Raw genomic sequence first — 144,179 nt, 5'->3', positions numbered from 1 at the left:
CTGTCCTATCCTCCCTTTCTCTTAGCCTCCGTCACTTTATACTTCTCCGTCCCCTTGCCCTCGATCCTTCACGAGCATACGTTTACTCCCCCAAAAACCACCGGATTCATGTGTGTACCGTAAAGAATGTCTACACTGTATTAGTAGGTGCGGTGTGTTCCATGGGGCTGCTAGTCACTAAACCAGACGAGAAAAGGGTCTATGAGGGAAAGAAACAAGAAAACTCAACTGTAGGAAAGCATTCAATATTTCATATTTAAATAGAGGTAAACTGAAATGGGACCTATGTCTGACATCTTCCATTTGGTCTCGTTGGATTTAGATGGTTTTTGTCTGACCGTTGCATTCCACTCCGTAGGCCTTCTACCCTCCGACACTGGCATAGCAGCAGTCCAAACTTGTTACTGACTTGTTACCTACAATAACATGTAGACTACAGAGGCTTTCCAAAGCCCTCCCAGACATGTGAAATGGAGCCGAGCATCGAGAGCTCTTGGAGAGGATGTTTGTTATGTGATTGTTGGAAGCCGGACCGTTCGCCTTGTACCCTAAGCAACACAGTATACCTCCCTTATTTGTTATGGAAGCCAATTTCCCTGTATTTAGATGTGATTTAACTGGACAATACAGCGGGACTATGGCCTCTCTCTCTCTGATCATTTGTCTTTGTGTTTAACTAGATAGCTAGAGAGCTAACCTAGGTGTCTGGCTAGACTGTAAACTCTCCTTCCAGACTCACATTAAGCATCTCCAATCCAGAATTAAATCTAGAATCGGCATCCTGTTTCGCAACAAAGCCTCCTTCACTCACGCTTCCAAACATACCCTCCTAAAACTGAATATCCTACCGATCCTTGACTTAGGCGATGTCATTTACAAAATAGCCTCCAACACTCTACTCAGCAAACTAGATGCAGTCTATCACAGTGCCATCCGTTTTGTCACCAAAGCCCCATATACCACCCACCACTGCGACCTGTATACTCTTGTTGGCTGGCCCTCGCTACATATACTACCTACCTCATCCCCATACTGTTTTATTTTATTTACTTTTCTGCTCTTTTGCACACCAGCATCTCTACTTGCACATCATCATCTGCTCATTTATCACTCCAGTGTTAATCTGCTAAATTGTAATTATTCGATACTATGGCCTATTTATTGCCTACATCCTTCTGCCTTTTGCACACAATGTATATAGACTTTCTTAATTCTACTGTGTCATTGATTTGTTTATTGTGTTATTGGCTTGTTTATTGTTTACTCCATGTGTAACTCTGTGTTGTTGTCTGTGTCACACTGCTGCTTTGCTTTATCTTGGCCAGGTCGCAGTTGCAAATGAGAACTTGTTCTCAGCTAGCCCTACCTGGTTAAATAAAAGTGAAATAAATGTTTTTATTATCTCAGCTCACTGGTCACCATAACAACACCCAGCCGTAGCATGCGCTCCAGCAGGTATATCTCACTGGTCACCCCCAAAGCCAATTCCTCCTTTGGTCATCTTTCCCTCCAGTTCTCTGCTGTCAATGACTGGAACGAATTGCAAAAATCGCCGAAGTTGGAGACTTATATCTCCCTCGCTAACTTTAAGCATCAGCAATCTGAGCAGCTTAACGATCGCTGCAGCTGTACACAGCCCATCTGTAAATAGCCCATCCAACTACCTACATCATCCCCATATTGTTTTTATTTACTTTTTTTGCTCTTTTGCACACCAGTATTTCTACTTGCACATTATCATCTATCACTCCAGTGTTAATTTGCTAAATTGTAATTACTTCGCTACTATTGGCCTATTTATTGCCTTACCTCCTTACTCCATTTGCACACAGTGTATATAGATTTTCTATTGTTATTGACTGTACTTTTGCTTATCCCATGTATAACTCTGTGTTGTTGTTTGTGTCGCACTGCTTTGCTTTATCTTGGCCAGGTCGCAGTTGTAAATGAGAACTTGTTCTGAACTGGCCTACCTGGTTAAATAAAGGTTAAATAAAAATAACAGCATCATGTAGAGTTGTTGTAGCTCTGAATCAAACTGCTGTAAGACTGTGTCTATGTAACCTTGATTTAACTAGGCAAGTCAGTTAAGAACGAATGCTTATTTACAATGACAGCCTATTGGGGAACAGTGGCATAGTTTTACCTTGTCAGCTGGGGGATTCGATCCAGTAACCTTTTGGTTACTGGCCCAATGGTCAAACCACTAGGCTACCTGCAGCCCCTGATCAAATAAACCTCCAGGCACCAGTTAAAGCCTCTAAAAACCTCTTGCCCAACTGTAACTATGACAGATGAACAGGTCCACTCTAAGGATTAAAAAGCCCATGAGGTTTTTTAGTCCAGGACCAGGTTTAATCTGTGTCTGGGAAACCAGTGCGTACGTGTGTGTGTTTGCGTGAGTGTGTGTGTCTAGGAGGGTAGCCTTGGTCGTGGCCATGGGGAAGAGTGGTTGATACACATGGAGAGTGACAGCTGCCAAATGACAGCGAGATTGAGGAGTAAACACGGAGGGACAGTGAGGGAGTGAGAGAAACATGACAGTAACAGCGACTTAGATTAAATCGGGAGACACACACACACACACACACCCATGTCCCAACCCATCACAGGGCTCCGCTTCACACATGTGGGAAGATGGGAAACGCGATTCTCTCCTCTATTGTGCTCATTGTCTCACGTGGACGGTGCGCATGGAGTTCCCAGAAAGCCTTGCTTCTAGGGCCTAGTTAAAGCAAACAGGGACTCTAAACAGAGCCACATGGGCCTCTTTAATGACTGACATTCCGTAATGACCTGGTTTGAATTGAAATACTTGGTGTTTATTTCACAATAAACTGCCAATATTCTTCCAATGTAAAATTCCTAAGTGCTTGACTGATTTGAGGCTTTTTTAATCTGTAATTTATAGAACACTGTGATGTGGTTAAAAAGTAATCTGCAGAAATTCGGTGAGGTGAGGATGAGGATAAAGGTGAGGATTTTCATATATAACTCCTCTTTGTCTGTTTCCCGTACAGAAACCAAAAATGATATCACATAATATTTATGTACTGGTTATTGCCTTACACATTTTAATGGTTTTAGTAATGACTGGCTCTGGTCACACACTTTGTGCTGAAATCCCATGATGTAAAAATTTTGAAGAGATTTCTCAAGGGGATATTACATGATCATGTGTCAAATCAACCGCCATTCAATTGGTATACACTAAAATGACCTTTAAACTAGTAACAAAACGCTGATTCGGTGAGCGAGTTCATTAGAAAGTGCATTGATGATGTCGTTTCCATAGCAACGATTAAAACATTCCCAAACCAGAAACCGTGGATTGATGGCAGCATTTGCGTAAAACTGAAAGCGCGAACCACTGCTTTTAATCAGGCAAAGGTGACCGGAAACATGACCGAATGCAAACAGTGTAGCTATTCCCTCCGCAAGGCAATCAACCAAACTAAGCGTCAGTATAGAGACAAAGTAGAGTCACAATTCAACGGCTCAGACACAAGAGGTATGTGGCAGGGTCTACAGTCAATCACGGATTACAAAAAGAAAACCAGCCCCGTCACGGACCAGGATGTCTTGCTCCAAGGCAGAATAAATAACTTTTATGCCCGCTTTGAGGACAATACAGTGCCACTGACACGGCCCGCAACCAAAACCTGTAGACTCTCCTTCACTGCAGCCGACATGAGGAAAACATTTAAATGTGTTAACCCTCGCAAGGCTGCAGGCCCAGACGGCATCCCCAGCCGTGTCCTCAGAGCATGCGCAGACCAGCTGGCTGGTGTGTTTACGGACATATTCAATCAATCCTTATCTCAGTCTGCTGTTCCCACATGCTTCAAGAGGGCCACCATTGTCCCTGTTCCCAAGAAAGCTAAGTTAACTGAGCTAAATGACTACCGCCCCGTAGCACTCACTTCCGTCATCATGAAGTGCTTTGAGAGACTAGTCAAGGACCATATCACCTCCACCCTACCTGACACCCTAGACCCACTCCAATTTGCTTACCGCCCAAATAGGTCCACAGACGATGCAATCTCAACCACATTGCACACTGCCCTAACCCATCTGGACAAGAGGAATACCTATGTAAAAATGCTGTTCATCGACTACAGCTCAGCATTTAACACCATAGTACCCTCCAAACTCGTCATCAAGCTCGAGACCCTGGGTCTCGACCCCGCCCTGTGCAACTGGGTCCTGGACTTCCTGACGGGCCGCCCCCAGGTGGTGAGGGTAGGTAACAACATCTCCACCCCGCTGATCCTCAACACTGGGGCCCCACAAGGGTGCGTTCTGAGCCCTCTCCTGTACTCCCTGTTCACCCATGTCTGCGTGGCCATGCACACCACCAACTCAATCATCAAGTTTGCGGACGACACTACAGTGGTAGGCTTGATTACCAACAACGACGAGACGGCCTACAGGGAGGAGGTGAGGGCCCTCGGAGTGTGGTATCAGGAAAATAACCTCACACTCAACAAAACAGAGGAGATGATTGTGGACTTCAGGAAACAGCAGAGGGAGCACCCCCCTATCCACATCGATGGGACAGTAGTGGAGAGTGTAGTAAGTTTTAAGTTCCTCGGCGTACACATCACAGACAAACTGAATTGGTCCACCCACACAGACAGCGTCGTGAAGGCAGCGCCTCTTCAACCTCAGGAGGCTGAAGAAATTTGGCTTGTCACCAAAAGCACTCACAAACTTCTACAGATGCACAATCGAGAGCATCCTGTTGGGCTGTATCACCGCCTGGTACGGCAACTGCTCCGCCCACAACCGTAAGGCTCTCCAGAGGGTAGTGAGGTCTGCACAACGCATCACTGGGGGCAAACTACCTGCCCTCCAGGACACCTACACCACCCGATATCACAGGAAGGCCATAAAGATCATCAAGGACAACAACCACCCAAGCCACTGCCTGTTCACCCCGCTATCATCCAGAAGGCGAGGTCAGTACAGGTGCATCAAAGCAGGGACCGAGAGACTGAAAAACAGCTTCTATCTCAAGGCCATCAGACTGTTAAACAGCCACCACTAACATTGAGTGGCTGCTGCCAACACACTGACTCAACTCCAGCCACTTTAATAATGGGAATTGATGGAAATTGATGTTAAATATATCACTAGCCACTTTAAACAATGCTACTTAATATAATGTTTACTTACCCTGCATTACTCATCTCATATGTATATGTATATACTGTACCTTATATCATCTACTGCTTCTTTATGTAATACATGTATCACTAGCCACTTTAAACTATGCCACTTTGTTTACATACCCTACATTACTCATCTCATATGTATATACTTTACTCGATACCATCTACTGCATCTTGCCTATGCCGCTCTGTACCATCACTCATTCATATATCTTTATGTACATATTCTTTATCCCTTTACACTTGTGTGTATAAGGTAGTAGTTTTGGAATTGTTAGGTTAGATTACTCGTTGGTTATTACTGCATTGTTGGAACTAGAAGCACAAGCATTTCGCTACACTTGCATTAACATCTGCTAACCATGTGTATGTGACAAATAAATTTGATTTGATTTTTGATTTGAAAACGATGCTCATTTGAAAATGCTTTTTTGAAGGTATAAGGAGGTCAAATAAAATCGGTGTAAAAATGTGTTGCCTCAAATAGAGGGTGAGAAAAATATTCAATTGATAACCTTGTAGCATTTATTTCCAAGGATTTCCACAAGGATAAAATATTTGAAAAAAATATTATGTATGAAAAATAGAAACAATGAATAAACATGAATTTCATCTTTTAATTTATACTGAACCCTGATTTATTCAAATGGAACTAATACAAAATGTTTGTAATTTAACAACTTGACATACAGTATCAATGAAGTAGAGAGATCATTTGAACCCCATATCAGCAGAGGCCGGTTCATTTCACATGACAAAAATGACATCTCAATTGAAGAGAGATATCGGCCTATAAAAACACAGACTATAATGCAACGCTCATACAAAATCACATTACAAGTACTGACCTGGGGAATACAGCAATTAATGAGCACAACAACATAGATTGCACTTATTTTGAACATTTCCTATATTGACAACTCAGGATGAAGAGCATGCCAATGAAGACTGTGAATTTCAGCTTTTACTCATTAGTAATCTCCCTAATTCAACGTCCTGCATGCTTTCAGCAAGCCACAAAATCAATCAAGGCCTGTATTTTTTCCCCTCATTTTGATGGAATGTGTGGTGGGGAAAAATTGAAACTCTAAACTAGCAACAATACAACAGCCATGTACATAGATGGAAATCAATACTAATTAAAACTGAACAAGTGTTCCACTTTAAACACTCAAAGAGTGCATTGGTCATTAAATACATTTTCATCACTTATTAGTTAAGGGTTTTAAATGAAGTCCATGGCTTCTGCATCCTTTGGGATAGCACATTGCCTCCACGCTTGCGTAGCCAATTTAGCCATGCGTGCCTTGCAATCAAATGCCAACCAAATTAAGAATCAAACAGTTTCATGTTATGTGTCAGTCTCTAAAATGATCGGTATTAGAAGCATTTAATTAAACTTTCAAATTCAAATGTACTAATCAGTTTGCGGCAGAGTGGCCACTTGTTTTTCCCACATGAAACGCCACGGCTGGCCGGCCCAGCCCCGCGCTCTCCTGCTCATTAACATGAAGGTGCGATTTGCATTTCCTGATAGACTATTCCTGTTTTAATATCCCTCTTTCTGTGTACACATTAATCACTGGGAGGAAGGCCACCACAGGCCTCCATTAACCCTCCGAATCTGCCACAAAACAAATATTACAAGTGTTCACTAATGTGGAGATCAGAAAGTCACTTGTCCATTATATAATTGAAATGAAGGCGGAGTGTTGCACTTCTGAAGCGCTCGATAATTACCAGCTGTTAATTGCACACTTGTGGTGTCTCACTTCTAATTAAAAAGAGCAGCTCGTCGCAGGACGATAAGCGACGGTGGAGTGCGGACGGTTTAATCAACAAAGCCTGAGAATTTGTTTCTGCCGTGGCCAGCAGCGGGCTGGAGAAATCTTCAAATAACCAAGGGGAGATTAGGACCTGTCCATTACGAGCAGTCAGGTTTTATTTGGGCCAGCATGGAGTGGCGGTGCTTCTGAAGTCGTCCCGCTGCAGAGTCCCGGCGCAGCGCGGCTGGGGGTGTACGTCTAATCAGCCCGCTGCCGGCCCTGAGCGCTCAAGTGGAGGAATTGGACCCCGCTGGTTTGTGGAGGGAGCGAGGAGGGGAGTGAGGGAGGCGGAGTGGCGGGCTAGTCCCCCACTGATCATTCTTCCTCTGTCTCCTTCGCCTTCTTTCACTTTCTCTTCTCTTCCTGTCTCAGCAGCCTTTCAGTCCTTGCTTCTTTTCACTGCTGTGATGAGCCAACAGATTTTAAACACCTTTAACACCTAATTTCCAAAGCATTCCAAAGCTTAACTCTCCGACTTAGCAATAAGTTAAGGAACAAAAAGTCTAAAACAAACTGTGAATGTGCAGTGATCTGTGCCTGTCCAAAGAACTCAGCGTCTCTACACATGTGAAGGTTGTCCATGGACCACTTCTGATATCCCATTCAACTACCAGCAACAGCAGAGAATAAGAGGAAAAACATAACTTTTTGCTCTTGATAGTCACCAAACATGTCTATAACTCAACTCAGTGTTTATAGGCAGGAGACAGTTCCCTGGGTCAGCAGCCCTAGGCCTCTTCTAGCAACTCCCCACCCACACCTCCCATGCCCCTCACTGTACAGACCCAGTGGTTTGTGATAACTGTCTGAACCAAACCACCCCAACTCCCCCCCCTCCGACCTCTCTGCTCCCTGGCTGATAAAACAGTCTGCCAGGAAGTGGCCTTCTCTTCCACTTCCTCCCTCTCATGCTCAATCAACACCTGTCACCACGGCGATCCTCCGTGGCGATGGCCCCAGCCAGCCAATGAGTGGCCCCGGAGCAGGGTGTAGGCGGTGGGCCCCAGGCTCGAACTCTGTCAGGGTTTATCTAAGGAAACAGTCGCTGGGGCGAGGAGGTGGAGAAGAGAGAGAGGGGCGAGGAGGGGTAAGGAGGAGTGGGGTAAAGGATGGCCTGGCCACACTGACAGATTAATCCAGGCAAGGACCACTTCCTGATCCCAAAGCACAGAGGACACTAATTAGGGGAAGGCCCAGACACCACAATAAGAGCTGACAACTCAGTGTACTTAGGGCTCTGGCTTCAGAGACTGTACTGTAATGTAAAGAGCGTTGTACGTGACAACAAGTGAAGACGTTAACCTGTAAGGCCACACGTTTGAGTGGGTGCCAATGTCGTGTGAGCAAGTTTGACTGTTTATAGATCATTTTTTATTATCTCAAACCCATAGTGAATTACAATTCAGATGGCCTCGTCCATGGCACGTCTGAACTGCGGGTGAAACCCTGCAATGCTCTCTCTCTCTCTCTCTCTCTCTCTCTCTCTCTCTCTCTCTCTCTCTCTCTCTCTCTCTCTCTCTCTCTCATACACAAAGTAATTGTGTGTGTGTGTGTTCCCTGTGTTAATGACATCCTGTTTACTAACAGGTTGTACAGGGTGGTGTGGGTTGGTTGAGGTCACACCCTCACACTCAATATGTCTGGCTGTTCTGGTATCCTCTCTTTCTATTCAAATGACCTTTGACCCAGTGCTAAACACTTCTGCTCCTGGGAACCACTGGGCTCAGCCTAAACAGTGTCATATCACTTCAGCAGCAGTTTCATCATGACCACACACATTCTACCTACCTCTACGACCTGCAAATTAAATTGAAAAGGAGAGAACACCAACCCAGAAGGCACATTTAAAGTACTGTTAGATGTTAGAAGAAACATAAACAGCAGTTTTACTACATGATAGGAGCTAGGGCCTTGTTTTACTACATGATAGGAGCTAGGGCCTTGTTTTACTACATGATAGGAGCTAGGGCCTTGTTTTACTACATGATAGGAGCTAGGGCCTTGTTTTACTACATGATAGGAGCTAGGGCCTTGTTTTACTACATGATAGGAGCTAGGGCCTTGTTTTACTACATGATAGGAGCTAGGGCCTTGTTTTACTACATGATAGGAGCTAGGGCCTTGTTTTACTACATGATAGGAGCTAGGGCCTTGTTTTACTACATGATAGGAGCTAGGGCCTTGTTTTACTACATGATAGGAGCTAAGGCCTTGTTTTACTACATGATAGGAGCTAGGGCCTTGTTTTACTACATGATAGGAGCTAGGGCCTTGTTTTACTACATGATAGGAGCTAGGGCCTTGTTTTACTACATGATAGGAGCTAGGGCCTTGTTTTACTACATGATAGGAGCTAGGGCCTTGTTTTACTACATGATAGGAGCTAGGGCCTTGTTTTACTACATGATAGGAGCTAGGGCCTTGTTTTACTTTGATAAGTTCTTGCTGGGTTATTGGATTGTTTTACGCTGGCTGGGAGAGTTTTACTTTGAAGGCGTTCTTAGTCTATGGTTGTGTGTGTGTGTGTGTGTGTGTGGGTGTGGTGAGCACTCAGAGTGTCTGTTGTGGGCAGTGGAGGCCCAGTGGTGTTTATTCATCACTAAGCTAATGTCTCCCCCACTGAGAGGCAGCAGGGGGTTCAGGTACAGGCTGCAGCTCCGCACGCTAACCTCATTTTCCTCCGCAATGGCACCTTATTTCCTTTATAGTGCACTACTTTATACCAGCGCCCATTCGGCTCTGATCAAAAGTACTGCACTCTATAGGTTATAGGGTGCCATTTGGGAGCCCTAGTCTCACGTTGCTCTACTTCCATGTCTTGCTCAACACTCGACTATCAGAGCAAACGTGAGAATGTTTCTGCTAATGGTTAGCAACAGCACACCAACCTAACAACTAAAAGAAATGACCAAGGCCACCAGCACAAAATACCAGGACGAGTGCCAGAGCAAAAGCCTATCACCACTACTGCCCATGTGCCTGTGTGTGTTTGTGTGTGCCACAACGTTTCTTTGGTTTGACTGAGGGCATGTGTGAGTGTGTGTATGAATAAGAATGTATATCACACGTATGTGCCATATTACATGAGTCCAGAGTGGTTTCAAGCGAGCTGAACAGAGGTTGAATGTGGGAGACTGCATGACTGCATTTTTTATGTGTGTGTGTCTGAATACGTTTGTGAGTGTGTGTGTGAGAGAGTATGAGTATTTCTAAGTCTGTGTGCAGTTGGCGAAGCAGGCGTATTCTGGGGTCTCTGTCGCGGTGCCAGCAGGCGGGGCAGCGCTGCACGGGCGCCACAATGTGCCTGTCAGTCCCAGGGATGTCCCGGAGGAGAGGGGAGAGGGCAGCCCCCGCCACCCCTGCCCATCCATCATACTGACACTGCAGGCTGCAGCCATGGGAAACACACCGGCCAGTCGTCCCATGTGTGTGTGTGTGTGTGTGTGTGTGTATGTGGGTGTGCGTGGGTCCATGTGAGTGTGTCCATGTGTGTGTGTGTCGTTCACCAGTGGCTCTGGGTTGGTGTGGGGGTGTGGGGGCCGGAGGAGGTAGAGGACGGTGGAGGGGGAGTTACTTACCATCCATTAAAAACACGTTGTTTTGTTTATTATAACTAGTTAATGAGGTTGAATCAGAAAAGCCCACTTCGTTTCAAACACTTCCAGAGGGTTGGTAGAGCCAGCCTGTAGCTGGACGAGGAGGGGGAACACGTCGAGAGTAGCTTTTAATGGATGTCTGTAGGCTTTATGGGAGCAGAGCTTGCCATGTAAGAAGTGAGATCCTTGGTTCTTGTAAAATGAATTGTTTTCATGGCTTTCTTTCTCCAAAAGGCTGGGCCCAAACTCTCCACCACCCCTCTTCTTCCCTCCCCTCCTCCCCTCCAGTCCGTTTTGTTCTGCCCTCTCACCGATCGCTCTTATTTTAGAAGTCAGTTGCGATCTTGAGGTAACCGTGTTAGCTTAGAGTAGAGTTGTGTCACAGTGGTCTCTGCTATGCAGGATAGGTCCATCTAGCCGTGGTTCAGTGAACACCCCTACTATCTCTGTGGATGCACGGTGTACTGCAGCCAGTACTGTCTGAGAGTAAGCAGTTGTTAATAAGAGGCGTTGCCGGGGCCCTCTCCTTGTGTGTGTGTGTGTGTGTGTGTGTGTGTGTGTGTGTGTGTGTGTGTGTGTGTGTGTGTGTGTGTGTGTGTGTGTGTGTGTGTGTGTGTGTGTGTGCGTGTGTACGAGCACACGTGTGTGTACAGTTGAAGTCAGAAGTTTACATACACATTAGCCAAATACATTTAAACTCAGTTTTTCACAATTCCTGACATTTAATCCTAATAAAAATGCCCTGTTTTAGGTCAGTTAGGATCACCACTTTATTTTAAGAATGTGAAATGTCAGAATAATAGTACAGAGAAGGATTTATTTCAGTTATTTCTTTCATCACAATCCCATTGGGTCAGAAGTTTACATACACTCAATTAGTATTTGGTAGCATTGCCTTTAAATTGTTTAACTTGGGTCAAACATTTCGGGTAGCCTTCCACAAGCTTCCCACAATAATTTGGGTGAATTCTGGCCCATTCCTCCTGACAGAGCTGGTGTAACTGAGTCAGGTGTGTAGGCCTGCTTGCTCGCACACGCTTTTTCAGTTCTACCCACAAATGTTCTATAGGATTGAGGTCAGGGCTTTGTGATGGCCACTCCAATACCTTGACTTTGTTGTCCTTAAGCCATTTAACCACAACTTTGGATGTATGCTTGGGGTCATTGTCCATTTGGAAGACCCATTTGCGACCAAGCTTTAACTTCCTGAATGATGTCTTGAGATGTTGCTTCAATATATCCACATAATTTTCCATCGTCATGATGCCATCTATTTTGTGAAGTGTACCAGTACGTCCTGCAGCAAAGCACCCCCACAACACGATGCTGCCACCCCCGTGCTTCGCGGTTGGGATGTTCTTTGGCTTGCAAGCCTCCCCCTTTTTCCTCCAAACATAACGATGGTCATTATGGCCAGTTCTCTATTTGTTTCATAAGACCAGAGGACATTTCTCCAAGTAGTACGATCCTTGTCCCCATGTGCAGTTGCAAACCGTAGTCTGGGTTTTTTATGGCGGTTTTGGAGCAGCGGCTTCTTCCTTGCTGAGCGACCTTTCAGGTTATGTTGATATAGAGCTCATTTAACTGTGGCTATAAATACTTTTGTACCTGTTTCCTCCAGCATCTTCACAAGGTCCTTTGCTGTTGTTCTGGGATTGATTTGCACCTTTCGCACCAAAGTACGTTCTTCTCTAGGAGACAGAACGTGTCTCCTTCCTGAGTGGTATGACGGCTGCGTGGTCCCATGGTGTTTATACTTGCGTACTATTGTTTGTACAGATGAACGTGGTATCTTCAGGCATTTGGAAATTGCTCCCAAGGATGAACCAGACTTGTGGAGGTCTACAATTTTTTTCTGAGGTCTTGGCTGATTTCTTTTGATTTTCCCATGATGTCAAGCAAAGAGGCACTGAGTTGGAAGGTAGGCCTTGAAATACATCCACAGGTACACCTCCAACTGACTCAAATTATGTCAATTAGCCTATCAGAAGCTTCTAAAGCCATGACATCATTTTCTGGAATTTTACAAGCTGTCAACTTAGTGTATGTAAACTTCTGACCCACTGGAATTATGATACAGTGAATTAGAAGTGAAATAATCTGTCTGTAAACAATTGTTGGAAATATTACTTGTGTCATGCACAAAGTAGATGTCCTAAACGACTTGCCAAAACTATAGTTTGTTAACAAGAAATTTGTGGAGTGGTTGAAAAACGAGTTTTAATGACTCCAACCTAAGTGTATGTAAACTTCACACTTCAATTGTATGTGTTAGACCCTCTCCTTCTGTCTGGTGGAGATATGAGAGAGGGTCCACTCCCAGTCCGGCCACAGCAGGGGTTTAGGCTACCCACTGACATGCCTGCCTTAACTGTTAGTATTAAATCACTCACCCTAAAGATTCTATCTGATCAGTGTTAAGATCTGTTACTGGAGAGAGCAGTTCAAGTACAACACACACACACACATGCACACGCACACACACACACACACACACACACACACACACACACACACACACACACACACACACACACACACACACACAGATTCATTGGAAGCCTGTATCACCCAGATCTGTAGTAGGCCAGACAGGCTGACGGGTTCATTTCCACAGGCTGAGCAAAGTGAGTGATCAGACTTCACCACACCCCAACTCTCTGTCAGTCAGTCACACACACACACACACGCACACACACATACAAAGTGAGTGATCAGACTTCACCACACCCCAACTCTCTGTCAGTCAGTCACACACACACACACACACACACACACACACACACACACACACACACACACACACACACACACACACACACACACACACACACACACACACACACACACACACACACACGCAAACACACATACAAAGTGAGTGATCAGACTTCACCACACCCCAACTCTCTGTCAGTCAGTCACACACACACACACAATCACACACACACACGCAAACACACACGCAAACACACATACAAAGTGAGTGATCAGACTTCACCACACCCCAACTCTCTGTCAGTCAGTCAGTCACACACACACACACACGCAAACACACATACAAAGTGAGTGATCAGACTTCACCACACCCCAACTCTCTGTCAGTCAGTCAGTCACACACACACACACACACACATGCAAACACACATACAAAGTGAGTGATCAGACTTCACCACACCCCAACTCTCTGTCAGTCAGTCACACACACACACACACACACACACACACACACACACACACACACGCAAACACACATACAAAGTGAGTGATCAGACTTCACCACACCCCAACTCTCTGTCAGTCAGTCACACACACACACACACGCAAACACACATACAAAGTGAGTGATCAGACTTCACCACACCCCAACTCTCTGTCAGTCAGTCACACACACACGCAAACACACACGCAAACACACATACAAAGTGAGTGATCAGACTTCACCACACCCCAACTCTCTGTCAGTCAGTCACACACACACAATCACACACACACGCAAACACACATACCCATAGTGGTGTGTTTTCTTAGGGAGGGAGGCTCTAAGCCAATTAAAATACACTTAGCAGAGTGTCCGCGTTGTGTTTGGAAAGATAACACAAGGCGGTGACTCCAGTCAACACAATCCATGCAGGGCTACACGGCATCATTGTCTTAATGCACAGTTATATCGTACAGACCAGATACTTATCTGCCCTATGCTACAGTACAAAAACAAGCCTTCACCATATTCCTTCTCCCCAGAAAGAACAATATTAGCTTTGCCATTCCTTTGCCATTATGTATTCAGTCTATAAATATCTCATAACACATTAAGTCAAGCGTGGATATGATTTTTAACCTTCAAACACGTGTTTAATGACTGATGTCTGTGTTAGAATGGGAGGATGTTGTACAGGTAGGAGATAATATACATGATGAAAAATACAGAAGTAAGGTGCATACAAATACTTATTTAAATACACACAGCATGCACACACACATACACATTATACACACACATACACACTACACACACAGCATGCACACACACATACACATTATACACACACATACACACTACACACACAGCATGCACACACACATACACATTATACACACAGCATGCACACACACATACACATTATACACACATACACACACTATACACACAGCATGCACACACACATACACATTATACACACACATACACACTATACACACAGCATTCACACACACACACACACACACATACACACTATACACACAGCATGCACACACACATACACATTATACACACAGCATGCACACACACATACACATTATACACACACATACACACTATACACACAGCATGCACACACACATACACATTATACACACACATACACACTATACACACAGCATGCACACACACATACACATTATACACACAGCATGCACACACACATACACATTATACACACACATACACACTATACACACAGCATGCACACACATACACATTATACACACAGCATGCACACACACATACACATTATACACACAGCATGCACACACACATACACATTATACACACATCATGCACACACACATACACATTATACACACAGCATGCACACACACCCACACATTATACACACAGCATGCACACACACACATACACATTATACACACAGCATGCACACACACATACACCTTATACACACATACACATTATACACACATACACATTATACACACATACACATTATACACACAGCATGCATACACACGTACACATTATACACACAGCATGCATACACACGTACACATTATACACACATACACATTATACACACAGCATGCATACACACGTACACATTATACACACAGCATGCATACACACGTACACATTATACACACAGCATTATACACACAGCATGCATACACATGTACACATAATACACACAGCATTATACACACAGCATGCATACACATGTACACATTATACACACAGCATGCATACACACGTACACATTATACACACAGCATGCATACACACGTACACATTATACATACAGCATGCATACACACGTACACATTATACACACAGCATGCATACACACGTACACATTATACACACAGCATGCATACACACGTACACATTATACACAGCATGCATACACACATACACATTATACACACGTACACATTATACACACAGCATGCATACACACGTACACATTATACACACGTACACATTATACATACGTACACATTATACACACATACACATTATACACACGTACACATTATACATACGTACACATTATACACACGTACACATTATACATACGTACACATTATACACACATACACATTATACACACATACACATTATACACACATACACATTATACTCACGTACACATTATACACACGTACACATTATACACACGTACACATTATACTCACGTACACATTATACTCACGTACACATTATACATACGTACACATTATACATACATACACATTATACATACGTACACATTATACACACGTACACATTATACACACGTACGCATATACATACGTACACATTATACACACATACACATTATACACACATACACATTATACACACATACACATTATACTCACGTACACATTATACACACATACACATTATACACACGTACACATTATACTCACGTACACATTATACTCACGTACACATTATACTCACGTACACATTATACATACGTACACATTATACATACATACACATTATACATACGTACACATTATACACACGTACACATTATACACACGTACGCATTATACACACGTACACATTATACACACGTACACATTATACACACAGCATGCATACACACGTACACATTATACACACGTACACATTAAACACACAGCATGCATACACACGTACACATTATACACACGTACACATTATACACACAGCATGCATACACACGTACACATTATACACACGTACACATTAAACACACAGCATGCATACACACGTACACATTATACACACGTACACATTATACACACGTACACATTATACACACGTACACATTATACACACAGCATGCATACACACGTACACATTATACACACGTACACATTATACATACGTACACATTATACATACATACACATTATACATACGTACACATTATACTCACGTACACATTATACTCACGTACACATTATACATACGTACACATTATACATACATACACATTATACACACAGCATGCATACACACGTACACATTATACACACGTACACATTAAACAGACAAAGGTAGAAGGCAAGCAATGACCCAGACACACATGGAGAACAGGCAGCCTCACCCACGCACACACACACCCACACACACGTCCAGATGAAGGGTTGAGGGTGCTGATATTAGCAGTGAGTGCTGAGCAGAGACAGGAGCTCCATGTCTGTTCAGTGTTTAAAGTGTTTAAATGAGTGAAAAGTCTTATGTGTTCCAGATGGAGCCGGTTTGATCCAGATCATTCTGACAGGCGTGTCTTTGATGTGCTGCTGCCAATTACTGACAGTACCAGGAGACGGGCATATTTCTCCCTAATCACTTCCAACACCACGGCCAGGCCTGGACCACGACTCTGCATCAGCAAAACGGACCCATCCCAGCAAACTTTGTGTGTGATTGTGTGAAGTTTGAGTGAGTACATAAAGTAAAATAACATGCATGCCTAGTTACATATTTAGCAGGTTTCTAGACTCACTATCTTTCCAACGATGACGCCTTGCATTGCAGAAACTCCACAAGTCAGGAAAAGAGTTGTATATATAACGTATGCGTTTATGCTGAGTGGAGAAAACCTTTGGACATACATCTCTTTTAGCCAGTTAAATATAGCAGCACAGACAGACAGACAGAAAGAGGGGAATCATAATTTCTCCATTTCCTTCCCCTCCACTCACTCCCCAGTAAGCCCAGTGGAGGTCATTTCTCAAAGCTTCGCCATGGAGGAGGACTGACTGGCTGGCTGACTGACTGGGGGAACAGGACCACCTTTCTACCCTCCTCCTATCCTGATTCTGGGGGTGAGGTGGGGTGAGATGGAGGGGTGAGGAGCGGCAGGGAGGAATCAGTCAGAGATTTTCCTTCTCTCTTTATCTCCTGAAGCTGGGGGAATGCCGAGAGGCCGGCGCTCTGGAATCTGCTGTTTTGTCTGCTTCTCGGTAGAGAGCCGGGTTGAGCCCACTTCGGGGAGCACAGGGGAGAATTCAGAGTGGGGCTGAAGGGCCCTTAACGAGACAATGGCGCGGCCCGGGGACAAAATGAGTGCTTGATGAGGGAGCTGTGGAGAGGCGCAGGTGTCTGAGGTGAAGTACAGAGTCTCAGTCCAGCCCCACTTACTGCCCCTCCCTCCCTCCCTCTCTCTCTCTCTCTGCCACTCTCCCACCCCCCCCCCCCTCTCTCTCTCTGTCTCTCTCTCTATGAGAAATGGAGAAAAACATTCAAAACAGGACACAGGCAGAGCTCACATCAGAGGGGTTGGGTTAAATGCAGAAGACACATTTCAGTTGAATGCATTCAGTTGTACAACTGACTAGGTATCCCCTTTCCCAATTTCCCTTCCTCATTGTACCAAAAAAAAAGCCACAAAAGCACCAAATGTCTGTGTGCATGTGTAGAAGCATTGCACCCTGGGACAGTAGTGTTGGGAGAATACTCATACAAGGGAGGCAGACAGGAAGCAGACTCTGACCTGGGGGTTCACTCTGCATGTCTTGTAATTGCACTCTATCATACTTTGTGCTGGAAAAAGAAAACATCTAAATAAACCTGTGTCAGGGCCATGTCGTCCATCCTCCGTCAGATAAGACGAGAATAATAATACCCATGTTATATAAACACAAACATGGAGGATCACAAATCTGAGTTTATAGTTACCACAACCATAAATTAGCCCTGGCCATTTTTAGCCTGTCCTGCATGGAGAGAGACAGAGAGAGAGAGAGAGAGAGAGAGAGAGAGAGAGAGAGAGAGAGAGAGAGAGAGAGAGAGAGAGACAGAGAGAGACAGAGAGAGACAGAGAGAGAGAGAGAGAGAGAGAGAGAGAGCGAGCGAGAGAAACCTCTGTTTTAAAAGCCATCAGAGCTGTCACTGGGCAGTCAGCACCATGAAGCAGGACATCATCTGGAGAACAGCATTAGAAAAACAACAAGAATGTGACCACGAGAACCCTTGTAGCTGGGTTGGGACTGGACAGACAGCAGGCAGCCAGGCTGTGGGACCGAGCTGAGATGAGGAGAAGAGAATTGCAGCAAAGCGAAGGAGGACAGAAAGAAAGAACAAGTCCCAGCCCCCTAGTGGAAATGTCTCAGACCAAACACCTCTTTCACAACAGAGAAAAAGGCACACATTGCTTCAAAATCAAATCTTTAAAAATCCTGTTCTGTTACACTCTGTGTGTTTCTGTACAAGTGTTTCTTTGTTAGTCTTCTTCGGTAGAATACAAGTAGGGACTGCTGTTGTGTGCCACAATCAAACATTAATTAGACTTTAGCAATGTAACACTCCCACTAAGATGGACACAGAGTAGAGATACTTACTCTTCTTTTTTTCCTGTGTCCTCTATCGTGTTAGGTGAGATAATTCTCTCCCTGCATCACTAAACTTAGTCCGCTCTGACATTGTGCATTTCCTCGTGGAGAGCCAGCAAACCAATGCTTCAATCCCAGACTGCTATTCTTTCACAGCATCCCTCTCTTTTGCATGGCCCCTGGGAAGACATTACCTTTACACACGCAGCTTCGGTAAAATAAAATAACAAATCGACAATTGGGCTGGCACACAGCAGTAGCTCCCAGGGGCCGGGGGGCCCCGTGAATTACACCCCTCTCTCACGCTCTCCGAGTCTACAACAGGCCTCTGGAATTACCACTGACAGATTTATCTTATTTTCCCCAACTTATTTTCATATCTATTTCCTTTTCTTTGTGAATTAGGCAGTAAATAAAAGGGTGCAGGGTTGCTGGTTGCACAGTGAAATCAGCTGGAATTGGCACATTAAAGCAGGCAGGCGAGGTGCGAGCCGGAGAGCCATCCTCCTGGATTTGGGCAAATTCAGCTGATGCAAAACAAGGAATTAATTTGAGGGGAGTCGGCCCTGCGTGCCGGCCTCGGCCCGCTCTGACAAAGATGAATGGCATCATTCCAAGCGAATGGTAATTTCACTTTTTGTGACAGTGCTTTAGAGCAAAAGCGACTGGGAGAGCGCACAAAGCATTTGCAATCCCATTGAGGGCCACTCGGTACCTGCCTATCAGACACTGCACATAGTTTACCAATCATCTGGTATTGATTGGCTGGAGACTAAAGTTTGAAGATGAATTAGAGAGGGAGAAGGTTAAGTCCTAACCTTGAAAGATTTAGTGTCTATTCAGGCCTCCAGTGTAGTACTCTCCTTGGCTCCCTCGGAGAATAGAGAACTTTTAAATTCAATAGGGGGTGGGAGACACAAAACGTGTCACATTCACCAAGTGAATCCACTGGAAGAAACGCACAAGAACACCCAAAAAGCATAATCTTTCTCCCCAGTTGATAGAAATGGTAATTGTATGTGTGGGATAATACTTTGAAGCCTGGGCTGTGGCCGGACAGACCGCCTCTTTAGGTTAAAAAACGGGGCAACAAAACAGCTCCTTCTTAACGCTTTTGTTCGCTTCTCCACTTCTTTTAAATGTTTACTGAAAAAGAACCTTCAAATCCACTCTCAGCCTCCTGCACCATGTGGCACATCTCGCTCTCTGCGCTGCATTGAACACATTGTGCTCCGTCAATCGTTCATAATAACCGATTCCCATGAATCACATTTTATTTAACATCCATTTGAATTCCCAGGACTGATTTTCAACAAAAACTGTCAGGAAAACAACAAATGTTATCTGGGAAAAAAAAGACATACAAATTGATTAGCCTACAGCCTAGGCGATTCTTTTTGTCGAAGAATCGCAACAGGTGACAAATGGTGGGATTTTAATTAAATTATTTTGCAGAATTAAATAGGCCATAAATATCTCTAAATATCTCTTTTTCTGACCTCTTATCTACTAGTCGGTGTTGGACATCCTCTGACAATCCCACAGGACAACATCATTCCAGCATCTTCCATTTGAGATGCTTCCACACAGTGAAAAGATGCTCCAACATTTCTAACATCCATGTTTAGACAGAGCCAGCAGCGCAGAGGAACCACCAGGCCCGGTTCTCCAGTTCCCCCAGGTCTCCTAGAAGCACTGTGACCCTGCAGGGGGTTTGGAGATTCAAATGTCCAAATGGACCGGTGGGCCTCCCCTCTCAGCTGGGTCATACCACTTAACGGCCCCCGCTCCGGCCCCGGAGCCAGGGATCTATACTCCAGGCCCCTCCAGCACCACTCCAGCACCACTCGACCTCCTGACACAGCTTATCAGAGATGCAGGGCAGCTCAGGCCCACACTCAAGATGCCTGGGGGTCACAGGTCAACGGTGAAAAGTGGCTGTTTGGTCAGCAGTCCGACAGAGAGGAGAGAATAAACCCCATCAGAGTCCTCGTAAGGAGAATCAGTGAATCACTCCATCATTCTACACTGATAAGCTCTCTCTCTCTCTATGGACACAATGATAGAGGCGGTAGTCCACACTCTACAATACCTACCCTTTGTGAGTATCTCCAACATGGGGAATTTTGGGGCGGTACTGTACCCTCAGTGACAGAGAAAAGGTGAGGAGTGGAATGAGGGTCTATAAGACTGACTTTTTTACACTCCACTGAACCAAACTGAGTCAAGCCGAGCATAACCTCGGTTAACCGTGCTTCTACACCTGCATTGCTTGCTGTTTGGGGTTTTAGGCTGGGTTTCTGTACAGCACTTTGAGATATCATCTGATGTACGAAGGGCTATATAAATCAATTTGATTTGATTTGATTTGATTTAACCCAGAACTAAAGTCTCACGCAATTGGTCAGCTGCTCGATTCATTTATGGGTCCATATAGATGCTAGAACCAGAAGCCCCAACCTCTCTCTTTTCGCAAGTTGTGGGTAAGTCTATGGGCCGAATGTCCCCTCCCCTCCCGAAATTATAAAGATCACCTGCAAAATCGCAATTTGTCCAAATAACCAGTGACGAAAACCCCAAGGACCGGAACTACTGTTGCTCGTTAGCTATCAGTGGCCATAGTATAAAAACAGATTGACGGTACCATTTATGTTTCAGTGGTCTGTCCACGAGAGATTAAGCCAAGCACTGCTGAGCTGCACTGGTTAGCCATCCACTATAATTACTGAAATCGTGCTGGAATGGACAATGTGAGAATAAAATACCCGAGACAGCACAGTACAGTTGGGGTCAGCCCTAGAGTGTGAATCAGGCATTAGTTTAAGAGGAAGACGGTAGCTGTGGAATGTTGATGTGCTTCCATGTCCCAGGCAGCTCTGATGAAGAGGAAGTGTGAGTTTGGCTGATGAGGATGCAGGTGTGTCTGCAGGGACGTATAGACGGACATCCAGGGTTATGGAGGGCAGACGGGGCAGGGCAGTGGACCTAACAGGAGCACGGGGACTGATAACTACCCCTGCCGGGGAGGATAGCGTGTGCCATCTCTCACCACTGGGAAAGGTCGTATCATAGTAGCTGTCTAGCCAGACACAGTAAACTGGTAACAGCAATAATGGCATAATTGATACTCTCACTCACACAGAGATATGTTCACATGTTCAGCTCACTCTCAAAAACATGTTCTGATAGACAGTACATTAACATCCAAACGTGCAAAATTACCCGGTGCATATACACCGAGTGGTCAAGCACCTTCATGATATTGAGTTGCATCCTCTTTGGTCCTCAGAACAACCTCAATTCGTCGGGGCCTGGACTCTACAAGGTGTCCAAAGTGTTCCACAGGGATGCTGGCCCATGTTGACTTCAATGCTTCCCAAGGTCAAGTTGGCTGGATGTCCTTTGGATGGTGGACCGTTCTTGATACACACAGGAAACTGTTGAGCGTGAAAAGCCCAGCAGCGTTGCAGTTCTTGATACACTAAAACCGGTGAGCCTGGCACTTACTACCATACCCCGTTCAAAGGCACTTAAATCTTTTGTCTAGCTCATTCACCCTCTGAATGGCACACGTTCAAAATCCATGTCTCAATAAGGGATCATAGTTTTCACCTGGATTCACCTGGTCAGTTCCTAATGTTTTGTGCACTCAGTGTAGATAGGCATTATTCTATACAGATATACAGACACACACACAGATAAACACAAACACAGACCAAGACACACACACACACACACACACACACAGACACACACACGCAGGGCCCCGGGCTTAAACCCTCTCAGCCGGCTTGGCCCTCAGCCCCTGAATGCGTGCAGCACTTAAACTTTCCCCTTTCAAACAGGGGGAGCACAAAGAGAGGAACACACCAGCGGGGCTGCCGATCATCCCTGCACACACACACACGGCTGAGCGCGGACAACAGGCAGGTCCCTGCGCACGCCCAACACACAACAATGTCCTCCCAGGTCCCCCTGGGCTCAAACTGGGCCCGGCCCAGACGCCTAGAACGCTCTGCTCTTATGCAAGACTAGATAAATGACAATTCTTTCGAGAGGGGCATTGGGAAAAGGAGAGAGAGAGGGAGGCGAGCGGCGAGGGGGTCTGTGTCTCTGTGTCTGTGTCTGTGCTGCAGCTGTCCCTCCGGCCGACCGGCCTTGCCCCCCTCAGCAGCAGCAGCAGGTTTCTGCCTTCAGAAAAAACACGCTTCATTACGTCCTCTCTCTCCCAGGAGCAGCCAGAGGCCTTTCAGCACAGATAAGCCTCTTAGACATGAAGTAGCGCTCAGAGCAGAGTTTGAGTGACAGCAGGAAGGTTGAGCCATTCAGCAGACAATGCTGCATTCTCTGGGCTTTAATCTAGGAGGCGGACAATGATCTGTTTTCTAGGCCTCATCTCTCCTTCTCTCTCTCTTTTTCCCACAGCAGCAGTAGGTGACTGGCGGGAGAGGAAAGAGAGGAGAAAGAATGGCAAGAGCTGGAGAGAGAGAGAGAGAGAGAGAGAGAGAGAGAGAGAGAGAGAGAGAGAGAGAGAGAGGGGGAGAGAGAGAGAAAAAAAAACATTGGAGGCCCAACCAAATCAGAGACCCAAACAAATCATGAGAAAACAAAAATATTATTACTTGAGACATTGGGAAGAATTAACAAAAAAACTGAGCAACTAGAATGCTATTTGGCCCTAAACAGAGAGTACACAGTGGCAGAATACCTGACCACTGTGACTGACCCAAACTTAAGGAAAGCTTTGACTATGTACAGACTCAGTGAGCATAGCCTTGCTATTGAAAAAGGTCGCCGTAGGCAGACATGGCTCTCAAGAGAAGACAGGTTATGTGCACACTGCCCACAAAATGAGGTGGAAACTGAGCTGCACTTCCTAACCTCCTGCCCAATGTATGACCATATTAGAGAGACATATTTCCCTCAGATTACACAGATCCACAAAGAATTCGAAAACAAACCCAATTTTGGAGAGAGAGAGAAAGAGAAGAGAGAGAGAGAGAGAGACGCTATCTCCCAATAACTCATGTTTCCCCTCGACGGTCTGGATTGGGGTGGGAGGAAATGGGAGGGAATGGGAGAGGGGGTAAGGGCGAGGGCACAGGGGGTGGAGAGGGGAGGGGAAGGAGAGCAGTAGGCAGAGAGGAATCAATCACAGACGTGGACAATGTGGCTGTGATGGTTCATTGGAGCTGGGTGACGGACAGGCAGGTGAGCGGTGCTCGGTGACGTGACTAACTCCGCTACGACGCTTTATCCCTCTCATCTTCCTCGGACAAATGACACAGCGGCCGACACCCATTGTGTGTCAACCTCGCCTCCTATATATACCATGTCAACAACATGACGCGGTGCACAACAAAACACTGTTTCAGGAACGTTGGAAGACGTTAGATCAACAGTTTACTGATTGCTCATGTTATCTGAATCCAGAGGAAGAAGGAAGAGAGATTCTATAGTCATACAGACTGGTGAGGACTACACAGATGGGAACGCGCCAAGTCAAGGGCCTCAGTTAGATTATTTTAGAACCACCTCACACTTCAGCCTGGTTTGTTTTGCTCCGTCGAGAGTATAAACATCCACACCTCTTTTACAATAAACAGCAGCAAAGCCGCACGGATCCATGGCCGTGAAGCTCTGAAGCTCAGTGAAGTAACTGCAGATAGACTGACTACTGCCCTTATACACACGGAAACATGTCATTCCGATCGACGCCTGTAAAAACCCTCGGTGTTTGACTGTGTGTCAATCACCGGGCTACTTATTACTCTGATAACTTGTACTATACTGTCTGATTACTGCTGTTTCAGTGGGGATACGGTTGTAGCGAGTGGCTGGGTTGACACTGGTTATTCTGGCTGTTATAGTGACTCTGATTGAAAAGAGTCTTCTGTGATTTACCTTTATTTATACAGGTAAGTCGTTTTAAGTGGAATTGGCAGCGTTTCAGCAACATTAAATCTGATGGAAATCTGTTCATATACGACCCCAGGAAGAACATGACACCATTTGACATAGAGAACACATTATCACGTTTTCATACTTTCATAGAATGTTTGGGAATGTCGTACAGTAAGGCATAATGTGAAAATTCTATAGCAATATAGAGCGGGAAAGTGGCCGTGCGTTTGGACAAATAATAGAGACTGCAGTGAATAAAACCTAATAAAAACATGTCGGTCTTGTCCAGGTCTGGACTTTAAACAGACCGGTGCGCCATAACCAATCAGAGCTACAGTGGGCCTACTGTATGCAAATAAGCCATTTGCCACACGGGCCTGCCATCATTCACGTTGAACTGGACTGTGTGTTTACAGGCAGTAACAGAATCTGAGGTCAATAAAAATGACCTTGCCTTGAATCCATCAATAGCCCAGGCCTAGGTGTGTGGAGACATGTTGTAAGGCTACAATATGAGGAGGAAATTATAGTTCTAAAAAGCAGTTCCACTGAACTCACCCAATGATGCTCAGCTCACTTGCTGGTGATAGCCTATGCTCGTGCCAAAAGCCTATCACCCTCTCGTTTTACTTTGTAAAGTACATTTTGGGAGTTGATCAAATATTTTGCTAGCCTACAGCAGACAGATTAGCGTCTTCTCGTTTCAGCAGAAGCCATCTGCTTTCCATCCAGCGTTTTCCCGCGACTGCATTTTAAATATTGCAAAAGGCGTGTTTTGTCTGCATGCCGTTTGTTCACTGATATATTTGCCGCCCGTTTCCGACTGTAGGTTGTACCTTGTTATTGGGCTAAATCCTCAGCCAGGCTATTTTTTAAAAGAAGCTCTTCTCTGGCTTAATTATAGGCCATCTCATTGTGTGTCATTGTGTCTATCAGAGCAGAGAGATGAGAGGTGCAGGCTCATGTCTATCAGAGCAGAGAGATGAGAGGTGCAGGCTCATGTCTATCAGAGCAGAGGGATGAGAGGTGCAGGCTCATGTCTATCAGAGCAGAGAGATGAGAGGTGCAGGCTCATGTCTATCAGAGCAGAGAGATGAGAGGTGCAGGCTCATGTCTATCAGAGCAGAGAGATGAGAGGTGCAGGCTTATGTCTATCAGAGCAGAGGGAGGGAGAGAGACCATAGAAAGTTCATCTCATTCTAGTTCTGTGAGAGATACAGGTGCGTTTCTCACACAGCCACGGCCACTCGTTGGTCTCAAACATACTGTATGGCTACAATGTTGTGCAAACCATAAGCCTGGGCCGGCCCAACCCGAATCAACTCTAGAATATCAGGCCCGGGATGAAAATCGACTTTTTGACATTATGTTAAAAAATAAGAGAATTAACGAAGAGTGAACATTATTTTCATTCCACGAGAGGTACCGCAAAATAGGTTCCGGAAGGAAACAGTCCAAACCGGAGAGGTGCTGGATCTTGTTCGGGCAGGATCCGGCTCAAAGGAAGCACCGCTTCCTCCACGTTATGGAATGGTGAGTCAAAGACAACCTATTTTTAAAACCGCTTAGAAAGTTTTAAATGGAAACACCAACACACTGGCATGAAATATGTATGTGTGGCACATGTATGTGACGCATACAAGAATGCCAATGCATCAAACATTGAGTAAATGTCTGTATCTGTGTGTGTGTGTGTATGTGTGTGTGTGTGTGTGTGTGTGTGTGTGTGTGTGTGTGTGTGTGTGTGTGTGTGTGTGTGTGTGTGTGTGTGTGTGTGTGTGTGTGTGTGTGTGTGTGTGTGTGTGTGTCTGCGTGCATGAGTGAGTGAGTGAGAGAGAGAGAGAGAGAGAGATGGCCTGCTAACCTCAGTTTCAGCTGTTAATGGCAGCATAGGGACAAGGGGGACCTTCATCCTTCTAACAACCTCCATACTTCCCCACCACTGAGGTCCCAATACACACACACACACACACACACACGCACTTCCGCAAGAGCCGTTCAACGTGTGCCCAGCACCTTGGGTCCCTATCTCTCCCCCTCTCATCCACTTCCCTCGCACCACAGCAGAATCCCCGCACCTTAACCCTTAACATCTCATAGCCTCCACGCACCTTTACCCTTCCAGTTAGCCCAGACCTAAAAAACTCCCTTCCTGTACCAACCACCATCTGCACACACCCCAAGCACACATCGCTAGCACCATGAGATACAAACTATGTGGCTCTACACCTCCCTAGCCGTACACTTATAGAGGTATGACTATAGATGTAAACATGCATATGCATATGTAGACAGACAGACAGACAGACAGACAGACAGACAGACAGACAGACAGACAGACAGACAGACAGACAGACAGACAGACAGACAGACAGACAGACAGACAGACAGACAGACACACACACAGACAGACAGACACACAGACAGAGAGACATACGACAGACACACATGACAGACTAACGGAGAGGGACACACTCTCGGAGACAACTAGACAATGGCCGCCTTCACCACAGATCAGTGTGTTTATGTCCCCCGTCAGTCCCCGCTGACTACTTCCAGCCGCCCCCGTCCCACTCTTACATCTCCTGACCTCCCAGGCAGCTTTTGAACACAGACGCTTTGCTTTCTGTCACATGTCAGCGTATCACAGCCCCAGAAGAGCCCCTCTCTGTCTGTGTACACAACGGACACACCGGGCAATGAATGGGCTTCTGTTGGGGCCACTCTAATGACTTGGTTTAGAGATGTTGTGGCTTACGTCAGGAAACACCAGTCATGTGCGCTGGCCAACAGGCCTCTGTGGCCGACTGGCCCGCCCAATGAGGGCACTGCGAGTCGACCAGGCCCTCTGAGTCCCATTCAACTCCCCTCCCTCCTCTCTCCCCTTTTCCTCCCCCCTCCTCTCCCCCATCTTGATCTAGTTTACAGGTCTGGTGAGGGGGAAAGGGAAATTGGGGGGGGGGGGGGGGCTCCCTCTGATACCCAGCCGTATAAAACACACCACAAGTTTTCACTGGAACTGGGTAATGAGGCTCACCTCTGACCCCTGGCTGATGACTTCCATACCTGTGGATGTGCAAGGGTATGTGTGTGTGTGTGTGTGTGTGTGTGTGTGTGTGTGTGTGTGTGTGTGTGTGTGTGTGTGTGTGTGTGTGTGTGTGTGTGTGTGTGTGTGTGTGTGTGTGTGTGTGTGTGTGTATCTGCAGCTGGTGGCTGACAGGGAAATGACTAATGACAGAAATAACAGGGCGGGAATTACAAGAAAAGAGAGAGAGAGACTGTAACAAGGAAAAGAGAGAGACTGTAACAAGGAAAAAAGAGAGAGATACTGTAACAAGGAAAAGAGAGATACTGTAACAAGGAAAAGAGAGAGACTGTAACAAGGAAAAGAGAGATACTGTAACAAGGAAAAGAGAGAGACTGTAACCAGGAAAAGAGAGATACTGTAACAAGGAAAAGAGAGAGACTGTAACAAGGAAAAGAGAGATACTGTAACAAGGAAAAGAGAGATACTGTAACAAGGAAAAGAGAGAGAGATACTGTAACAAGGAAAAGAGAGAGACTGTAACAAGGAAAAAAGAGAGAGATACTGTAACAAGGAAAAGAGAGATACTGTAACAAGGAAAAGAGAGAGACTGTAACAAGGAAAAGAGAGATACTTTAACAAGGAAAAGAGAGAGACTGTAACAAGGAAAAGAGAGATACTGTAACAAGGAAAAGAGAGAGACTGTAACAAGGAAAAGAGAGAGACTGTAACAAGGAAAAGAGAGAGACTGTAACAAGGAAAAGAGAGAGACTGTAACAAGGAAAAGAGAGAGACTGTAACAAGGAAAAGAGAGAGACTGTAACAAGGAAAAGAGAGAGACTGTAACAAGGAAAAGAGAGAGACTGTAACAAGGAAAAGAGAGAGACTGTAACAAGGAAAAGAGAGAGACTGTAACAAGGAAAAGAGAGATACTGTAACAAGGAAAAGAGAGAGACTGTAACAAGGAAAAGAGAGATACTGTAACCAGGAAAAGAGAGAGACTGTAACAAGGAAAAGAGAGATACTGTAACAAGGAAAAGAGAGAGACTGTAACAAGGAAAAGAGAGATACTGTAACAAGGAAAAGAGAGAGACTGTAACAAGGAAAAGAGAGATACTGTAACAAGGAAAAGAGAGAGACTGTAACAAGGAAAAGAGAGATACTGTAACAAGGAAAAGAGAGAGACTGTAACAAGGAAAAGAGAGAGAGAGACTGTAACAAGGAAAAGAGAGAGAGAGACTGTAACAAGGAAAAGAGAGACTGTAACAAGGAAAAGAGAGAGAGAGACTGTAACAAGGAAAAGAGAGAGAGAGACTGTAACAAGGAAAAGAGAGAGAGAGACTAACAAGGAAAAGAGAGAGAGAGACTGTAACAAGGAAGAGAGAGAGAGACTGTAACAAGGAAGAGAGAGAGAGACTGTAACAAGGAAGAGAGAGAGAGACTGTAACAAGGAAAAGAGAGAGAGAGACTGTAACAAGGAAGAGAGAGAGAGAAAAGAAAAAGAGGCAAAAGGTGAGAACAATTGAGAAAGGGGGAGGAGGAAAGAAACAGAAGAAGAGAAAAACAGAAAGAGAGAAACAAAGATGAAGAGAAAGAAAGGCTGAAAGGGAGAGTTCGTCCAGCAGAGGGCTACAGACTTAGTAACATGGTCTAACTGGGAGGCCCACCTGGCTGACTAGGAGGACTGTCACACCTCCCTGTCACCCACCGCAGACCTAAAAGTCAGAGGTCAGAGTCTAGACAGAGCTTCGTGGCCTAATTACACATGATGAGAAATAGAATGGCACACAGGAAACATTTTAACCTTCATTTCACAGGCTTAACCTTCTCAGAGATACCCAGTCTAAGCTGAGTCCAAAATGGCACCTTATTCCCTGTATATACTTTTTACCAAGCTCCATAGGGCCCATAGTAGTGCACTAAATAGGGAACAGATTGTCATTTTGGATGCAGGTATGGTGGTAAGGGGGTCCACACTCAAAAAGATGTTGCATAAAGCTTACTTAACAGATGTTTCGGTTTGGCAGCCCTCCTCAGAATTGTCTGAGGTCACGGGTTTTACACACCTACCAAACTTCTGGGAGAGCGCAATGGTCTCCTTTTGGATAGGCAGCTACGTAAATCCAGCCGTGACAAGGTTGTTTCACAGGACATTAACTCTAGACATTGGTGCTATGTTTCTTATAATGTCCCATTTCAGTCCATGTCGCTGGGGCCTGTGGACCAGGGATGACCAGAGAGCCAGATCTGTGACCAGGATTACCATGTGGTCATAAGGTCGTGACCTCCTGCCACAGGCCGTGGCGCCAGCAGAGAGGTGAGAACCCCACAGACAGACTGACAGACAGGCAGACAGACATCCTGTCTCTGGACACACAAACACAATTAAGCAGTCGAGACTGCTCGTTTTATAAAGACATTTGAATTGCGTTCCTGATGACCCCCTAGCCTAGCCAACCCACTCCTACACATGTAGGGAGAGGAGACACAGTGAAAGTGACGTGTTGTTTGTGTCCAGCTCCACAGAATCAATACATGGCACACTGACACAACCCTGAAGGATCGCAAGACATAAATCATATAGCTGGTCTTGATCACAGAGGGTTGGGAGAGGGGTGCAGTCTGAACATGTGATAGCTATCAGAGCAGTGGCCCCTATAACCCGAGTGGCCCCCGGGGGCCCTGAACCCCAGGAGCCTCATGGCCTTATGGATCTGCTCCCTTTGAGCCTGATCCCCATGTAGCCCTTCCACCCACGCTATCCACTGGCTACTTTTCCCAACTGAATCAATCCTATGTGTCCCCTCAGGGCCACCGTCCGCAGGGCTGCATTCCCAGATGTAATGACAATTACATTAGCAGCAGCAGAGCATTTCATCAGAGCCAGCAGGCTCTCGCCGGAACAGGGGACACCTGTAATTGAATCCCCCCCCCCCCCCGCAGACACACCCCTCGCCTCTTTAAACATTTAAGTCTTTGTCTGGAAGGTTTACATGCCTTTCCGAGACTGATCAAATCACAACCAAGGAATTTGATTTTATTGGAGGGACGATCAAATGCAAACTCCCACAACAACCGTCTTAACACCTGTATCCAGGCGGAATACCCCCGGTACGAGATTGTATTAGCACAGAAACATCAAATAAGAAAGAAAGACGTGCAGAAAATGGAATCAGGACGTTGTTACTCTTGCCTTTCCCTCACCGGTGTGCCTCTGTGCACTGAGCAATTACAAGTGTTATATGCAAGGGTAGAAATGGAGGAGATTCACTCCGCACACTCATCAGTCAAAACACCTGGCAGTCAGAAATACAAAACCCTCCCCTAACCCGGACGACGCTGTGCCAAATGTGCGGTACTCACGATCATGGCAGGTTGTGATATAGCCCAGGATTGAACCCGGGTCTGTAGTGGCGCTTCTAGCACAGCAATGAAGTGCCCTTAGACCTCTGAACCACTCGGGAACCCTTTCTCCAAAACATGGATGAGGTGGGCAGTACCAGTCTGTTCCTTTTGTGTGACGGCACTGGCACACAACTAGGCTGAAGCTGTACATGACTTGAATTGATAACAACAACAAAAATATCTTTAAATGCCAATATCACAACTAGGTTAAAGGCTGCATGATTGGAGGAGAGAGGAGCTTTTACATTGCTCCTATAAAAACAAGCAGCTGAAGAAGAGGTGTCTGGGATGAACTGGGCTGTGAAGCATTAGAGAGACAGACAGCAGATGGAGGACCGGTCCTGAGGGGCCCAGCTGTCTGACAGACAGACAGACAGACAGACATAAGGGCAACTTGGCACCGAGGGAATGACATGGTGCCAGAGTGACATGTCCGTAAAGACTGTATAGAGGGAAGGGAAGGAAGGGAAAGAGGAGACCTAGTCAGTTGTACAACTGAATGCATTCAACTGAAATGTGTCTTCCGCATTTAAGCCAATCCCCCAGAATCAGCGGGGGGCTGCCTTAATCGACGCCCACATCATAGGAGTCAGGGGTCAGACATGTCGTCACGAGTCATCATCAGTCAGTGGCGTCCATGTTGGGGCGGCTGGGGCATAGCGGAGGGAGACAAACAGAGATGGGACCTAGTGGATGTGCTGAGAGATAGCAGCTGGATAAATGAGCGTGTTCTGCTGGGATATGTCCCACAGGGAAAAGCACTGTTATTTTATCTCCGGCTAGAGCCAAAAACTGTTGCCCAGGCATCAATTTGTTTATCAACGTTCTAAATACGTTAGGAAAACATGGCGAGGGGGGAAGAGGTGAAAATGACATGAAATGGGTTATGAAATAGGAAACAGTCGTAAAGCGTGTGGAATTCCTTCTGTTAGCGGGTCCTTGTTTTACTTCGGGGGCTTGTGTCAACATGACTGGGGGCGGGGCGTCCTGGGAGGGGTGGCGTTTTTCATGAACATACTTTTTATTCATAAGTGGTGGTTATTTTTACGGCTGCGTTTTCCCCACTGCCCACCAAAGAGAGCCAGGGTCCACACTGCCAAAGCCTTGTACATGGAATTTATAAAACAATGCCAGCATTCAATTCTCCAATAGGGTTCTCAATCAAAAAAGAGAGTGAATGTGTGTGTGTGTGTGTGTGTGAGGGGGGCAGTAGTTCATGGTGCACAGCAGTGTGTGTGTGTGTGTGTGTGTGTGTGTGTGTGTGTGTGTGTGTGTGTGTGTGTGTGTGTGTGTGTGTGTGTGTGTGTGTGTGTGTGTGTGTGTGTGCGTGTGTGCGCGTGTGTGTGTGTGTATTTCTCAGAGCACAGCGTCAGAGGAATAACTCCATCTCTCAGTGCCTGACAGCCTCCCCAGAACTGACCTTCAGTTCCATAACTACCTCTTCTCTCCTGCTCTCTCCTGCTCTCCCCTCCCTCCCTCCCTCTCTTCCTGGTACCCGCAGCAGCCTTTGTCATTGATCACTGATGCGATTGGCTGCCCACATGCTCAGTAATGACATGCCCGGCCGCACAGATTAAACTGTCAGCTGTCGGCGATTGATGGGCGGGCAGAGGGTCTGTGGACAGACACCCTACCTGCAGCACTCCGCCCTGCCCAGCCCTGTAGTGCCCATTCCTGCCATGCCTAAACCTGTACTCCCTCCCTCCCACCCACCCACCTCAACCCAGGCCCAGGCCCAGGCCCAGGGTGATCCTCCCCGCTACTACCCTCAGAGAGACTGAGGAAGCGTAGGGAGGGAGAGCATGTACAGCTAGAAATTGAGAGGAGAGAGCTGGTGAGATATTGTAGAAACAAACGAGGAAGAATGTGCAGAGAGGGGTGGTGAAAAGAAAAGGTCTGTGAGCCTGTGTGTGATTGGGTTGCCTGTGTGTAAGTGTGTTGCCTGTGTGTGAGTGTGTTGCCTGTGTGTGAGTGTGTTGCCCGTGTGTGAGTGTATTGCCCGTGTGTGAGTGTGTTGCCTGTGTGTGAGTGTGTTGCCTGTGTGTGAGTGTGTTGCCTGTGTGTGATTGTGTTGCCTGTGTGTGAGTGTGTTGCCTGTGTGTGAGTGTGTTGCCTGTGTGTGATTGGGTTGCCTGTGTGTGAGTGTGTTGCCTGTGTGTGATTGGGTTGCCTGTGTGTGAGTGTGTTGCCTGTGTGTGAGTGTGTTACCTGTGTGTGATTGGGTTGCCTGTGTGTGAGTGTGTTGCCTGTGTGTGAGTGTTGCCTGTGTATGAGTGTGTTGCATGTGTGTGAGTGTGTTGCCTGTGTGTGAGTGTGTTGCCTGTGTGTGAGTGTGTTGCCTGTGTGTTGCCTTGGGACAGTTGTAGGATGAGCAGCTAGGCCAGGCTCCAGTCTGTGGGCTGGGCTGAGCGCTCAGGGCCCACGCGGCGGCCCTGTGTTGTGCTTGGCTGGCGGTCTACTAACTGTCAGCGCAGTATCTCTTTACACTGATGAATGGGAAGTTTCCAGGCCATTCCCAAAGCCTCCGCTCCCCCATTCAGATGTTTCATCCAGGGTAACGGGCAAGAAAACAAGGTCTCCTCCACCCCGCCAGCGTCCCTTAGGGGCCAGGGCCCAGACTGAGACGAGGGTTAAATTTAAACTTGCCCTTGTGTGGGGGAATCAGAGATACCGAAGGAGGAGGAAGAGACAAAGAAAGAAACAGAGAGAGAGAAAGAGAGAGAGAGAGAGAGAGAGAGAGAGAGAGAGAGAGAGAGAGAGAGAGAGAGAGAGAGAGAAAGACAAACGGAGAGAGACAGAGCGATACAGAGAGACAGAGCGAGAGAGAGAAAGACAAACAGAGAGAGACCAAGAGATACAGAGAGACAGAGAGAAAGACAAACAGAGAGAGACAGAGAGATACTGAGAGACAGAGAGAGGGGGAAAGACAAACAGAGAGAGACAGAGAGATACAGAGATATGGAGACAGAGAGAGAGAGAGAAAGACAAACAGAGAGAGACTGAGAGATACAGAGAGACAGAGAGAGGGGGAAAGACAAACAGAGAGAGACAGAGAGATACAGAGAGACACAGAGAGAGAGAGAAAGACAAACAGAGAGAGACCGAGAGATACAGAGGGACAGAGAGAAAGACAAACAGAGAGAGACCGAGAGATACAGAGAGACAGAGAGAGGGGGAAAGACAAACAGAGAGAGACAGAGAGATACAGAGATACAGAGAGACAGAGAGAGAGAGAGAAAGACAAACAGAGAGAGACTGAGAGATACAGAGAGACAGAGAGAGGGGGAAAGACAAACAGAGAGAGACAGAGAGATACAGAGAGACAGAGAGAGAGAGAGAAAGACAAACAGAGAGAGACCGAGAGATACAGAGGGACAGAGAGAAAGACAAACAGAGAGAGACCGAGAGATACAGAGAGACAGAGAGAGGGGGGAAAGAGCCTGAGAATGAGTGCAGGGCTTTGAAGGATAATAGTCTTATGAGTAGAGGGAAAGATGTAAATGTCCCTGGTGTAAGGGTCTGGGTTGGGTATGTGAGCCAGAGATGAAATCGATTAGCTTCTCCAGTGACCCGGTGAACACAGGGGGTCCTGGTCCAGCCTGGGTCCTGACAGAGACATCCAGGCCTGAGGCTTCCAGAGTGCCCCTAGAGGCCCCCTGTCTGCTGGTTCTGTGGACACTGGGGTGAACAAGTGGTGCCCTCCTGTCAAACTGAGCCCCCAAGCAAAGAAGAAACACACTACCTCACCACTTCACTGCTCTCTGATTCCGAGAGAGAGGGGGGATAGAGGACGGGGAGAGAGAGAGGGAGGAGAGAGGACGGGGAGAGAGAGAGGGGGGATAGAGGACGGGGAGAGAGAGAGGGGGGATAGAGGACGGGGAGAGAGAGAGGGGGGAGAGAGGACGGGGAGAGAGAGAGGGGGGAGAGAGGACGGGGAGAGAGAGAGGGGGGAGAGAGGACGGGGAGAGAGAGAGGGGGGATAGAGGACAGGGAGAGAGAGAGGGAGAGAAGTAGGGGCTGGCTGGTGTCGGTTAGAGTCAAAACAGGGTGGAAGAGGGGATAGAGAAAGGGAGTTGGGCCTGTGTGTCTGCTCCAGAACTGCGGCCCACAATCCCTCTCTACTCGACCCAAAGCTGCAACTGCTCCCCAATCTGTACAGCCTGTTCACCTGGGATCCAAGTCAGTATTCAACATCCATCCATGTCTGAGGACGTGCGGAGATGACGTGGACATCAGCCACTAGGGGCAACAGTGAGTGCTGTTACCTTCAAGTGGGTTTCGGTTTTGGTAGAGTGTTGTGGACTGGAGTGGTGGATGGGTTAAGCATGTGCCTGTCATTCCAAAGGCTGCAAGTTCAAAACCAGCAGTGAGAAGATGTTTATTTATTTATTTTTGCTTTAAGTCTATCCCAAACTTCATCCCGTACCTTAACCATTCAAAGTTAATGCCCACCCTTAAGACTTTGAAATTCTGAGTTAATACCTCAAATGAATGTTTGAGAACCACGGATGAGCGTCTAATTCGTTGATCTGTAGTCTAGGCCGGAGCTTCTCGACTCACACCACACGAAGGCCTCGCTCCACTCACATCACATGACTTCCCCTTTAAAGAGCACACCTATTCTTCCCAGCTCATTGTGGAAGATTTGACCTTTGGGTTCACCGAGTGGAAAAGTGTCTGTGTCAGTTAGCTGCAGCTCTCCTAGCAGTGTTAGAATAATATTGCCGCAGGGCCGGGAGGGATGCTAACGTTAATCAAAACAGGACATCCTGAGGAGGACGGGTAGCTTCGCTCTACCACTGGGTTTGTTTTTGTGTTTGTGGACGGGCGACAATCCCAGGAAGCCCAGAGAGAGGCTCATCAAAGCGCCGAGCGGGGGCCACCGGCCGCGAGATTTGCTGGAATGCGTCTTGGAAAGGAATCTCCACTGTCTCTATTGTTCTCCGACGTTTTTCCTCAGTCTCATCATCACAATCACATCGTTGAGGCATGTCCAGTAAACCGGCAGGTACGGACAGAGCGCTAATCAGCCGGCCCCGCATTTCTTTCCAACAGGCACATTCCTTCCCCCCACTGTGACCCTGGCCGACCGTCAACACACACACACACACACAGGAGGGGGAAATGATCCAGAAACATCACCGAGGACAGGGGTACGACATGTTCCTGTCCCTCACACCTGAGGGGGTCGAGGGGTGCCAGACTACCATGTGGACGCTCTTCACGTCACAAAGCATCCGGAGCATTCATCAACGTATCGCCATTCCAACACTGATAAGACAGAGGCTATCGCCAACAATCAGGTAAAGCTTCCATCAGAAATGACCCCAGGCTTTGATCATGTCTCCCTCCCCTCATCTCTCCCGTCCTGAGGGGTCAGAGGTCACCGGTTAATGAGGTTCCAGGCTAGATAGCGGGGGCTTGGTGTGGCTGAGATGAAAGGTGTACACCACAGCCCCCGCCATCTCACCATTCCATCTCAGCTACAGATGGACCTGATCTCTTCTTCTCCTTCTTTATTTCCTCCCGAGTTAATCATAATCGAGCGCCACAGCCTAGCGGCCTCCAGCTACAGCCCTGAAGCCCCCCCCCCCAATCCGCCAGGAGATCCCACTGTGCTGGAACACACTGTTATCGGCGCTCTCACAAAGCGATTGTTGTATAATTCCTGTTTGTGGCTGTGCTCCAGTCCAGTACGAGAAGGAAAGAACCCGCTCTGCCAGCAGCACTCCCAATATTTCACAACAGAGACATTATTAAGAACAACATACAAAAACGCATGGACACATGGAGACGCACAAACACACTGTCGTACGCATGCACACGCACAAACACATCACGCACACACCTGAGCACCCAATCCCCATGGGGACGTGGCCTACTGCATTGTACAGGGAGTGAGAGAGTTTACTCACCTGTTGTTCAGGCATGAACAAACTCACATATACTTATGGCATACACCTGCACAAAAACATCCGCGTCAAATCAAATGTATCCGTCACATACACAGTTTACAGCAGGTATAAAAGGTGCAGTGAAATGCTAGCGTGCTAGCTCCCGCAACAGTGCAGTACACAAAAGAGTGCAGGTGTATATAACAGTCATAGAAAGCACCAGGTTGTCTTCAATAGCCCTAAGACAGAAGCCCCTTTATTTAACCCACACGTTCCACATCCGCCCCATGCTACAAACCTCCCCAGACCAGAGTGCCTGTAGTAGTGTGACTGTGAGAGGTTGGTGTGACTGTGACTGTGAGGGATTGTGCTGGCATGGAGGTGACACTAGCTGATACCTACCCTGGGTACCATCTGTAATGACAAGGAGTTGGCAAGGCGGCACAACCGATCTGGGATCCAGGCTAGTTGATACCTGCTCCAGGTAATGGATTAGAGCAGCTACATGATTGAAGTCCTTTTATTAGCTAAGGGAGGTTGTTCCTCCACACGCACCAACCAATCATATTGCCTCATTAATAGAGGGGAAAGAGACTGCACCATCAGCAATGTGTCTACACAATAACTACTGCACTCAGACACACAAATCAATCAGATGTTAGGGGAATGGTTTGAACCAACAGGAATGTTCACTTTCTCTTATCTCTCCATCTTCCTCTCTCTGTAACACACACACGCACACACACATATATATAAAAAATATGCTTAGCTTGGGCCTGCTGTTGATAATGACCTCAGCCTTGGCACCCGAGTGGCCCAGACTGTAGTCGCCAGGCTGACTGTAGCCTTTTGTGTTAACCTCCCTATCTCTAACTCACTGACCTTTGGGAAGAAAGCAGAAATGACTTTTTTATTTAGAAGGGGGTAAGGTTAGCTCATTGTTCTGTGTTGGTACGGTTTCCCTGCGGTAAACACACACACACTGGTTCCCAGGCTTGACATGTGGCCCCCTCCTCCATCCCCCCCAGCCTCCTCCCTTGGTGTTCCCACACTCTGGGTCGCCGTGCCATAGACCCACCCTCATCACTCCCGCCTCACCCTCACCCATCACAGCACAGCGCTGCGTACACACACACACACACAAACACACACTCACACACAAACACACACTCAGAAACCTATAGTTTAGGCTTATTTGTCTTTCTTTAAAAGGTGATTGGAGATGCCAGACTCTGCAGTTTAGATAGAGTGAGAGGAGGGGATGTTGTGACACGGGTCCCTAGGGCTACCCACTGAGCCGGGCCCCCAGGGACCAACTGGGGAACCAGGGGCTCCTGAAACCCACTGACAGGGCCATCCTTCATCGCCCTGACAACAACACATAAACAAACCACTAACCTAGTAACTAGACCTAACTGTTTACAGCATAGAGGTATGGTCACAGTGTCATTAACATCAGAGACATGGTGGGGTGGGGGTGGGGGGTATTGGGGGTATAGAGAGACCCCCTTCTCTGACAGTGGGTGAGGAGAGGGGACGGGCGACTCATGCAGACAGAGGCGTTGATGGATGAGGGGGGCTGTCTCACTGTCACACTGCACCCGCAGGAACCAATATCTTACCAAATTTAAACATAAGCACACGCACACACACACACACACACACACACACACACAGTGATGAAAGTTTGTTTTTTGCACATACCACACAAGCACAAAATATTACTGTTACAACGAGCATAAACTGAGATGACTGAGACAGACAAATACAGTAGCTTACCACTCTTTTCTGGGTTTCTTGCCTATTTCAACATCATCTCAAAGTACATTTTGGAAATGACCAAGAAGACTGGTTTGTTCCCTGACATGTGTTTTCCCCAAAAAAGGTTTTCCTTATGCAACCAAACCATTCAGCTCCCTCTTTGTCCCTAAAAGCCAGCCTACTAAATAGGGTTGAGAATGAGAAAGGTCTACATTAAAATCAGGCCTACCTACCGTACGCATTTGGATGAAATATTTTGGCCTACGAATGAACAACTTGATGTATCCCATTTTAGACTTTAGGCCTATGCTTTCAGGAGCTGAAGCGTGAGATAATATAAACATATTATCGCCCACAGCGCACGTGAAAAATGACGAGCTGTGACGGCTCATTGCTCAGGGAGACACCGCACAATTGCTTACCGACGTTTGGATCTAAACGGAGCGGGAGCGCATGCAAAGAGCGCTGCGACAGGACAATGACTATTTAATAGGGTCTCTCAGATCGTGCCCACTCCCTCTCACCTTTTAAATGGCACGATACATTAACCCTTTTAATGAGGTCCGCCAGACAAACGTCAGATGCATGGCCCATTGCACAACGCAAGGAGGAAGCAATCATCGGCAAGCAGGAGGCGCTGACAGGCAGAATGCGCCACGCGCTTTCACACCAACACACACATGCACGTACGAGCGCAGAATTAAAGCCAATTTATGGGCGCGAGTTGATGGTAGGTGAGGGTGGTACGTCCTGTATAAACACAAACTCACTTCCTTGACAACTGTCTTTCACAATAGATCTGCTCCGCTCCGTAAGCGCAAGAAGTATGAAAGCCCTGGCATCTGAGGAGGCTGCATTGCAATAAATGCTGTATGCCCACTTCAGACATAGGGTTGACCATGCAGCGCGTTTTACACTCTCTTAAGGGCGCTGCATGGTCAATCTGTCGTCTGCATTGGCCATACAGCATTTACGGTGATATGGCCTCTGCAAAAGTCAGGGCTTTTATACTTCTTGTGGTTCACTGAGCAGAGTAGAGCTGTTGTGAAGGAAGTTGTCAAGGAAGTACGTTTGTGTTTATACAGGACCTCCCACCCTCACCTATGTCAACCAATCATGTCAATACAGAGCCCTCCGCATTGTTACAACATTTGATAGGTGCACGAGCTCAATTTGGCCTCTGCGTGCCTCCAGAGGCGCCGCAATTGCGTCACACCATCCATACAGAGCCTCATTTTTGGATCAAGTTTAAATTGGCTTATAGGCCTGCCTACATGCACGCATGCACACACACACACACACACACATAAACACACATATATACATACAGTGCATTCAAAAAGTATTCGTACCCCTTGACTTTTTCCACATTTTGCTACATTACAGCCTTATTTTAAAATGGATTAAATAGTTCCCCCCTTGTTAATCTACACACAATATTCCATAATGACAAACTAAAAACAGGTGTTTAGAAAGTTTTGCAAATGTATAATTTAAAAAATGAAATATCACATTTACATAAGTATTCTGACCCTTTACTCAGTATTTTGTTGAAGCACCTTTGGCAGCGATTACAGCCGCAAGTCTTTTTGGGTATGACGCTACAAGCTTGGCACACCTGTATTTGGGGAGTTTCTCCCATTCTTCTCTGCAGATCCTCTCAAGCTCTGTCAGGTTGGATGGGGAGCGTCGCTACACCGTTATTTTCAGGTGTCTCCAGAGATGTTTGATCGGGTTCAAGTCCGGGATCTGGCAGGGCCACTCAAGGACATTCAGAGACTTGTCCTGAAGCTACTCCTGCGTTGTCTTGGCTGTGTGCTTAGTGTCATTGTCCTGTTGGAAGGTGAACCTTCGCCCCAGTCTGAGGTCCTGAGCACTCTGGAGCAGGTTTTCATCAAGGATCTCTCTGTACCTTTCTCTGTTCATCATTCCCTCGATCCTAACTAGTCTCCCAGTCCTTTCAGCTGAAAAGATCCCCACAGCATGATGCTGCCACCACCATGCTTCACTGTAGGGATGGTGCAAGGTTTTGTTCAGACATGACGCTTGTCATTCATGCCAGAGAATCTTGTTTCTCATGGTCTGAGACTCCTTTAGGTGCCTTTTGGCAAACTCCAAGCGGGCTGTCATGTGCCTTTTACTGAGGAGTGGCTTCCGTCTGGCCACTCTACCATAAAGGCCTGATTGGTGGAGTGCTGCAGAAATGGTCAGAGTGAGGATTTTTATTTATTTAATCCATTTTAGAATAAGGCTATAACATAACAAAATGCGAAAAAGGGGAAGGGGTCTGAATACTTTCTGAATGCACTGTATATACACTGCTCAAAAAAATAAAGTGAACACCAAAATAACACATCCTAGATCTGAATGAATGAAAAATTCTTATTAAATACTTTTTTCTTTACATAGTTGAATGTGCTGACAACAAAATCACACAAAAATTCTCAATGGAAATCAAATTTATCCACCCATGGAGGTTTGGATTTGGAGTCACACTCAAAATTAAAGTGGAAAACCACACTACAGGCTGATCCAACTTTGGTGTAATGTCCTTAAAACAAGTCAAAATGAGGCTTAGTAGTGTGTGTGTGTGGCCTCCACGTGCCTGTATGACCTCCCTACAATGCCTGGGCATGCTCCTGATGAGGTGGCGGATGGTCTTCTGAGGGATCTCCTCCCAGACCTGGACTAAAGCATCCGCCAACTCCTGGACAGTCTGTGGATGGAGCGAGACATGATGTCCCAGATGTGCTCAATTGGATTCAGGTCTGGGGAACGGGCGGGCCAGTCCATAGCATCAATGCCTTCCTCTTGCAGGAACTGCTGACACACTCCAGCCACATGAGGTCTAGCATTTTCTTGCATTAGGAGGAACGCAGGGCCAACCGCACCAGCATATGGTCTCACAAGGGGTCTAAGGATCTCATCTCGGTACCTAATGGCAGTCAGGCTACCTCTGGCGAGCACATGGAGGGCTGTGCGGCCCCCCAAAGAAATGCCACCCCACACCATGATTGACCCACCGCCAAACCGGTCATGCTGGAGGATGTTGCAGGCAGCAGAACGTTCTCCACAGCGTCTCCAGACTCTGTCACGTGCTCAGTGTGAACCTGCTTTCATCTGTGAAGAGCACAGGGCGCCAGTGGCGAATTTGCCAATCTTGGTGTTCTCTGGTAAATGCCAAACGTCCTGCACGGTGTTGGGCTGTAAGCACAACCCCCACCTGTGGACGCCGGGCCCTCATATACCACCCTCATGGAGTCTGTTTCTGACCGTTTGAGCAGACACATGCACATTTGTGGCCTGCTGGAGGTCATTTTGCAGGGCTCTGGCAGTGCTCCTCCTTGCACAAAGGCGGAGGTAGCGGTCCTGCTGCTGGGTTGTTGCCCTCCTACGGCCTCCTCCACGTCTCCTGATGTACTGGCCTGTCTCCTGGTAGCGCCTCCATGCTCTGGACACTACGCTGACAGACACAGCAAACCTTCTTGCCACAGCTCGCATTGATGTTCCATCCTGGATGAGCTGCACTACCTGAGCCACTTGTGTGAGTTGTAGACTCCGTCTCATGCTACCACTAGAGTGAAAGCACAGCCAGCATTCAAGAGTGACCAAAACATCAGCCAGGAAGCATAGGAACTGAGAAGTGGTCTGTGGTCCCCACCTGCAGAACCACTCCTTTATTGGGGGTGTCTTGCTAATTGCCTATAATTTCCACCTGTTGTCTATTCCATTTGCACAACAGCATGTGCAATTTATTGTCAATCAGTGTTGCTTCCTAAGTGGACAGTTTCATTTCACAGAAGTGTGATTGACTTGGAGTTACATTGTGTTGTTTAAGTGTTCCCTTAATTTTTTTGAGCAGTGTATATTAATATACACATACACACACTTTATATTGATGAGTAGGGCATACTGACTCAATTTTACATAGTTCTTTACAGCAAGTCCTCAACAGAGTTGACCTGCTTTCTTAAAATTATTATAGCTTATAATCAGCTTTAGCTAGACTTCACTCCTGCCTCTGAGAGAATACTAACCCACCAAAGCAATTAGGGAATCAAAAATAACATCATAATAATCATGTTTTTCTACATTTTTATTTAGAAATGTCAAATACATTTAATTTAATTTCAAATTCAGTGCATGGGTCTATGGCGAGAGCAATTGATTTATGGACTGTTCACATGAACTGACACACATTTGCAAGTGTTTAAATCTTGGTGTTATTAAGGTAAGACGTGTTGTGAGTGTTCTATCTGAGTGTTGATTCTAGTGGGGTTAACATCAATGGGATTGAAATTGACACCACATGCGATGAATCAACGCAGTGTTATTTCATTCACATTGGAATCAACACTGCGTGGTGTTGTTGTTCCTGGACTGCGTGAGTTCATTTATGTTTATTCTCTCAGTGAAAAAGATGTGGGAGGGGCCTCATTATCATTCTTCCCAGAATGCTTTGTTGCAGGTTGATGTTTAGAATAGTTTGTTTGAAAATCTATGTTTCTGCATGCACATTGATTGTTAAATTGATCTTATACTATACAACAATTAATAACTTTTCTAAACTAATCCAATCTGTAAGTGGTTGGATTTATTGCACCTGATACTGAGATGGTTGTTCCAGTTCACATGGTTTAGGTAGTGTTGTTTGTGAAGTCCTTCACCCTAGCTGTCATTCTGAATGCAGGTTGTGGTTGGTGATAAATACATTCCAATACACTCCCTCTGGCTTGATTCCGATATGAATCACTAATCACGTCATAAACCAGCTTATTGTTGCTTGCATGTCTGATGTGGCCCATGAGCCAAGTTTTTCAGAACAAAATGTTGAGGATATTTAAGCCATAACTAAAGGCCTTATGAAATGTGTGATATATTGTCATCAAGGGTTCACACATTCACATAAGCAGTCACTTGGTGAAAGATTTAGAACTAAAAATCAATGAACACAACTGTCACTAACAAACACAGTCATGGGTGGGTATTGCTCATGTTCACTTGAAAGGCACGCTGGGAAATATCCAAATAAGGCTTTACAAAACACTCTAGGGGTGCTAGTTTGTGAACACTTTGAAAAGTGTTAGTTTAACACTATTTCGGTGGGTCACACATCATTTCGAAGTGTTCAATTTAACACTGTGAGTGTTAACATTTTGATCTCAAATTTGCTGTGCACCTACGGGACAACAGGTGACTATAGGGTGAGCAGACTATGAGCAGACTATGAGCATGTCTAATATACTCTCATTGTTTCAACCTATGTCTGAAAAGACACGTTCATATATGTGTGAATAAACCAAAAGTATGTTGTTTTAAATAAAAAATGTAATCCAATTCAGCATTCACATGAGTCATATCTCTTCTTTTTGAGGACATTACAAGTGGTGCACCAAGGGTCAGATATCTCACACTACCCCCTGAGCATTTAGTTGAGAGGCACGTTGGTTACTAACGTTAGGCAGACAAGGAGTTAGCTTAGGCCTATAGTCCTAGCTGAAGTATGATATTAGGACAAATCATTTGTTTTATTTTGTGTGTGTGTGGGGGGGGGGGGGGGGACTCCCATATGACATCTGAACTAATCTTCCACCACCAATCCCACTTCTATTACCACCTCCCCACCTACCAACTCCCCCTCCATTAACTCACTCCACTGTGTTTTATCATCTGCCTGCCATGCGCACATCAATCGAGCTCGAGCACAAACACTCTCTGTGGCGCGAGGAGACCTACAGGACCAGCCTCTGAACAGAACTTATCAGGACAGGCCGCACACTGAACACATTTACCGGCAGACCTCTTATGGGGAGTCTGGGAATTTAAATATTCACTGTTGACATTGTGCAGTGCTGGCTACAGGCCAGAACGGCCCAGTTCCCGGGGGGAAACTGTGCCGAGCTATCAGAACATTCTCTCCCACTGACTTAATAGGTAGCCTAGAAATCTTCCTCTTACATCTTGAGTAAATAATAATGTTTAAATATACCTCAAATTAGCCCCCTATTCTCAGATTATAAGTAATGATTTAGAACTATGCCTGGAACTGGATGGGCAGACCGGCTGGTGCTGTAGCCTAGCGCATTCCTTCAAGGGACTGTTAATATTTAGGCCGATTGCAGCAGGCGCCAAAACCACTACTAAATGCACTACTAAACCATTATTGCTGTGTGTGTGTGTGTGTGTGTATGTGTGTGTGTGTGTGTGTGTGTGTGTGTGTGTGTGTGTGTGTGTGTGTGTGTGTGTGTGTGTGTGTGTGTGTGTGGTGTGTGTGTGTGTGTGTGTGTGTGTGTGTGTGTGTGTGTGTGTGTGTGTGTGTGTGTGTGTGTGTGTGTGTGTGTGTGTGTGCCCTTTGCCTTGTTAGTGATCACAGAATAATATGCATATCGTTTGCTTTTCACACATATTCTGTAAACACTGGGCCATGTTACCATAAACAACAGTCTGTAAGAGATCCTGATGAGAGCTGGCCGTCTGATGGGTTTATTTCATATCGTCACGAAAGATCCTCTGTGCCAAAGGCCAAAGGGCCTGCAATGACACCGAAGCTCACGAGACAAATCCATGAAGCACAGGAAATAAATAATTACAGAGTCCCTGTCTGTTTAGCTCTTAAAGTAGCTTGTACACAAAGGCAGCACACAACATGTAAACTGGATTTATTTCTACATGTATAACACCTTTATCTTTGTGTCAGGGCCTCCTTCCTCAGAGCCTTCGTAGCGTTGAGATCATCATTAGAACCATCGAACGATGTATTTTCAGTAGCTGAGGTGTTTCCCATAGCATTCGTTAGTAACCTTAAAAAACATCTACGAGTGATCCAGACCACTCGTAGAGTGCATCAAGATATGTTTTTTTGCCCTTCCGCATCACTTTATTCACAAAAGATCTTCGCTAAACATAGAATCAAGATGTTTAGGCTATCTGTCTGACTGTGACTGCCAGGGCCGGCTCTAGGCGCGACATAAACGGTCGCTGTGGGCACCCGGCCTATAGTGCCCCAGACCCCAAAATGATTAAATATATATATTAGATATATATACTTTGGGGGGGGGGGGGATTCAGTTGGGGTCTCAACTTACTGTTGAGAGTTATCTAGATGTCCATCAGCAGCATTTCTCTTGTTATGTCAGTCACTGACAGTCACTCATTTAGCCTGTGTCAGCTAAGAATTTTTACATTGGTAAATTGAGTCTAGCCAGTTTCTAAACTTGTAGTAATAATGGTTGAATTATTGATTGGGCACAAAGGGCACTCGCTCAGGGGCCCTGACCTCCAGGGGGCCCCCATTGATTTTGTTAGTCACCCTCACTCAGATATCATATTAACATGGCATAAGTCATGTTAAAAAATAGCTTTAAAGCTGCACATTTTTCTCTCCACACCATTGCAAAATGAGTAGAATTGCATGAAATGTTTTATAAAATGGTAAAATCTTCTCTGCCCCATGGCAAAATGTGTAGTATTGCAGCAAAGTTGCTTAAACTGCACCATTTTGTCTGCATCCCATGGCAAAATGTGTAGAATTGGACGAAATTGAAACAACATTTCCCATAGGGCCCCCAAAAGGCTAGGGCCGGACCTGGTGACTGCGATAACTTCAGAATGAAGTTGACTACACATAAAAAGTTGCCAAACTATTTGCAATTGCTACAAACAAGTGAAGGGTATAATTATGATTAAAATGAGAACTGAGATGACTGCATTAAAAGATACATAGGTTATAGGTTATATTGGTTATATAGGCTAGTTCAATCATATTGAAATCAATTTAATGTACAATACATTTAGTTATATTTTGCGTCTAGGCTACTGTCTGTAATTTTTTGGCTCAATGTTTTTAATGTGTGACAACATGTGCTCAATGACGTGCCCAATCTGTGATTTAGTGCATTATTATTGGGAAAGCATAATTAGCCGCCTCAATAGCCTATTTGCTGCCATAGGTGGCAATATGTCTCTAGGAGCTGATCCATCGTCAGTATTATGGAATAACTTTTATGTTAAGGTATGATTTGAATGGAGAAAGCTGATCCGAGAGCAGCGCTGCTTTTCTTTCCATCCTATCAAGTATCGACAAATGGTCTAACAACTCATATAGCAAACGTCCTCTCTACGTGCTTGTTTGGGAAACACTTAAAAAGTTGGCTCGTAAATAACGATGCATCTGGTACGATTATCGTTAAGTTACATCACAAATGGGAAAAGATGCCCAGTATTATTTGAACAAATAAAACACTCACAATTCGATTTCAAAATAACACTGCTGGTTGGATGAGTGTCATCCACTGAGTTTGTAGGCCTAAATAAATTAATATCCTAAAGAGGAAAAGGTTTTTAAGGTAATTTCTCATCTGTCTAAGCTCCAGAAAGGTCCAGAGAAATTATCAATTTGTAGCAGGAATATATGTTTAAGGCAGAAAGTTACACACACAATAACAAGACTGTCAGGTCTCTCAGACGTTTATTGAAAGAATAACACCCGCGACCCCTGGCTCCAGGACTGCAACCTACCGGTGTTGACCTGTGGCTACACTGTTGTCCAGACATGAGAAAACTATCATTCAAAACATTCAAATGATATGCTTAAAATTTAGTCTACTGGCTATACACATTCATAAAGGTTAAACACAATGGAAAATGTTACTGACTCAGAAAATGCAATTACATTGCAATAGGCCTATACACAATTTGAAATAATTATCGAAAACGTTTACTTCTGTAGCATAAACTACTTGAAGGATTGTACATAATGATTATAGCTACATCATCTGCTTGACTTTTTGATGTGAGAGATAGGCCTACATATTATATAAACATTGTAGTGCATTTTGGGAGATTGCCATAGATCACAATACAATTTTATTGGAGTAAACACCTTTTACCAAAATCAGTGTGTTGCTCCCTGGGGGTTGAATTGCTTTCAGAACTCAGACGAATAATTTAACCGTTTCAATCAATTACAGAAATACTGTATTAGGCTACTGAATATTGGCGTTTAAAGCCTCCGTGCCCTTCAATGTGAAGTGGTAAAACACAAACATCATTACATTTCTGTATAACATAAAGATGTAAACACGTTTTGTACACAGACCGTAACATTAATTATATAACATAGATGTTGTACTTGTTGCACAAACGAAATACACCATAATAACGATACAATACAGCGCAATAACCCAAGGCTATAACGTAATGATAGGTAGAGCGAACACCCATACGCATTTATTCTAGGCTACATCTAACAAGGCAACAATATATATTTTGGACTTTTGTCAGCAATGGTACCTGATTATATTTAAATTGCATAAGTCCTTCATTCTGGATCTTTCATTTCCGAAGTCTGAATGAGGCAACCTGCCTTTTCAAAGTTGCTTCTGCAAATTGAAGTATACAGAAACCAAGCGCGTGCAACAACAGCGTCGCAGGACCGGACGAGAATTGGCCAACGCTGTAGCGCCCACTATACAAAGCACAACCCAATAACGATAGAAGTTCGTTCCCTGAGAAGTGCCTCTCCCGTTTGCACAACTTTTCATAACTTAAAACGCCAATTGATTTTTTTCTGAATTCGCGAAACGAACTGGCATTGACAGCATCAACTCGAAACCCTTGAACCAACTTCTTCTCCCAACTGTACTGTACCTCTGCTCAGTCGTGAGTGGGGGATATTTTCTACTGACACTCATGTAAGCGAGATACAATATATTGTACCTAATTTTTAGATGCGAAACAGCATTGATAACTGAGATATAGCTACACATTTACAAGATGGCAGTTTCAAAAGGCAAAGAAAGGGATATTGCACCTACTTGTGGCCAGTTTCCGTGCCCTGCCTTTGGACCTCATGATGCCAGTCCTTCGGCGTGGGTTTGTTAGATTTTTTCTTGGATCTTTTCCTCCTTTTTCTTTTTTCTCTGTCCTTTTCTCTGTGTTTCTCAATCCAGACTCGCTATCTCTCCAGCATTGTCAGTTTGGACACCTTCGCACATGCGCATAGCCAAACTGGCAGCACCGCCAAAAAAGTTTGGAACGATTTATCACTTGAAATGACTGATCTAGTCAGATGGCAATCGCAGAGAGATCCCTTCGTGTAAGATCTTTAAAGATCACGGAATATGAAACAGAGCCGACACGACCTCGAATCTACGGAGAGCCGGAGACATTAATTATAATGAACTATTCTCAAACTCTCACCATGCATGCCTACCTTTTGTGGTAAAATGAAATCACATTCATCAATGTTCGGCTAAATTACTAATGTGAAACGTTTTCATTAAATGTTTTATAAGTTTTAATTGTGTTTTGACCATCACAGCGAACACTAGGAAATGAATGAATCCCTCCTCCTCTCCCCTGGTATGTGGGCAGTCGAACTGACAGCTCTAATATGAGGCTGTCCGAGGCTTTTTTTGTGAAGTGGTGACAATTATTAATCTGTTTAATGCTTTGAATTAAAACCCCTTTCTGCTGGCGTGCATGTATAAATTCCATCGCTTGCTTGCAAATTGATAACCAATTGAACTCGAATAGTCTATTTTAACTTTTGTGTAAAGCTGATGCACAATTGAACTGTTTTACTTTGTTTCACACTTATCGGATTTGGGCACCACTGTATCAACATACGATTGGTCCGATGAACCTAACAATGAAAACCCCAACAATCTTATTGGGCTATTGCACTATAGTCGTAGTGGAGAGATATTAACTGCAAGGTGTATTTGTTTATGAATTAAAACGCAGTATAATTAAAGTAATTGCTCATTAATTAGATCCGCATGAGGTCATGTTGATCTTGCACGTGAACCCTTTAATGGCTTGTGAACTCGATTTATTGATTCCAAAGCATGTTGAAATTGATTTAAGGAAATGACATCATATAAATTGTAAAGTACAAAAATAAGACATCCCTTTGGCCGATGTCCAATATACCTTTCAATACGGCAAGTATACGTCCATATGTTGGACCCCATTTACGTTAAAATACCTCTCGGGAATATGAATTCAGGTTTAAAGGTGGTGGGTATGTTTTTGATAACTGTGGGCAATTGAGTCAGTACCACATTATCAATAGAACATGCGCGTGGGGTGTGTGTGTTATCCAATTCAGTCAAATACATTCGCTGTCAAACTATATGTTAAATGTTCATAAAGGTGTCATTAAGGAAAATACTGTCTCAAGTTATTCATCCAACATACTTACAGTTTAGAGAAATCACCAAGTAATTTAAGTCACCAAGTCAAGAAAGGTTAATATAGGTACTTTATTGTGGGTATACCTCAGCCTAGCCCCAAAGTAATGATATAAATGGTGCTATTAAGTACACCGTGTGCTGGAGAGGGTGGCTTGCGGCGCAGGCAGGCATGCAGCCTTTCAGACCCACAGCTACAGCTCGAGGCAGCGCGCTCAATTAGCCTAAATGGAAACAGTTTTCATTCATTGCAATAACTCACTGTTCTCGAGACCACTTTCAGAATACCTACTTTATTATGACACGCTGACCCGGAGGCGCGGAATGGCAGGACCAGGGAACGCTGGAGAGATATGTGCAGCCCAGTGGGTTGTAATTATTAGACATTCATTGGGTTCAAGACCCTTTGCAAGTATAGCTAAATTATTTGCTTTCTTATGCTATAGTTCGAATTTAATTCCCATCAAAAAACGTGGTTGGGCAGTTCACAACTTTTGGATCCTATTTTAACCTAATTAGATGCGTTACCTTTGGTAATTTCTGCAGAAAATAAGAACTCACGTTAATATCTGGTAATTGATTGTTTATTTCAATGCATTTAGTTATGTTTGGGAGGTTGTTTAGGGGTTAAAATAAATACATAATTTGTATAGGAGCTGTCGAAGCCAGACTAAAAGTGAGAAGGGAGCCTCCGGCACAAGGAAATTACCGCGCACCCGCGTGACCTTTGAGCAAGGTAATCAATCAAATGATCAACAGGGATATTTTATCAATGCTTTGCCCAGCCAAAACGTTTCTGAAATAAAATGAGAGATGGAGATGGACAACGACGATAAAGCGTGTAGACTATACCACTAAATACAAATAATAATACGGTATAAATACTCCCATCACATTTGCAAAAACATTAAAATAATATATTGTCAAGTCAATTGTTGTATGTGCATTAGCAATATTTTGCATGAGCAGTATATTGATTTATAAAACATATACTTTTTATTATAATAACACTAATAACAAAAGCATTTCAAATAGGCCTACAAATAAAACGTCTAAACCACACTAACAACAATAATAATAACAACACATATTAACAACACCAATAACAATAATAATACTATTAATAATAATAGCCTAATAATAATAGTTATTATTATAACTTGTTTTATAACTCCTATATGTGCAACTGCTTTTGAATCTGATACTGGTGCCTAAACATTTTATGCTTTTGACATAAACGTGTGCTGGGTGTTAGAATCATCATGCCATACTGCCTGTGTTTTTACAATCATTCTTTCACCTTTAACTTCGAGAGTATAATCATATTACCATAATTTCCTGCTCTTATTCAATTGTAATAATTCATATAATGCCTTATGTGAAACATGTTCTAAAGAGTGTGAGCCGGCGAAAAGGACGGGAGTGGAGCACGCTAGTGCCCCGGTGAGCAGTGCCCCTCCGTGGAGAGAAGTGAGAGTATTTTATAACCTATACGGACCACTGAGCTCTGGTACCGACACCCATTCAACACAATCTACATTGCCAAAACACCACGGGGACTTTTCCGTTCAGTAGAGATACACAGAAATAATCTGCAACTGTTCGCTCCTGGATTTTTAACTACATCGAAAAGCATCCACTATACCCTTCTACTTTTCGATCAAAGTTAATATTAGGCTACACTTGTGGCTATTTGGATATTGAGGTGTTCATATTTCCACCGTTTGGTTATGGGCAGGAGTGTCATGCACCCCAAAAAACTGAGCAGGCACAAAGTATGTGAGGATGGCTGGGGGGTGATCCTGGAGGAGGGCTATGCCCCCATCCATAAATTGGAGAATTTAGCATTTTTTGTTGTTGTTGTATTTAATCCCTTTTTTCTCCCCAATTGCGATCCAATCTCATCGCTGCAACACCCCAACGGGCTCGGGAGAGGCGAAGGTTGAGTCATTCGTCCTCCAAAACATGACCCACCAATCCACGCTTCTTAACACCCGCCCACTTAACCTGGAAGCCAGCTGCACCAATGTGAGGAGGAAACACGTTCAACTGATGACCGAAGTCAGCCTGCAGGCGCCCGGCCAACCACAAGAGCGTGATGAGCCGAGTAAAGCCCCCCCGGCAAAATCCTTCTCTAACCCGGAGGACATTGGGCCAATTGTGTGCCGCCCTATGGGACTTCTGGTCACGGCCGGTTGTGACACAGTCTGGGATCAAACCTGGGTCTTTAGTAACGCCTCAAGCACTGTGATGCAGTGCCTTAGACTGCTGCGCCACTCAGGAGGCCCAATGTAGCATTATTTCAAACTCCTGAAACAGCTTTTTCCTGTGATCTAGAGCCATAATCAGTTTGCTTAATTATATGTAAAGCAATAATGATAATAATTCTGCATGTCTAAGCAAACGTCTTGAGCTGTCTGTATCCTCCTGACAAAACTACATATGCTTCTCTGAATCTCTGCTCAAGGGTAAAATATTGTTATAGTTCTAACCATGTTTTGAGCCTAGTGCTTGTTTACAATTACATCGTTTGTAAACAATAGAGTAAAAAATTCGTATATTTTGGGTTCTGAAGGGTTACGACAGTTGAACTAAGGTCATGAGGGATTTATAAATAATATATTTTTTAAATCAATTGGTATACAAATGGTATATTCACGGTCTCTCTCTTCAAGCAGATTTCAGTAAAAACTGTGACTGGGCCACTCAGGGACATTCACTGTCTTCTTGGTATGCAACTCCGGTATAGATTTGGCCTTGTGTTTTATATTATTGTCCTGCTGAAAGGTGAAGCCATCTCCCACTGGCACCTACTATCATACCCCGTTCAAAGGCACTTACATATTTTGTCTTGCCCATTCACACCCGGAATGGTAGACATACACAATCCATGTCTCAATTGTCTTCTCCCCTCCATAATACATTGATGGAAGTAGATTTAACAAATGACAACAATAGGGGATCTATGTCATGGAAAGAGCAGGTGTTTGTAATGTTTTGTACACTCAGTGTAGATTGAAAACCTAGACCTACAGCCATAGGGCCTGTATATATGCCCCCTCCTTATACAAAGTCCACATTCAACCAATTCATTTCATCCTTTTTTTATCAGCAATAACCCAGTAACCTCTCCTCATGTGAAGTCAACATCTTTCCCCTGCAAACCCAACTTGTGCTGGAGAATGAAGTAGCTAATAAAGTATTAGTGACTGTGATTACATTAAGTCTTTACGCAAGGCTTTCATTCGATGTCATGTGATTCAAGCAAGGAGTTCTTGGTTCAATTGAATACTTACTGGTTCAGTCGTGTTTAAGGCTAAATATATTTGATGAGCTTGGTAGAGCTTGGAAGAGCACACCCCTTGCATTTGAACAAATAAACCAAGTCTGCATCTTGGCGACACACTTGAGAAACCCGAAGAAAATGCACCAAGACAAGAGTATCATAACAACACCCATCGCGCTGTGGAGAACATGTGAGCAAATACAATCTAACTACTGTAAGTTATAGTATCAACATACCGTTGTGTACTTCAACAAAATAATATGTCTTTGCCTATCAAAGTGTGCATCTCTGCATTAACAACAATCAACTAAGAGCTGCTAATAGTTTATAAAACTGCAACCAAATACTCTCCCCAAACCATTTGTCTGTTGACATTTTATTCATTTAACATCCATTAGTATTGGTTTCTTTGCAGCAATTCAACCATGAAGGTCTGATTCATACAGTCGCCTCTGACCAGTTGATGTTGAGATGTGTCTGTTACTTGAACTCCGTGAAGCATTTATTTGGGCTGCAATTTCTGAGGCTGGTAACTCTAATGAACTTCTCCTCTGCAGCAGAGGTAACTCTGGGTCTTCCTTTCCTGTGGCGGTCCTGATGAGAGCCAGTTTCATCATAGCGCTTGATGATTTTTGAGACTGCACTTGAAGAAGCTTTCAAAGTTCTTGACATTTTCTGCATTGACTGACCTTCATGTCTTAATGTAATGATGGACTGTCATTTGTCTTTGCTTATTTGAGTTATTCTTGTCATAATATTCTTACTTTGAAGAATATCAAATATCAAATATATTTTGATTTTTTTTAACACTTTTTTGTTTACTACATGATTTCATGTGTTATTTAATAGTTTTGATGTCTTCACTATTATTCCAAAATGTATAAAATAGTCAAAATAAAGGTATTGCTATTTGTCAATCCTGATGCATATCTTTGGTTTGGAGGTGTTAAATTTGTTAAAACGCTTTACAACAGCTATATTAAATTACACCCAACCAAACAAGTGGGTGCAGTGATGACAGAATCTTAGACTACAATATTTCTAACGTTTGTTGCTCCATAATGTTGTACCGCCATCTAGTGCTCAATAAGCGGCACGGTTTACAATAACGCAATGAAACAAACTATTTTCTAAACGTACCTATAAAAAAATATATTCTACAACAGAGGTATAGATATGTAGATAACACTAGCAATACGATGATGGTAATGTATACATTCACTGCTGGTATTTCAGGAGCGAGCAAACTATTGACATCTTGGTGAGGCAGATAGTTGAGTGCATTTTAACAGTGATTCCCGGTAGACCTATCTAGGGGGCGGATTACTATGCACTCTCGAGACAATCTGGAGAAGTATTTATGGACATGGTGTGGCGGGGATGTCTACGGGCAGTCGTTTATCCTCGAACTCAGCAGCTCGATTAGGTCACAGACAGGGTACAGAGCCGTCCTCATCAATTCTGATTGACTTTTCCATTGCAAAAGTCTCTTCAACTAAGAGACCTGACAAGTAATCAATCCGTCATTCAATCAGCGTTATTTATCTGGGGTTTACCGTAAGAGCAGACTGGAGTGGGATGCTCGTCAGTTTCCCGGTTGCAGTGACATAATGGTTTCTGGAGACCATGCATAGGAATAAGGAATAAGACAGCTGTGTGTGCCACGGTCACACAGAAGTTCCAAAATCCATTCGTTTTTATTAGCACTGAATCAAACTATTTAATTTCAATACCAAACAAGAGCTCTTATTCCCATAGATAATTTTTTTTGTCTCCAATGTAAGCCTATGCCTGCCCTCTTCAGCCTAGGCTATATCCAAGTTATTTTGTGCCTTAACAAATGAACAGTTCATTCTCCTTGGGAAACATTTAGAAAAATACCTTTAATCAGAATCAGTGTTTCATTGAATTGTCTCTGGTGAGTAGGCCAGGGAAAGGCATCAGACATGACTCAGAAGCACTTGTGATGGATCACGTTGGACCCCATCTCCTGGTACTCCAAGGCACTGATGCACATGTCTCCAAAGATGGAGAGAGAGGACAGAAGGGAGCCCCCCAGCCAGGCAGTGTCCATCACAGGGACTGGCCCCACGCGGCATCCTGGCGGTGCCAGAGCCGAGGCCTCCTCCCTCAGTCTGTGGCCCATCCCGGGAAGGAGGCTGGAGCCCCCGGCAAGGACGGCGTTGTCTAGGAGCAGATGCCACAGGTCTGCATCGCTCTCCAACACAGAGCTCACCAGGAGACTGGGAATGCCTTGTGTTACCATGCGGACAGTCTGAGGAGAGAAGAGGATTTCGGGTGCCCTGAACCTCTCGCTGCCAACCCTCAGCATCTGTCCGTCGGGGAGCTGGTAGTCCGCATCGGTGCTGCCGATGATGGTTGTGGCTATCTCTGAGGAGGGATCAGTGGATACATAACACATCTGCTCCTTGATGATGGTCACGGTGTCATGTTCCTGTGTGGTTCTGGAAAACTGAGCTCCGGACTCCTTCAGCAGCAGAGCCAGGTGGGCCGTGACATCCTGCCCTCCCAGGCCCAGCTGACGCACAGCGTGGGGGAGGCAGTGGCCCTCGAAAACTGGGACGGTGTGGGTGACGTCGTAGCCACAGTCCACCACACAGCCGGTCACCCTGCCTGAAGACAGCAGGGCCAGGAGCGACTGAGGGGCCATGTACAATGCAGGGACACCCAGACCCTCGAACATCATCCTGCAGGTCTTTTCCCTGTCCGACTGGGTGGTCAAGGGGAACTCAGTCAGTAAAACCGGGCTCTCACATGAGGGGGTCTTCACGTGCCTGTTGAAAACATAGCTCCATATGGCCTCCATATCAGCCCATGACACCACCCTCCCACGCTTCATGGGACGAATCACAGACAAGTCGTCTCTCCTCCCCCATGCCTCATCTCCAAAGCAGAGCTCTCCTTCACTAGAGTTGCTCTCAGATCTGCCAGTGACATTTTTACAGATCAGACTAGGTTCTGTACTGCCTGAGGTCCCAACTCTCATCTGGTCAGTTCCATTGTCAATCACAATTGCAGTTGGCAAATGTGCCATTTCTCTCTCAATTCTAGCAGCAGAAAGTATGAAAAGAGTGCCCACAAATATGAAATAAAGTTATGCCTTATTACAGTCCCCCCTTCTCTATTCCTATCACTTTGTGATAGATTACCAAGTACCTCGGAAATGAACAAAATTCTGATTTCAGAACAGACTAGAACACCATTATGATGTCACAACCACTTTCTCCTCTAGTTATAATGTGAGTGTATCCGGATCGGTGACAATGGGTGAGTTCATTTTGCATCACCCGGTGTAATTGTTGTCATATAACCTGATTTGGTGGCGCGAGTAAATAGTTGCATTTAACTCAGCAGATAAGAAGAAGATGAAATCGCGAGACACTGTTTGTGTCCTGTTTAGGTTTGCAATACTGACAGCATTGTGCGTAAACATTTTATTATTACTTTTGTATGTATTTTTATTCAAGTTTTACAGAATGTACATCAATGTAAGCACAAAGATTTGACCATATCCCAACCACCCTCCTTCCCTCCATACAACACATCCACCCAACCCCCCTAGTCCCCCCCTACCTCTCCGCCCTACCTCAGTCCACCCACCTTGATTCCCTCCCTCCCTCCCAACCACCCACCCAACCCCCTCCCAACCACCCACACTGATCACCCCAAATAGCCAACCCATCCCACACCCTCCCTCAATTCGGTCCTAGAAAACAAAAATTCTACAGAGATATCACCACAAATAAACAATCAAGAATACAGGGGGGGTATACAAACAACTCAATACAGATTCAAAATACAAAAACAGAAATAAGTAAATGATCAGTAAACCTTAGACAAACGTGCTTGGACTGGATAGCATTATATTGATGACTGTACCTATTATGTAATGACTACTGGTAATGCCTACTGGGAAACCTTGAAGCATCTCATCAGAGGAGAGCCTCTGCAAGCCATTAGAGTATATAATATCAATGGTTGCTATTTTCTAACAAATGTATCATTGGAATCCCTAAGAGAATACCTCATTTTCTCAAGCTTACGGAAGAACATTACATCGTTGAGCCATTGAGAAGTAGAAGAGGGCTGAGCAGACTTCCACTGGAGAATAATCCTACATCGAGCTAATAAGGATGTAAAAGCAACGATATGGGCATGTTTGGGGTCCAAGGAGAACAAGTCTTCTGGAATACCAAAAACAGCTATCAAGGGACAAGGCTGCAGGTTCATTTCAAGCATCACAGATAAAGTTTGAAAAATAGAATCCCAGTAACTTTGCAGTTTAGAGCATTGAATGAACATGTGACTCGGGTCACATGGTGAGACATGACATCTATCACTCTCATCATTTACATTTGGATATATGTCAGACAATCTGGATTTGGAAAAATGCACCCTATGTAAAACCTTAAATTGTATGAGACCAAGATGAGCACAAGATGTAGTGGAGTGTACTCTATCAACCGCATCATCCCATCACTCCTGTGTAAATTCAACACCCAGATTTGGCATGGATCCCCAGATCCTCAAAAGGTCCTACAGCTGCACCATCGAGAGCATCCTGACCGGATGCATCACCGGCTGGTATGGCAACTACTCAGCATCTGACCGTAAGGCACTACAGAGGGTAGTGCGAACGGCCCCGTACATCACCAATCTTCCTGCCATCCAGGACCTATATAATAAGCGGTGTCAGAGGAAAACCCATAAAATTGTCAGAGACTCCAGTCACCCAAGTTATAGACTGTTTTCTCTGCTACCGCATGGCAAGCTGTACCGGAGTGCCAAGTCTAGGACCAAAAGCCATAAGATTGTTGAACAATTCATAAAATCGCCACCGAACAATTTACATTGACCCCCCCTCCCTTTTGTACACTGATGCTACTCACTGTTTATTTGTTACCTATTCATAGTCACTTCGCCCCCACCTACATGTACAGATTACCTCAACTAGCCTGTACCCCTGCACACTGACTCGGTACCGGTGCCCCCTGTATATTGCCTCGTTATGTTATTCTTATTGTATTACTTTTTATTATTACTTTTTATTTTAATATACTTGGTAAATATTTTCTTCTTCTTGAACTGCACTGTTGGTTTAAGGGCTTGTAAGTAAGCATTTCACTGTAAAGTCTACACTTGTTGTATTTATAAAATAAAGTTTGACGGAGTGTTGGCGGAGTGTTTGTCCAATGACAAAATACACAAATAGATCTGAGAAATGACTGCTTTCTGTCGAGGTAATAGAGTCAATATGCCATCTCAGGGTTAGCAAGGGGGTGGAGCAGGGAAGCCAGAAAATGGGGAGGAGACACAATGCCTAAAAAAGTGAGATGGAGGCAAAGAGTATTTAGAGGCCAGGTTTGGAAAAAATCTTGGAAGGACTTAATACCTTTCCTTGTCCAGTAAGAGAAAGCATTATCTAGTAGAGAAGCGAGGAATAAGTGATTCTTATTAATAGGACCCATAGTAGATGCAGCAGAGAATTTAAAATGTTGCCGAAACTGGTACCAAATCTTAAGTGTGGAAAGCACTACAGGATTGTATAGCAAGAGGGGCATGTTGGGAGAGAAGAGCAGAGTAAAGCAGGAAGAGAAGCAGAAATACAAGAACGTGCCTCTAGGTGGCCCCATGGGGTATCTGGAGCATGTAACCAGAATGGCAGTTTCTGAAAGTTGGCTGCCCAGTAATAGTATAAAAAGTTGGGCAGTGCCAGCCATCCACTAAACTTGCATCTCTGAAGAAAATATATACTGACTCAGATCTACCTCCCCAGATACATGTGGTAACAGCCTGATTGATTGACATAAAAAAAAAACTTTGGTAAAGACAATGGGATAGATTGAAATAGATAAAGAAATTTGGGTAAACTGTTCATTTTTACAGCATTAATCCTTGCTATAAGTGAGAGTGGAAATTAGTTTTCATTTGCACAAGAAGGGGAGCAAAGCCTGCAGAAAAAAGAGCATGTAATGAACGAGTTATGTTTAGCTGAAAGGGCTGTCTGCTGGAGCTGTAGCGCTGCTGGACTGACTGGGAAGCACTCACTTTTCAGGAGATTCAAATCCACTCTTATTAGTCACATGCACCGAATACAACAGGTGTAGTAGACCTTACAGTGAAATGCTGAATACAACAGGTGTAGTAGACCTTACAGTGAAATGCTGAATACAACAGGTGTAGTAGACCTTACAGTGAAATGCTTACTTACAAGCCCCTAACCAACAATGCAGTTTCAAAAAAAGATGGATAAGAATAAGAGATAAAAGAGATACTCTCGATGGTGCAGCTGTAGAACCTTTTGAGGATCTGAGGACCCATGCCAAATCTTTTCAGTCTCCTGAGGGGTAATAGGTTTTGTCATGCCCTCTTCACGACTGTCTTGGTGTGCTTGGACAATGTTAGTTTGTTGGTGATGTGGACACCAAGGAACTTGAAGCTCTCAACCTGCTCCACTGCAGACCTGTCGATGAGAATGGGGGCGTGCTCAGTCCTCTTTTTCCTATAGTCCACAATCATCTCCTTTGTCTTGATCACATTGAGGGAGAGGTTGTTGTCCTGGCACCACACAGCCAGGTCTCTGACCTCCTCCCTATAGGCTGTCGTTGTCAGCTGTTGTGTCATCTGCAAATTTAATGATGGTGTTGGAGTTGTACCTGGCCTGCAGTCAAGAGTGAACAGGGAGAACAGGAGGGGACTGAGCAAACACCTGTGTGTTGTGTTGTTGTGTTGTTACCTACCCTTGCCAACTGGGGACGACCTATCAGGAAGTCCAGGATCCACTTGCAGAGGGGGGTGTTTAGCCCCAGGGTCCTTATAGCTTATTGATGGAATGAATAGCTTTGAGGAATGAATAGCATTCTCACATAGGTGTTCCTTTTGTCCAGGTGGGAAAGGGCAGTGTGGAATGCAATAAAGACTGCATCATCTGTGGATCTGTTGAGGCGGTATGCAAATTGGAGTGGGTCTAGGGTTTCTGGGATGATGGTGTTGATGTGAGCCATGACCAGCCTTTAAAAGCATTCTATGGCTACAGATGTGAGTGCAATGGGTCAGTAGTCATTTAGGCAGGTTACCCTAGTGTTCTTGGGCACAGGCACTATGGTGGTCTGCTTGAAACATGTTGATATTACAGACAGGGACAGGGAGAGGTTAAAAATGTGAATGAAGACACTTGTCAGTTGGTCAGCGCATGCTCGGAGTACATGTCCTGGTAATCCATCTAGCCCAGCGGCCTTGCGAATGTTGACCTGTTTAAAGGTCTTACTCACATCGGCTGCGGAGAGTGTGATCACACAGTCGTCCGGAACAGCTGGTGCTCTCATGCATGTTTCAGTGTTACTTGCCTCGAAGTAAGCATAGAAGTAGTTTAGCTCGTCCGGTAGGCTCGTGTCACAGGGCAGCTCTCGGCTGTGCTTCCCTTTGTGGTCCGTAATAGTTTGCAAGCCTTGCCACATAAGACGAGAGTCAGAGCCGGTGTAGTACGATTCGAAATTTGTCCTGTATTGACGCTTTGTCTGTCTGATGGTTCGTCGGAGGACATAGCGGGATTTCTTATAAGCTTCCGGGTTAGAGTTCCGCTCCTTGAAAGCGGCAGCTCTAGCCTTTAGCTCAGTGCGGATGCTGTCTGTAATCCATGGCTTCTGGTTGGGGTATGTACGTACGGTCACTGTGGGGGCGTCCTCGATCCACTTATTAATGAAGCCAATGACTGATGTGGTGTATTCCTCAATACCATCGGAAGAATCCCGGAACTTATTCCAGTCTGTGCTAGCAAAACAGTCCTGTAGCTTAGCATCTGCGTCATCTGACCACTTTTTCAAAAATCTAGTCACTGGTGCTTCCTGCTTGAATTTTTGCTTGTAAGCAGGAATCAGCAGGATATAATTACTGCCAGATTTGTCAAATGGAGGGCGAGGGAGAGATTTGTATGTGTCTCTGTGTGTGGAGTATAGGTGGTCCAGAGTTCTTTTTCCTCTGGTTGCACATTAGGAATCATGTAGTAACCAAAATAATGTTAAACAAATCTAAATATATTTAATATTTTAGATTCTTCAAAGTAGCCACCCTTTGCAGTGACGACAGCTCTGCACACACTAGACATTATTATCTCAACCGATCCCTCTCATTCTTGGTCGAAAAGCCCTTACACAGCCTGGAGGTGTGTTGGGTCATTGTCCTGTTGAAAAACTAATGATAGTCCCACTAAGCGCCAACCAGATGGGATGGCATATTGCTGCAGAATGCTGTGGTAGCCATGCTGGTTAAGTGTGCCTTGAATTCTAAATAAATCACAGACAGTTCACCAGCAAAGCACCCCCACATCATCACACCTCCTCCTCCATGCTTTACGGTGGAAACCACACATGCTGAGATCATCCGTTCACCTACTCTGCATCTCACAAAGACACGGCGGTTGGAACCAAAAATCTCACATTTTTGACTCATCAGACCAAAGGAGAAATTTCCACCGGTCTAATGTCCATGGCTCGTGTTTCTTGGCCCAAGCAAATCTCTTCTCCTTATTGGTGTCCTTTAGAAGTGGTTTCTTTGCAGCAATTTGACCATGAATGCCTGATTCATGCAGTCTCCTCTGAACAGTTGATGTTGATATGTGTCTGTTACTTGAACTCTGTGAAGCATTTATTTGGGCTGCAATTTCTGAGGCTGGTACCGCTAATGAACCTATCCTCTGCAGCAGAGGTAACTCTGGGTCTTCCTTCCCTGTGGTGGTCCTTATGAGTGCTTGATGGTTTTTGCGACTGCACTTGAAGAAACTTTCAAAGTTCTTGACATTTACAGTGCCTTGCGAAAGTATTCGGCCCCCTTGAACTTTGCGACCTTTTGCCACATTTCAGGCTTCAAACATAAAGATATAAAACTGTATTTTTTTGTGAAGAATCAACAACAAGTGGACACCATCATGAAGTGGAACAACATTTATTGGATATTTTAAACTTTTTTAACAAATCAAAAACGGAAAAATTGGGCGTGCAAAATTATTCAGCCCCCTTAAGTTAATACTTTGTAGCGCCACCTTTTGCTGCGATTACAGCTGTAAGTCGCTTGGGGTATGTCTCTATCAGTTTTGCACATCGAGAGACTGACATTTTTTCCCATTCCTCCTTGCAAAACAGCTCGAGCTCAGTGAGGTTGGATGGAGAGCATTTGTGAACAGCAGTTTTCAGTTCTTTCCACAGATTCTCGATTGGATTCAGGTCTGGACTTTGACTTGGCCATTCTAACACCTGGATATGTTTATTTTTGAACCATTCCATTGTAGATTTTGCTTTATGTTTTGGATCATTGTCTTGTTGGAAGACAAATCTCCGTCCCAGTCTCAGGTCTTTTGCAGACTCCATCAGGTTTTCTTCCAGAATGGTCCTGTATTTGGCTCCATCCATCTTCCCATCAATTTTAACCATCTTCCCTGTCCCTGCTGAAGAAAAGCAGGCCCAAACCATGATGCTGCCACCACCATGTTTGACAGTGGGGATGGTGTGTTCAGGGTGATGAGCTGTGTTGCTTTTACGCCAAACATAACGTTTTGCATTGTTGCCAAAAAGTTAAATTTTGGTTTCATCTGACCAGAGCACCTTCTTCCACATGTTTGGTGTGTCTCCCAGGTGGCTTGTGGCAAACTTTAAACAACACTTTTTATGGATATCTTTAAGAAATGGCTTTCGTCTTGCCACTCTTCCATAAAGGCCAGATTTGTGCAATCTACGACTGATTGTTGTCCTATGGACAGAGTCTCCCACCTCAGCTGTAGATCTCTGCAGTTCATCCAGAGTGATCATGGGCCTCTTGGCTGCATCTCTGATCAGTCTTCTCCTTGTATGAGCTGAAAGTTTAGAGGGACGGACAGGTCTTGGTAGATTTGCAGTGGTCTGATACTCCTTCCATTTCAATATTATCGCTTACACAGTGCTCCTTGGGATGTTTAAAGCTTGGGAAATCTTTTTGTATCCAAATCCGGCTTTAAACTTCTTCACAACAGTATCTCGGACGTGCCTGGTGTGTTCCTTGTTCTTCATGATGCTCTCTGCGCTTTTAACGGACCTCTGAGACTATCACAGTGCAGGTGCATTTATACGGAGACTTGATTACACACAGGTGGATTGTATTTATCATCATTAGTCATTTAGGTCAACATTGGATCATTCAGAGATCCTCACTGAACTTCTGGAGAGAGTTTGCTGCACTGAAAGTAAAGGGGCTGAATCATTTTGCACGCCCAATTTTTCCGTTTTTGATTTGTTAAAAAAGTTTGAAATATCCAATAAATGTCGTTCCACTTCATGATTGTGTCCCACTTGTTGTTGATTCTTCACAAAAAAATACAGTTTTATATCTTTATGTTTGAAGCCTGAAATGTGGCAAAAGTTCGCAAAGTTCAATGGGGCCGAATACTTTCGCAAGGCACTGTACCTACACGTACGCTACGGTCACAAGACGCAGGCCTCCTAATTGTCCCTAGAATTTCTAAGCAAACAGCTGGAGGCAGGGCTTTCTCCTATAGAGCTCCATTTTTATGGAACGGTCTGCCTACCCATGTCAGAGACGCAAACTCGGTCTCAACCTTTAAGTCTTTACTGAAGACTCATCTCTTCAGTGGGTCATATGATTGAGTGTAGTCTGGCCCAGGAGTGGGAAGGTGAACGGAAAGGCTCTGGAGCAACGAACCGCCCTTGCTGTCTCGGCCAGGCACTGGCTTACTGGGGCTCTCTCATGCCGTCCCTGGAAGGGGTGCGTCACCTGAGTGGGTTGATTCACTGATGTGGTCATCCTGTCTGGGTTGGCGCCCCCCCTTGGGTTGTGCCATGGCGGAGATCTTTGTGGGCTATACTTGGCCCTGTCTCAGGATGGTAAGTTGGTGGTTGAAGATATCCCTCTAGTGGTGTGGGGGCTGTGCTTTGGCAAAGTGGGTGGGGTTATATCCTTCCTGTTTGGCCCTGTCCGGGGGTGTCCTCGGATGGGTCCACAGTGTCTCCTGACCCCTCCTGTCTCAGCCTCCAGTATTTATGCTGCAGTAGTTTGTGTCGGGGGGCTAGGGTCAGTTTGTTATATCTGGAGTACTTCTCCTGTCCTATTCGGTGTCCTGTGTGAATCTAAGTGTGCGTTCTCTAATTCTCTCTTTCTCTCTCTCGGAGGACCTGAGCCCTAGGACCATGCCCCAGGATTACCTGACATGATGACTCCTTGCTGTCCCCAGTCCACCTGGCCGTGCTGCTGCTCCAGTTTCAACTGTTCTGCCTTCTTATTATTCGAACATGCTGATCATTTATGAACATTTGAACATCTTGGCCATGTTCTGTTATTATCTCCACCCGGCACAGCCAGAAGAGGACTGGCCACCCCACATAGCCTGGTTCCTCTCTAGGTTTCTTCCTAGGTTTTGGCCTTTCTAGGGAGTTTTTCCTAACCACCGTGCTTCTACATCTGCATTGCTTGCTGTTTGGGGTTTTAGGCTGGGTTTCTGTACAGCACTTTGAGATATCAGCTGATGTATGAAGGGCTATATAAATAAATTTGATTTGATTTGATTTGATGGACAGTTTTTTCTCTTTGCTTATTTGAGCTTTTCTTGCTATAATATGGTTGGTCTTTTGTATACCTGTATGCCAATCATACCCTGTCACAACACAACTGATTGGCTCAAATTAATTAAAAAGGAAAGAAATTCCACAAATTAACTTTTAACAAGGCACACCTGTTAAAATAAACGCATTCCAGGTGACTACCTTGTGAAGCTGGTTGAGAGAATTCCAAGAGTGTGCAAAGCTTGTCATCAAAGCACAGGGTGGTTACTTTGAAGAATCTAAATTAGGAAATATATTCTGATTTGTTTAACACTTTTTGGTTTCTACATCATTCCATGTGTTATTTCATAGTGTTGATGTTTTCACTATTATTCTATGAAGTAGAACATAGTAAAAAATAAATAAAAACCCTTGAATGAGTAGATGTGTCCAAATGTTTGACTGGTACTGTATGTATAATGATGTAAAAAAAACAAATGTACAGGGTGATGTGCGATAGGGGAAATATATAAAGTGGGCACCGAAATTATTAACACTCCTGATAAAGATGAGAAAGAATGGCTGTATAAAATAAATAACGTCAATACTATACTTGATAAAGGTGAGCCAAAAATGACTGTAAACAATAATTAAAATACTATATTGTATTTTTACTATACTATACTGACATGAAGATAGAGCTCTATGGCCACGCACAAAAGTGATGGGTTTGGTGTCAAAATGAGAATGCATTAGCAGAAAATAACTCTATACCTACTGTAAAATATGGTGGTGGATCTTTGATGTGATGGGGCTATTTTGCTTCCAATGTTCCTGGTGACCTTGTTAAGGTCAACGGCATCATGAAGTTGTTGCCTCGGCCAGGAGGCTGACATTTGGCCGCAAGTGTATCTTCCAGCAAGACAATAATCCCAAGCATACATCACAATCCACTAAGAAATGGTTAATTGGCCCCAAAATTAACATTTTGCATGGCCATCTCAGTCTCCAGACTTGAAACCCATTGAAAACCTGTGGTTTGAAGAGGGCAGACCATACGCGCAGACAAAGGATATCAAGGATCTGGAAGGATTCTAAGATTCTTCCCATTTTAGGAAAAGGCTCAGTGCCATTATCCTCACAAGGTGAGATATTGAAAGATATTGAAAACAGGGGTGTCAGTAATCCTGACATTTGTTAAATTTTTTCCCTCCCTTTTAAATACACAAAATATATTTATCTGATCAAAAGAAAAGAGTGCATATCAGGATGTGCAGAAAATGCAAAGAGAAGTGTGCAGGGTGTACAGTCCGTGGATGGGTAGTGCAGGGTGTACAGTCCGTGGATGGGTAGTGCAGGGTGTACAGTCCGTGGATGGGTAGTGCAGGGTGTACAGTCCGTGGATGGGTAGTGCAGGGTGTACAGTCCGTGGATGGGTAGTGCAGGGTGTACAGTCCGTGGATGGGTAGTGCAGGGTGTACAGTCCGTGGATGGGTAGTGCAGGGTGTACAGTCCGTGGATGGGTAGTGCAGGGTGTACAGTCCGTGGATGGGTAGTGCAGAGTGTACAGTCCGTGGATGGGTAGTGCAGAGTGTACAGTCCGTGGATGGGTAGTGCAGGGTGTACAGGGTGTACATGTGTCGGGGGGCTGGGGTCAGTTTGTTATATCTGGAGTACTTCTCCTGTCCTATTCGGTGTCCTGTGTGAATCTAAGTGTGCGTTCTCTAATTCTCTCCTTCTCTCTTTCTTTCTCTCTCTCGGAGGACCTGAGCCCTAGGACCATGCCACAGGACTACCTGACATGATGACTCCTTGCTGTCCCCAGTCCACCTGACCATGCTGCTGCTCTAGTTTCAACTTCCACCTGACTGTGCTGCTGCACCAGTTTCAACTGTTCTGCCTTATTATTATTCGACCATGCTGGTCATTTATGAACATTTGAACATCTTGGCCATGTTCTGTTATAATCTCCACCCGGCACAGCCAGAAGAGGACTGGCCACCCCACATAGCCTGGTTCCTCTCTAGGTTTCTTCCTAGGTATTGGCCTTTCTAGGGAGTTTTTCCTAGCCACCGTGCTTCTACACCTGCATTGCTTGCTGTTTGGGGTTTTAGGCTGGGTTTCTGTACAGCACTTTGAGATATCAGCTGATGTACGAAGGGCTATATAAATACATTTGATTTGATTTGTACAGTCCGTGGATGGGTAGTGCAGAGTGTACAGTCCGTGGATGGGTAGTGCAGGGTGTACAGTCCGTGGATGGGTAGTGCAGGGTGTACAGTCCGTGGATGGGTAGTGCAGGGTGTACAGTCCGTGGATGGGTAGTGCAGGGTGTACAGTCCGTGGATGGGTACTGCAGAGTGCATAGTCCATGAATGAGAAGATCATCGTCGACCAGGTGGCCGGTTGGTGAGGGCCACAGCCGGGGGAAGAAGCAGATCAGGTTTTGGTAGTGACTAACCAGAAGCGTTTGCCAGAGGGGAGTCTTTGGAAGAGGAGGTGGAAGTGGTAGAAGAGGTCGGTAAAGATCTTTCATGCATGCTTCCTTGCCCTGGGTTCATGCAGGACCGCGATGTAGGGCAGGTGGTAGCCGATGACCCTTTCAGCAAAGCAGACAATCTGTTGCAGTTTGCCCTTTGACCAGGCAGACGCATTCCCTAACCAGACCAGTGATCGAGGAGATAAGGATGTAATAGATGATGGTTGTGTACAACCAAACTAGTTTTGCCCGTGAGAGTTTACATTTCTACAGCTGACATAAGAAGTACGTCCACTGGTGTGTCTTATTGGTGATCACTGTGATGTTGTCCTCCCACTTGAGGTTGTGGGAGATGATGGTCCCCAGGATTTGAATATCTTAGCCGTGCTTACAGCTGAGCCATTGATTTCAAGACAGAGAGATGGCGAGGAACGCTTCCTGAAGTCAATCACCATATCCACAATGGTTTTAAACAATTTTAAACAATATAAAATATCAAAAGTAGCAGTAATTATACTCTATAAGTACTGTAAATCAAATTTCCAGTGTGAGTGCTCTGCTACTTTTGAAGTTATGATACATTTTATGAACATCCCCAACACAGTGAATGGGAAAATGGATTCAAAGGGAACTCCCTCTGCTGGTGATTTGCTGAATGTGATTAGTTAATGACTTGTAATGTACATTTCTATATATAAAATGGGTCATATCTTCAAAAGTAGCAGAGCACCCACTGTAATTTTTTGAAGTGTTTAAAGAGTACTGTATATTATTCCAAACAATATGTCTAAAAATAAGCTAAAAAAGGGTACTTTTGTGATAATCATATACATATTTTGTTACGTAGAATAAATTCATTTGTAAAATTGCATTTCAGAATCTAGACATGCCTCATTATAAGGAGTATAATAGGTCTAAAAAGGGGCTAAAATGTCAATTTTCATTATGATAAAAAAAAAACTTGTGATACAAATGTAAAAAGCAAAAATCATCCTTCCTCAAAATGAAGTGGAATTGCTCAGCATTCAGTCCAGGCTGCCTCACGATACAGAAACAATCAAACATATTTAAACAGCCCTTTCTACACCAGCAGATATCACAAAGTCCTTATACAGACACCCTGTCTAACACCCCAAACAGCAATTAATGCAGATGTAAAAGCACCGTGGATAGGAGAAACTCCCTAGAAAGGCAGGAACCTAGGAAGAAACCTAGAGAGGAACCAGGCTCTGAGGGGTGGCCAGTCCTCTTCTGGCTGTGCCGGGTGGAGATTATAAAAGTACATGGCCATTAAGGCCAGATCAGAGAGAGACAGATACAGACATACACATTCCTCCATCTGTAATCATCATGGCCCCCTGAAGTTCTCATCTTTTTTCTTGCTCCATCTGTGATCATCATGGACCCCCTGTAGTTCTCATCTTTTTTTTCCCCTCCATCTGTTATCATCATGGACCCCTGTAGTTCTCATCTTTTTTCTTCCTCCATCTGTAATCATCATGGACCCCCTGTAGTTCTCATCTTTTTTCTTCCTCCATCTGTTATCATCATGGACCCCCTGTAGTTCTCATCTTTTTTCTTCCTCCATCTGTAATCATCATGGACCCCCTGTAGTTCTTATCTTTTTTCTTCCTCCATCTGTAATCATCATGGACCCCCTGTAGTTCTCATCTTTTTTCTTCCTCCATCTGTAATCATCATGGACCCCCTGTAGTTCTCATCTTTTTTCTTCCTCCATCTGTTATCATCATGGACCCCTTGTAGTTCTCATCTTTTTTCTTCCTCCATCTGTTATCATCATGGACCCCTTGTAGACCTCATCTTTTTTCTTCCTCCATCTGTTATCATCATGGACCCCCTGTAGTTCTCATCTTTTTTCTTCCTCCATCTGTTATCATCATGGACCCCTGTAGTAATAATAAAGGCGTGGTTCTCTTTTATTTCTCATCAGGGAATGGGATCCAGGAAATCCACTCACTCTAAATTCCATCAACAAGGGGATGTGTCCTGTACTGATCAAACCCATAATGAGTCCTGGCTATAATCTCCATTATGAATTTCTCCTAATAATTTATTGAGCTAATGGTGTGGACAAGGCATGGAAAGATGTAGTTGAAAACACAAATCCATTTAAAGAAAGAGTAACAGAACAATCGAGAACAATCATATAGACCCACAAAACAGATACAATAGAGGCCTGTTGTTGACAACACAGCTCACTAAATATAATAACAAATATATCAAAACATATACAGAGAATTATGAACATGTGAGTATGATGTAAAAAAACACTACTTTTAAAGAGCAGCAAAACTCCTCATGACCTAACAATAAGAAGAAAAAACCACATACGTATTGCATTGCTCTAGCTAGAACCACGTGAACATCGAAGACAGCCCTGAAATTTCCCACTTGAAATATTGCATTGAAAAATAAACCTGTTGAACGGAGGAACTATCTTGGATCAGCCTGGTCTCACAGACTAGACGCAACATACTAAAACTAAATCCGGGACATGCAAATGAGTATGATATGTTACGTTTGGATTGGGTACATAAGACAGAAGGTTATTTAAGGCGAAAACTAAAGGAGAGTGGTTGGCCGGGGGGGATGGGTGTTCGAAATCTCGTCACAGACAACTTCAGGATTTTAGCAACTTTGCAACCACTTACTACTTTTTAGATACTTTGCAACTACTTAGTATGTTAGCCAACACTTCACCTTACCCTTTAACCTAAATCCTAACCTTAACCCTAACCTCTAGCCTAGCTAACATTAGCCACCTAGATAACGTTAGTGTTAGCCACCTAGCTACAATACCGATAGCCACAACAAATAGGAATTTGTAAAATACTGTATCATAGGTATTGCAAATTCGTAACATATTGTACAAATTGTATTTCATAATATACGAAAGAGAGCATTCATAAGCTGAACGTCATTTAAAGCGGGACCCACTTGGTTTGTAACTGTCACGGCCGAACAGGACCAAGGCGCAGCGTGGTGAGGGTACATACATTTATTAGTAGATGTCTCCAACAAAACAATAAACATACAGAAACGACCGTGACGCTCAAGGCTATAGTGCCAACAAACAAAGACAACTACCCACCAAGACAGGTGGGAAAAAGATCTGCCAAAGTATGGTTCCCAATCAGAGACAACGATAGACAACTGTCCCTGATTGAGAACCATACCCGCCCAAAACAAAGAAATACAAAACATAGAAAAATGAACATAGAATGCCCACCCAAATCACACCCTGACCAAACCAAAATAGAGACACAAAACGCTTTCTAAGGTCAGGGTGTGATAGTAACAATGTAAAGAAACAAGTTACTTTTTCCAAATTGGGTAATATTATTACAGCTGCTTTCTCAAGTAATACGTGCATTACCTTTACATTACTTTCAGAAAATATTTTCCCACCGGTGTAACGGCTTGCTTCCTGGGAAAGAGAGGACCAAAGTGCAGCGTGGTGAGTGTTCATCTTCTTTAATAATAAATCCCAACTGAACACTTCAAATTACAAAACAACAAATGTGAAAACCGAAAACAGTCCTATCTGGTGCTAGACACAAAGACAGGAACCAATCACCCACAAACCCTAACACAAAACAAGCTATCTATATATGGTTTCCAATCAGAGACAATGACTAACACCTGCCTCTGATTGAGAACCATATCATGCCAAACACAGAAACAGACAAACTAGACACACAACATAGAATGCCCACCCAGCTCACGTCCTGACCAACACTAAAACAAGGAAAACACACATGGTCAGAACATGACAGTACACCCCCCCCCCCCTCCCCCCTATAGGGGAGGGTCTGGGTGGGTCTGGGTGGGCATCTGTCCGCGGTGCCGGCTCTGGCGCTGGACGTGGACCCCACTCCATCATTGTCTTAGTCCACCTCCTTAGCGTCCTTTGAGTGGCGACTCTCGCCGCCGACCTTGGCCGAGGAACCCTAACAAAGGGCCCCACTGGACTGAGGGTAGCTCAGGACTGAGGTAGCTCAGGACTGAGGGGTAGCTCAGGACTGAAGGGTAGCTCAGGACCGAAGGGTAGCTCATGACCGAGGGGTAGCTCATTACCGAGGGGTAGCTCAGGCCTGAGGGGTAGCTCAGGACTGAGAGGTAGCTCAGGACTGAGAGGTAGCTCAGGACTGAGAGGTAGCTCAGGCTGGTTGACGGCTCTGGCAACTTCTGGCTGACTGACGGCTCTGGCAGCTCCTGGCATGGCGGCTCTGGCAGATCCTGGCTAAATGGCGGCTCTGGCAGATCCTGGCTGAATGGCGGCTCTGGCGGATCCTGGCTGACTGGCGGCTCTGGCGGATCCTGGCTGACTGGCGGCTCTGGCGGATCCTGGCTGACTGGCGGCTCTGGCGGCTCCTGGCTGACTGGCGGCTCTGGCGGCTCCATGCTGACTGGTGGCTCTGGCGGCATCACTGCTGTACCTGGTTTGAATCCAGGCAGCAATACATCCAGCCATGATTGGGAGTCCCGTAGGGCAGTGCACAATTGGCCCAGGTTTGGCCGGGGTAGGCCGTCATTGTAAATAAGATTTTTTTCTTAACTGACTTGCCTAGTTAAATAAAGGTTAAATAAAAAAATATAAAAAATAAATTAGCACCTCAAATTTTGGACCCGTTAAAGGGGCAATCTGCTGTTCAAACACTAAGAAAGCGGACACCCCGCAACGGGGAAGGGGCTGGAGAAATTTAACCATACTCAAATGAATTAATAGAGCAATGGATACAAGCATTGACCATCCATAATATAAAGAACTTATTGTTTTAATCATGTTTTGAGGCTATAGAGTGTTTGTTTACAATTACATTGTTCACTAACAATGGAGTAAAACAAGCTTATATTTTGGTTTCTGATGAGGCATTTATAAATTAACTTCTTCAAGAATTATCATGAATAGGCTATCATTAATTAAAAATGTCCAAAATAGATGCATCAATCACAGATTTCCACTTCAACCCTTCTCCTATAATTTCCGCGGAATACATATGCACACACCACTTTTCTGATTTAAATTAAAATGTAATTTTTTTAAACAAGTTATTTTTTCATTTCACTTTACTAGTTTTGACTATTTTGTATATGTCCATTATTTGAAATCCAAATGTAAAAAAAACCATTTAAATTACAGGTTGTAATGCAACAAAATATGAAAAATGCCAAGGGGGGTGAATACTTTTGAAAGGCAGGTAATCTCTCAGAAATCTGAGAGTTTTTCCATGTATGAATCTGCTATTCAATGTGTTTCTATGGGATAATAGCAGTAAGGACAGATTCAATATTTCTTCAAATATTTGTTTAAAAATATTTGTTCTTAAATATTTTTTTGTATCTACAGTGGCCCTAGAATTCCAAATCAAATAGCTAAATGATCCTTGGTATGGCCATCTTAAAACAATTCCATGTGGTAGTTTGTAGAAATCCATCCCTGGGCCCTGAGATTTAACAGCGATTCCCGGTAGGCCTGTCTGCAGCTCGATAAGGTCACACACACACTTACATTACAGAATCGTCCTCATCAATTCTGATTGACTTTTCCATTCCACGAGTCTCTTCAACGAAGAGACCTGACGAGTAGTCAATCCGACACTCGATCAGCCGTTTTTATCTGGGATTTCCCGTAAGAGCAGAGTGGGATGCCCGTCAGTTTCCCGTGGTTCAGTGTGCTGAATAAAGGTTTCTGGAGACCATGCATAAAGGGATCGGACAGCTGTGTGTGCCGTGGTCACATAAAAGTTCCACAACCATTTGCTATTATTAGCACTGAATAAAACCATTATTGAAACCTACAACATTTTATTTCAAAACCAAATAAGAGTTCTTATTCCCATAGGCCTTTTCTCTCCAAAGTAAAAATGTTCCTGCCCTCTTGCTATAGGATAGGCTATATCCAAGTATTTTTGCCTTGTCGAATGGACCTTTTATTTGCCTTGGTAAAAGTTTAGAAAAATACATTTAATCAAAAGCAGTGTTTCTCTGAACATATTGTCTCAGGTGAGCAGGCCATGGAAAGGCATCAGGGACCCACTTGTTACAGTCCCCAAAGATAGACAGAGAAGCCAGAAAGGGGAACACCTGGTCAGTTGTACAACTGAATGCATCTTTCCCATTTAACCCAACCCCTCTCAATCAGAGGTGCGGGGGGCTGCCATAATTGACATCCACATCTTCAGCACCCGGGGAACAGTGGGTGAACTGCCTTGCTCAGGGACAGCTTGGGGACTCGATCCAGCAACCTTTAGGTAACTGGCCAACGCTCTAACCACTAGGCGACCTGCCAGCTAAGGGAGCCCCCCAGCCAGGCAGCATCCACCACAGGGACTGGCGCCACATGGGACCCTGGCAGGGTTTCGATGGCTCTACTACTCTCACAACAAGCATTCAACCTATAATATTCAACATTGTGGAGAGTGCAGAATGTGAAATAGCTGCTAGGCACAAGTAGAAAATGTTCACATTGTAGGCTATTTTAACAATTGATGTGCACACCATGGCATGAATTTGGAATAAACATGTCAATGTACAGAGAGGTGGGGTGGAGGGGGGCACTATATTTTCATGTTGCCTGAAGAAAATATGACAGAGAATTAATGAAAGTCATAGTCTTAGATGCTATAGCATCTTTTTCTGCGATACAACTTTTGATTAGGATAGGTTGGGAGCAGGACTCTACTGCTACTAACCCTGAAATTCAATGCTTCCATAGTAGGAGTTGAGTTATTGATTTTTTTAACTAACCTGGTTTTGGCAATACTTTCTTCGTTCTCAATTAATTTTCTCTGTTTTTTGTAGAACCACCTGCAACTGGACATTAAGACATTAAAACACTTTTTATTAATCTAGAACGAAGAAAGTATCACAAAGACCAGGTTAGTTCAAAAATCTTTTACAAATGAAAGATTGATGGAGGCGTTTTCCATTAACCAAGCAGTAACTCAGACTACGGAAGCATCACATATTGGAGTACCTAGCAGTAGTCAGAGTCAAGCAGAATCAGGTGCAAAATGATGGTACAGTTGAAGTCGGAAGTTTACATACACCTTAGCCAAATACATTTAAACTCAGTTTTCACAATTCCTGACATTTAATCCTAGTAAAAAATCCCTGTCTTAGGTCAGTTAGGATCACCACTATATTTTATGAATGTGAAATGTCAGAATAATAGTAGAGAGAATGACTCATTTCAACTTCTATTTCTTTCATCACATTTCCAGTGGGTCAGAAGTTGACATACACTCAATTAGTATTTGGAAGCATTGACTTTAAATGGTTTAACTTAGGTCAAACGTTTCGGGTAGCCTTCCACAAGCTTCCCACAATAAGTTGGGTGAATTTTGGCCCATTCCTCCTGACAGAGCTGGTGTAACTGAGTCAGGTTTGTAGGCCTCCTTGCTCGCACATGCTTTTCAGATCTGCCCATACATTTTCTAAAGGATTGAGGTCAGGGCTTTGTGATGGCCACTCCAATACCTTGACTTTGTTGTCCTTAAGCCATTTTACCACAACTTTGGAAGTATGCTTGGGGAAGACCCATTTGCGACCAAGCTTTAACATCCTGACTGATGTCTTGAGATCAATATATCCACATAATTGTCCCCCCTCATGATGCCATCTATTTTGTTTAGTTCACCAGTCCCTCCTGCAGCAAAGCGCCCCCACAACATGATGCTGCCACCCCCGTGCTTCACAGTTGGGATGTGGTTCTTCGGCTTGCAAGCCTCCGCCTTTGTCCTCCAAACATAATGATGGTCATTATGGCCAAACAGTTCTATTTTTGTTTCATCAGACCAGAGGACAGACCAAGTACAATCTTTGTCCCCATGTGCAGTTGCAAAACGTTGTCTGGCTTTTTTATGGCGGTTTTGGAGCAGTGGCTTCTTCCTTGCTGAGTGGCTTTTCAGGTTATGTCAATATAGGACTTGTTTTACTGTGGATATAGATACTTTTGTGCCTGTTTCCTCCAGCATCTTCACAAGGTCCTTTGCTGTTGTTCTGGGATTGATTTGCACTTTTCGCACCAAAGTACGTTCATCTCTAGGAGACAGAGAGCGTCTCCTTCCTGAGCAGTATGATGGCAGCGTGTTCCCATGGTGTTTATACTTGCGTGCTATTGATTGTACAGATGAACTTGGTACCTTCAGGTGTTTTGAAATTGCTCCCAAGGATGAACCAGACTGTGGAGGTCTACAATTGGTTTTCTGAGGTCTTGGCTGATTTCTTTAGATTTTCAAGCAAAGAGGCATTGAGTTTGAAGGTCAGCTGTCACGCCCTGGTCTTAGTATTTTGTGTTTATATATTTATTTGGTCAGGCCAGGGTGTGACATGGGGTTATTTTGTGTTGTGTTGTGGTATTGGGGGTTTTAGTAGGTATTGGGATTGTGGCTGAGTAGGGGTGTCTAGCATAGTCTATGGCTGCCTGAGGTTCTCAATCAGTCAGGTGATTCTCGTTGTCTCTGATTGGGAACCATATTTAGGTAGCCTGGGTTTCACTGTGTGTTTGTGGGTGATTGTTCCTGTCTTTGTGTTTGCACCAGATAGGGCTGTTTCGGTTTTCGTTTCTCATTATTTCATTTCGTTAGTTTTGTAGTTTCTGTATGTATAGGTTTTCGTCTTCATTAAAGATGTTTCGAACTAACCACGCTGCATTTTGGTCCGACTCTCCTTCGACGGAAGAAAGCCGTAACATCAGCCTTGAAATACATCCACAGGTACACCTCCAATTGACTCAAATGATGTCAATTAGCCTATCAGAAGCTTTTAAAGCCATTACATAATTTTCTGGAATTTTCCAAGCTGTTTACAGGCACAGTGAATTTAGTGTATGTAGACTTCTGACCCACTGGAATTGTGATACAGTGAAATAATCTGTAAACATTTGTTGGAAAAATTACTTGTGTCATGCATGGAGTAGATGACCTAACCGACTTGCCAAAACCATAGTTTGTTAACAAGAAGTTTGGAGTTTGAAAAACGAGTTTTAATGACTCCAACCTAAAGTGTATGTAAACTTTTGACTTCAACTGTACATGTACAGGAGGTGAATGAAGCTGCATCCAAAATGTATAGCCTAGGAGCCTACAAGACATTGACGAACACTGACATAATTAGACTATTTCGGAATAATTTGCTAAACAGAAACTAAATAGCCTATTCACTGTTTGTTTACGTTGGCTAATGCTAGACGAATCCTCTTGTTGATAAAACATTTAATAACCTGGATTGCATTTGCTACAGCCTATGAAAGATCACACCCGAGTAGAAATGTTAGGCATAACAATGTTATGTTTGTTTCTTACATGCGTATTGTCTTAACATGTTGCCTGGGGTAATCTGTGCACATTTCAGCATGTCTACATAATTTGGCGCATGCATTCCTTGAACTGAACAAAGCTATCCAGCTAGCAAAAGCAACCTGACAAATGGACACGATTGCACCTCAAAACAATTTTCCAAGTTGGAATAATGTAACGCGTCGTTTGAAGGGTTTGACTGATAATGGATCCTTGCTCTATCACTGATGGCAGCGTGGCTGCTATATTCATGGATCGACAAACTGAAGGATCTGCACAGAAGATATTTCAAAGGTACGTAGCCTTTCGTTCTGTTTACCTCAAATAGCATGGTGTTTGTATGGTCGACTGTAAAAATGTTCCTTGCGTCATTAGCCTAAATATACATTTGTATTGGTGCTTTGTCCATCCATTATGGTCACTATGTCAGTGTATATCAATCTATCAATGAATATCAATGTCCTGAATATTTGCCTGTCACTAAGAGATTCACTGGACGAATGGACTTAATTTACAAGTAAAGGCAGGCCTAAATGCATTTTCCTTTGCAGTTTGCTGGTTAGGCTACTGTTGAATCATGAGAATTGACAACTATTTGAATACATTATATTTATCAAGCTACAATATTTTTCATAATAATATTATTATGTGTGTGTCTGCGCATTGGAAGAATTGTAAATCCATTGTGAAAGGCTATTTGCGTCGCAAATTATTCCAATGAAATGTGCAAATATATTGGTATTTTAGTGCCACCTATCAGTTGTTTCTCTGGATGCTACAGCGGTCTATAGCTGAGCTGGGTTGAGCAGTGTCATTTGGTTGTAAATATGCCACCATCGAAGGCTATCGCTTGGTATTTACATTTGGTGAAAATTGTTTGTCAATCTGGTTGTTGGAATTACGGTATCTGTATGGTGATCTTGGGTTTCATCAAAGTTCATTTGTGAGTAAATCTGTCTTTTGATAATAGCCAGTGCTTACCCACCTCACCGCACGCCACTGTAAATTATATATAGTGTTTAAAAAACATATTAAAGGGGCAAACCGCAGTTGATTCATAAATTTTGGGACGTCTGAATTAAATAAATGTACCCATTTATTCTTGAAGAATATAGCTTATAATTGAGTTTAGTTCAACTGTCGTATCCCATCAGAACCCAAAATATAATGTTTCACTCAAGTTTGTAAATTTTTAAAAAATGTAAACAAACACTATATAGCATCTAAACATGGATAATCTTTAATGTTGATATCATGGATGGTCAGTCCTTGCATCCATAGCTTTGTCTATGCATTTGAGTGGTTACATTTCTCCAACCCATTCCTCAACTTTTTTACCAAAACGGGTAAATCTATTGATTGCCGCTTTAGTAAATAGATTTTTTTATAAATTATGTGTTACATTCAACTGTCAAATGCTTTTATCGAGATCATTTCTTTAGTAGGTGACGTCAGAGGTCAGCATGTGGGATAAGTCGGAGTTCAGGGATGAATGACGAGCTTCCCACTAGTAATTACACGTTGGTAAAACCCACCTTCCAACTCTGTTATGAATCCAGAATTAACCACAGGTCAGTGACCACAGGTCAACTTTTAAATAAAAAATGCATGGTTCTCATTTGGGCAAAATATCTTCCTCTCCTCGACTCCTCCATGACACGAAAACCAATAAGTGGTCAAGTGGGTAGTGTCAATTCGTTAGTAGGCAAACGAAAGAGTGTACTCCCCTCCTCGATAGCCACCTTTCGATGAGAATTAGTTTGTGTCCTACCAGAGTGCTTCACAGAGGAGTTTTTATACAGTATGTGTCATACCCTCTTTGAATCAGCTGTTTTGTCGGAGTAGAAAAGCATGCGCACATTTAAAAACGATATGATACTTATTGTTTTATCTATAAAATGTCTGCCACAACCATCACCATTTATTTTGACCACTTTGCATATATTTTGGGATTCTTCCTCTGTAAACGTCATTTGCCTGATGCGCTAGTGGACAAGGACCGTCTCATTTCATTCAAGCGCATTTGTTTCCACATTTCTTGTCCTGCTCTCCTCAATTACCTTCTGATCTTTTTCAAAAGGAGGAGAGGACGGAGGACCGATGAGTTGGCAAAACCAAATGAGGACCTCTCATCATTAACATTCCTACACGCCTGTGACAAATACAATCCAAAAGGATTTAGCAACAGAATATGCTTGTGCATGCTAACAACATAAACAAACATCAGCAAAAATTTGCAATCTGTGCAATGGCCAAAGTGACCGACATTCTTCAGTATGTAATGTCCAGTATGCAGGCCTATACCTACAGCTCTTTTCCTTTCAAGGGATGCTTTGGAATGTTGGCAATGAGCCCCTTTATCTACTTCCCTAGAGTCGGATCAACATGTGGATACCATTTGTATGTCTCTGTGTCCAGTTTGAAAGAAGTTAGAGGTAGTTCAACGGGCCAATGGTAACAAGCGTTAGCACAATGACTGGAAGTCTATGGGTATCTGCTAGCAGATACCATAGACTTCCAGTCATTATGTTAACGCAAGTTAGAAACTCCCTTTAAACAGCACTCAGACACAAATGAATCTAACTCTGGGGAAGTAGGTAAAGGGCCTCGAAGTATGGCGTTAGTTATCTCGGTCTGTCCATAGGCTACCTTAGGGATACTTCACACCGGAGTATTTTTCAATATTTTGTTATGTTACAGCCTTATTCTCAAGAGGATTAAATTAAAACATGAATCAATCTACACACAATACCCCATAATGAAAACAGGTTTTTAGAAATCCATTATTTCCATAAGTATTCAGACCCTTTGCGATCAGACTCCAAATTGAGCTCAGGTGCATCCTGTTTCCATTGATCATCCTTGAGATGTTTTTACAACTTGATTGGAGTCCACCTGTGGTAAATTCTATTGATTGGACATGATTTGGAAAGGCACACACTGGTCTATGTAAGGTCCCACAGTTGACAGTGCATGTCAGAGCTAAAACCAAGCCATGAAGTTGAAGAAATTGTCTCAGAGATAGCTTCCAGACAGGATTGTGTTGAGGCACAGATCTGGGGAAGGGTACCAAAACATTTCAGCAGCATTGATGATCCCCAAGAACACAGTGGCCTCCATCACTCTTAAATGGAAGTTTGGAACCCCCAAGACTCTTCTTAGAGCTGAGCAATTGAGGGAAAAGGGCCTTGGTCAGGGAGGTGACCAAGAACCCAATTGACACTCTGACAGAGCTCCAGAGTTCCTCTGTGGAGGTGGGAGAACCTCCCAGAAGGACAACCATCTCTGCAGCACTCCACCAATCAGCCTGTGGCGAAGGATCACCTTCCAACAGGACAATGACCCAAACAATGACCTGGATGCTCCCCATCCAACCTGACAGAGCTTGAGAGGATCTGCATAGAAGAATGGGAGAAACTCTCCAAGTACAGGTGTGCCAATCTTGTAACATCATACCCAAGAAGACTCGAGGTTGTAATCGCTGCCAAAAGTGCTTCAACAAAGTATTTCAGTTTTTTGTTTAATACATTTGCATGAATTTCTAAACCTATTTTTGCTTTTTCATTATGGGGTAATGTGTGTAGACTGATGAGGGGAAAAAAACTACTTAATCCATTTTAGAATAAGGCTGTAATGTATCCAAAGCAACTCACAATAGCATATGTGATCCCCACAGGAATTGAACCCCCAACCTTGCCGTTGCTAGCAGCATGCTCTTACCAACAGCCACACAGGACCACAGTATAGTATTATATGTTATTGGTACATTAGTTCATCAGTGTGTTGTCCACTGACTCCCTGACAGGCCCCCTGGTGGAGAGTGCCAAAGTGCAAAACTTTAAGGTGGAGGTTCGAGGTGAAATGTTTCTATCGACAGAGGAGAGAAAGGTCATGATCAAACCCTACAGTCCGATGACATTCATCCAAACGGATAAACCAATCTACAACCCAGGACAAACAGGTAATTTTACACAGAGCCAGTGACCTACACAATCAGTCTCCTTGCTAAGAAACAGGACAATTAGGTGGGAGCATGTTTCTATGATTTGCTCTGTCATCCCAGAGACACTTGAAACGGCACCATCATGTGCAGATAAAGAACAAATCCGCTGTGGGTTCACTCAGAATATGTACGCTGGAATGGAGTTTGAACTGTCATACCATATGTTATAAGATGTTCCTCTCCTGGACATTATCACTGGATATTGATAGTGTAAATATTTTCTGCGAACTCGCAGTGCAGTTGAAAATTTTATCGAGTACCTATAAATAGTTTGTCTTCTGAAATTCTCATTGAGTGCTTGTCTTCATTTTGTCATTGCCTTCTTACAGTGAAATTTAGGGTTATCACCTTGGATACCAATTTTAGCCCTGTCAATCAGCTGGTGAGTGTTGAAAATGTGCAATATTGAAAACAATTACCTGTATTTGGTCATCCTTTAGATCAGTATCTCAACATATGAATTTATTAATATCTCAAAAGCATACTTTAAATCACACCTTTATTCGCCAAATACATTTGTATGGACAGGAATGTGACTTGGTGAAATGGTGCTGCCACAAGAATATACAGACAGACGATAAACAGTATACACAGACAACATATGTAGAAGAGATCCACATGCGGTACGCAAATCATAGTGTATGTACACCGTGAGCTAAGAACTACACGTTTCACAATAAACTTAGCAACGTTAAAAATTACGTCTGTAGAGACGTATAAAGAAAAATATTTTACAGGATGATCTGAGAGGGGGTGATTTATGTACAGCGGGGCCCGAAATGAATTTACACCCTTGATAAAGATTAGCAAAAATGACTGCATAAAATACAGAATTCAAATACTATACTTGATAAAGATGAGCAAAAATGACTGATATAAATCATTGAAATACTATATTGCATTTATAATATACTGACATGAAGATGGAGCTCTTTGGCCACATACACCAGTGGTGGGTTTGGCATCAAAATGAGAACGCATAAGCTATTTTTCCTCCACTGAACCTGGGGCCCTTAAGGTCAACAGCATAGTGAACTTTACCCAGTACCAGGAAATTTCAGCCAAAACATGCAAGTGGAAGTGGATCTTCCAACAAGCCAATAACCCCAAGCATACATCAAAATCCACAAAGAAATTGATCATTGGCCACAAAAGCAACATTTTGCAATGGCCATCAGTCTCCGGACTTGAAACCCATTGAAAACATGTGGTTTTATTTGTATAGGGCAGACCATATGCGCAGACTAAGGATATCAAGGATCTGGAAGATTCTGTATGGAGGAATGGTCTCAGATTCCTCCCAATAAGTTCTTCAACTCATAAAACAAAACGACGACAATGTTCAGTGCCGATATCCTCACAAGGTATGGTGATTTCAGACCTCACTGTATTTGAAAAGAATAACCCTTGGACCAGGCAGACGCATTCCCACACCAGACAATGATCAAGGAGGTTTAGTATGGACTTTATGATGGTTGTGTAGAACTGAATCAGTATTATCCACGAGAGTTTGAATTTCTTCAGCTGACATAAGAAGTACATCTGCTGGTGTGTCTATTGGTGATCGCTGTGAAGTTGTCCTCCCACTTGAGGTTGTGGGAGATGATGGTCCCCAGGAATTTGAAAATATCTGCCGTGCTTACAGCTGAGCCATTGATTTCAAGTAGGAGATAGTGAGGGTCGCTTCCTGAAGTCAATCTCCACCTCCATGATGGTTTTACTTTTATTTTTTTAAACAATATACTCTACTAGTAATATACATCAAAATTCCAGAGTGGGTGCACAGCTACTTTTGAAGTTATGATACATTTTATGAGCATCACCAACACAGTGAATGGCAAAAGGGATTTGAAGTGAACACTCTCTGCATGTGATTTACTGAATGTAATCAGTTAATGACCTATAATGTCAATTTGTATGTATAAAATGGGTAATATCTTCAAAAGTATCAGAGCAGCCACTGTAATTTAGATGTTTTGAAGAGTATTTTGTTCCAAACAATATGTTTTTAAAAATGAGCTAAATCAAAAAGGGTACTTTTGTTTTCATATAAATATTTTTAACGAAGAATAAATTAACAAGAAAAGTTGTATTTCAGAATCTAGACATGCTCCATAGAGCATACTATAGGGAGTATAATGTCACTAAGATGTCTTTATCATGTGCTGTTCACAGACCGTACAGTCGTACAAGCAGTGATGTAAAGTACTTACAGTTGAAGTCTGAAGTTTACATACACCTTAGTTAAATACATTTAAACTCAGTTTTTCACAATTCCTGACATTTAATCCTAGTTAAGATCACCACTTTATTTTAAGAATGTAAAATGTCAGAATAATAGAGAATTATTTATTTCAGCTTTCATTTCTTTCACCACATTTCCAGTGGGTCAGAAGCTTACGTACACTCAATTAGTATTTGGTAGCTTTTAGAGGAATTTAATTCCTATATGTTCATTAACAAAGAAACACTTTGTCCATTTGTAAGTTTCTTATTTGCATAAAATAGATAAAGATCAGTCTCAAAATGAATCAATAGCGTTTATTCCCGAGAGCTCTGGTCATAATACCATGTACATTGGTTTATATACCTCACATTTCATCATAAATGTCCCTCTCAGATACAATGGCAATATAGTTCACAAGCCTTCTCACATTGTCTGCCACCTGTTAAACAATCTACCACAAGCCCAAGGTCTCCTCTCCTTGGGTAGGGACAGAATGTCCTGTAAGGAACACTGTTGTTCTGGGATTGATTTGCACTTTTCGCACTAAAGCACATTCATCTCTAGGAGACAGAACTCGTCTCCTTCCTGAGTGGTATGACGGCTGTGTGGTCCCATGGTGTTTATACTTGCATACTATTGTCTGTACAGATGAATGTGGTACCTTCAGGCGTTTGGAAATTGCATACATCCACAGGTACAAATACATCCACAGGTACACCTCCAATTGACTCATTATGTTAATTAGCCTATCAGAAGCTTCTAAAGCATGACATAATTTTCTGGAATTTTCCAAGCTGTTTAAAGGCACAGTCAATTTAGTGTAAACTTCTGACCCAATGGAATTGTGACTGGAATTGTGACTCAGTGAATTATAAGTGAAATAATTGGTCTGTAAACAATTGTTGGAAAAATTACCTGTGTCATGCACAAATTAGATGTCCTAACCGACTTGCCAAAACTATAGTTTAACAAATGTGTGGAGTGGTTGAAAAACGAGTTTTAATTACCCCATCCTAAGTGCATGTAAACTTCCGACTTCAACTTTAAGTAAGAATGTTTTGGGGTATCTGTACTTTATATTTTGCCAAATTTTACTTTTACTTCACTATATTCTGAAATAAAATGCTGTACTTTTTACTCCATACCTTTCCCTGTCACCCAAAAGTACTCATTACATTTAACAGGATATTGGTCCAATTCACACACTTATCAAGAGAACATCCCTGGTCATCCCTACTGCCTCTGATCTGGCGGACTCACTAAACACAAATGCTTTGTTTGTAAATTATGTCTGAGTGTTGGAGCGTGTCCCTGGCTATCTGCCAATAAAATTGTGCCGTCTGGTTTGCTTATTAAAAGGAATTTGAAAGGGTTTATACTTGTACTTTTACTTTTGATACTTAAGTACATTTTTAGCAATTCCATTTACTTCTGATACTTGTGAGTTATTCATAAAACATTAACCAATATCTTGTCTTTGCCCTTCACAGTACAATGTTGTGGAACTTGAGGTAAGACCTTTACTTTATGATGAGTGTCACTAAATACTACAACATGATTAGACAATGACTCCACCAGCTAGGTAGGTCATCATTCATTTCCACATGGCAGTTATCAGAAGACTCCATATCAGCTTTATGTGAACACATCTGGGCCACCTTCAGTAAGCAAACTTCAGAACATTGCAGATAGAAATGTCATGAATAGAACTGACGTGACTCCTTATTCTACATGTCAGACAGGCATGTTTAACTTACACCTACAAAGGTGCTATCTAGAACCTAAAATGGTTTTACGCTGAACACAAAAGGCTCTCTCCTATGGGGACAGCCGAAGAACCATTTTTGGAATCCTCTTTTCTAAGAGTGGACTTCTATCTGAATGTTAAACAAGGTTGTGCCCTGCTCAATGTGCCTCTTGTTCTATGAACCAACAGGATATTCATCAGAACAGGATTGGCCAATACATGGGTCAATACATCATCAAGCGGCATCATTCTGCAGCTTTCTCACCCCCTGAACTCTGAAGCACCCGTAGGATCCTATGCTGTTGTAGTGTGGATTGGTGATAACAAAATATACCATCACTTCAAGGTAGAAAAATATGGTAAGTTGAGCTTCTTTATTTACCTTTCATGCACGGTAATATTATGGATCTGGCAGATGAATCATTAAATCACAATCCAGGAACATTCATGAGTTAACTGCTGTTCTATTATATCTAGTTTTGCCAAAGTTTGAGATCAAAATGGACCTCACTGATGAGATCAGCATTGTTCAAGAGGAGTATAAAGTAGAAGTGTGTGCAACGTGAGTCTACACTATCGCCGTTTTGCAATGCACTGTTACAAAATACTCAAATACACAGACACACAGACAAGCGCATTTTCAAATACAAAGATTTAAATACCCGATGCATTTGACCCAGGTCTGCTTGGTCCTAGGGGTATTTAAAATGAGGTATTTGGAAATGAGTCATTTAAAATAGTTTAAAAAAGTAGGCTATTTATAGAAAATTACATGGAAATACTTTCAAATACTTCAAATAGAAGTAGTTGATTTGGCCACAATATTTGAAAATACTCATGCACAGAAAATAAGTATTTGAACCTAGGTCTAGGTAATGACAGCTAATGACTAAATATTGTGCTTACTCAAAGCTCAAAGCTTGCACAGAGCTCCATAGACTAGAATAGTACATTTTGGATTGCTTCAATACAGCTTAATTCTACCACTTACCAGTCACTACTAATACCACTAATACTGTAGTCACTTCTATTATTACTACTACTACTACTACTAACAGTCACAAATTTGACTACTACAATTTACTACTGTAGTCGCTACCACTATTATAACTTATTTCACAACCATAAATACTCAAGGCAAGCTTGATAACACGCACGATTTCTTTAAGAAATTTACTTTTCTAGTTGAAGACCTACGATTCCACTGCTCAATGTTATAAACCGCTCTTATGAGTCCCTGAGACTTCAAAGGTTTGGGACAGTGGCATGTACATGAAGAGCTGTGCCCGTAGTCACAAAGCATCTCAAGAGTAGGATTGCTGACCTAGGATCAGGTCTCCCCCTGTACATGAGATCTTGTTCATTAGATACAGAAGTTAAAATTCTGATAGACTTTATGAATACAGGTCCAGATCCATTGACAATGTTGAAAACACTTGACTTAAAAGCCTGCAGGTTTAAAGCATTATAATGTGTTATAAGTACACATATATAAGCCTTTATAATGTCTCATTTGAGGCTTATACTATGGTATGTCTCTCTATGTAGGAAATGTATGATACTTGATGTGTTTGATGTATGTTTGTGTTTTGTGAATTTAAATCAGATACACGTATGGACAGCCTGTACCTGGAAAAGCAGAGGGAGAGTTGTGCTGACATTTACTGTACATTATAATGATACCAATAATAATTGATGAGAAAAATCAACAAGGAGTTCCCGATTTATACAGCCCCCTGTCACAAAGAGTCAAAAGAGGTCTGTATGCTTTCCTGAAGAAACTCAGTATAATTGTCTTTACCAACATATTACATTTTAATGTGATTAAATCAGTTCTTAATGTCTGGTTTTGTTTGCTTTTCCCAGATGGACCAAACTGGCTGTGCTTCTCATGTCTTCAACATGTCCATTTTCACAAAGAATGGTGGAGACAACATGCTCATAGACAGGTTTAGTTTTAATGCAAAAGTAGAGGAGGGGACAGGCAAGTCATTTATCACAAGAATTTGGAGATGTGACAACATTTTATTTTACCTAGGCAAGATCAGTTAAGAACAAATTCTTATTTTAAATGACTGCCTAGGAACAGTGGGTTAACTGCCTGTTCAGGGGCAGAATGACAGATTTGTACCTTGTCAGCTCAGGGGGTTTGAACTTGCAACCTTCCGGTTACTAGTCCAACACTCTAACCACCCTGCTGCCCCCATTTGTCTGTCAAATGAAAGCTGTTTTTTTGTCTTTAGTGTGAATGACATAATATCAATATTGCATGTTTAATTAGATCATGAAGACCTGTGTGTTTGACCTTCTGTGCTACATGTGAAATTAAGCTGTTTTTATTAATTTCTTCTGTTTGTAATCATGTTTTTAATATTTTTAATAAACTGCAATGGAATTCAGTTGCTGCATTGTGAACATCATGGTGGCATGTATTCTTGTTAAATAAACCATCCTATTCTCATTTGTTTTCCTTTGACAGGTATTACACGGTCAGAGAAAAAACACATAGGAGAGTGCTATGTGATTGGAAAACTCACGTTTGTCGACACGCCCAAAATCTATGAGCATGGATCAATTATCGAGGGCAAGGTAAGTCCAGATCCAGTGTTATTGTTCCTGGTACTTTGTTGAATTGTGGATGCCATTTGTTCTTTGACATTCCTGTTTACTTAACTACTAATGGTAGGTAACAGTGACAAACAGATGTAGCATGACATTACTCCTTTTTTCCTCAGATAAATGTTGTTCACTTCAACAACACACCTATCTCTGACATGTTAGTCTACCTGTTGGAGAAGAAAGGCTGGTCCTCACATCGTCTCCAGAACCTAACCACGGACAGCCATGGTGTTGCCAGTTTCTCCCTCAACACAACCACTATGCCCAAAGAGGATATTAATCTCATAGTAAGTATGATTCCTTCTAGGTTTGAAAGACTCTGAGACTCAGAAGATCCCAACTCAGAAGATCCCCCTTGACCCTACACTATAGGGTCAATAATGCTCTTGTGGAGATCAGAGAAGATTCCATTTGTATAACAAACAATATGGTGACACTTCCACCTATCCTATCATGGGGAAGGTGGCGATGTTGGCATATTGCTTATACCTGTCAAATAAAATATTATAAAAAATAAACGAAATACTCTTAGTGTAATGGCATAGGGTCTTAGGGTCGATTTGGGATTCGTTAAACTTTTTCTTCTCTCTGTTGCTTTCCAGGTTAGCAACACACCAGAAGCAGAGAACACTAGATACAGGGTCCCCTATTTCAACAGGGGGCACCACGTACTCTCACTGATCCAGCCCACTGCCCCTCACAGTAAAACATCCAGCTCTCTGGCTATTCAGAAGATGGATAAACCACTGGCATGTGGGGAGGAAGTGTCAATAACCATCCAGTATGCTATCGTAGAGGAGACCGTCCCAAAGGGCTCCGTGGATGTCATCTACCTGGTGAGTAGAACCAGAAACAAGTTGTGACAAACTGCAAACGCAGGGTGCATCTGAAATGGCACCCTATTCCATAGTGCACTATTTTGAACAGGGTCATTTCAGACATAATCCCAGCCTCTCACCTTTAAAGGAAGGATGTCCCTATACAACACCAATACTCCTCATCATCTCCTTATTCCTGACTTGATGGGAAAACTGTTTTTCCCTATTCCAGGCCTTATCCAGAGGGGCGATACTTCAGCATGGCCATATGAAGGTTACTGTACAGCAGGGGAGTCCTGGTGATGATTTATTAAGTAATTATGGACCTACTGGGAGGTGCTTGATGACAATGACAGTGTGAAATGCTCTTACGTTGCAGTAACTGAGGGTGAAGTCACCTTGAAGTTGGCAGTGGTTCCAGAGATTGTGCCGTTGGTACAGGTCCTGGTGTACAGTATGCTACCCAGCGAGACTGTCATCACCCACAGCATGAACTTCCCCTGCTCTGTCGTGACCGGGAGACCCATGGGGTGGTGCACAATTGGCCCAGCATCTTCTGGGTTAGGGAGGGTTTGACCGGCAGGGATGTCCTTGTCCCATCGTGTACTAGCGAATCCTGTGGCGGGCTGGGCGCAGTGCATGCTGACACGGGTCGCCAGGTGTACAGTGTTTCCTCCGATACATTGGTGCGGCTGGCTTCCGGGTTAAGTGGGGCATTGTGTTAAGGAGCAGTATGGCTTGGTTGGATTGTGTTTCGCAGAATGCACAGCTCTAGACCTTCACCTCTGAGTCTGTACGGGAGATGCAGCCCCCGTACGGACTCGCTTCTGTAACTACCAATTGGATACCACGAAATTGGGGAGAAAAAGGATTTTACTTTTTTTTTAAGTAAAGGTGTATCATGTACACTTACAGTGGGGGGAAAAAAAAGTATTTAGTCAGCCACCAATTGTGCAAGTTCTCCCACTTAAAGATGAGAGGCCTGTAATTTTCATCGTAGGTACACTTCAACTATGACAGACAAAATGAGAAAATCACATTGTAGGATTTTTTATGAATTTATTTGCAAATTATGGTGGAAAATAAGTATTTGGTCACCTACAAACAAGCAAGATTTCTGGCTAGTTAATTAGCAAATTCTGTAAAGCGAAAATATAAAATGTTCCCTTAAATAATTTTCTGCTTTTTTCCAATGTACTAAAAAGACAATTTACCATAACTTTATTTCAGCATAATTTCATCTTTAGAATTTTGAAGTAAATAGTACTTTTGTGATAACAACTGCCAGTTATAACCCTCTGAGGATATGTATAACTTTATATTATATCTCCAGAGAAACCTAGATTAAAATATTTTTTTAGATTTGAAGTATTGAATAATCCATCTTTGGGATATGATCAAAAATATGCCTCGGGGGACAAATGGACCCGTTAGTACTATGAGGGTTAACAATGTTTAGCAATGGAAAACCAAATTGAGCATCCAAGTTGTCCTTCCCGATTTCAGTCTGTTGTCTTCTGTTTGATGCCCAGTGATCAAGGTAATTTCACATCTCCTTAATATCCCATTCCAGATATTTGATTCGTTACCAGTCAAGGAGAGAACATACATTCCCTACGAGCTTCAAGACCCAGTAGCATGTTTACGTGTAAGACCAAGAACATATGTAATGCCATACCCAAATGGGCCATCCGAGGAGAAAAATCAACCTTATGAAGTTTTTCAGGTAACTTCTTCCTTGTTTTCTATTTACTTGAAACCTAATTTCTGCTCTTGTAAGAATCAGTCAACATACTGTCACCATCTTCTTAAATTATGAATTGCTAAAATAACCTGTTTGAGGCAAAAAAAAAATAATACATACAGAATAGAAACATAACTCAGAGGTATTAATTAATATTGAGCTCTTGTTTTTGATTCTGGTATTTCTAGAAACTGGGACTGAAGCTGGCAACTAACCTGGTTTTAAGAGTACCTTCCTGCCTCAGCTACAAGGGGCTGCAGTACCCTTTGCCCGAAGGTGGGCTATCCTCCTTACCACCTCTTGCTCTCGTCATTGCCAGACGTATTCTGTGAATCTTGGGAAATGCATGGCTTTTAGTTTGACATGGCTGATGTTAACACCAGAATAATGACTGTTTTGTTTTATTAGCAGGCTACTATCCCTACCCTGTAACAATGACCAGATTTAACCTGGGTCTAGCGATTCTGGGTTTAGGTCAAGCTGGACCTGATGCAGTACCCGGTGATGGATTTAGTGCCGCTCCAGCTCCACCACCCATACAGACAGTCCGTACGTTGTTCCCCGAGACATGGAGATGGGATCTTGTGGAAGTTGGGTAAAAGCACTGCACAGTGAGGCTAACTTCAGGTGAAAGCCCTCTTATCTCTTGCCTAATATCAACACATGCAGTAGTTGTGTAGATTAGGAACCTGTACCTCTTTAATAATTAAGGTGTATTGCAGAGTAGGGGAGAATGGGGTAAGTTGAGACATTTTTTACATTCAGTATTACTTTGAAATTATAGTGTTCTTCCTAACAAGGATGTACATATATTTCAGGATGTTGTGTATCCCTGGAAATAATCAGAATTAATGTAAACATTACAGTTTTGAAAACAAAGCTTGTCCATAAAAATGGTCTCTTGGCACAACTTACCCCACAGTACAGGGTAAGTAAGCTGCCTAAAAATTTCGGTACTGAAGAAAATATTACCACTACCTATTTAAAACCATGTCTATATTTATTACTCAATCACAATGGCTTATTTATTAAACATATTTTAACACACGCTTAACACCTGACAAAAACGTTGTACTTTTTTAAACACTTTTACCATAGATATTGCCTTGCTTTATGATAACACGTACATTTCCTTAACTGGCTAAACTTACCCCAAGGCAATTGTTTTGAGCACATTAGCCCACACAGCTAAAAGGAAGCAAGGTCATGGTAGGTTTAGGACGTCAAGTTGAAGCTTATAGAGACCCCAACTGATGTTATGAACAATCTTTAGATACAAGCATCATGAAACCTCTAACACAATAAATTAATTTGACTTGGTGAAAATCTGTTTTTTTTAACTAAGTTGCTTACCACTTTTTCCATGTGGGTTTCTTCCTTTACAGACTCCTATCAAATGACCTCTTCCTTAATAATTGGTCAAATTAATCATTTTGTGTCGTTTCCTAGAAACAAAGGTGTCTAAAATTACTCCATTTAGCTCAACTTGCCCCACTCTCCCCTATGCCTGTATTTTCATAGAGAAAAGGTCCTCAGAGCTGTTTAGATTTAAGCTTAAATACATAAAAATACAAATAAATAGTGTTCAAAGAATTTGTAAAGTCATACTCCATTGTTCTCTATGGGACACTTACATGTATTCTGTTTGAACTCTGACCTCTGTATTACAGGGAGTCTGGATCAGCAGACATGCCCCTTACAGTCCCAGATACCATTACCACCTGGGAGACAGAGGCATTCTGCCTGGCCCCTGGTGGCTTCGGTCTGGCTCCTCCTGTGGAGATCACTGTCTTCCAGCCTTTCTTCCTAGAGCTCACCCTGCCCTACTCCATCATCCGTGGAGAGCATTTTGAGCTGAAGGCCACTGTGTTCAACTACCTGTCCAAGTGTATCATGGTACGGCACTGCATCATGATCGTTTCTCGAGTTGTGTTTTGTTGCAGTTTGCCTAGTCAGTGTTTATTTATTTTTTATTACACCCAGTGTAACATGGAAAACCCAAGACTGATATCTTACAAGTGTTCCTCTTGGGCAGGTTTCTGTGACTCCGGCTCCTTCCTTAGACTACACTCTCACACCCCTGAATGATGTCCAGTATTCATCATGCTTGTGTGCCGGGCCAAACTGAGCAATTGGGGCAGAAGGCTTTGGTCAGGGAGGTGACCAAGCACCCGATGGTCACTCTGACAGAGCTCCGGAGTTTGTCTGTGGAGATGGGAGATACCTTCCAGAAGGACAACCATCTCTGCAGCAATCCTTGGCCTGAATGCCAAGCGTCACGTCTGGAGTAAACCTGGCACCATCCTTACAGTGAAGCATGATGGTGGCAGCATCATACTGTGGGGAAGTTTTTCAGCGGCAGGGACTGGGAGCCTAGTCAGGATTGAGGGAAAGATGAATGGAGAGATCCATGATGAAAACCTGCTCCAGTGCGCTCAGACCTCCGACTAGGGGGAAGGTTCACCTTCCAACAGGACAATGACCCTAAGCACACAGCCAAGACAACGCAGTAGTGGCTTCGGGACAAATCTCTGAGTCTCCTTCCAACCTGGCAGAGCTTGAGGGGATCTGCAGAGGAGAATGGGAGAAAGTCACCAAATACAGGTGTGCCAAGCTTGTAGCATCATACCCAAGAAGATTCGAGGTTGTAATCGCTGACAAAGGTGCTTCAACAAAGTTCTGAGTAAAGGATCTGAATACTTATGTAAATGTTTTTAATTTGAAAAACATTTGCAAAAAAATTCTAAACCTGTTATTGCATTGTTATTATAGGCCATTCTGTGTCGATTGATGATGGGGAAAAAAACATTTAATCAATTTTAGAATAAGGCTATAACATAACAAAATGACAAATGTCAAGGGGTCTGAATACTTTTCGAATGCACTGTATACTCACGAATGAAAGTAAATTAAATGTCTTCCCATTACGGGGCCTCCTATGTACGCACGTGCTTATGGGCCAAATCAAGTGTCGTGTCTTTACTATAATTTAATCAAAGTTTTATATTTATCAAAGATTCTCTGTAATTAGTATTACGCGATCAACTTATTAATCATGTAACTGTAATTAACTAGGAAGTCGGGGCACCAAGGAAAAATATTCAGATGACAAAGTTATCATTTCCTAAAATAACTTAAAATATTTTATCTGATAAATTGGTCTTCGAATTAATAAATTATTTACTTTACCTCACGTTAGACTCATTACAAACGTCGTAAATTGTTGGTTATCTGCACGAACCCAGTCTTCACTATGAGTCATCCATACATCAATTGTCTTAAATTATTTATTTATTACTAAGTAATTCACAGAAATACATACAGTAAATATGGTTACAATAAATGATAGGAGAATGTTAGACAAAAGAGGAAGTGGGGGTTAACTAAGAAGTCACTACAGAGTGATAATTATAACAATTGAAATGCTAATCCTTTGCACTTGAACGCTCTCTTATTCGGGAACAATTGCAATCAATATATATTTACGCTCAGTGTGTCTTGATCGCTGGTGAAAGTTTGTTTCTGTTGGAGAGTTTCGTCCTCTGTCTTGGTTAGAGGGGATAGTTCAGAGTGACATTCATTTGTTATAGAATGCTTGTTTCGGCGGTTGTCGTTCTTCGCATTCAATAATACCGAATTCCTAGCTGCAGACTAGTAATTAATATCAAAGACTTGTTCTTATTCTGTCTGTATTGATAGTCTAAGAGTTTAACCACGTGGTATGGTTAAAAGATTCAGCAATGGTCTACAACCTTTGCCCTCTCCTAATGGAGAAAAACATGGTCTGGTTGATGATTTCTCAAAGTTGGGCTTTATTCGGAATTGCAGAAAAGGGCTGACCCAGGATGCCAGTGTAACGGATGTGAAACGCTAGCTTAGTTAGTGGTGGTTCGCGCTAAATAGCGTTTCAATCGGTGACGTCACTTGCTCTGAGACCTTGAGGTAGTAGTTACCCTTGCTCCACTACTGTGGAGCGATGGGTAACGATGTGTGCAGAGGGTTCCTGGTTCGCGCCCGGGTATGGGCGAAGGGACGGTCTAAAGTTATACTGTTACAGCAGACCCTAACTGGACTCAGGGGCGGTCCTCTGATTTAGTTCAAATCAAAAGGGAATTGTATTTTCCTTCATTTAAACAGTCCAAAATCATACAACACAATTATACAAACAGTATCATACTCACTCATTCATCTTATACAACAATTAGATGTAAACCTCATATCTGAGGCTATTATATAAACAGCGTTATGGTAATGTGGCCACACCGTCTCCCATGAGCTTTCCCAAGTTGTAACAAACGGACCAGTTCGTAGCTGGATTCTTCACCGATCTTTTATACTTTCTCCAGAACATGACATTTGTTCGTACCTCAAGTTCTGTGAGGTAGAAGAAATTCCTTTGTTCTCTATGAAAATTTGCTCTCTCTATACTGTGTGGCCATGAGGAGATCCTCAGGAATTTACGACGTCAGCGGTCCGGAGGAGAGGTGCTGGGTACCGGTGGGGGACATTCTGGACCCTTCACTCCTGAGAGACTTCCACCGCCTCCACCCAGATCGCCCGGCGCCTCGCCCTCCGGGTCGCCCTCGAGGCCGGTGGCTGTGCGCTGCGGGGGGAGGGAGGGTGGTGGTGTTATGTCACGACTCCCGCCGAAGTTGGCTCCCCTGCCTGTTCGGGCGGTGCTCGGCGGTCGTCGTCACCGGCCTACTAGCCGCCACCGATCCCTTTTCCTGTTTGTTTGTCTTATTATTTACACCTGTGTCTAATTGTGTTTTCCTGATGTGCTTCCTTATTTAAGCCTAGTAAACCCACCCTTGTTTTGTGCGGGATTAGATATGTGTTACGTGTTGTGTCGTTGGGTGTGTTAGTGCTCCGGACCGTGTACCCTGTGTTTTGGGCGTTGTATTTTGGTGCCAGATTAAGGTGCACTTCTCCCTTTGGAACTCTCTGCGCCTGATTCTTACCTCACACCCAGTCCCTCGTGACACCTAGAATATGTGGACAACTACAAATACCTAGGTGTCTGGTTAGACTGTTAACTCTCCTTCCAGACTCACATCTCCAATCCAAAATTAAATCTAGAATCGGCTTCCTATTTCACAACAAAGCCTCCTTCACTCATGCCACCAAACATACCCTCGTAAAACTGACTATCCTACCGATCCTTGACCTCGGCGATGTCATTTACAAAATAGCCCCCAACACTCTACTCAGGAAACTGGATGTAGTCTATCACAGTGCCATCCGTTTTATCACCAAAGCCCCATATACTACCCACCATTGCGACCTGTATGCTCTCGTTGGCTGGCCCTCACTACATATTTGTTGCCAAACCCACTGGCTCCAGGTCATTGTGAAGTATTTTCTAGGTAAAGCCCCGCCTTATCTCAGCTCACTGGTCACCATAGCAACACCCACCAATAGCACACGCTCCAGCAGGTATATTTCACTGGTCATCCCCAAAGCCAACTCCTGCTTTGGCTGTCTTTCCTTACAGTTCTTTGCTGCCAATGACTGGAACGAATTGCAAAAATCACTGAAGCCAGAGACATCTTGTCACGTTCGTTGATTTTAATAAACACGGACACAAAACAAACTATACAAAATAAAACGAACGTGAAGCTATAATTTAAAATGTGCATACACAGGCAACTAGACAATAACCCACGAATTTCCCAAAGAATATGGCTGCCTAAATATGGTTCCCAATCAGAGACAACGATAAACAGCTGCCTCTGAGAACCAATCCAGGCAACCATGACATACAAAACACCTAGATAGTAAACAACCCCATAAACATACAAAACCCCGAGACAGTACAAAAACACATACATCACCCACACAGCCCATCTGTAAATAGCCCACCCAACTACCTCATCCCCATATTGTAATTTTTTTGTTGCTCTTTGCAACCCAGTATCTCTACTTGCTCATCATCTTCTGCACATCTATCACTCCAGTGTTAATGTTAAATTGAAATTATTTCACCAGTATGGCCTATTTATTGCCTTACCTCCCTAATCTTACTACATTTGCACACACAATACAGACTTTTCTAGTGTGTTTTTGACTCTACGTTTGTTTATCCCATGTGTAACTCTGTTGTTTGTGTCGCACTGCTTTGCTTTATCTTGGCCATGTTGCACTGGCCTACTTGGTTAAATAAAGGTGAATTAAAAAGTCTGTTTACTTTACTCACTCTTATCTCACATAGCCCTGAGCTATCCCACCCAGACCCAGCTACCTCACACTCTCACACTTTAATATTTAAACCCACACATACAAATGGTCTTACACAAACCAATACATACATACATATTTAACCTGAGTGTGTACTAGACAAATAATCACACACACATTTGTTTAGAATATACATATACAGTACATCAACACTCACATTCTTGAGTAAAGAAATATACTTTTCAAACACATTTGCCTGCTCCTCTATCTCCACCATACACATGTATATTTATATCTATAACGTATATGTACGTACAGTTGAAGTCTGAAGTTTAAATGTATTTGGCTAAGGTGTATGTAAACTCAGTTTTTCACAATTCCTGACATTTAATCTTAGTAGAAATTCCCTGTCTTAGGTCAGTTAGGACCACTTTATTTTAAGAATGTGAAATGTCAGAATAATAGTAGAGAGGATGATTTATTTCAGCTTTTATTTCTTTCATCACATTCCCACTGGGTCAGAAGTTTACATACAGTGACACATGGACAGAGTGCTGCAAACAGTTTCTATTGGACAAATTCAGGTATGTTTATCCCCTGTTTTGGTATGTTGATCCCAGTTTCGTTCCATTTGCTTTCGTTTCAAAAATGTTTTACAACAGAATCGGAGGAATGAATAAACCCCTGGTCACGTGTGAACACAGTTCACATTCATAGCAGCCATGTTATATTCCTTCTTGCATCTATGTGCTCTCCTCTCACCTTTTCCCTTAGTTTGTAGATTTCAATGCACAACAGATCAGCTGTATGTGACCAGGTGAAAAAAGCTTTCCAAGTCAAACCATGTCATAAACACTACACAGCCTACATCGTTGTCCCCATATTAGCTAAAGTAACGTCATAGTCAACATAGCTAACAGAACTAATGTGTTCGTAAACCCGCTACAATCATGCAGTAACTTTACAGTGTATAGTCAGTTATCAGTTCAGCAGTTACACCTGTGCGCTCAAGTGGCAATAAATTAGTAAAACGAAAAGCTTACCTCGACTTGGAAGAGTTCCAGTGTTGTGTTGGATAGTCATAGCCAGCTAGCTCCCATAGCATCCTTCTGAGGGCGTTTTGAGTAGGCTATACTAGCTAGCTGCATTTGCTTGCTAAGTAAGTGAAACCTACTTGCTTCTCTTTCATTTGATTAAGTTAATTTCTTCAACTGTTCAACTATTGTCTCTCTCTCTCTCTTTAAGTCTCTGATCCTTTGGTTGGGTCGACAACATGTCAGTTCCTGCTGCAAGAGCTCTGATAGGTTGGAGGACGCCCTCTGGAAGTTGTCATAATTACGGTGTAAGTCTATGGAAGGGGGTGAGAACAATGAGCCACCAAGGTTTTGTATTGAAGTCAGTGTACCCAGAGGAGGACGGAAGCAAGCTGTCCTGTTGGCTACTGTGGACATTCATTGCAGAACAGTGTGTTTTAATACCTTATTTGGTGACGTGAATATATTTCGTAACATTTTATCTAAACAGGATAACTTTTGTAATGTTTTGCCATTTTTATTTGTATGAAATTCCCCTTCCTCCTCTGGGGATTCTCCACTGGTGTTCACAACCTTTGACATTTAGGTCGTAAATCATGGTCATAAACCGTTCGTGTGTAGATTCTGTTACTACTACAGTGGTTCTAAACGTTTTTGTTTACTGTATCACCAATCACATATTGCACTGCCCATGAGTCTTCCCAAGTACCCCCTGTGGATAGGCCAGGTACCCCAGGATGAGACCCACTGTCTTACACAATGCCTTTCACTATTCACCTTGTCTCCTGAGCCTGAACTTGCTTGCCATAGTGTCACAAAACTGTCTGGAAAAAATGCTCAAGAATAGGGTTATAATGGAAAACTTTAATTCCAGTTACATATTTTACTTTAGATCTTGAAAGATATGTCAAGGTTCGCAGGTGTGACCTCTGTGAATGTCATGTTCTTCTTACATCTGCAGAGGAGTGAATATATACGGTACATGTAAGGAATGAATACTTTAACAAACTGACCAACTTTTTGGTAGAAGGAATATCAACATAGTTAAACTAAATAATGTATAGAGTATGCATGTATAGTATATGGATCAGTTATTTTAAATCTAATAATTCAACATCAATATTTTCACAATTAAAATAGCTCACCAGTTTGTAACCCCTACTTGCAAGGGAAGACATATTCTGTTTCTGCCTGGTCACCTGAATGAAACCATAAGACAGATTAGTCTCAGTAAATGAATACAAGTAACCAAATGTTACTAAAAAGGAAAAATACATATTTGGGAAGGTTAGATTTAAACTTACTCGGCTGGTAGTAGTCGTAGATCTTGACCACCGCTGGCTTTAGATTTTGTACTGGGAGCTCCTGTATGATGTCCAGGGTGTGTTGCAAAGGCAATAGTGATGGTAACTGTCGAGAGATGAATATTTTTTTTTTTTAAACACGGAAAAAACCTATTGGTCACAATTATTGAAATGCTCTAAGCAGAAGTTTCCGTTTCAGTAACACTCTACTTGACACCCAGCGTGTTAATAGTATTACCCACAAAACCTACCACATATGGCAAAACATTCCATTACACTATAGCCTCCATGTCAACTGCATGTTTATGTTATATACTTTTTAATTGACAGTATTATTGTAGTTGTAATTGCTCTGTTGCTGATAACTGGGATGAATGCAGGAGTAGGTGTCAAGAGCAAGTTATGTCAAATATGATGAAAGTGGCTGTAAAGAATTCATTACAACAACAAAGGATTTAAGAAGGTTGCAGACCATGTTTTTCTCCATTAGGAGGACAAAGGTTGTAGACCATTGCTGAATCTTTTAACCATACCACGTGGTTAAACTCTTAGACTATCGATACAGACAGAATAAGAACAAGTCTTTGATTTGAATTACTAGTCTGCAGCTAGGAATTCGGTATCATTGAACGTGAAGAACGACAACCTCCGAAACATCCATTCTATAACGAATGTCACTCTGAACAATACCCTCTAACCACAAACAAGAGAGAGAGAGAGGGACAATTCTACAAAAGAAATTAACTTTTCACCAGCGATCAAGACGACACACGTAGCGTATATATATATATATATATATATTGATTGCAATTGTTCACAAATGAGTGAGCATTCATGTGCAAAGGATTAGCATTTCAATTGTTATAATTATCACTTTGTAGTGACTTCTTAGTCTTAGCCAAACAGTTCAATCTTGGTTTCATCAGACCAAAGAATCTTATTTCTCATGGTCTGAGAGTCTTTAGGTGCCTTTTGGCTGAAATGTGCCTTTTACTGAGGAGTGGCTTCTGTCTGGTTACTACCATAAAAGCTTGATTGGTGGAGTGCTGCAGAGATGGTTGTCCTTCTAGAAGGTTCTCCCATCTCCACAGAGGAACTCTGGCGTTCTGTCAGAGTGACCATCGGTTTCTTGGTCACGCCCCTGACCAAGGCCCTACTCCCCCGATTGCTCAGTTTGGCAAGGCGGCCAATTAAGAATGATGGAGGTCACTGTGTTCTTGGGGACCTTCAATGCTGCAGACATTTTTTGGTACCCTTCCCCAGATCGGTGCGTCAACACAATCCTGTCTCTGAGCTCTATGGACAATTCCTTCGACCTCATGGCTTGGTTTTTGCTCTGACATGCACTGTCAACTGCGGAACCTACTATAGACAAGTGTGTGCCTTTCCAAATCATGTCCAATCAATTGAATTTACCACAAGTGGACTACACACTCCTTGCAAAGTCTACACACTCCTTGCACATTTTGCTGCCTTAAATGAGATATTTTCCTATCCTTGCCAAATTTTCCAAGAGAGAGAGAACACATACACTAAAACAAAAACAAAAACATTAAACTTTTTGTGCAGGTTTAACCTCTTTCTTGCTCTGTATTTTCTTGCTTGAGATTCTGCTATTTTCTAAGAAGCAATTATTTTATTGACCATTTTAATTGAAAACAATCACATTTCCAAAGTGAAAGAAAATTCACAACCAAATTTACTGATCTTGACCAATTTTGACAAAAACAATGGACATATGTTGCCCTAAGAGTTGTGCAAAGTTGATAGAATGGATATTTTGGTTTTGGTCTCACCTCTGTCAAGTACATTAACACATGGTCATCTTCAGTATCAACACGATCCACTTGAAATGACCTCCTCAGCTGTGAAGACAAGCCATACATGTTATTCATCTTGCATTGACAACAAAGTTCATTTTCATGTGAAAGAGGCAAGAGCTACAATACATGGAAAAAGGCCACAGGTAACACCATAAAAGTATGTTATGACAAAAAAAAATTACCCTCTCCAAAGAGTCTGGGTCTGGAGCAAATCCAGACAGCATTTTCAAATCCACAATAATCATATTGGTGGTCAGCTCCTTTCCAGAATATCTGTGAAAGAAAAGAGGCCCCTGACATCAAAGTTTGATTTTGACAAGTGCTTGTAAAAATCAAATGAATGGATACTTTGATTATTTTACCAATAAAAATACCAGGTTTCCTGATATGTTTTCTTACTGTTAGGTCCAAACTAGAAATTAAATAACCTATACATTTAGTGCCCTCTAATTATTGGGACAGTGAAGCATTTTTTTAACAAATAATGACTATGAGGTTAATGTGCAGACTGTCATCTGTATTTGCATCCATACCGGGTGAACCGTTTGGAAATTACAAAAGAAATTCTACATAGTCCCCCCATTTTAGGGGACCAAATGTAGGCTTATTAGGAAAAATGTACATATGTGTATTAAAGTAGTATAAAGTTAAGTATTTGGTCCCATATTCAGAGCATATAATGACTACATCAACCTTGTCACAACAAATGTGTTGGATTCATTTGCTGTTTGTTTTAGTTGTTTTGGTTGTGTTCCAAATTATTATAGATTTATTTATTAGATTTATTTTATTATAGAAATGTATTGTGTCTTTTTAGAGTAACTTTAATTACAAATAAGAATATAATATTTTTCTAAACACATCCATATTACAGACACAAAAGTTACAGATGCTAATTTTTTTTTCTTTTTTACCAACGTCCCCTGTTATTGTAATGGTGAGAGGTTAGCATGTCTTGGGGGTATGATATTTGTGCGTCTGTAACGGTCTCACTCATCATCATTCACAATTCATTCAGGATTATCTGTAATCATGGTAGCATCCATGGTAGCATTCACATTAACATACATGTTTTTAGAAACATATTCTATTCTTATTTACAATAAAAGTGACTCCAAAATGACAATACATTATTTACCATTCATTTACATTGGGCACAAAATAATCTGAAACCAACAGAAAATGCATCCAACGAATTTGTAGAGTGAGTACTTCATTTTTTACTACTTTAATACACATAAGTGAATTTGTCCCAATACTTTTGGTGTCCTAAAATAGGTGGACTATGTACAAAAAGTGCTGTAAATACCCTGACTTAACCTGTAAATATCCTGACTTCAAATCCACACTTTTGGATTATAGAGCCAAAATAAGAAAAACATGTTTCTTAGTCGCAATAATTACGAAGGGCACTGTAGGTATAAAAACACCAATAGAATTGGGTCAAAAACATTTTTAGACATGCTCTATAATAACACTTTGGAGTGTAATCAATGACCTGATTGAAATAATGCTTCAGTAAACGCAAATGTGTCATTCATTCTTACTGAGACTCGAGGTTCAGCGTGACTCTGGGTCTCAAAGAGTTGCTGTTGCAGTCCACCTCTGTCTTCACCTGGATGCTGAGCGTTGTGCTGTCAGTAGGAGTAGGGATGTTGTAGTGGAGCGCCACCTGGGAAAGAGGGAAGAAGTGGTCAGGGGAACAAGGTTGTCTAAAAATATACATTTTACAAGCTTGATTTTTAAAAACTTTTCATACACTAGATATCAAGCCAGACAAAGCTTCTTAAATGTTTGGACTTCACAGTAATATATAAATCAGATCTTGCAACATAGGATTGGGAGGAGTGTCTTCACTGACCTGCACTGAGGCACAAGCACTGCCCTTCACTTCCACCGTGTACTTCCCTTCTGTGTCCTGCAGCGCACGCTCCTGGTAGAGAAGCTTGTTGTTTTGGTTCACATTGAAGAGGTGCTGTCCTCCACTGGGAGACTGTACTGTCACTGTGCTGGTGCCCTCTCTACTGAACACCCTGGTGGAGTACAGAGCCAGGGCCTGGAGGGCCACCACTGTGTCCTAAACACAAACAGACAAATGTGTTCAAAATGAATGGAGCTATCCCATTTTACAGAAAGGTTAATTTTACATTAGTTCAGTTCAAGAGTGGCTATTTCTCATATCCATTCATTATCATTTATTGCCTCCATTTCAGCGGAAGTTAGTTTCACCTGGCTTGACATGACAAGAAGCACATACATGCCTGTGGTGAAATCAAGGTAATAATGCCTCACTACTAGTGCACAGCACAGGGTGCCATTTCGGACCAAATGTGTTTTGGAAGTATACCTGTGTGGAAGAGAAGCCTCCGTAGGCGTTCTGCTGTCTCACCAGCCACCTGACGATGTGGGAGGCGTAGTCCAGGTCAGTGGTAGACAGAGGGGAGGCACTGAGGGAAGCCAGCAGAACGTAGGAGCTGATCTCCACTGCCAGGGAGGCTGAGGTCTCTGAGGAGGTCTGAGTCCAGTGCAGGAGACCACCTGAGGGATGAGGAACACACAGAGAGAGACAGAGCCTAGCTTATTCATCATTATACAGAATATGACAGACTCCTGAGTTCTTTGAAATACTAATTTAATTGAGACTAATGTGCCAGATTTGCGGATGGTTTGCACTTTTGTGATTACTCCATTGCCCAGGTAAGAACAATCAAGGCAAGACAGCACAAACCTCTCTGGATTACAACCAAATTATGTGTACTATATTACATATTTCATCCCTTAAAAAAATACAACTTTTACATTACTGGGTAGTTTACCAATAAAATGGTCTGACGATGATGTGGAACTCATTCTTCAGATCAACCTCCAGTAACCACTAAAAAACATATACTCGGTATACATATCCAGAAAGAAAGTCTCACGCCAATAAATGTTTATAGAAAGTTTGCAAAAATAGATACCATCTTGCTACCGTCTATTTGTGGAAAAATAACCCTGATTATCCCAGTTAACCTATTTTCTTATGGTCTTGCCTATACCTAGTGACCTGTCTTTAAAATTATTTTTCCAAATTTTGTTACATTACAGCAATCTACACAAAAAACCCCATAATTGCAAATTTATTAAAAATAAACAGAAATACCTTATGTATCTCAGACCCTTTGCTATGAGACTCAAAATTGAGCTCAGACGCATCCTGTTTCCATTGACCATCCTTGAGATGTTTCTACAACTTGATTGTATTCCACCAGTGGTAAATTCAATTGATTGAACATGATTTGGAAAGGCACACACACTTGTCTATAATAGGTTCCGCAGTTGACAGTGCATGTCAGAGCAAAAACCAAGCCATGATGTCGAAGGAATTGTCTGTAGAGCTCCAAGACGTGATTGTGTTGAGGCACCGATCTGGGGAAGGGTGCCAAAAAAATGTCTGCAGCATTGAAGGTCCCAAGAACACAGTGGCCTCCATCCTTCTTAAATGGAAGAAGCTTGGAATCACCAAGACCCTTCCTAGAGCTAGCTGCTCGGCCAAACTGAGCAATAGGAGAAGAAGGGCCTTGGTCAGGGAGGTGACCAAGAAACCGATGGTCACTCTGAAAGACAACCATCTCTGCAGCACTCCACCAATCAGGCTTTTATGGTAGTGTGGCCAGACGGAAGCCACTCGTCAGTAAAAGTCAGTCATACAAAAGTTATACTTTGTTCCGAACTGGTTCTCTATCAGATTAGTAAGGATGTCTCACCCCATGTTCAATAATGGCCTATTCCCTTTATTCAGATTGCAACCTCTCACTTTCGGTTATTTGAAAATGAAATGATCTCCAAAATATCACCATTTTTAAAACAAGCCATAGAAAGTTGTTTGCAATTTCAGTTTAAACCACCAGAATAGACAGAACATATAATACAAGAAATACTGTGGTTAAACTCAAATATACTAATTGATAAAAAAAACTACACATTAAGGAAAGAAATTCCACAAATGTACTTTTTAACAAGGCACACCTGTTAATTGAAATGCATTCCAGGTGATTACCTCATGAAGCTGGTTGAGAGAATGCCAAGAGTGCAAAGCAAAGGGTGGCTACTTTGAAGAATCTCAAATATAAAATATATTTTGATTTGTTTAACACTTTTTTGGTTACTACATGATTCCTTACGTGTTATTTCATAGTTTTGATGTCTTCACGATTATTCTACATTCTACTTAGTATCAACACGATCCACTAGAAGTGAACTCCTCAGCTTTGAAGACGTCTTCACTATTATTGTACAATGTAGAAAATAACAAAAAAAAAGAAAACCCCTTGAATGAGTAGGTGTGTCCAAACGTTTGACTGAAAAAAAATATGGGGGATTGGAAATAATGCAGACAATTACATTGATGGAAGCTACAATCTATCTGTAAGCTGATCTACCCCCCCCCCCCCCCCCAAAAAAAGGATATGTCTCACTCTCTCGTATTGCGACCGTGTCCAGGTGCTGCAGAAGCTGGGCCCGGGTCTCCATGTCCCCTGCCAGGGTAAAGGTGTAGGCCAGCAGAGCAGTAGTGTAGGTGTTGGACAAATCACTGATGGAGTTCGTCAGGCAAGACAAACTGCCGTAAAAAACAGTATCCTGCAGCACAAAATAACAGAGCAGCACATTAAGAGACATGTTAGCCTGGTCTCAGATCTGCTAACGGTAACACCTATTCTTATGCTTATTTCTTTGGCTATTTCCAGATAAAAAATATTTTGTGGAGATGCTACTTACCGACACTGACATGTTGAGCTCCAGCATTGAAGCAGTGATGTAGGCCGTCAGTGTGACTTCATCTGTCACCCCACCCTATAAAACAATGTCAAAATACTACAATGTGTATTAAAATACAATTCTGTTGAAAGCATCATTCACAACTTCATGGCTGGTCTGATGAGACACACAACTACATCTTCTTCCATCTTCCTTAAGTTTATTATCAATTATACATTTGATATCAATAAGTACCTTCATTCTGTTATTAAAGAGTTTCCCCAATCTGACAAAACACCCATGTTTGTCTTGCTGACTTTCCAACCAACTCGTGCAATCTTTCAATTGCGCCGGGTCAATATAAATGAAAGACTGTGCTTTGCCAAAGGATCGCAAGACAAAAGCAGTCAGCCTGTGGAAAGAGAACTTGATTTGAATGTCCCGTCATAATACCCACATAAGGTTGTCATAAACATGACTTAGAGCTTAACATTACATGCAATGACAGCTTATTTTAATTTATGTCACATCCATGGTCTGTCAGAGACAATGCCATTTGATTGGTCAATACTTAATTGAAACAAACAGTTATAATGTGTTTACCAGTAGTTGAAAAACACTATACTCACCAAGTATTCCCCGAGCCTTGTCCAAATGTGCTGTACGCACCATCAAAATGCTTGTAGTTCAGCTGCCTTTGGTAACCTGTCGGTGTGTTTTTAGAGTGAACAATAAAGTGACCAAATGTTTTTTATAGTCACTGAGTGTATGCCCTAAGTAGCACTCTATTCCGTATATAGTACACTACTTTTGCCAGGAAAAAATAAGTGCACTATGTAGGGAATAGGCAGGGTAGGGTAGATTACTTTCTAAAAGGTAATCCGTTACAGTTACTAGTTACCTGTCCATAATTGTCATCAGTAACGTAAATTGTGGATTACCCAAACTCAGTAACGTAATCTGATTACTTTGTTACTTTTGGATGACTTTCCCCTTAAGAAGCATCAAAGATAAAGTATCTATAAAACACATTTGGTGACTTGTGCTCAGACATGCTCAGGTGGAACAAACTCAAACAGTCTTTTCAATGCTGAATTGAATGTCATTGAGGAGACAGAAAGGTGTCAATGTGTTTTTCAGCAAACATTCTTTCTGAATTTAAATTGGCAATAATCTAGATTTTGAAAAGTATCTGTAATCTGATTACAATATTTTAGCTGGTAGCTGATTACAGTGACAGTTTTTTTTGGTCATCAGATTACATGGAACAGATTATAGATGTAATCAGTTACTCCCCAACATTGTCTGATCAAATTATTTCAGTGGGAAAACATCCCGAAGTCCCTACATGTGCTGGGTCAGTGATGCACTGTCGATAAGACACTGTGATGTCATCTCTGCTGGAGCTCTATCATTTACATGATAGCAGGGTCATAGTCATTAGGGCACACTGTGGTGAAACATAAAAAAATGTTATTCAATGAAAAAAAAAAGGTTCTGATTGGACAAATCCAGCCCTGTTTCAGTCAGTTTTCTTCCGTTTGGTGTCTAATCAATACGATCTATATGTTGAGGGACTCTTACCACTAGTGAGGAACTTGTTAGCCTTGTCTCGAATTGCTGGAGTGAGCTGCTCTGTGTTCCTCAGGTACTCGAGTATGTAGATATTGGGGGCGAGGAGGGCCATATTCTGCTCTCCACACCCATACGGCATCTGCAGCAGTCCATCCAGGTTCTTGAGGGCCCGACCCAGGATGTCCCCTACAGAGAAACATGGGACTTCTGTAAGACTGACCTCTTTAGCAATCAGCAGCATTATCGCTGGAGAAGGGTTGCTTTTCCCACCACTATGCCTCAAAAAACTCACTACACCTCTAAATGATACAATGGTATATTACCCAGGACTGAGAGAGAAATTCGATCAGACCCATCTACCACATTCTTGGGGAGTTGCAGTTCCACCTCCTCTGTCAGAGTTTCTCCTGTGGACACAGATGATAAGATGAATGGAGATGATCAGTTCAATCAAAGTGAACATTCAACATTCATGCATTACTGACCAGTTGGACACAGCAACCAGTTGTAGGTGTCGGTCTTCTCTGTTCCCTCTGCCTGAGAGGAGAGGAGATTGTTTTCAGTCAAAGGCACTAGATGGTATCTGTACATCAGTAAGTTCCATAACAGCAGTAGACTACATACCTTCACTAGCAGGCTCTTTGTAACTGTGTCGATGCGTCCTCTCTCTGGTACGTTCACAATCTCATTGTCACATGCAGTGTGGGACTGGACAGCCTCTGCACTAACGGACACATTCAAATCCCCTACACACACATTGACAGACAGAGCACAACACAGGTTACACAACATCTAATACGCTGACTGAGAGTACACAACTCAGATTAACATCCATTCTGCTGTTTGAACAGTTGAATGGAGACTGGTGACTTACCCAGGACAGAGGGTGCCATTGTCCAACTGAAGGTCTTTCGTCCATTGGCACACAAGCATGATGAATACTGGACATCATTCAGGGGTGTGAGAGTGTAGTCTAAGGAAGGAGCCGGAGTCACAGAAACCTGCCCAAGAGGAACACTTGTAAGATAACATGGAAAACCCAAGACTGATACACTGGGTGTAATAAAAATAAAAGCCCTGACTAGGAAAACTGCAACAAAACACATTTTATACAACTCGAAAAACTCATGAAACGATCATGATGCAGTGCCGTACCATGATGCACTTGGACAGGTAGTTGAACACAGTGGCCTTCAGCTCAAAATGCTCTCCACGGATGATGGAGTAGGGCAGGGTGAGCTCTAGGAAGAAAGGCTGGAAGACAGTGATCTCCACAGGAGGAGCCAGACCGAAGCCGCCAGGGGCCAGGCAGAATGCCTCTGTCTCCCAGGTGGTAATGGTATCTGGGACTGTAAGGGGAATGTCTAGTGTTCCAGATTCCCTGTAATAAAGAAGTCAAAGGTCAAACAGAAAGCCACTAAGTGAAAATAGAAACATTCTCTAATGTTTACATTAATTCTGATTATTTCCAGGGATACGCAACATCCTGAAATATATGAAGATATCTTTGGTAGAAAGAATACTAGATTTCCCTTTACGGAGTGATGTTGAATGTAAAAAATGTATAAATTTACACCACGCACCCCTACTCTGTACTGCAGTTTAATGAGGTACAGGTTCCTAATCTGGACCACTAAAGTATGATTTGATATAGGAGGGTTGGTTGTTTTGCAACAAAACCGACACTTACGCAACTATGGGGCAAAGCAGACGGTGTTGGCTTAGATTGTTGACAACAAGTAAACTATATTTTGCCTCCAAATGTTTATTGAAAACGTAAATACATTTGTACAATGAGAACTTGTATCTCAAATGCATCGTTACAGTTGTTGGTTAGCCAGCTAAAGAATTATTGCCATATTAGCATAGACATGACTCAAAACATGGTATCAATAACAAGATACAATGAGCCACCGACTATTCCCCACAATGGCAGCATCTTGTCATTGTTGCTAACTATCTGACCGTTCAGAATGATAACATCACACAGCCTTCTGCCTCAACGATGCACAAGCATTATTTTTGTGATGTCCTGCCATCCAATCTATAAGGCAACAGCCTCACTGTGCAGTGCTCTTACCCAACTTCCACAAGATCCCATATCCATGTCTCGGGGAAGAACGTACGGACTGTCTGTATGGGTGGTGGAGCTGGAGCGGCACTAAATCCATCACCGGGTACTGCACCAGGTCCAGCTTGACCCATAAGGCTGTACATGGGTATAGGATCGGAGTAGTGTCTGTAGGATACTTCTAAAACAAAACAGACATTCTCGTGTTAGAATCAGCCTGGTCAAACCAGACTGAATGCCGCTTTCAACGGTGATGCGTGCAGTGTTCGGACTGGTTTAATCAGGTGATGGGTTCTGACTTCTAAACTTGAAAAAATGAAATATCCATATCACTGAAGGAGAGAGGGGAATGTAGAACATTTCCATTCTGTGAGAATATGTTATTGTTAGACATCAAGAATCCCATGGGAAGGAGAAGGGCCACAGTCTGGTACAAGTCAACAGGACAGCCGTGAGTTGGGGAGGAGTGAGGTATTTGGGCTGAGATCAGGTCAGATGAATTGAGTAAGAACAGATATCACTAAAGTTCTGTCTAGCAACTGGCTGTTCCGATGTGTAAGGAGGAGACCCAGCATAGGAGGAAGGGTTAAATACCAATGCTTGTGGTGCCGAAGAGGATGTCTGACGTTTTACATGCCCTCAATCAGCCCGACTAACCGGTGTCTGTATGTAGCCTCGCTACTTTTATTGCCTCGCTACTGTATATAGTCTCACTACTATTATTTTTCACTGTCTTTTTACTGTTGTTTTTATTTCTTTACTTGCATATTGTTCACCCAATACCTTTTTTGCACTATTGGTTAGAGCCTGTAAGTAAGCATTTCACTGTTCGGCGAACGTGACAAATAAACCTTGATTTGATTTGATTGTGCGATTTCGTTCGTTTTTTTGCATTTGTAACTTATGCTTGAACTTATTTTGTACATAATGTTGCTGCTACCGTCTCTTATGACCAAAAATAACTTCTAGACATCAGAACTGGGATTACTCTCCACGGACTGGAAGAAGCTTTTTCCTTTAACGAGTCAAACGAAAAATATATACTGCTCTCCTGGGAACAGACCCAGATCCCCGTCATTTGCGCGAAGAAAAGACAGAGGAAAAGAGGACGCAGATCAGGTTGCCTTCTGAGAATCCGTAGGCGAGTGAGTAAACTCCCAATTCCATCAATTCTTCTTGCTAACATGTAATCTTTGGAAAATAAAAATGGATGACCTGTGATTACAATTATCCTACCAACGGGACATTAAGAACTATAATATATTATGTTTCACTTCTGCACCGGCAGAACAGAGAAGCTACTTTTGGTAAGACAATGGGTAGGGGTGTGTGTCTTTTTGTCATTAACAGCTGGTGCGCGATGTCTAATGTTAAGGTCTTAACGTATTGCTCGCCTGAGGTAGAGTACTTTATGATAAGCTGTAGACCACACTATCTACCAAGAGAGTTCTCATCTGTATTATTTGTAGCCATCTATTTACCACCACAGACCGATCTTGGCACTAAGACCACACTCAACCAACTATAAGGCCATAAGCAAGCAAGAAAATGCTCACCCAGAAGCGGTGCTCATAGTGGCCGGGGACTTTAATGCAGGCAAACTTAAATCAGTTTTAACACATTTTTATCAGCATGTCACATGTGCAACCAGAGGGGGGGAAAAAAACTCTAGACTACCTTTGCTCCACACGCTGAGATGCATACAAAGCTCTCCCCCGCCCTCCATTTGCCATATCTGACCATACTTCTATCCTCCTGATTCCTGCTTACAAGCAAAAACTAAAGCTGGAAGTACCAGTGACTCGCTAAATATGGAAGTGGTCAGATGGCGCAGATGCTACTCTACAGGACTGTAGAGTCCCGCTTTCAAGGAGCGGGACACTAATCCGGACGCCTATAAGAAATCCTGCTATGCCCTCAGACGAACCATCAAACAAGCAAAGCGTCAATGCAGGATTAAGATTGAATACTACTACACCGGGTCTGACGCTCGTCGGATGTGGCAAGGCTTGAAAACTATTACAGACTACAAAGGGAAACCCAGACACGAGCTGCCTAGTGACGCGAGCCAACCAGACTAGCTGAATGCTGTTAATGCTCGCTTCGAGTCAAGTAACACTGAAGCATGCACGAGAGCACCAGCTGTTCCGGATGACTGTGTGATAACGCTCTCAGTATCCGATGCGAGCAAGACCTTTAGGTCAAGATTTACAAAGCAGCGGGTCCAGATGGACTACCAGGACGTGTACTCAAAGCATGCACTGACCAACTGACAAGTGTCATCACTGACATTTTCAACCTCTCCCTAACTGAGTTTGTAATACCAAAATGTTTCAAGCAGACCACCATTGTTCCTGTGCCCAAGGAAGCGAAGGTAAGCTGCCTAAATGATTACCACTTGTAGCACTCATGTCGGTAGCCATGAAGTTCTTTGAAAGGCTGGTCATGGCTCACATCAACAGCATCCTCTCAGATACCCTAGACCCAATCCAATTCGCATACCGCCCCAACAGATCCACAGATGAAGCAATCTCAATCGCACTCCACACTGCCCTTTCCCACCTGGAAAAAAAGGAACACCTATGTGAGAATGATGTTCATTGACTACAGCTCAGCGTTCAACACCATAGTGCCCATGAAAACTCATCACTAAGCTAAGGACCCTGGGAGTAAACACCTCCATCTGTAACTGGATCATGGATTTCCTGACGGGCCACCCCAAGGTGGTAAGGGTAGGCAATAACACATCCACCACGCTGATCCTCAACACTGGGGCCCCTCGGGGGTGTGTACTTAGTCCCCTCCTGTACTCCCTGTTCAGCCACGACTGCGTGGCCAAACACGATTCCAACACCATCATTAAGTTTGCTGATGACACAACAGTGGTAGGCCTGATCACAACGATGAGACAGCCTATAGGGAGGTCGTCAGAGAACTGGTGCCAGGACAACAACCTCTCCCTCAATGTGAGCAAGATAAAGGAGCCGATCATGGACTACAAGAAAAGGGGGGTGCCGAACATGCCCCCATTAACATCGACGGGGCTGTAGTGGAGCAGGTCAAGAGTTTCAAGTTCCTTGGTGTCTACATCACCAACGATCGATCATGGTCCAAACACACAATGACAGTCATGAAGAGGGCACGACAAAACCGTTTCCCCCTCAGGAGACTGAAAAGATTTGGCATGAGTCCCCAGATCCTCAAAAAGTTCTACAGCTGCACCATCGAAAGCACCCTGACTGGTTGCATCACCGCCTGGTATGGCAACTTCTCGGCATCTTCACTACATCACTGGGGCCAAGCTTCCTGCAATCCAGGACCTATATAATAGGCGGTGTCAGAGGAAAGCCCATAAAATTGTCAGACTCCAGTCACCCAAGTCATAGACTTTTCTCTGCTACAGCACAGAAAGCGGTACCGGAGTGCCAAGTCTAGGACCAAAAAGGCTCCTTAACAGCTTCTACCCCCAAGCCATAATACTGCTGAACAATTAATCAATTGGCCACCGGACTATTACATTGACCCCCCCATCTGATTGGTACACTGCTGCTACTCGCTGCGTATTATCTATGCATACTCACTTCACCCCTACCTACATGTACAAATGACCTCTAACCTGTACTAGCTCATTCATGTTATGTTATTGTGTTACTTTATCATTTTTTATTTTAGTTTATTTGGTAAATATTTTCTTAACTCTTCTTGAACTGCACTGTTGGTTAAGGGCTTGCAAGTAAGCATTTCACGGTAAGGTCTACACTTGTTGTATTCGGCGCATGTGATAAATAAAGTTTGATTTGATTTGTGTGACTATGTCTTTGTCTGTTCAGCTGTCTGACCCTATGGCTGAATAAACTTGGCTTTGAGCTTTTCATAGTTGTCCATTTTTACTCTGTTGTTTAGAACCTAACACAAGCTATGTTAGAATAACAAAAACCATACATTTCCCAAGATTCACCAAAGATGTGGTAAGGAGGACATCTCACCATAGTGATGGTACTCATTCCCCTTGTAATTTAGGCAGGAAGGTACTCTTATAACCAAGTTAGTTGCCAGCTTCAGTCCTAGGTTCTAGAAATATCAGAATCACAAACAAGAGAGTTCAATATTAATGAATGTCTCCGTTTAATTGTTCTATTCTATATGTATTTTTTGCCTCAAAAAGGCTATTTTTGAAATGTATAATTTAAGAAGATGAATGCATGGTAACGGAATGGTAACTGATTCTTATGAGAGGTGAAAACAGGCTTCAAGTTAAAAGAAAACAAGGCCGAAGTTACCTGAAAAACTGCAAAATGTTCATTTTTTCTGTCAGTTGTTCCACCTGGGTATGGTATTACATATCTCCTTGGTCTTACACGTAAACATGACACTGGATCTTCAAGCTCGTAGGGAATGTATGTTGTCTCCTTGACTGGTAACAAATCAAATATCTGGAATGAGATAATAAGGAGACGTGAAATGACCTTGTTCATTGGGCACCAAACAGAAGGCAGTGACTACTTGGACTTGTCTAATAAGAAATGCTCAATGTCAACAGTGAAAAGGCAACCCCCGGGATGCTGGCCTTCTAGGCAGAGTTGCAAAGAAAAAGCCATATCTCAGACTGGCCAATAAAAATAAAATATTAAGATGGGCAAAATAATACAGACACTGGACAGAGGAACTCTGCCTAGAAGACCAGCATCCCGGAGTCACCCCTTCACTGTTGACGTTGAGACTGGTGTTTTGCGGGTAATATTTAATGAAGCTGCCAGTTGAGGACTTGTGATCCGTCTGTTTCTCAAACTAGACACTAATGTACTTGTCCTCTTGCTGTGCACCGGGGCCTCCCACTTCTTTCTATTTTGGTTAGAGCCAGTTTGCGCTGTTCTGTGAAGGGAGTAGTACACAGCGTTGTACGAGATCTTCAGTTCCTTGGCAATTTCTCGCATGGAATAGCCTTCATTACTCAGAACAAGAATAGACTGATGAGTTTCAGAATAAAGTCCTTTGTTTCTGGCCATTTTGAGCCTGTAATCAAACCCACAAATGCTGATGCTCCAGATTCTCAATCTCAACTAGTGTTATTGACTTGTTTATTGTTTACTCCATGTGTAACTCTGTGTTGTTGTCTGTTCACACTGCTATGCTTTATCTTGGCCAGGTCGCATTTGTAAATGAGAACTTGTTCTCAACTAGCCTACCTGGTTAAATAAAGGTGAAATAAAAATAAATAAAAAAATCAGCACAACAGTTTTCAGCTGTGCAAATATAATTGCAAAAGGGTTTTCTAATGATCAATTAGCCTTTTAAAATGATAAACTTGGATTAGCTAACACAACGTGTCATTGGAACACAGGAGTGATGGTTGCTGATAATAGGCCTCTGTAGATATTCCATAAAAAAATCTGCCGTTTCCAGCTACAATAGTCATTTACAACATTAACAATGTCTACATTCTATTTCTGATCAATTTGATGTTATTTTAATGGACAAAAAAGTGATTCTGTCAAAACAAGGACATTTCTAAGTTACCCCAAACTTTTGAACGGTAGTGTATGCTGCTGACTCATGTGAGTATAGTGTAGAGAATCATTGTACCATCTAAACCACTGTGAAATATTGGTGTTTCAGCTGTTTGAAGATGGTGTACAAAAAAAAGTAAAATAGAAATAGCACACATAGATATAGACAGATATACTGCTTCTTAGACTTGCATTCACGTAGATCTATAACTCACATTTCCACTTTAAGTACCAATATGGATATGCTTTCCAGCACACCAAATGGCCCACTGTGAACAGACCCACTCCAAGTCTGCTGTCGTCACTTCTAATTCCCCTGAAGCTGGTTGTTGTGGCCAGCACCACAAAAGCTTGTTTATATGGCGGTATGACTGTTGACATTCACGTCAGTGAGCTCTGTTACCTTGTCAGCATCCAGCCTCTTCCCTGGTTCCATGATGTGAACACTCTTGTCCACAGCACTGAGGCCACAGAGGGAGCCGGGCTGGGCCGAGAGCTGCAGGGTGGTCTCCTCCCCTGGGACTGCTTTTGAGGGTGAGAACTCCACAAACACCTGGTACACAGGACATACATAAGTGTACATGATACACCTTTAGTGTCTGTTGTAAATATGTACAATTTGTGTTAAAGTGGTCGCTAGCTAGCTCGCGTACTCCCTTTAGCGTCAGCATGAGCATTGTCGGGAATACATTACTATTTAGCATGCTTATTAGCAATTAGCATGTGTTAGCTTTTGTCTGTGGTGCTAGGCAATTTTCGGTTGTAGGTCGCTCATGCTTATTATGTTTTATAATGTGTTGATCTTTCTACATTGCTCCATTGTTTATTTGTGCATCTAGCATGTGTTTGGGTCCAGTTTAGTTTGTTGACATGCAAATAGGCATATTTTCCCATACTGTACTATAGCCTAAGTTCTCCTATATGTTATTTTACAAAACCACAATTAACGTTAGTATCAGAGAGGGTGGTGTTGCATTTCTGTGTGTGGATCTTCATTAAACCCTAGAACTACTGCTTCCTGCTCGTGTTCTGAACGGACACCTGTGGTGGTTGCTTCCAGCCTAAAATCCAGCACCTACGTTTTTTTATTGGTTCTTCGAATTCATAAACATCCCATATTTTTCACATACATATACACACACACACACACACACACACACCTTGTGTCTGAAGCATTTCTCAGTGGGGAAGTTCATGCTGTGGGCGATTATAGCCTCGCTGGGTAGCATACTGTACACCAGGACCTGTACCAACGGCGTCATCTCTGGAACCACAGCCAACTTCAAGGTGACTTCACCCTCAGTTACTGCAAAGCAAGAGCATATCACACTGAGTACGTTTACATGCACCGTAATAATTCGATATTAAACGGATTATGGCTGAAAACAGATTATGCAATAGTCACCTGACTCTTTATCTTAATCGGTGTAAAACCAAACTCAAAGAAAGCATACACCGATTAAAACACCAGGGGCATATAAAACGTTGGGTATGCACAAAATATGCCCCTAAACATGAATGCCCAGTTTTCACTCAAAAGTTGGTATTTATAAAAACTGAACTTGAAGTGGGAATGTGCCTGTCCTCCTGTAAACTTCAGACCATGCGTACGCACAGTTTCTAGTGGTTGAAGTACTGCATTGCAAGATGCAAAAGTAGCCTCGTGCAGGAATATATGACTCTTATTCATAACAAAAAACAGGTAGCTAAATATAATAATACTACTAATACTAATAATTTTCCCTTAGCGAGAAGAGCGAAAATCGATGTATTTTATCTTTGCGTTCTAAAATATGCCCATTTCTAATTAATTTCATTACCATGATCATTGCATAATAAATCCTCACCTTTTCTGGCTGTGATGGTTTCATAGGCTACCCACGAAATAGCCTATAGGCCTACAGCAAGTTTGGATAGGCTACTTGAATTTCTCAAACATAATACAATAATATAATCATACAGAATAAATTCCTCACATTTTCTGGCCATAATGAGTTCATATTCCCGATGTAGCCACACAAGAAATTACCATGTGCATCCCACACGTGATTGGGCTCATTAGATAGGCTATTATACTGTTTTTTTTTTAAACTTTTCGCATTGGACAGGGTGCGAAGTTTCTAACATACAGTATTTAACAGGTGAACAGCAGTTGATTGTTTGTATTGAAGTGTGTAGGCTACCACTAAGTAGGCCTACTGTTTTCATTTTAGACAATGTTTCAGAATTCGTGGGCAGTGCAGCATATTTATGTTTAAGGAAAAAATTATGCAAAACATTATTGCATTCAAACAATATTTTTTTTATTTAACCTTTATTTAACCAGGTATGCCAGTTGAGAACAAGTTCTCATTTACAACTGCGACCTGTGATCTGTTTAGAGGTCCACAACAATTTTAAATTGGTTTTGTCTTTCAGAAATGGCCTGGTAGATTACAGCAAATGTCACTGCAAAATAAATAATTCTGGCAACACCTCCAAAGACATTTGATCAAGTTCAACATTACTATTTCCTGTAGCTACTGTCTTGGCCTAATTCCAATACCATAAAAGGTGAACGAGGAGCGTTTTCTAGGAGGAGTTATAATGCTTGTTGATTCGCGCACAGTTTTATAACAGGTCTGATGTATAATCAGAAACATGCTTATGTATGGCATGCACCAAGTTTATGTATCTCAATATTTGTGTGTGTATGTGCAGTCTTTTCAGAAATGGTGCACGCAGATATTTAGTGTTACATTTACGCAACGGTTATGAATGAGGCCCCTGGTTTTCTGTACAATCATTCAAATTATTAGTATTTGTAAATACCTTATTCGGTGATGCAAACATGTAAACACCTTAATGGTGTTCCAATCAGTGTATTTGATCTGCTCATGTGCTAGCACCAGCCGAGTGATCTGCCTTCTTTAGTGCAAGGGAAGTGGGTTTGAATGTATGTCGTTTTCACATACAAACTTTAAATGTCCGAACTCAGAATCAAATATGCTTCCCAAAAATAGCATGGTGGCTGTGGTAAAAAGTTTATTTTGAACTTGGCTGAACGTTTATTTATCAGTAGCCTGATTTCAGACTTCCATGTTAACAGGATTATTAGGGAAAGTGTTCTTCTTGCAAAGCATGTAAACGTTTTAATCTAAGTGTTATATTAATCTGCCTAGCCACAATAATCGCATTATTGTGCGCATGTAACCTTACACACTGTCACTGTCATCAAGCACCTCCCAGTAGGTCCATAATTACTTAATAAATCATCCTCACCAGGACTCCCCTGCTGTACAGTAACCTTCATATGTCCATGCTGAAGTATCGCCCCTCTGGATAAGGCCTGGAATAGGGAAAAACAGTTTTCCCATCAAGTCAGGAATAAGGAGATGATGAGGAGTATTGGTGTTGTATAGGGACATCCTTCCTTTAAAGGTGAGAGGCTGGGATTATGTCTGAAATGACCCTGTTCAAAATAGTGCACTATGGAATAGGGTGCCATTTCGGATGCACCCTGGGTTTGCAGTTTGTCACAACTTGTTTCTGGTTCTACTCACCAGGTAGATGACATCCACGGAGCCCTTTGGGACGGTCTCCCCTACGATAGCATACTGGATGGTGATTGACACTTCCTCCCCACATGCCAGTGGTTTATCCATATTCTGGATAGCCAGAGAGCTGGATGTTTTACTGTGAGGGGCAGTGGGCTGGATCAGTGAGAGTACGTGGTGCCCCCTGTTGAAATAGGGGACCCTGTATCTAGTGTCCTCTGCTTCTGGTGTGTTGCTAACCTGGAAAGCAACAGAGGGAAGAGAGAGTATAACGAAAGGCCCAAACCCAAATCAACCCTTAGAGCTCCACCTCACCCTCTGACAGGATAGGTGGAAGTTTCACCACATTGCTTATTAGACCAATGGAATCTTCTCAGATCTCCACAAGAGCATGATAGACCTCAGGGTGTAGGGTCAATGGGGTGATTTGGGATGGAGCATAAAGAGTCTCAGAATCTTTCAAAACCTTAGAAGGAATCATACTTACTATGAGGTTAATATCCTCTTTGGGCATAGTGGTTGTGTTGAGGGAGAAACTGGCAACACCATGGCTGTCCGTGGTTAGGTTCTGGAGATGATGTGAGGACCAGCCTTTCTTCTCCAACAGGTAGACTAACATGTCAGAGATAGGTGTGTTGTTGAAGTGAACAACGTTTATCTGAGGAAAAAAGGAGTAAAGTCATGCTACATCTGTTTGTCACTGTTACCTACCATTAGTAGTTAAGTAAACAGGAATGTCAAAGAACAAATGGCATCCACAATTCAACATAGTACAAGGAACAATAACACTGGATCTGGACTTACCTTGCCCTCGATAATTGATCCATGCTCATAGATTTTGGGCGTGTCGACAAACGTGAGTTTTCCAATCACATAGGAGAGCGCTATGTGTTTTTCCTCTGACCGTGTAATACCTGTCAAAGGAAAACAAATGAGAATAGGATGGTTTATTTAACAAGAATACATGCCACCATGATGCACAATGACCGTTCACAATGCAGAAGTCAATTGCAGTGCAGTTTACACAATATTTTAAAACATGATTAAAAACATATATACAGTGGGGCAAAAAAATATTTAGTCAGCCACCAATTGTGCAAGTTCTCCCACTTAAGAAGATGAGAGGCCTGTAATTTATCATAGGTAGACTTCAACTATGTCAGACAAAATCAGAAGAAAAAAATCCAGAAAATCACATTGTAGGACTTTTTATGAATTTATTTGCAAATTATGGTGGAAAATAAGTATTGTCAATAACAAAAGTTTCTCAATACTTTGTTATATACCCTTTTATGTCAATGACAGAGGTCAAACGTTTTCTGTAAGTCTTCACAAGGTTTTCACACACTGTTGCTGGTTTTTGGCCCATTCCTCCATGCAGATCTCCTCTAGAGCAGTGATGTTTTGGGGCTGAAGCTGGGCAACACGGACTTTCAACTCCCTCCAAAGATTTTCTATGGGGTTGGTGGCTAGGCCACTCCAGGACCTTGAAATGCTTCTTACGAAGCCACTCCTTCGTTGCCCGGGTGGTGTGTTTGGGATCATTGTCATGCTGAAAGACCAAGCCACGTTTCATCTTCAATGCCCTTGCTGATGGAAGGAGGTTTTCACTCAAAATCTCACGATACATGGCCCTATTCATTCTTTCCTTTACACGGATCAGTCGTCCTGGTCCCTTTGCAGAAAAACAGCCCCAAAGCATGATGTTTCCACCCCCATGCTTCACAGTAGGTATGGTGTTCTTTGGATGCAACTCAGCATTCTTTGTCCTCCAAACACGAGTTGAGTTTTTACCAAAAATATATATTTTGGTTTCATCTGACCATATGACATTCTCCCAATCTTCTTCTGGATCATCCAACTGCTCTCTAGCAAACTTCAGACGGGCCTGGACATGTACTGGCTTAAGCAGGGGGACACGTCTGGCACTGCAGGATTTGAGTCCCTGGCGGCGTAGTATGTTACTGATGGTAGGCTTTGTTACTTTGGTCCCAGCTCTCTGCAGGCCATTCACTAGGTCCCCCCGTGTGGTTCTGAGATTTTTGCTCACCGTTCTTGTGATCATTTTGACCCCACGGGGTGAGATCTTGCGTGGAGCCCCAGATCGAGGGAGATTATCAGTGGTCTTGTATGTCTCCCATTTCCTAATAATTGCTCCCACAGTTGATTTCTTCAAACCAAGCTGCTTACCTATTGCAGATTCAGCCTTCCCAGCCTGGTGCAAGTCTACAATTTTGTTTCTGGTGTCCTTTGACAGCTCTTTGGTCTTGGTCATAGTGGAGTTTGGAGTGTGACTGTTTGAGGTTGTGGACAGGTGTCTTTTATACTGATAACAAGTTCAAACAGGTGCCATTAATACAGGTAACGAGTGGAGGACAGAGGAGCCTCTTAAAGAAGAGGTACACAGGTCTGTGAGAGCCAGAAATCTTGCTTGTTTGTAGGTGACCAAATACTTATTTTCCACCATAATTTGCAAATAAATTCATTAAAAATCCTACAATGTGATTTCTGGATTTCTTTTTCTTCTCATTTTGTCTGTCATAGTTGAAGTGTACCTATGATGAACATTACAGGCCTCTCTCATCTCTTGCACAATTGGTGGCTGACTAAATACTTTTTTGCCCCACTGTATATAACATTATGGTGTAGCACCGAAGGTCAAACACAGGTCTCCACAATCTAATTACACATATTGACATCATGCCTTTCACTCTCAATTTAAAAAAATGTGTTTTCATTTGATTGCAGGCAAATGTTGTCATCACTTTTCCCAACTCCAAATTCTTGTGATAAATGACTTGCCTGTCCCCTCCTCCTCTACTTTTGCATTAAAACGAAACCTGTCTATGAGCATTTTCTCTCCACCATTCTTTGTGAAAATTGACATGTTGAAGACATGAGAAGCACAGCCAGTTTGGTCCATCTGGGAAAAGCAAACAAAACCACAGACATTAAGAACTGATTTAATCACATTAAAATGTAATATGTTGGTAAAGACAATTATACTGATGATAGTTTCTTCAGGAAAGCATACAGACCTCTTTTGACTCTTTGTGGCAGGGGGCTGTATAATCAGGAACTTCTTGATGAGTTTCCACATCAATTCTCATTGATATCAATACATCGTTCCTTAAAGGTCGACACAACTCTACCTCTGCTTTCCCAGGTACAGGCTGTCCATACGTGTATCTGATTTGATTTCATAATGAAAAGCATCAAAAACATCATAGATTTCCTACTTAGAGAGACATAGTATATTATAAACCTCATATGAGACATTACAAAGGCTCATACATGCTGCTTACAACAAGTTAAAATGCATTATACCTGCAGGCTTTCTTTAAGTCAAGTACTTTCAACATTGTCAATGCATCTAGACCTGTATTGATAAAGCCTCTCAGTGTATGAGTGTTGATCTAGGATCAGTGTAATCGTTTGTGTCACATGTATAGGGGGAGACCTGATCCTAGATCAGCAATCCTACTCTGAGATGCTTTATGACTAAAGGCCCAGCTGTTCATGTAAATGCCACTGTCTCAAACTTTTAAATTATTAGAAGCAATTTATAACTTTGTAGGTCTTCATTTAGTTTTTGTCATTAGCACAGATCTGGGTTCAAATACTTGCATATTTATAGTTTATTTTTTAAATATTATCCCTTTTTCTCCTCAATTTCGTGGTATCCAATTGTTAGTAGTTACTATCTTGTCTCATCGCTACAACTCCCGTAAGGGCTCGGGAGAGACGAAGGCCGAAAGTCATGCGTCCTCTGAAACACAACTCAACCAAGCCGAACTGCTTCTTAACACAGCGCGCATCCAACCAGGAAGCCAGCCGCACCAATGTGTCGGAGGAAACACCGTGCACCTGGCAGCCTTGGTTAGCACGCACTGCGCCCGGCCCGCCAGCCACAGGAGTCTCTGGAGCGCGATGAGACAAGGATATCCCTACCGGCCAAACCCTCCCTAACCCGGACAACGCTATGCCAATTGTGCGTCGCCCCACGGACCTCCCGGTCGCTGCCGGCTGCGACAGAGCCTGGGCGCGAACCCAGAGTCTCTGGTGGCACAGCTAGCGCTGCAGTGCAGTGCTCTAGACCACCCGAGAGGCCCAAATACATGCATATTTAAGTATTTGTTTCCAAATACACTATTTCAAATACCCCTAGGACCAAACAGACATGGGTTGAAATGTATGGAGTATTAAAATATTTGGATTTCCAAATACATTCCAATACTGAATTACTTGTATTTTTTAAAAGTATTTTTTTATTCAACTAGGCAAGTCAGTTAAGAACAAATTGTTATTTACAATGACTGCCTACCCTGACCAATTGTGCACCATGTTATGGGACCAATCACAGGCAGATGTGATGCAATCTGGATTTGAACCAGGTACAGCAGTCACACCTCTTGCACTGACATGCAGTGGCTTAGACCACTGCACCACTCAGTAAATAGATACTTTAAGATGTATGCAAAAGTAATTAAAATAATTAAATTAGTATTTTACTCAAAGTCTGCACAATGCGATTAATTAGACATGAGTGGAGTTACACATAACAACAGTGCATTGCAAAACGGCGATAGTGTAGACTCACGTTGCACACACTTCTACTTTATACTCCTCTTGAACAATGCTGATCTCATCAGTGAGGTCCATTTTGATCTCAAACTTTGGCAAAACTAGATATAATAGAACAGCAGTTAACTCATGAATGTTCCTGGATTGTGATTTAATGATTCAACTGCCAGATCCATAATATTACCGTGCATGAAAGGTAAATAAAGAAGCTCAACTTACCATATTTTTCTACCTTGAAGTGATGGTATATTTTGTTATCACCAATCCACACAACAATAGCATAGGATCCTACGGGTGCTTCAGAGTTCAGGGGGTGAGAAAGCTGCAGAATGTTGCCGCTAGATGATGTATTGACCCACTGTCCAATCCTGTTCTGATGAATATCCTGTTTATTCATAGAACAAAGGACACATTTAGCAGGGCACAAGACTGTGGAACGTTCAGATACAAACATGTTATGTAGGCCAAACATGCCTGTCTGACATGTAGAATAAGGAGTCATGTCAGTTCTATTCATGACATTTCTATCTGCAATGTTCTGAAGTTTGCTTAATAAAGGTGGCCCAGATGTGTTCACATAAAGCTGATATGGAGTCTTCTGGTAACTGCCATGTGGAAATGAATGATGACCTACCTAGCTGGTGGAGTCATTGTCTAATCATGTTGTAGTATTTTTGACAGACTAATAAGGGTCTTACCTCAAGTTCCACAACATTGTACTGTGAAGAACAAAGACAAAAGGCTGGTTAATGTTTTATGAATAACAAAAATTCCCCCAAAATGAACTGAGGAGCAAAGCTGTATGCAACTATAGGAATTAGGCAGGTGCTTGGGTTTGTCTCCTCAACTAAATATCACAAGTAGTATTTGCACTGGGACTTTAAAATAAATTCAGTAGATTAATTCAATCTCAGGGAAAAAATCCCATACATTCCAATCTGACCTACAGTAAATGAATTGAAAATCCCATGTCCTGTGGTGAATGTTTGAGGACCCTAAAATACACACACGCAGGTTTATTTGGAGAACCTCTGCAGAACCTTTGCACTGAGTGCTATGGGACTCAAATGTTTGTGGAGCCTTATCAAACAAACATGGCCTAAAGATTTGGAATTTGCCCCATAGTTGTTCAAAACATTTCCCATTTCCAAAGTCTTATTGTTCATGGAGTACTAACGAGATGTGTATAACATGTTGTGGCTAGTTGATTACTGAATTAAAATAACCATTTACAGTATATTGTCCATCATAAGCCTTGTCCCTGTCCATAAGGCAGGAGCCTATGTCCTGTTTCTGTAGAGTGAAGGAGCCTGGACAGGATGCTAGTCTATTGCTGGGCATTAACCTCAATCCATCTCCTTAATGTTCAGTGCCAAGTAGAGAGGCATCTGATCCCGTTCTTTGGTAAGGCTTGACACCCTAAATCTTCCATTCTCAAGGAGGACACTAACCACAAGGCCGTAGAGTTGAGTTGGTTGGACAATATCGTACATAGTGTTACATGATACCTGATTGCTACATCTATCAGACAGTAATGTGAAGCAATCCTTGAGATTCTTCTGTATTTGTCTTTTTTTTAAGTAGTTGAGATACTGATCTAAATGAAGATGAAATAGATGTCATTGTTTTCAATATTCAATCATTTTCAAGACTCACCAGCTGATTGACAGGGCTAAAATTGGTATCCAAGGCGATCACTCTAAACTGCACTGTAAAAAGACAATGAAAAGACATAGACAAGCACTCAATGAGAAATTTAGAAGCATAATTGAGCTAAATTGCCCAGATTTTCCAGAAATCCCTGTTGAAGGATTCCCAGGATTTCTGTAAAACCTGGGATTTTTGTGAAAGTTACCAGAATTTTGCAAGACAAACTTTGACAGCTACTCTGGATAGTATTTTACACTGTTGGTACTAAGGCCCCAATTCAATCAATTGCATTTAAAGGAAAACTGCACTGAGTCCGCTGAAAATATTTACACTATCAATATAAGTTGACTGAGAACACATTCTCATTTTCCGCAACAACCTGGGGAATAGTTACAGGGGAGAGTAGGAGTGATGAATGAGCCAATTGGAATCAACGGATAATGTCCAGGAGAAGAACAGTCTGTAACATGTGATATGTTGGCTCAAATGCCAGTGTACATATTCTGAGTGAACCCACAGGGGATGTGTTCTTTATCTGCACCTGATGGTGCTGTTTCAAGTGTCTCTGGGATGACAGAGCAAACCATCATAGAAACATGCTCCCACCTAATTGTCCTGTTTCTTAGCAAGGATACTAATTGTGTAGGTCACTGGCTCTGTGTAAAATTACCTGTTTGTCCTGGGTTGTAGATTGGTTTATCCGTTTGGATGAATGTCATCGGACTGTAGGGTTTGATCATGACCTTTCTCTCCTCTGTCGATAGAAACGTTTCACCTCGAACCTCCACCTTAAAGTTTTGCACTTGGTCACTCTCCACCTGAGGGGCCTGTCAGTGAGACAATGAACCAATGACATATGATCCAGTGTGGCTTAGTTGGTAAGAACGTGCTGCAACAATGTCAAGGTTGTGAAGATTCAATCACTAGAAACATTACTGTGCAGCCGTATTCATTGATCTGGCCAAGGCTTTCGACTCTGTCAATCACCACATCCTCATCGGCAGACTCGACAGCCTTGGTTTCTCAAATGATTGCCTCGCCTGGTTCACCAACTACTTCTCTGATAGAGTTCAGTGTGTCAAATCGGAGGGTCTGCTGTCCGGACCTCTGGCAGTCTCTATGGGGGTGCCACAGGGTTCAATTCTTGGACCGACTCTCTTCTCTGTATACATCAATGAGGTCGCTCTTGCTGCTGGTGAGTCTCTGATCCACCTCTACCCAGACGACACCATTCTGTATACTTCTGGCCCTTCTGTGTTAACAACCCTCCAGGCAAGCTTCAATGCCATACAACTCTCCTTCCGTGGCCTCCAATTGCTCTCAAATACAAGTAAAACTAAATGCATGCTCTTCAACCAATCGCTACCTGCACCTACCCGCCTGTCCAACATCACTACTCTGGACGGCTCTGACTTAGAATACGTGGACAACTACAAATTCTTAGGTGTCTGGTTAGACTGTAAACTCTCCTTCCAGACCCATATCAAACATCTCCAATCCAAAGTTAAATCTAGAATTGGCTTCCTATTTCGCAACAAAGCATCCTTCACTCATGCTGCCAAACATACCCTTGTAAAACTGACCATCCTACCAATCCTCGACTTTGGCGATGTCATTTACAAAATAGCCTCCAATACCCTACTTAACAAATTGGATGCAGTCTATCACAGTGCAATCCGTTTTGTCACCAAATGCCCATATACTACCCACCATTGCGACCTGTACGCTCTCGTTGGCTGGCCCTCGCTTCATACTCGTTGCCAAACCCACTGGCTCCATGTCATCTACAAGAACCTGCTAGGTAAAGTGCCCCCTTATCTCAGCTCGCTGGTCACCATAGCATCTCCCACCTGTAGCACACGCTCCAGCAGGTATATCTCTCTAGTTACCCCCAAAACCAATTCTTTCTTTGGCCGCCTCTCCTTCCAGTTCTCTGCTGCCAATGACTGGAACGAACTACAAAAATCTCTGAAACTGGAAACACTTATCTCCCTCACTAGCTTTAAGCACCAACTGTCAGAGCAGCTCACAGATTACTGCACCTGTACATAGCCCACCTATAATTTAGCCCAAACAACTACCTCTTTCCCAACTGTATTTCATTAATTTATTTATTTTGCTCCTTTGCACCCCATTATTTTTATTTCTACCTTGCACATTCTTCCATTGCAAATCTACCATTCCAGTGTTTTACTTGCTATATTGTATTTACTTTGCCACCATGGCCTTTTTTTGCCTTTACATCCCTTATCTCACCTCATTTGCTCACATCGTATATAGACTTGCTTATACTGTATTATTGACTGTATGTTTGTTTTACTCCATGTGTAACTCTGTGTCGTTGTATGTGTCAAACTGCTTTGCTTTATCTTGGCCAGGTCGCAATTGTAAATGAGAACTTGTTCTCAACTTGCCTACCTGGTTAAATAAAGGTGTTCTCAACTTGCCTACCTGGTTAAATAAAGGTGTTCTCAACTTGCCTACCTGGTTAAATAAAGGTGTTCTCAACTTGCCTACCTGGTTAAATAAAGGTGAAATAAATAAATAAAAATAAAAAACTTCTCCTTTCATCAGTGTGTTTATAAAATGCTTTTTCTTCAGTAGTTAATGTCATCTTTTTTATGTCAAATTTCAGCCAGAATTCCAGAAAAGCCACCACATTGATATTTCCCATCAAATAAGATAGCATTGCACTAAAATGAAGAGATGCATCACAAAGCTGAGAAGTACTGTGTACTCTTATTGGAATGGTTCTGGATGTCGACCAGTGCTGGCTGACCTGAAACTGGAAGCAGCGGTGAAACTCTCGGTCAGAACTCTCTTGGAGAAGAATTTTGCTCTGCTCATCAACAAGCAGAGATATGGTCATGACCAGGGTCTCGTTGGGCTGCAGAAGACTGGCACAAAGCTTGGCCTCTGAGCCTGCCTGGATCACTGCAGGAATGGCTACCATGTAAACCCTAGAGAGAACATATGCCAGCACAACAGCAAACATACAGGAAAATTAGTACAAAATGAGAGTGCACCTCTAAACAAGAAACTACAGATGTAGGATCTTAATTTCACAAGTATTGTTATAGCAAAATAATCCTGCACCAACACGATTTGAATGTTATGTCCATAATGTTGCTTGATATGTGATTCTGCAATTATCTGGACAAAAGTAGGCTACAGGTTGCATGAAAAGTGCAATGCACTAACACATAATATAATTTATGTCAAACACAATGCTCGTCTGCATTTCCTGCAGCGCCATGCAAGTAAAATGTGTGTACAGAGTACATGTAAAATAAATAATAATAATAAAAAGGTTTATTTTGTCCTCCAAAGAGGAGGGGTGGGCCAAAAAATAATAATAATAATAATTAAGATTAAAAAATAAAGATTCCTTTTTAAAAAGCCTATACTTATAGGTGAAATACACAGAACAAATATCTGCAGAAAGGGTAGATGAAAAACAGTTCTAAATTTGCTCAGGACGAGACGCCACATCTGATTACTAAATTCTAACTGACTGTGCAGATTTACTTACGGTCTTGGAGTTTCTTGACAGAAACAAAGCCAGTGAAAGCAGGCAAAGAATATCCATCTACAAATGTGAAGCCCAGAAGGAACCATGACTCAATGAGAGAAATAAAAAACACCAAGTCAGCCTATGTCCCAGTATTCCTACTGGCAAGACTTCCCTACTGCACTTTGTAGAGTACAAGCAGGGGAACTGGTGTAGCCAGGTTGAATGATTGAAGTTAAAGCCTTGTGAATGTTTGACCAATTTGTGTCAACAACAGTGATTTTCAGTGATTGGCAGATTCTCTGTCATGGAGACTACACATGCACCATCAATATACATACAGTACAGTGCAGGACATAGCTTGCATGCAATGCCTGTTTTTTACTTTGTCCATATTAAAAATATATATATATTTAACTTGGCAAGTCAGTTGAGAACATCTTATTTACAATGATGGCCTCCTAGGGAACAGTGGTTTAACTGCCTTGTTCAGGGGAAGAATGACATATTTGTACCTTATCAGCTCGGTGATTCAATCCTGCTACCTTTCGGTTACTGACCCAACGCTCCATCCACTAGGCTACCTGCCACCCCTTTATAATATACAGTGGGTTCAAAAAGTATTGGATCCCTTGATAAAGATGAGCAAAAAAGACTATAAATAAAAATTATATAAATAAATATTACAAACATTGAGCTACAGTGGCAAGAAAAAGTATGTGAACCTTTTTGAATGACCTGGATTTCTGCATAAATTGGTCATAAAATTTGATCTGATCTTCATCTAAGTCACAACACTAGACAGACAGTCTTTTTAAACTAACAACACACAAACAATTATACGTTTTCATGTCTTTATTGAACACACCGTGTAAACATTCACAGTTTAGGGTGGGAAAAGTATGTGAATCCTTGGATTTAAAAACTGGTTGACCCTCCTTTGGCAGCAATAAACTCAACCAGACGTTTTCTGTAGTTGCGGATCAGACCTGCACAACGTTCAGGAGAAATGTTGGACAATCCATCTTTACAAAACTGTTTCAGTTCAGCAATATTCTTAGGATGTCTGGTGTGAACTGCTCTCGAGGTCATGCCACAGCATTTTAAATCGGGTTGAGGTCAGGACTCTGACTGGGCCACTCCTGAAGGTGTATTTTCTTCTGTTGAAACCATTCTGTTGATGATTTACTTCTGTGTTTTGGGTCGTTGTCCTGTTGCATCACCCAACTTCTGTTGAGCTTCAATTGGCGGACAGATAGCCTTACATTCTCCTGCAAAATGTCTTGATAAACTTGGGAATTCATTTTTCCGTCGATGATAGCAAGCTGTCCAGGCCCTGAGGCAGCAAAGCAGCCCCAAACCATGATGCTCCCTCCACCATACTTTACAGTTACCCTTTCCATCTTTATGCAAGTCAACAATTCTTCTGGGATCTCTTTTGTTCGAGGCATGGTTCACATCAGGCAATGCTTCTTGTGAATAGAAAACTCAAATTTTGTGAGTATTTTTTTATAGCACAGGGCAGCTCTAACCAACATCTCCAATCTCTTCTCATTGATAGGACTCACATACTTTTTCCAACCTACACTGTGAACGTTTAAATGATGTACTCAATATAGACAAGAAAAATACAATAATTTGTGTGTTATTAGTTTAAGCACACTGTGTTTGTCTACTGTTTTATACTGTTTTATACTAATACAATTGTTCAGAGAAATATATTTTGTTTAACAAGTAATACCAATAATCCCAAAAAGATAAGGGTAAAAAGGATTGGATTCCCTGTTTTCAATAATCCAGCACCCTCTCCTTCTGAGATTGGAGAACACATTGGGAGGTGTCTTAGACCATTCCTCCATACAGAATGTTTCCCAATTCTTGATATCCTTCATCTGTGTTTATGGACTTTCCTTATCAATTGAAACCACAGATTTCTGGAGACTGAGATGGCCATTGCAAAATGTAGATTTTGTGGTCAATTAACCCTTTTTGGGGGATTTTAATTTGTACTTGGGGATATTGTCTTGCTGGAAGATTCACTTGTACCATGTGAGTTCCTATGTGTACCAGTGAAGTGTACCTTTTGACTTTTTTTACCTCAGGGAACAACACTGTACCCAGAGCCGACTCTACAAGGTGGCAAAGCCGGGCATGGACACCCCAGATAGAATTTGTGCCCCTCCAGTTTTCCTTCCCCATGAACATAACAAATGTTATATGAATCACAGTATACCTGATGACCTGTTGGACATTGTTACATCTGCTCCTGCCACGCCCTCTACTTCTCATCCGGTGTCTCCCTAACTTCTGTAGGGTAGGGGGCACTATTTTCATCCTGTGTCTCCCCTAGTGCTCTCTCCCTCTCTCTCTGTGTGGGTGTATGTGATTGCCACTTCCACGCTGCCAGACCGTAGCCTCTGCTCAGTCAGTCTGCGGTTCAAGCCGTTTGTTCCTGCATAGATCATGTTATCCTCTTGTGCCTGTTTCCCTAGCCTGATGCTGCTTTTCTCTCCACTACAGTTCCGTCTGCTCTGACACTGGTCCCTTTCCCCAGTCCCTCGTCTCGTCAGTCCAGCTTCCCTGCCCCCACTCTACTGCTTCCTTGAATTCTGCTCCAGACCTACTCCCCTTGCCCCAGCCTCAGTTCCTGGTTCCCTGCTACCCGCCAGAGCTTCCCCTGGCCTGCAACCGTATCTTACGGCAAAAAAAGAGCTTCTGGATATCAGGACAGCGATCACTCACCTCGGATTAGACAAAGATTTTTTCTTCAACAAGCAGGAAGCACAGACATTCTCCAAACATCTGACATGGCCAACATTCCCGTTATTTGCAAGAGGAGGAGAAGCAGGTATAGAGGACACAGAGCGGGATGCTCTGTGAGGAAAGCTGCCGTTACCGTCAATATTACTCGCCAACATGCAATCATTGGACAATCATTGGACAATAAATTAGACGAGGTACGATCACGAATGTCCTACCAACGGGACATCATAAACTGTAATATCCTATGTTTCACGGAATCGTGGCTGAATGACGACATGGACGACATGGATATTCAAGTAGCGGGATATACGCTGCACCGGCAAGATAGAACAGCACACTCCGTAAGATGGGAGGGGTGGCGGTCTGTGCATATTTGTAAACAACAGCTGGTGCACGAAATCTAAGGAAGTCTCTAGATTTTGCAGAGTAGAGTATATTGTGATAAATTGCAGGCCACACTACCTGCCTAGAGAGTTTTCAGCTATACTTTTCGTGGCTGTTTATTTACCACCACAGACAGATGCTGGCACTAAGACCGCACTCAGTCAGCTGTATAAGGAAATAAGCAAACAGGAAACCACTCACCCAGAGGAGGCGCTCCTAGTAGCCGGAGACTTTAATGCAGGGTAACTTAAATCAGTTCTACCAAATTTCTATCAACATGTTAAATGTGCAACCAGAGGGAAAACAATTCTAGATCACCTGTACTCCACATACAGAGACACGTACAAAGCTCTCCCTCGTCCTCCATTTGGTAAATCCGACCACAAATATATCCTCCTGATTCCTGCTTACAAGCTAAACTTAAAGCAGGAAGCACCAGTGACTCGGTCAATAAAAAAGGGGTCAGATGAAGCAGATGCTAAACTACAGGACTGTTTTGCTTTCACAGACTGGACATGTTCCGGGATTATTCCGATGTCATAGAGGAGTACACCACATCAGTCACTGGCTTTATCAATAAGTGCATCGAGGACGTTGTCCCCACAGTGACTGTAAGTGCATACCCCGACCAGAAGCCATGGATTACAGGCAACATTCACACTGAGCTAAAGGGTAGAGCTGCCACTTTCAAGGTACAGGACTCTAACCTGGAAGCTTACAAGAAATCATGCTATGCCCTGCGACAAACCATCAAACAGGCAAAGCGTCAATACAGGGCTAAGATTGAATCATACTACACCAGCTCCGACGCTCGTTTTTTGTGGCAGGGCTTGCAAACTATTACAGACTATAAAGGGAAGCACAGCCATGAGCTGCCCAGTGACACGACCCTAACAGAACAGCTAAATCACTTCTATGCTCACTTCGAGGCAAGCAACACTGAGGCATGCATGAGAGCATCAGCTGTTCTGGACGACTGTGTGATCACGCTCTCTGTAGGCGACGTGAGTAAGACCTTTAAACAGGTCAACATACACAGGTCAAAGGTTAAACAGGTCAACATATCCACAGGTTAAACAGGTCAACATATCCGTCTGGCTGTGGGGCCAGACGGATTACCAGGATGTGTGTTCCGGGCATGTGCTGACTGGCAGGTGTCTTCACTGACATTTTCAAAATGTCCCTGATTGAGTCTGTAAAACCAACATGTTTCAAGCAGACCACCATTGTCCTTGTGCCCAAGAACACAAAGGCAACCTGCCTAAATGACTACAGACCCGTAGCACTCACGTCCGTAGCCATGAAGTGCTTTGAAAGGCTGGTAATGGCTCACATCAACACCATTATCCCAGAAACCATAGACCCACTCCAATTTGCATACCGCCCAAACAGATCCACAGATGATGCAATCTCGATTGCACTCCTCACTGCCCTTTCCCACCTGGACAAAAGGAACACTTATATGAGAATGCTATTCATTGACTACAGCTCAGCGTTCAACACCATAGTACCCTCAAAGCTCATCACTAATCTAAGGATCCTGGGACTAAACACCTCCCTCTGCAACTGGATCCTGGACTTCCTGACAGGCCGCCCTCAGCTGGTGAGGGTAGGTAGCAACACATCTGCCATGCTGATCCTCAACACTGGAGCTCCCCAGGGGTGCGTGCTCAGTCCCCTACTGTACTCCCTGTTCACCGACGACTGCATGGCCAGGCACGACTCAAACACCATCATTAAGTTTGCAGACGACACAACAGATGTAGGCCTGATCAACGATGAGACAGCCTATAGGGAGGAGGTCAGAGACCTGGCCGTGTGGTGCCAGGACAACAACCTTTCCCTCAACGTGATCACGACAAAGGAGATGATTGTGGACTACAGGAAAAAGTGGACCAAGCACGCCCCCATTCTCATCGACGGGGCTGCAGTGGAGCAGGTTGAGAGCTTCAGGTTCCTTGGTGTCCACACCACCAACAAACTAACATGATCCAAGCACACCAAGACAGTCGTGAAGAGGGCACGACAAAACCTATTCCGCCTCAGGAGACTGAAAATATTTGGCATGGGTCCTCAGATCCTCAAAAGGTTCTTCAGCTGCACCATCGAGAGCATCCTGACTGGTTGAATCACTGCCTGGTATGGCAACTGCTCGGCCTCTGACCATAAGGCACTACAGGGGGTAGTGCGAACGGCCCAGTACATCACTGGGGTCAAGCTTCCTGCCATCCAGGACCTCTATAGCAGGCGGTGTCAGAGGAAGGCCCTAAAAATTGTTAAAGACTCCAGCCACCCTAGTCATAGATTGTTCTCTCTGCTACCGCACGGCAAACGGTACCGGAGCGCAAAGTCTAGGTCCAAAAGGCTTCTAAACAGCTTCTACCCCCAAGCCATAAGACTCCTGAACATCTAGTCAAATGGCCATCCAGACTATTTACACCCCCCCCCCCCCCTCACACACACCCTCTTTACACCACTGCTACTCTCTGTTGTCTTCTATGCATAGTCACTTTAATAACTCTACCTACATGTACATACTACCACAAATAACCGGTGTCCCCGCACATTAACTGTGTAACGGTACCCCCCTGTACATAGTCTCGCTATTGTTATTTCACTGCTGCTCTTTAATTACTTGTTACTTTTAGCTCTTATTCTTATCTGTATTTTTTTAAACCGCATTGTTGGTTAGGGGCTCGTAAGTAAGCATTTCACTGTAAGGTCTACACCTGTTGTATTTGGCGCATGTGACTAATAGCATTTGATTTGATTTGAACTAGACAAAAACATCAAGAGGACCATGACACAACGTTCTAAGAACGTCCTAAAAACATTCTTGGGAACGTCCCTGGAACAAACCTGGAACAGCAAAAAACTTGCAGTGGACCATGACTGTTTAAATTGAATTAATGTAAATTATGCATTTTAAAGTAAACAGTCAAATCCTGTTGCTACAGGATAATTTTTCTATGACAATACTGGTCAAATTAAGATCCTACATTACATCTGTAGTTTCTTGTTTAGAGGTGCCCTATCATTTTGTACAGATTTTCCTGTGTGTGTATGGTCTCTGTAGTTTTTACATGGTAGCCATTCTTGCAGTGATCCAGGCAGGCCAAGCTTTGTGCCAGTCTTCTGCAGCCCATCGAGATCCTGGTCATGACCATATCTCTGATTGGTGATGAGCAGAGCAAAATTCTTCTCCAAGAGAGTTCTGACCAAGAGTTTCACCGCTGCTTCCAGTTTCAGGTCAGCCAGCACTGGTCGACATCCAGAACCATTCCAATAAGAGTACACAGTACTTCTCAGCTTTGTGATGCATCTCTTCATTTTAGTGCAATGCTATCTTATTTGATGGGAAATATCAAAGTGGTGGCTACCAAAACTTTTCTGGGATTCAAGCTGAAATTTGACATAAAAAAGATGACATTAACTACTGAAGAAAAAGCATTTTTAAAATACACTGATGAAAGGAGAAGTGATTGAATCTTAACAACCTTGACATTGTTGCAGCACGCTCTTACCAACTAAGCCACACTGGATCATATGTCATTGGTTCATTGTCTCACTGACAGGCCCCTCAGGTGGAGAGTGACCAAGTGCAAAACTTTAAGGTGGAGGTTCGATGTGAAAAGTTTCTATCGACAGAGAGAAAGGTCATGATCAAACCCTACAGTCCGATGACATTCATCCAAACGGATAAACCAATCAACAACCCAGGACAAACAGGTCATTTTACACAGAGCCAGTACACAGTCTGCTGGACTGGTTTGCTCTGTCATCACATGTTGCTCCTAAAATACATTTGAAACAAGACAGTAAAGGTCCAGATAACAAAAGAATCCACTGCAGGTTCACTCAGAATATGTACACTGGAGTTTGTACCAACATAACCCATGTTACAAGCTGTTCCTCTCCTGGACGTCATCATTGGATATTGATAGTGTAAATATTTTCAGAAAAAACGCAGTGCAGTTTTCCTTTATCTGAATAGGGTTCTTAGTACCAAAGGTGAAAAATATTATCCAGAGTAGCTGTCGAAAGTTTGTCTTGCAAAATTCTGGTAACTTTCCCGAAAATCCCAGGTTTTCCAGAAATCCCGGTTGAAAGATTCCTGGAGTCTGGAAATCCTTCAATGGGGATTTCTGGAAAACCAATTAAAGTTAGCAAAATGATGCTTCAAAACTCTCATTGAGCGCTTGTCTTTGTGTTTTTACAGTGCAGTTTAGAGTGATCACTTTGGATTCCAGTTTTAGCCCTGTCAATCAGCTGGTGGGTGTTGAAAATTTGAAATATTGAAAACATTGATTTATTTGGTCTTCCTTTAGAACCTTATCTCCACTATTTCGGACAAAAAGAGAGACACAAGGATCACAACATCATAATACTGTGCGATAGACATGGCAATCAGCTATTATGTAAAACTATGTACAGTGTTGTTCAACCAAATGGTTAAAGTGTCCACCCGGAGAATGGAAGCGTGGGGCTTCTTATACATCCCATTTGTACTACATGAACAATAAGGCTTCGGGAATGGGAAATGTTTTGAACAACTATTGGACAAAATCCAAATCTTTAGCTCATGTTATCTGTTTGATAAGGCTACACAAACAGTTGAGACATAGCACTCAATGCAAACATACTGTGCATGTCACTAAATAATACAACACGATAAGACGAGGACCAGCTAGGTAGGTCATCATTCATTTCCACATGGCAGTTACCAGAAGCCTCCATATCAGCTTTATGTGAACACATCTGGGCCACCTTCAGTAAGCAAACTTCAGAACATTGCAGATAGAAATGTCATGAATAGAACTGACGTGACTCCTTATTCTACATGTGAGACAGGCATGTTTGGCCTACATAACATGTTTGTATCTGAACAGTCCACAAGGTTGTGCCCTGCTCAATGTGTCTCTTGTTCTATGAATAAACAGAATGTTCATCAGAAGAGGATTGGACAGTGGGTCAGTACTTAATCCAGTGGCATCATTTTGCAGCTTTCGAGTAAAGATGACCACACCCATGGAAAACATCACCGAACTTGTCAGTTCCCGTCCTCCTTGGTCATGACTGCCCACTCTTCCATGGGTTGTGGACCAATACGGAGAAGCATGAGAGGGGCCGACAAGAGAAGAGGAGCTCACAGCACCGCATGGGCCTGGCACATAAGCTGGTTTCCCGCCATAAACTCTGGGGGGAAAAAGTAAACCACATGGGGCGACTAGACGGTCTACTAGGGGAACAGGAAGCAGGATGAGGAGTCCACATGATTGCTGTGGCGAGTCTTAAAAGAGACGTCCAGTGATGAGACGTGCCACGGAATCGAGAGCTAAGGGGAAGAGGGATCCAGCCAGGCAGACGAGGATAAGAGGAAAAAGAACTGCTTTGACAGATCTTCCCAGAGTCCACACCAGAGGAGTCCTGGCCGGGGTTTGGCATGGAGACCAACGACCCCCACCCTGTCCGACAGCTACAGCAGTTTCCCTTACCGAAGACCTTATGAGTCAGTTTGGCACAGCCCAACAGCGAGATCCGGAGGTGCAAAGGCTTATGGACAAAGTGGCAGTTATTGATGGGAAGAGGCTACAGGATGAGGGTGAGTTACATTTCCCATATTTTGCCATACATAACAGCCTATTATATTGGGTGTGTAGGAGAAGGGAGGGGGAGTTTGAACTATTGGTAGTACAGAGGTCATATCAAGACACTGTGCTGCACTTGGCCCTCTCCCATGTCTTGGGGGACATTTAGGATGGGAGAAAACGGCTGAGCGGGTATTCACCCTGTTCTACTGGCCGGGGGTGACCAGAGACTTAGCCAAATATTGCAGGTCATGCGACAGGTGTCAATGTACGGCCCCCAGGGCCCATTTTCGCAATCCCCTGGTATCTCTTCCCATTATAGAAACCCCATTCAAAACTATTGCCATGGACCTAGTGGGGCCACTGCCACGGTCAGCCAGAGGACACAATACATCCTTGTAGTAGTGGATTACGCGACCAAATATCCAGAGGCTATTCCATTACGCACCATGGTGACAAAAGGCAGAGCCAAGGAGCTGGTTATGTTTTTGCGAGTAGGATTACCCTCAACTATTTTAACAGATCAAGGCACTCCCTTCATGTCCCGGCTCATGAAAGACCTACAGTTGAAGTCGGAAGTTTATATACACTGAGCCAAATACATTTAAACTCAGTTTCTCACAATTCCTGACATTTAATCCAAGTAAACATTCCCTGTTTTAGGTCAGTTAGGATCCCCACTTTATTTTAAGAATGTGAAATGTCAGAATAATGGTAGAGAGAATAATTGATTTCAGCTTTTATTTCTTTCATCACATTCCCATCACATTTTAGGCCTCCGTGCTCACACATGCTTTTTCAGTTCTGCCCACAAATTTTCTATAGGATTGGGGTCAGGGCTTTGTGATAGCAACTCCAATACCTTGACTTTGTTGTCCTTAAGCCATTTTGCCACAACTTTGGAAGGATGCTTGGGGTCATTGTCCATTTGGAAGACCCATTTGCGACCAAGCTTTAACTTCCTGACTGATGTCTTGAGGTGTTGCTTCAATATATCCACATAATTGTCATTCCTCATGTTGCCATCTATTTTGTGAAGTGCACCAGTCCGTCCTGCAGCAAAGCACCCCCATAACTTGATTCTGCCACGTCTGTGCTTCACGGTTGGGATGGTGTTCTTCGGCTTGCAAGCCTCCCCCTTTTTCCTCCAAACATAACGATGGTCATTATGGCCAAACAGTTATATTTTCGTTTATTCAGACCAGAGGACATTTGTCCAAAAAGTACAATCTTTGTCCCCATGTGCAGTTGCAAACCTTAGTCTGGCTTTATTATGGCTGTTTTGGACCAGTGGCTTCTTCCTTGCTGAGTGGCCTTTCAGGTTATGTTGATATACCAATAGTGGATATAGATAGTGGATATAGATACTTTTGTACCAGTTTCCTCCAGCATTTTCACAAGTTCCTTTGCTGTTGTTTTGGGATTGATTTGCACTTTTCGCACCAAAGTACGTTCATCTCTAGGAGACAGAACGAGTCTCCTTCCTGAGCAGTATGACGGCTGCGTGGTCCCATGGTATTTATACTTGCGTACTATTGTTTGTACAGATGACCATGGTACCTTCAGGCGTTTGGAAATTGCTCCCAAGGATGAACCAGACTTGTGGAGGTCTACAATCTGTTTTCGGGGGTCTTGGCTGATTTATTTTTATTTCCCCATGATGTCAAGCAAAGAGACACCGAGTTTGAAGGTAGGCCTTGAAATACATCCACAGGTACACCTCCAATTGACTCAAATGTTATCAATTAGCCTATCTAAAGCTTCTAAAGCCATGACATCATTTTCTGGAATTTTCCAAGCTGTTTAAAGGCAGTCAACTTAGTGTATGTAGACTTCTGACCCACTGGAATTGTGATACAGTGAATTAGAAGTGAAATAATCTGTCTGTAAACATTTGTTGGAAAAATTACTTGTGTCATACACAAAGTAGATGTCCTAACCAACTTGCCAAAACTATAGTTTGTTGACAAGAAATTCGTGGAGTGGTTGAAAAACGAGTTTTAATGACTCCAACCTAAGTGTATGTAAACTTCTGACTTCAACTGTATGTAAGCTATACAGTGTATAGCAGATTAGAACGAGTGTTTATCACCCCCAGACAGACGGACTGTGCGAGAGGCTGAATAAAACCATCATGAGCATGTTAAGATGTGTTGTGGATAAGGACAGGAAAAATTGGGACATGCTGTTGCCCCACCTTATGTTTGCCCTGCGCCAAGTTCCTCAAGCCTCTACCAGGTTCTCCCCCTTCGAGTTGTTGTACGGGTGACCATGCAGAGGCATTTTGGATTTAGCAAAAGAAGCCTGGGAGAACCAACCAATTCCCTACCGCTCGTTCATTGAGCACGTAGTCCTAATGTAGAATAGGGTAGTATTATATGTAGTAAATGTATTATGTAGTAAATACTACAGTAATGTCCACAAAAACACAACAGTTTTTATACCACAGAATTTAATTAGCATTTACCCTGCTCATTCCCCTCCCCAATATCACATTTGTGCCACCCTTAAGTGAGAAACCTACCATATATTGTGTTCCCTACAGGTTATAGTTCAGAGCTTCTGCTCTTCACTATAACCTCTGTTCAGACCCCAGTCCTACCGACCTACAGGTTATGGAATATTTGCTCTTGTTGTATTTCTCCCGGAGGTTTCCTGAAGGAAAAAGCCTCCGCTTTTATATGTGATAATTGCGTTGTTAGCTCTATAAGCAGTTAGTTCATATGCCTTGACACTGTGATTGGCAGAGACAATAAGAAATCAATTCAACCACACCTTTGTTTGATCACAAAACTGGAGAGCAACCTCTATCCAGTGAAGTCCACAAAGCATATTGCATGTAACAAACAGTTGAATGATCAAGCAACTTAATGTTTCTGACATTTTCGGACTACTAAACAACTATTGATTTAGAATCAGAGTTACAGCAAGTCACAAAGAAAACAGGAGCTGCCTCCACTATTCCAGCACCACTTCAACATTTCAACATCATTAAATCACCTTCATTAAATGATTTAGTCCAATCAACGTAAGGTAAATATTAAGGTAAATATGATGTGCCTGTCCATGGTTCCGATTTCTGTCTTTGTGTGTGCTCGTCGTCCCTCAGGGGGTCTCCTGCACTGGACTCAGACCTCCTCAGAGACCTCAGCCTCCCTGGCAGTGGAGATCAGCTCCTACATTCTGCTGGCTTCCCTCAGTGCCTCCCCTCTGTCATTGCCACTGACCTGGGCTAGTCACTCTAGTAACTGATCAATGTAAACATCTACCCTTTCTGTAAATGGGGTATTTTCTTTCATTTTGAACTGATCTGTTGGAGTGTAGCCCTCCAGGCCCTGGCTCTCTACTCCACCAGGGTGTTCAGTAGAGAGGGCACCAGCACAGTGACAGTACAGTCTCCCAGTGGGGGACAGCACCTCTTTAATGTGAACCAAAACAACAAGCTTCTTTACCAAGAAAGGGCGCTGCAGGACACAGAATGGAAGTGAAGGGCAGTGCTTGTGCCTCAGTGCACGTCAGTGAAAACACATCTCTCCTCCCAATCCAGTTGTGTATATATTACTGTGAATTTCAAACATAAAGATCTTTTCTGGCTTGATTTCTAGTTTATGAAATGGTTATTGTTTTTCTATCTTATAAAATTGTTATTTTTAGGCAACCTTGTTCCCCTGACGACTTCTTCCCTCTTTCCCAGGTGGCACTCCAACTGTAACATCCCTACTCCTGCTGACAGCACAATGCTCAGCATCCAGGTGAAGACAGAGGTAGACTGCAACAGCAACTCTTTGAGACCCAGAGTCACGCTGAACCTCGAGTCTCAGTAAGAATGAATCAAATCAAATCAAATCAAATGTATTTATATAGCCCTTCGTACATCAGCTGATATCTCAAAGTGCTGTACAGAAACCCAGCCTAAAACCCCAAACAGCAAGCAATGCAGGAGTAGAAGCACGGTGGCTAGGAAAAACTCCCTAGAAAGGCCAAAAGCTAGGAAGAAACCTAGAGAGGAACCAGGCTATGTGGGGTGGCCAGTCCTCTTCTGGCTGTGCCGGGTGGAGATTATAACAGAACATGGCCAAGATGTTCAAATGTTCATAAATGACCAGCATGGTCGTATAATAATAAGGCAGAACAGTTGAAACTGGAGCAGCAGCACGGTCAGATGGACTGGGGACAGCAAGGAGTCATCACCATTCTGTATACTTCCGGCTCTTCTTTGGACACTGTGTTAACAACCCTCCAGGCAAGCTTCAATGCCATACAACTCTCCTTCCGTGGCCTCCAATTGCTCTTAAATACAAGTAAAACTAAATGCATGCTCTTCAACCGATCGCTACCTGCACCTACCCGCCTGTCCAACATCACTACTCTGGACGGCTCTGACTTAGAATACGTGGACAACTACAAATACTTAGGTGTCTGGTTAGATTGTAAACTCTCCTTCCAGACCCATATCAAACATCTCCAATCCAAAGTTAAATCTAGAATTGGCTTCCTATTTCGCAACAAAGCATCCTTCACTCATGCTGCCAAACATACCCTTGTAAAACTGACCATCCTACCAATCCTCGACTTTGGCGATGTCATTTACAAAATAGCCTCCAATACCCTACTCAACAAATTGGATGCAGTCTATCACAGTGCAATCCGTTTTATCACCAAAGCCCCATATACTACCCACCATTGCGACCTGTACACTCTTGTTGGCTGGCCCTCGCTTCATACTCGTCGCCAAACCCACTGGCTCCATGTCATCTACAAGACCCTGCTAGGTAAAGTCCCCCCTTATCTCAGCTCGCTGGTCACCATAGCATCTCCCACCTGTAGCACACGCTCCAGCAGGTATATCTCTCTAGTCACCCCCAAAACCAATTCTTTCTTTGGCCGCCTCTCCTTCCAGTTCTCTGCTGCCAATGACTGGAACGAACTACAAAAATCTCTGAAACTGGAAACACTTATCTCCCTCACTAGCTTTAAGCACCAACTGTCAGAGCAGCTCACAGATTACTGCACCTGTACATAGCCCACCTATAATTTAGCCCAAACAACTACCTCTTTCCCAACTGTATTTAATTTTTATTTATTTATTTATTTTGCTCCTTTGCACCCCATTATTTTTTATTTCTACTTTGCACATTCTTCCATTGCAAAACTACCATTCCAGTATTTTACTTGCTATATTGTATTTACTTTGCCATCATGGCCTTTTTTTGCCTTTACCTCCCTTCTCACCTCATTTGCTCACATTGTATATAGACTTGTTTATACTGCATTATTGACTGTATGTTTGTTTTTACTCCATGTGTAACTCTGTGTCGTTTTATCTGTCGAACTGCTTTGCTTTATCTTGGCCAGGTCGCAATTGTAAATGAGAACTTGTTCTCAACTTGCCTACCTGGTTAAATAAAGGTAAAATAAATAAAATAAAATAAATCATGTCAGGTAGTCCTGGGGCATGGTCCTAGGGCTCAGGTCCTCCGAGAGAGAGAAAAAAAGAGAGAATTAGAGAGAGCATATGTGGGGTGGCCAGTCAACTTCTGGCTGTGCCGGGTGGAGATTATAACAGAACATGGCCAAGATGTTCAAATGTTCATAAATGATCAGCATGTTCGAATAATAAGAAGGCAGAACAGTTGAAACTGGAGCAGCAGCACGGCCAGGTGGACTGGGGACAGCAAGGAGTCATCATGTCAGGTAATCCTGGGGCATGGTCCTAGGGCTCAGGTCCTCCGAGAGAGAGAAGGAGAGAATTAGAAAACGCACACTTAGATTCACACAGGACACCGAATAGGACAGGAGAAGTACTCCAAATATAACAAACTGACCCCAGCCCCCCGACACAAACTACTGCAGCATAAATACTGGAGGCTGAGACAGGAGGGGTCAGGAGACACTGTGGACCCATCCGAGGACACCCCCGGACAGGGCCAAACAGGAAGGATATAACCCCACCCACTTTGCCAAAGCACAGCCCCCACACCACTAGAGGGATATCTTCAACCACCAACTTACCATCCTGAGACAGTGAATGACACATTTACAGAAGCATTCTTTCAATACGTTTATTTATGGAACATGTCTAACAGAATGGACTTGACCCAAATCACTTGGCTTCATTATGCCTATGTAGATTATTTCACTTCTAATTTGTAGCTAGGCTTGGATCAGTAACAGTAATAAAACAGATCTGTTCTTTTTATGGCGAAAATTATCAAAGTATCCATTCATTTAGCACTTGTCAAAATCTAACATTGATGTCAGGGGCCTCTTTTCTTTCACAGATATCATGGAAAGGAGCTGACCACCAATATGATTATAGTGGATTTGAAAATGCTGTCTGGGTTTGCAGACACAGAGACTTTGGGGAGTGTGAGTTTTATTTTGATGACATACATTTATGGTGTTACCTGTGACCTTTTCCATGTAGCTCTTGCCTCTTTCATCTGTGAACCTTTCTGAAACTGAACGTTTTTGTCCATGCAATATGAATAATCAGTGAACGGCTTGTCTTCAAAGCTGAGGAGTTCACTTCTAGTGGATCGTGTTGATACTAAAGATGACCATGTTTTAACGTACTTGACAGGGGCGAGAACAAAACCACCCGTCAGTTTGAAACAGTGTACATAGTACTCGCAATGGAATTAATTTGAAATAATATATACAGTACCAGTCAAAGGTTTGGACACCTACTCATTCCAGGGTTTCTTTATTTTTACATTTTCTACATTGTAGAATAATAGTGAAAACATCAAAACTATGAAATAACACATATGGAATAATGTGGTAACCAAAAAAGTGCTAAACAAATGTGAGATTCTTCAATGTAGCCACCCTTTGCCTTGATGACAGTTCAGAGGAGACTGTGAATCAGTCCTTCATGGTTGAATTGCTGCAAAGAAACCACTAGTAAAGGACTAAGAAGAGACTTGCTTGGGCCCAGAAACACCAGCAATGGACATTAGACCGGTGGAAATCTGTCCTTTGGTCTGATGAGTCCAAATTTGAGATTTTTGGTTCCAACCTCCATGTCTTTGTGAGACGCAGAGTAGGTGAATGGATGATCTCTGCATGTGTGGTTCCCACCGTGAAGCATGGAGGAGGAGGTGTGATGGTAAGGGGGTACTTTGCTTGTGACACTGTCTGATTTATTTAGAATTCAAGGCACACTTAACTAGCATGGCTACCACAGCATTATGCAGCGATACGGCATCCCATCTGGTTTGCACCTATTGGGACTATCATTTGTTTTTCAACAGGACAATGATCCAACACACCTCCAGGCTGTGTAAGGGCTATTTGACCAAAAAGGAGAGTGATGGAGTGCTGTATCAGATGACCTGGCATCCACAAACACCCGACCTCAACCCAATTGAGATGGTTTGGGATGAGTTGGACCGTAGAGTGAAGGAAAAACAACCAACAAGTGCTCAGCATATGTGGGACCTCCTTCAAGACTTTTGGACAGGAATTCCAGGTGAAGCTGGTTAAGAGAATGCCAAGTGTGTGCAAAACTGTCAAGGCAAAGGGTGGCTACTTTGAAGAATCTAAAACATATTTTGTTAAACACATTTTTGGCTGCTACATGTTTTCATGTGCTATTTCGTAGTTTTGATGTCTTCACTATTATTCTACAAAATAAAGCATAACTCTTGAATGAGTAGGTTTGTCCAAACTTTTGACTGGTACTGTATATTTTGATGTACTTGTCGTGACATACAGTGGGGCAAAAAAGTATTTAGTCAGCCACCAATTGTGCAAGTTCTCCCACTTAAAAAGATGAGAGAGGCCTGTC

The 144,179-nt window shown here is 43.0% G+C and overlaps 4 protein-coding genes and 1 long non-coding RNA gene across 23 annotated transcripts in view; 2 read left to right on the top strand and 3 right to left on the bottom strand.

Annotated features, from left to right (window-relative positions):
* Positions 1–49,527, bottom strand: part of mecom (MDS1 and EVI1 complex locus) — a 189,043-nt gene extending 139,516 nt beyond the window's left edge. For all 17 annotated transcript variants that reach the window (XM_031795889.1, XM_031795894.1, XM_031795896.1 and 14 more), the window contains exon 1: positions 48,975–49,527. In XM_031795889.1, the coding sequence (XP_031651749.1) occupies positions 48,975–49,011 (37 nt within the window). In that variant the 5' untranslated portion in view covers positions 49,012–49,527. The remainder of the gene's footprint in view (positions 1–48,974) is intronic.
* Positions 49,528–55,517: 5,990 nt separating this feature from the next.
* LOC109909517 (actin-3-like) lies at positions 55,518–56,794 on the bottom strand. The gene has a single exon (XM_020508540.1). The coding sequence runs from the start codon at positions 56,693–56,695 to the stop codon at positions 55,592–55,594; it is 1,104 nt and encodes a 367-aa protein (XP_020364129.1). The 5' UTR covers positions 56,696–56,794; the 3' UTR covers positions 55,518–55,591.
* A 20,273-nt stretch (positions 56,795–77,067) lies between these two features.
* Positions 77,068–92,356, top strand: LOC109909058 (alpha-2-macroglobulin-like). Its single transcript, XM_031795888.1, has 16 exons — positions 77,068–77,279; positions 80,791–80,946; positions 81,318–81,370; positions 84,706–84,726; positions 85,152–85,321; positions 85,440–85,524; positions 86,569–86,720; positions 86,829–86,886; positions 87,442–87,551; positions 87,698–87,868; positions 88,184–88,417; positions 89,973–90,125; positions 90,332–90,419; positions 90,552–90,738; positions 91,814–92,039; positions 92,179–92,356. The coding sequence occupies exons 7-16, from the start codon at positions 86,658–86,660 to the stop codon at positions 92,269–92,271; spliced, it is 1,383 nt and encodes a 460-aa protein (XP_031651748.1). The 5' UTR covers positions 77,068–77,279; positions 80,791–80,946; positions 81,318–81,370; positions 84,706–84,726; positions 85,152–85,321; positions 85,440–85,524; positions 86,569–86,657; the 3' UTR covers positions 92,272–92,356.
* A 5,842-nt stretch (positions 92,357–98,198) lies between these two features.
* Positions 98,199–128,154, bottom strand: LOC109909041 (alpha-2-macroglobulin). 3 transcript variants are annotated; one of them, XM_020507924.2, is made up of 36 exons: positions 127,674–128,154; positions 126,921–127,101; positions 124,812–124,968; positions 124,148–124,200; positions 123,190–123,210; positions 122,711–122,876; positions 122,508–122,592; positions 120,946–121,096; positions 120,710–120,830; positions 118,712–118,821; positions 118,395–118,565; positions 117,914–118,147; positions 117,633–117,699; positions 115,532–115,677; positions 114,775–114,924; positions 113,145–113,297; positions 112,851–112,935; positions 108,874–109,045; positions 107,949–108,174; positions 107,668–107,794; positions 107,418–107,539; positions 107,279–107,330; positions 107,117–107,200; positions 106,803–106,979; positions 105,848–105,923; positions 105,474–105,630; positions 105,240–105,314; positions 104,939–105,101; positions 102,829–103,019; positions 102,343–102,558; positions 102,029–102,153; positions 100,664–100,754; positions 100,455–100,523; positions 98,659–98,764; positions 98,500–98,553; positions 98,199–98,309 (listed from the first exon to the last, which is right to left on the bottom strand). In XM_020507924.2, the coding sequence occupies exons 1-35, from the start codon at positions 127,757–127,759 to the stop codon at positions 98,513–98,515; spliced, it is 4,407 nt and encodes a 1,468-aa protein (XP_020363513.2). In that variant the 5' UTR covers positions 127,760–128,154; the 3' UTR covers positions 98,199–98,309; positions 98,500–98,512. The 3 variants fall into 3 exon arrangements, with proteins under 3 accessions (XP_020363513.2, XP_020363514.2, XP_031651732.1); XM_020507925.2 differs by having other exon boundaries at positions 108,874–109,042; positions 127,674–127,861; XM_031795872.1 differs by lacking the exon at positions 98,199–98,309 and having other exon boundaries at positions 98,497–98,553; positions 127,674–128,025.
* A 5,384-nt stretch (positions 128,155–133,538) lies between these two features.
* Positions 133,539–136,995, top strand: LOC116354757 (uncharacterized). The gene is made up of 3 exons (XR_004203972.1): positions 133,539–134,048; positions 134,375–134,528; positions 135,019–136,995. It is a non-coding gene; the product is annotated as an uncharacterized LOC116354757 (long non-coding RNA).
* The last annotated feature ends 7,184 nt before the right edge of the window (positions 136,996–144,179 follow it).

Source organism: Oncorhynchus kisutch, linkage group LG18 (assembly GCF_002021735.2).
Source record: "Oncorhynchus kisutch isolate 150728-3 linkage group LG18, Okis_V2, whole genome shotgun sequence".
Taxonomy (NCBI): domain Eukaryota; kingdom Metazoa; phylum Chordata; class Actinopteri; order Salmoniformes; family Salmonidae; genus Oncorhynchus; species Oncorhynchus kisutch.
This window is presented reverse-complemented; position numbering and strand designations above follow the sequence as displayed.

Excerpts from the sequence above, each read along its gene's own strand:
- LOC109909517 (XM_020508540.1), bottom strand. The coding sequence starts at position 56,695 with ATGGCACATTTGCCAACTGCAATTGTGATTGACAATGGAACTGACCAG.
- LOC109909058 (XM_031795888.1), top strand. The coding sequence starts at position 86,658 with ATGAGAAAAATCAACAAGGAGTTCCCGATTTATACAGCCCCCTGTCAC. Across the intron at positions 87,552-87,697 it reads GATCAATTATCGAGGGCAAG|ATAAATGTTGTTCACTTCAA; the intron begins GTAAGTCCAGAT and ends TTTTTTCCTCAG. Across the intron at positions 87,869-88,183 it reads AAGAGGATATTAATCTCATA|GTTAGCAACACACCAGAAGC; the intron begins GTAAGTATGATT and ends GTTGCTTTCCAG.
- LOC109909041 (XM_020507924.2), bottom strand. The coding sequence starts at position 127,759 with ATGGTTCCTTCTGGGCTTCACATTTGTAGATGGATATTCTTTGCCTGC. Across the intron at positions 117,700-117,913 it reads CCGTGGATGTCATCTACCTG|GCCTTATCCAGAGGGGCGAT; the intron begins GTGAGTAGAACC and ends TCCCTATTCCAG. Across the intron at positions 106,980-107,116 it reads AATTTCTCTCTCAGTCCTGG|GGGACATCCTGGGTCGGGCC; the intron begins GTAATATACCAT and ends GTTTCTCTGTAG.